This window comes from Vombatus ursinus, unplaced genomic scaffold (genome assembly GCF_900497805.2).
Source record: "Vombatus ursinus unplaced genomic scaffold, bare-nosed wombat genome assembly UNPS02014770.1, whole genome shotgun sequence".
NCBI lineage: Eukaryota > Metazoa > Chordata > Mammalia > Diprotodontia > Vombatidae > Vombatus > Vombatus ursinus.
In genome coordinates, this window is record NW_020954548.1 from 40,750,893 (window position 1) to 40,893,404 (window position 142,512).

The 142,512-nt window shown below is 43.7% G+C and overlaps 4 protein-coding genes and 1 pseudogene across 6 annotated transcripts; 3 read left to right on the plus strand and 2 right to left on the minus strand.

Moving 5' to 3' along the window:
• The first annotated feature begins 6,834 nt into the window (after nt 1-6,834).
• LOC114043670 (inactive rhomboid protein 1) lies at nt 6,835-55,332 on the plus strand. 2 transcript variants are annotated; one of them, XM_027862746.1, is made up of 18 exons: nt 6,835-6,852; nt 37,452-37,627; nt 37,910-38,040; nt 41,166-41,379; nt 43,876-44,082; nt 44,385-44,507; nt 44,790-44,950; nt 46,050-46,307; nt 47,453-47,564; nt 48,470-48,544; nt 48,815-48,976; nt 50,361-50,461; nt 50,748-50,811; nt 51,711-51,805; nt 52,032-52,107; nt 52,298-52,398; nt 52,867-53,020; nt 54,552-55,332. In XM_027862746.1, exons 2-18 carry the CDS (start codon nt 37,478-37,480, stop codon nt 54,969-54,971), a joined length of 2,604 nt encoding a protein of 867 aa, XP_027718547.1. In that variant the 5' UTR covers nt 6,835-6,852; nt 37,452-37,477; the 3' UTR covers nt 54,972-55,332. The 2 variants fall into 2 exon arrangements, with proteins under 2 accessions (XP_027718547.1, XP_027718548.1); XM_027862747.1 differs by lacking the exon at nt 6,835-6,852 and adding an exon at nt 31,587-31,603.
• A 339-nt stretch (nt 55,333-55,671) lies between these two features.
• On the minus strand, nt 55,672-61,259 carry LOC114043671 (U11/U12 small nuclear ribonucleoprotein 25 kDa protein). Of its 2 annotated transcripts, XR_003569138.1 has the most exons (7): nt 60,979-61,250; nt 60,149-60,239; nt 59,669-59,774; nt 58,374-58,448; nt 57,551-57,609; nt 57,191-57,247; nt 55,672-55,977 (listed from the first exon to the last, which is right to left on the minus strand). XR_003569138.1 is itself a non-coding variant. In XM_027862749.1 (6 exons), the coding sequence occupies exons 1-5, from the start codon at nt 61,180-61,182 to the stop codon at nt 57,552-57,554; spliced, it is 534 nt and encodes a 177-aa protein (XP_027718550.1). In that variant the 5' UTR covers nt 61,183-61,259; the 3' UTR covers nt 55,672-55,977; nt 57,551. The 2 variants fall into 2 exon arrangements, 1 of the variants encoding a protein (XP_027718550.1); XM_027862749.1 differs by lacking the exon at nt 57,191-57,247 and having other exon boundaries at nt 60,979-61,259.
• Nucleotides 61,260-61,750: 491 nt separating this feature from the next.
• Nucleotides 61,751-66,359, plus strand: LOC114043860 (DNA-directed RNA polymerase III subunit RPC10). Its single transcript, XM_027863085.1, has 3 exons — nt 61,751-61,901; nt 64,653-64,740; nt 66,130-66,359. The coding sequence occupies exons 1-3, from the start codon at nt 61,791-61,793 to the stop codon at nt 66,255-66,257; spliced, it is 327 nt and encodes a 108-aa protein (XP_027718886.1). The 5' UTR covers nt 61,751-61,790; the 3' UTR covers nt 66,258-66,359.
• A 17,044-nt stretch (nt 66,360-83,403) lies between these two features.
• On the minus strand, nt 83,404-84,478 carry LOC114043596 (annotated as a pseudogene).
• A 5,577-nt stretch (nt 84,479-90,055) lies between these two features.
• On the plus strand, nt 90,056-122,383 carry LOC114043616 (interleukin-9 receptor-like). The gene is made up of 9 exons (XM_027862689.1): nt 90,056-90,122; nt 100,614-100,709; nt 101,114-101,225; nt 102,324-102,502; nt 104,032-104,171; nt 104,613-104,829; nt 118,058-118,163; nt 118,987-119,071; nt 121,348-122,383. Exons 1-9 carry the CDS (start codon nt 90,095-90,097, stop codon nt 121,858-121,860), a joined length of 1,476 nt encoding a protein of 491 aa, XP_027718490.1. The 5' UTR covers nt 90,056-90,094; the 3' UTR covers nt 121,861-122,383.
• Nucleotides 122,384-142,512: the final 20,129 nt, after the last annotated feature.

Sequence of the window (142,512 nt, forward strand, 5' to 3'; positions counted from 1 at the left end):
TCCCCTCCCTTCTCCTCCCCCCACCCTCCCTCCCAGCCGTAGAGAACAGGAGGCCAGAGGTTAGCCAAAGGGTAGGTCCCGGGGCTGGAAGGGACTTTCTTGGGGTGGGCCAGCTCTGCTGACTCCAGAAGTACTCACTAGGCCTGGTCAGGAGAAAGGAAGGCTGGGAAATTCCGCTCTGGGGAGAACAAATCACCAGCCTCAGGGTGGAGACAATTAATTTTGTCCTACTAAGAAAGGGCAGGGGCAAAGCTAGTTCTAGAGAGGAGTAGGGAATGATTTGTGTGGGTGTTCTCTGAAACAGATGTCTTTAGTGCCTATGGGGAGGCACGGAGTGGGCCCGGCCAGGGGAGATCTTCAGTACTCGGGCTTTACATAAGCTTTGGGGATAATCATTGGTCTTCTAGCCAGATCTGGCAACAATGTAAACAGGACATGCAGAAGAGAAACTCAGCTTTCTCCTGCAGTGTTGCTAAGTCCTTCTTCCAAAGGCTGTGCAAGCAGCCCATCTTTGTGAGTGGAGAAGGATTCCCGTGGAAGGAAATGAGGAGGAAGCAGAGAGTCCATTTGTTCTGTGCTTTGAGACAAAGGCATGCCTGTGTGTTTGCATATTTGTTTACAAATATAATACTAAAGTCATGAAAGTTGAATAGGAATAGGGACTGAGCCTCTAGGATTTCACTGATATTGGGAACTCTCTAATGAAGGAATTCTTTCTACTAATGCAAGTTTTCGTTAATTTTTCTGCAAATTTTAGTCTTAGTGAATTGCCTAGAGGTTAAGTGACTTGCCCAGAGTCACACACAACTTGAACCCAGGTCTTCCTGGCTTCAAAGCTGGCTATTTACTACACCATGCTGTTGTCTCTCAGTTTAAACAAAAACAAAAACTAGGTGAATGGTAGGGAAAATTGGAAAGAATGGGACCAGGATGCCTTAGGAAGAAAATCATCTTCTGACAGAGTGAAGTGGCTTTTCTTTGTCTCTTAAAAATAGAGTAAAAGTGTTTGGATGGCAGTAAGAGAAACTGAAATTAGATCATAAGAGGGACTCAGCAGAGAGGATTACTGGCAGTCCTAGGAACAGGTGCTAGAGGGAGGAGGGACAATGCTGTTTTACAGGTTTGTAGGACCATCCTGCTGTCAGAAACCTTGGAGACCACCTAGTCCATCCTCTTCATTTTCCTGGAGGAAACTGAGGCCTAGGTTTCTCACAGTCATTTAATGTCATCATGTTGCTTATATTTCAAATTGGGGACAGAACATGTAGCCTTAGATTCTCCCTGTCTTAGGGCTGGGGATAAGTCTAAAGAAGATACTTGGGGCAGGTGGGTGGTACAGTGGACAGCCCACTGGCCCTAGAGTCAGGAGGTCCTGAGTTCAAATCTGACCTCAGATACATAACACTCACCAGCTGTGTGACTCTGGGCAAGTCAGTTAACCCCAATTGCCTCACCAAAACAAAAAAAAAAAGATACTCAAGAGTAACATGGGGTTCAAGCTTGGTCTGAGAGAAGAGTTGAGGAAATGTTTCTTCTTCGATTGTCTCCCAAAAGAATGAAAGCTCCCAGACAGCAGGGATTGTTTCATTTTTGTCCCTATATCCTCAGTACGTTCCATGGTTCCTGGAATGCAATAGGTGTTTAGGTGTTTAATGAATGCCTGTTGATTGATTGTTGGAGAGGTGGGTGTCTGTGGATATGGGGTATTGCATACTCTGTCAGGCAGGTCATTCAGTAATTGACTATGATTATTCAGTAATGACTATGATCTAAAAGAAAAAAATAGGTATCAATAAAACTAAAAAGACATGCCTAGGTTTGGAATCTAGTGCCATGGGGCTGAGGGGACACAGAGACATGGTGGGATACACTAGATTAAGAGGACTGAATTGGAAGTCAAGAGAACTGGGCTCTAGTCCCAGCTTTATCACTAACTCGTGTTGATGTGGTTTGAGGTTGCTGGGAACCCTGAAATGACAGGGCAAGTCTGCCCTGAAAGAATTCAAACATTCAAGCTTTCTTTCAGTCAAAGTATTGAGGTTTATTGTAATGCCAGTAGGAGTGGGCAAGATTCCCAGTGAATCTGTGCCTTCATAGCAGTAAGACTGATACTTATATACAAAAAAGGAACAGGGAAAAGATCTAGATGGGAATTAAAGGAGTGGTAAATAGCCTGGGGTGGGCCAGGTGTGACAGGAAAGGAATTAAGTGGTCTGGGTGGGTCAGTATATGCAGGTAGTCTGGGGTGGTCCAAGAGTAGCTGTGAAAGCACTGTCAATTAAGCTAATTAAGTGATCTTGGTGGGCTGGGGTAGGCCAGATTCCTTGGGCAACATGCCAGTGATCTGGGCTACTGAAATGTATGAGAAAATTCAGGTACTGGGTTGCTTTCAAAGACATGGTCTTTTCCTTTTAGGGGTCTGGATCCCATCACTCCATCAGCGTGAACTTGAGGAAATCATTTGTGTGTTGTGTGTTCCAAGTTTCCATGTTCTAAGGCTCCTTCCATCTCTGACTTACTATGTTCTAAGGTCCCTTACTGCAGCTGTGTCAGTCTCAGAAGCAGATCCCTGCAGGCCACATATTGATTTGGAAAATTACAAATTTGTATTATCTATGTTATATTATATTTTTATTTATTTTTACAAAATATTTCCCAATTACATTTTCATCTGATTTGCGCTTCACTCTTGTAGGAGTTTGACATCTCTGCCTTATAGCTCCAACATTCTATATTCTTAGAGGTTTTATTATTTCCATTTCAAACTTTTTGTTGAGTGATTTCAGTTGGTCCAATCTTTGTGATCCTATTTGGGGTTTTCTTGGCAAAGATACTGGAGTGTTTTGCCATTTCCTTCTGCAGCTCATTTTACAGATGAGGAAACTGAGGCAAACAGGGTTAACTGGCTTGCCCAGGGTCACACTACTAGTAAATATCTAAGGCCAGACTGCAAGCTCTGACTCTATCCACTCACAGCACCACCTCGACATCCTATTTCATCCTTAAAATGGAGATAATGATGCTTTCACTAGCTACCTCCCAGGATCAAATAAGATCATAAGCCTTAGAACTAGAAAGGGGACCTTAGAGATCATGTAGTCTAACTTCATTTTATAGATAAGGAAACAGAGTCTCAGAAAGGTTAAGGGATTTGCCTTGGATCAAAAAAGTGGTAACGAAAAAGAAAAGATTCAAACCCACACTCCAAATGTAGTACCTTCTTCCATAAAAAAGTATGTAAAACATTTTATAAACCACAACATGCTATATTAGTTATACCTATCATTATTCCACTACGTTTCCTTCTAATGCTGGCTGACATGCTCCATTTTAATGTCCCTGCCAGCCCTGTCTATGTTCTGTGATTCTAGGATGGAGGGAAAACTTTGATGACAAGGACTCCCCACTCCTTCCAAAAAACTAAAACCAACAAAAGCCTACCCTCTATTCCTTGGTCCGGGGGGCTCAGAGCTTCGGTGGTCACCACTACTGAATGGCACTTTAATGTGAATTAGGCCCAGCCAGGCTGGGTGGGGTAGAGATGAGCTAATTTTCTCCTGACAGGCCTGGTGACTTCCCAGGCCCCACACCCAGTCTTGCTCAAATCACTTTCCCCCACGGTCATTAAGGTAGAACCAGGAGATGAAGAAACCCTCAAGTGAAGAAATGAATGAAGTTCTTTTTCTGAGGTGGGGGCAGTAACACCCCAGCTCTCAAGACCAAGGTTCTTCAGGGGAGCTGGGGATGTGGAGCATTAATAAAAGGCTATGCTTCTGCAGACCTACAGACATGGTTGATTAAGCTAGTAGCTTTAGTAAGGACCAGCGCTTGTCCTAGCAAGAGGACCAGATGGCTGTCTGCACCTCTGTCTCTACACCAGACTAACATTCCGGAGGAGTTTACTGGAGGTAATTTGGAACTTTGGCCTATCCTCAAATAACTGTATTAAGAAGTTAGTGAGAGATCTTGTGCCTGAATTCCAGGGACTCATTCATTTCTCTGACTTATTTACATAACAATATTTTTATAATGCATAGACATACTGTCTCTGTGGTGCCATGAGATAGTCCCTGGTTTGTGAAAGTGTTGTCTCTGAAGTGCCTAGAGATGTCTCTGTGGTTTGTAGAGATACTGCCCCTCATGAGTGGATATATATCTCTGTGGCCTTGGACAGACAGTCTTTCTGGTCAGTTTCAAGTGCCAGATGCTCAGTCCCAGCCCAGGGTGTATACTTCACTTTAAGCCAACCCTATAGAAGAAAATCCATATTCTCATAGGTAAATTAAGAGGTTAATTCACTTTAAGGTAGGATTCCTGATTGGTTCATTTGTATAACAATACCTCAATTTATATTCAGTCTAGCTTAACTAAAAACTCTTTCCTCTTCAGCTGGGAGTCCAAGATATTTTACAGAGTAGGAAACTAAAGTTCATAATTGCCCAAGATCTTAGTTAAAAAGTACACTATTGCAGTTAGGACTCCGACTCAGGACTTTTGACTTTAATTTCAGGTGCTTTCCATTATCCTGTGCATTATCCCTCTGGTGCATATAAAACATGATTCTATTTTCTACATAATTGTTCAGAACAAATCTCTGAATAAAGTGAGGTCTGCCTTCTGGTCTGGAGACCTGTGTCTGGGACAGGCTGCTCCTGGCACTGGCAGGGAACAATAGATGGCCCAAGGGAGTTGAGAAGAGAGGCATGAGGGGAGTTGAGAAAAGAGGGTGCTCCCTTCCAAAATCACCCATGTGGCTCTGGTTAAAAGAGTTCAAGGGAACCTTCCCCTCTGTAGCTCTATGCTTGCCCACTTCATCCCGGAAGGACTGATGGAAGTCACCCAGAAGAGGCCTGCCAAGGGCTGGCAGATAGGGACTAGAGCTGGCCAAAGTGACCTTCCTCTTTTGTAGATCTCCTCTCAGTGCTTTCCATACTAGTGTCTGAGCCTAGAGTTCCCTGTTGAGTATGGAGTTTTAGCTTTCCTGAATCCAACCAGTTCAGCCAGATACCTGTGCACTTGGGTGGTTAAACTGATTGAGTGCTTGGTCTTCAGAGGTCACAGATTTGGTAAAGGGATTGCAGGCTTGGGCTCCAAAACTCCAACTTGGGACCCCCTCTGTAGGGCAGACTCCTGAGGAGGGGGAGGCCTTAGACAGGGAAGGTTGGTAAAAGGAAAATGTTATAAACCTTAACACACCACATAAATGCATGTCCACCAAATGGTCAATGGTCAGGAGTTTCCTTTGACATGCTACTAGCTCATGCTTCTCTTACCCTGACCAATATGTCACCACCATTAGTGGAGACCTTTTCACCCTCATCTCCGGGTAATGAAGGGTCATAGGTGATGCTGACCAGGGTTAAGAGTAAGTCTGGGACTTGGATTAGAGGTTGAGTTTGGAGTCGGGATTAGGGCTCAGTCTGGAGTCTGGGTCAGAAGATAGTCTGGGGCCTGGGATATATGGAGACTTCATTTGAGTCAAGCTAAATAGCCTACATTGGAATTGAAGCTGGTCTTGAGATTCTCAGTTAGTAAGCAACCGGACCTTAAACTAATGAATTGGCTAAATTGCCAGCCTCTGTCTGCACTGCCCCCCCCCCCCCCCATCCAGTCACAACTGGCATCCCAGGGAATAATAACTGGCAATTCAAATGTTCTACTTACCATTATCTCATTTGAACCTCACACCAACCAGTGAGTTACTACAGGTCCTCATCCCCATCTTACAGATGAGCAAGCCGAGAATCAGAGAAGTTAAGTGATTTGCCCATAATCACACTGCTAGTAGTTGTTCTTCATTCTCAAAGAGGACCAATGACATCATGTAAGTGTGGGGTCAGAGGCAGGGTTTTGAACCCGGTCTTCCTGACTTAATTCCGATATTCTGTAGCCAGGTCCTTTGGTACCTAAGCAACGTCAGTCACTTCCCAGAGAGGCCCACTCCCGGGGGCAGCTGGAGGAAGAAAAAGAGGTCAAGACCCGGAGTAGTGGATGGAATGTGGTGAGAGCCCAAAGGCAGGCCCACAAGTTCGGCCGGGAGGTTGGACAGGACCACTTCTATGTCCCGCCTCCAACTGTGAGATTCTAGGATCAGACCTATTTTTGGGGGGGCGGTGTCACCTCCCTCCGCGGGTGGGACACGGACTTGGGGTTTTTTCTGCAGAGTTGCGCGGTTAGTTTGCTGGGGTCTGTCTATGCGGGGTGGGGACGGAGCGGACTAAGCCCGAGGTGGAGGCCCGGGGTCGGGGCGCTGGGAAGCCTGGCCCGGAGCTGGTCTGGGTTGCAGCCGGTGGGAGGGAACAGCTTCCGCTCGGCTCCGGGTGGCAGATGAGCTCGCCCCGCGTGCATTCCAGAGCCCTGACTCAGAGCGCGCTGTGAATGACTGAGCCCATATGGCCGCGCGCTGCGCGCTCTCCTAGCGGGCGGGCGCGCAGCCCGGCCCCCGGCCCCCGCTCGGGCCCCCTCCCGCCTTGCTCCCTCCCTCTGTCCCATGATCCCTCCTCTCATTTACGTGCCCCTCTCTCCATGGCATTCTCGGCCGGGCGGGCGGGCGGCCGGAGAGGAGAGCAGACGGGAGGAGAGGCGGGGAAGTGGGGATTTGGCGGAGTGGAGCGGAGAGGCGGAGAGAGGGAAGCAGGCAGGCGCCGGGACTCTGGCAAACTTGGAGCGGGACACACCTTCCCCTGCCGCAGCCCCGCGCCGGCTCCGGCCCCCTGCCCTGCCTGCCGGCCCGAGTGCGGGGCCCGAGCTACCGCCAGTCCAGGCGGCCCCCTTGCGCACTGTCCGCTCTGCTCTGCCCGCCCCCGGGACCGGACTGCTGGAGGCGGCGGCGGCCGCGGTGGCTGCGGGCTGGTGAGTGGATGAGGGAGCCAGCGACCCGAGGGAGGGAAGGAGAAGGGACGCGCTGGCTCGGGGAGACGCGGGCCAGCCTGGGAAGCTCCGGACCGGAGCCTGGTATGGGGCGGGCCGAGAGCGCTGTTGCCGTCCCTGGGCTCGGCCGGAGCAGAACCAGCCGGTTTTCCTGGAGTTAGTTTACCCTTCTCTTCCCGACTCCTCCCCGCTCTCCTCCTCCTTCTCGGGTGGGTCGCTCGTCCGCAATCGGCGGTCCCGGGGGCTGCTGCTGTCCCATCCTCGTAGCAGAGTGAGAGATGGGCTGGCGGGGACCCATCTGGGAGCCCTTTGGGGCTCTTGGCTGTCAGTGCTTCTTGGGGAGCGGGGCAGCCCCCACCTCTTGGAGGATGGAGGGAGAGGCGCCTTGCTTCGCCCAGGTTTCTGCCACCTGCAGCACCCCTCACCTCTGCCACTGTCCTCCCCCAGCCCTCCACCTTAGCTCGCACGTGGGTCCAGTTGGGTGGGTGGGTGACTTTGGGAGTGACACTTTCAGACTGTTTCTGGACTGGATAGTCATGGAGTGGAAGAGTAAGAGCAAGAATCTGACACTCTCCATAGATAAGGGATTTGGGGGTGTCGAGAGGGTTCTACGGGCAGGACAGGGTGTGAGCACACATAGTGGAGACTCATACTGGAAAATCCTGCAACGTCTGCAGCGAAGGTGAAAGTCGGGGTAAGAGGGACAGTGGAGGGGGTGTCCCCAGGCCAGCCTCCTTCTGCCCCTCCCGAGCTAAATGGCTAACTCAACCGAGTAGACTTTTTGTTTAAACACATACAGAGACACACACCCCAACTCTGGGAAAATCATTTGGCTAAGAGTTGAAGTTTAGTTTTCTTCTGAATCTTTAGGAGCCAGTAAAAGAAGAAATGCTTAGAAGATAAGTCCAAGTTTAAGGCCGCTTAACCATTTGGCCTTGGGACGCTGGGCCCTGGTCGGGGTGGGGAGGAGTGTTGCAGGAGTTAAGTATGGCTTGCCCTAAGGATGAAGAGTGGAGCAGAGATGGGGGGGGGGGGGGGGATGGCTGCAGCAGAGAATGTGGCCTATGTGATGGCTGATGCCAAGAGACTTGGAATGGCTGGTCATTGGAGAGGGAGCAGCTTGGGAGACTTGGAGCCAAGGGTCCTGAGAAGCAAGTTTCAGTGGCTGGCCATTGGGGAAGGGGCAGCTGAAGAGACTGGAGCCAGGGGTCCTGAGAAGCAAGTTTCTTCTTCCTCTGAATTCCTCCTGGGGACGGGAGTTTTGTAAAAATAGCCCTAGGCAGGATTAGCACATCCCCCTGAGCTGGCTCTGGGCCAGGCAGTGGGGTTGGAGTCACTAACAGGCCGGACGTGGAGACTCCAGCTCTAGCCGTCCCCCGGAACAGCTGAATGACCAGCTAGGAGCCCCTGGGTGGACAGTGGGGAGAGAGATGGAAAACTTGCTTCTGTGTATGGTGGTATGCTGGTGGGGTTGAAATAGATCAGCTAGCTAACCTCCTTCCCTTTTCCATCCTTGTCACTTTTCTGTTAGTTACCTAGAGCAGGACACGTCTGTCTGCACAGTAAAAAGGGACTTAGAACACAGGATAAAGAGGACCAACTGAAGCCTAGAGCTTGGACTACTTTCCCTCACCTCCAATAAATTATGGATTATTCTCACCTGGGCTCTCTTCAAAAACCAAAGCAGTTGGAATTGGGCTTCAGGATTCATGTTTATCCTATTCTTTCCTTCCTTGGCCTTTTTACCCTATGTAACAGTCTTCTTCACATCCCTACACACAGCAAGCCATATTCTTCTCATTGAAATTTTGACCAAGAGGAAAACATTGCTCAGGATCATGCACTGACTCAGGAGGAAGCTGGGATTAAGAACAGACCCTTCCTCTCCCCCCCTCCCCCTTTCACAGGAATAACTAGTTTGGGGACACACAGATGCTCCTACCTCTCCACGTGCTAATCCTCTCTCAATTCATACTGGCCACCTTCCTTGTCCTTCCTACGCACAATACCCTTGTTTGCAGCCAGTCATTCTTAGAGTAAATATAAACATGTAAACACACACACACACACACAAAATACAGATCAACACTGACCCATACCTGATTCATACCAGTGCCTCTAGAGGCAAGCTTTCTACCCTGCCATGGGCACCCCCTTGTGGCCTGGGATGTCCTCAATTCTCTGGCCACACCATAGTGGGTCCTCTTCCCCTTCCATTTCTCTCTGTTTAGGCCTTGGGTGGGGATCGTGGAATGTCAGAACTCAAAGGGGGCATTAGAACATGAAAGATGGGAGGGGCCTCAAGACGGTGTGGCCCAGTGGAAAGAATCTTGTATTTTGAGTCAGAGGTCCCAAGTTCAAATACTGCCTTTGCCATTTATACCTGTGTGACTTTGGTCAAGGGATCTCATGTCTCTGGGCCTTCTTTTCCTACTCTGTAAAATAATGGGATTGTGCTAGAGTTCTTAAACTTTTTGTGTCATAGACTGCTTTGGCAGTTTGGTGAAGCCTAGGGATCCTTTTCTGAGCATGACGTTTTTAAATGTATAAAATATATAGGATTATAAAGGAAACCAATTATATTGAAGTAGTTATCAAAATGTTTAAAGAAAAGAAAAAAAAAGGAACCCTAGGACTGGTTTAGAGTTGGAAGGATCCTTACCCCTATCTTACAGATAAGGGAAGTGAGGCCAGAGAGAGTTGAAGTGACTTACTTGGGTCACATAGTGATTTAGTTACAGAGGAGCTGGGTGTCTATGTTCTGGGACTCTTAGCACATCCCATCCCCTGTTGTACCAGAGGCCTGTGGTCATTGTCCAGAGGAGTTCAAGAGCTGTTTCTCTGACCAATGCCTTCCTCCTGTGGAGGGGATTGAGACTAGGAAGGACTTGGGAATCAAGGACAGTGATTTTGGGGGTGGGGGATGAAGTAGGGGGTTCTTTCAGAGATGGTTTCAGGGGGTGGGAGAGTGATTGAGGGAGAGGGTGCTAGAAGAATGGTTATGCCTGATTTGGAACCACAAAGGAAAGGCTGGACAAATACAGAAAATCTGTATGGTGCTTGGTCCTTCAGGGCTCATGGATGGAGTCTGAAACCTTGAATCTTTCTGGTCGAGTTTTGTGGGAGGAAGGTGTAACTCCCACCTATTCCTTACCTAAGCTGGATGTCTTTGTCTCTAGGAATGGTTTGTCTCATACAGGTGCAGTTTCTTTTGTGTGTGTGTGAGAGAGAATTGGAGGGGAGTCTGATTTTTGAGAGGGGAATCTTACAGCTACCTGGCTTATATTGGGGAAGGGGGAACCAGGAGGTGGAGGGAAGGCAGCACCACACCCATGTGCTGGGAACCCTTTCTCTCCCTTCAGCCTTCCTTGCTCAGACTGTCTTGGAGCAGGGAGAGGATTCAAGGATGAAACTGGCTTTTCAGGTTTGGGGCCCAGCTGGAGCCTGGGACAGCCTTCCAGCAGCCTGGGAGCTCGTGGGGGCTGAGCAGAGGCGAATTCTCTCTGACTCCCTTCACCTACCGCTTCCCTTCTAGGGCCAGGTTCTCTTTCAGGTTCCTGTCCCTCACTGCTCTCCTTCTTATTGTCAGGGGCAAACCAATAGCTCTGGCCTGGGACTCAAGATGAGAAGGGGTGTCCTCTGTAGTACTTCTCAGGACTGAACCTCCCCCCCAAACCCTTCCTGCTCCTCCCTCCAGCCTTCCCTGGCTGCTGTCCCTCCTTTCTCCCTGCCAGATGTGTTCAGGGACACTTGCTTGTTTGCCTGGTGACTGGCTCTGCAGGAACTGGGACTAAAACTCCGGGAATCCAGAGATCTCCCAGAGTACAGAACACCGTATTATTCTCTGGGGGAGTCTAGATGTGGATGCTTACATGGTGGCTTTGTTTTTGTGTCTGGTATCTGTGTGTGTGTGTGTGTATGTGTGTGTGTGTGTGTGTGTGTGTGTGTGTGTGTGTGTGTGTGTATGTGTGTGTACGTGTATGTGTTTGAGGGGTGTGTGTACACATCTCTCTGGTTTACATGTTCCAGCTTGCAACGCTCCCCATTCCACAGATGAGGAAGCAGAGGCCCAGGGAGGCCAAGGAGGGCCTTTGCCCAAGGCCACATAGCTTGTTGAGGGGTTAGCCAATCTTTAGCTTCGAGTCTGGGTAAAGCAATTCCTTTTTATCATGTTGGCATTTATATAGGCTATACTTTTCTCCCAAACCCAGAGTGTATAAATCTGAGTAAGGCCTATAATCAGTGTTATTTTTGCTATATTACTGTTATATTTTGTTATTTTACTGTATTTTTTTTTTACTTCAAAAGGATCATCCTCATAGTCAGCAGGAGATGGCTTATATTTGGATCAATATAGTAATCAATATAATAAATTTGTCAAGCCTTCTGTCCTGGTACTTAGTCATCATTTGGTACTCTTCTCTTTCCCCCTACCCTCTTGCTAAGTTTTGTTCCAGGGGCTCCTATTTCTATTGTTGTTTTGTTCTGTTTTGTTTCTTTTAGATCTCCCCATCTTCCCCTAAACTGGAAGTATGGTGGCAGACCCCCATTGCTAATTGGCATGGAAGTTTTGACCTACTCCATTTCTGACCTTATTGACGCCTCCTTAGGCTGCGTGGTGGATTGAATTCCATAATATTTCCCTAGTGGCACTGAGTGTTAAGACCATCCAGGCTATCTGTGCATCACTTTTAGTCCTGTATGATTGATTGCCAGGACTAGCCCTGTGAGTAACCGTAATAGTTCGATAAACACAAACTCAGATTAATCATATGTGACCTTGGGACAAATAATTTAACCTTGATATGTGACCTTGGACAAGTCAATCTCTCAGTTTCCTCATCTATAAATTGAAGGGGTTGAACTCATTAACCTCTATAGTCTCTTCAGCTATAAATCTATGTTTCTAGGATTTTATAGGTCTTAATGACTGTTCATCATCCAGAGTCTAGATTATTCAGCCCCTGTAGAAAGCTCCTTTTTTTCTTTTAGATTTTGGAATTTTTTCTCCTACTACCTATACTGGAGAGGTTGGGGTGGATCTCAGGTTTACTTGTTTTCATCCTTTTTGGCTCCTTGGAAAAGACCAAAACCATTGGTTCAAATGAATGTTTTGGTTTCCCCACAAATTTCCATTATCCAGCTGTTCTTGCCTGATAGATCATTAGTAATCGGCTTTTTTGTCTCACCATAGGGCAATTTCTAGGCTAACAAGATAGGGAAGCTTTTTTTAAATGCTCCAGATGACTCTGTGCTTAGACTAGCATCTTATCCTCTTAGCCAGTAAAGGGGTATCGGCCATCATCCATTTACAAATAACTATTATTATTTGTCCACTTTGTATTGGGCAGCGGAAGATGCAAATACAAAATGGACAGTCCCTGCCCTCAAGGAATTTATAATCTACATGTTATAGAATGACTATAGAATCTTAGCACTAAAAAAGGAGTTCTGTCAGTGATAGTGATCGCTCATTTTTTCGTAGTATTTTAAAATTTATGTAAGTGCTTTTTTCACAGCAGCTTTGTGAGATATATATGTGTGTGTAATAAATTATGGCATAGGAATTCTATATGTTGAGAGAGACAAAGACAGAGAGAGATAATGAAAGTGAAGGTATTATTACCCTCCAAGGTCCCTTCCATCTCTAAATCTGATCCCTTGGATTTTCATTTTACAGATGGGGAAACTGATGTTCAGAGGGGTTAAATGACTTGTCCATCATACAATTAGTAAGTGTTTCGACTGGGATTCAAGTCCAAATCTTCTGACTCCAAGGGAATGTTTTTTTTCCATTATATCATGATTTCTCTCCATAGATTTCAACACAATTTAACATAGTTATTAAGCATGTATTATATATACAAGGTGTTGTGCTAGACTTTGTTGATGCAAAGAGTCTCTGCTCTCCAGGAATGTCTACTCTTTAGTGGGGGGAGATATGCCATGTATAAAGATCAGTAAATTGTCAAGCATTTATTAAATTTTTACTATGTGCCTGACATTGTGCTAAGTGCTGAGGATGAAAGAGCAAAAACCGTCCCTGACCTCCAGGAGCTTGCATTCTAATGGGAGAGACAACACCTACATCAGTACATATCAGATAAATGTAGAGTATCTGGATGGTGGTTGTTGGGAGTGCATTATTAGGAGTGGGGGTGGGGGAGAGGCCTACTGCAGGTGGTAGTAGCCTTTGAGCTGAGTCATAAAGGAATCTCCGAAGGTTAAGAGGGAGAGCATGCCGAGTATATGGCACAGCTGGTGCAAAGGTGGGGAGATGGGATATTTTGTGTCAGGAGCAACAACTAGGTGGTTACAACAGGACTTAACTGTGTGGAGGGGAGTAATGTGTTAGAAGGCTGTTAAGATAAGAAGGGGCCAGGTTGTGAATAGCTTTAAATGCTAACCAGAAGCATTTATATTTGCTCCTAGAGGTAACAGGGAGCTGTTGGGGGTTTAGAGTGTGTGTGGGGGGGCGGTTTAGAGAGAGAGAGAGAGAGAGTTTGTGTGTGTGTGTGTGTGTGTGTGTGGTGACACTTTAGGGAGAACACCTCATCCATAGACTTTGTGGAAGATAGATTGGAGTGAGGACAGGCTTAAACCAAGAAGACTGATGAGAAGACTGTTGCAGTAGTCCAGGTAAGAAATGGTGAGAAGCAGGTGATTGCTGTGTGAGTGGAGAAGAAATGACCGGGTTTGGCAGCTGATTGAATATGCTGATGAGCAAAAGAGATGTCAAGGATGAGGTTGAAACGTTGTGAGCCTGGGTGACTAGAAAGGTAATATTAATAGCTAACATTTAATATGGCACACTAAGGTTTGCAGAGGGCTTTACAAATAGGATCGTTTTATCTTCACTACTACCTTGGGAGGGAGGTGCTATTATTATGCCCATTTTAAAGATAAAGAACCTGAGGCAGACAGGTAAAGAGATTGGCCCAGGGTCACACTGCTAGTAAGTGGCTAAGACTAGATTGGAACTCAGGGCTTCCGAACTCTAGGTTTCATGCTCTATTCACTGTGCCACCTAGTTTCTAGGACCATGCTGTCCTTTCCTGTAAGAAAAAGGCAAGGAAAGATAATGAGTTCTGATTTGGATGTGTTAAGATTTCGATGCCTAAGGGACATCTAGTTTGAAATGTCCAGTAGGTCATCAATGATGGTGGACTAGGGCTCCTAAGAGAAACTAGGACTGGATAAATAGATTTGGGAATCATCTGCATAGAGATGAAAACTGAACCCATGATGACATGATGAGATCATGAGGTCGGTGAATAAAGGAGACGAGTGAGAGAAACCAGCCGAGAGCCTTGGGGTGTACCCCTGGTTAGTGGTGGTGACCTGGGACCTAGATGAAGTATCCCAGTTGCAAAGGCAACTGAGAAGGGTCGGACAGGGAGAGGAAAGCTAAGAGAGTGGGGTAAAAAGCAAAAACAAAACACAAAACAACCCAGAGAGAAGAGAGTATTAAAGAGAAGAGAGGGATTGACTGGCTCAGTGGCTGCAGAGAGGTCAAGAAGAATGGGGATTAAGAAGGGCCATTAAATTGGGCAAATAAGAGATCACTGATAATTTCCCAGAGCGATGAGATTGGAAGCCTGATTGCAGAGTTAAGAGTGACAGAAGAGGAAGCAGAGGCACCAAGCATAGGCATTGTAGCTTTTTAAAGCAGTTGAGCTAATACGAGGATATGAGATAATAGCTAGTGGGTAGAGTAGGATGAAAACATCATAGAACCTCCTGTCTAGTTCAGCTGAAATGTTAAGAAATAATATCTTCTATAGCCTCAAACACATTCCAGACTTTTCCTTTTAGGAAAGTGGGTAGAACAAAGGCTAATAGGGTCCCAGGAAGGGGAACGGGTGACAATAGATAGCAATTATATAGCAGTTTATGGTTTGGAAAGCACTTTGCAAATGTGAGCTCATTTTGTTCTCACCACAGCCCTGAGATGTAGGTGCTATTATTATTTCCATTTTAATAGATGAGGAAACTGAGGAAGGCAGAAGTGATCTGCCTAGAATCACAGAGCCAGGAGGTGTCCGAGGCCAGGTTTGAAATCCAGGTCATCCAGACTCCAGCTCCAGTTTTCTTTCCACTGCTCTACTTAGCTGTTGTTAATCACACTCAACTTTTACCTGAATGAGATCATTATCTCCTCGAGACCCTGAAGAGGTGGTGCTATGTAAGACCCATCCTTCTCCATTCAGAAAGGTCAGTCAGTAATTGATATTGATCACTGGGAGGAGACTCTTTTCCAAGCTTCAGGGACTGTTGATAAGTCAACTATTCTCAAATACTGATCTCAAAATGTATTTTAACATGATCTTTTCTTGATCAGGATTCCTATAAATATTACCTTGGAACATCTTGAGGGGGGAGGCATGTCCAAGGCCAAGGGACAAGGCAAGGGACTATGCCAATTTGGATATCTCTCTCTTCAAGCTAGAAATCTTTGATATTAAATTAATGTTCAGTTAAGTAAAGTGTTTCTGGCAAACTTGTGCCTGAAACTCAGTACAATATTCATATAAAATTTTTCTAATCAGTAGGAACTTGGGAGGATTTTTTTAAGGATGGGGAAGACTAGGCCATAGAAGGGAAGGAACAGGTAGTTAGGGAGAGATTGAAGATTAAGAGAATGGGGATGATGGAGGGAGGCAGTCTGTTGGAGAAAGTGGGGCAGAATAAAGGAGTTGGCCTTGGGAAGGTGAAGCACCATTTTACCACCAGAGATTAGAATGAAGGAGGGGATAGTGGGAGGTGAGATGAGGAGGGGAGAAAAGGGAGGACTTGGCCATTGGATTCAGAGTTGTTCAGTAAAGTATGAAGTGAGCTCCTTAGCTGAGAAGGTTGGGATGGGATGGATAGGGATATTTGAGGGGAGAATAGAAGGTATGAAAAAGCTGCCATGGGGAGTAGAATAGAAAATTAGAAAGGAGTAATAAGATTGCCTTTACACAATGAAGGCCTAGTTGTAGGTTAGCTAGGATAATTTTGTCAGCATGGTTTCCCCATTTTCCTCCTAAACTATTCCTTCACTTAGATCCTTTAAGCAGCTCTTGTTAGAACACTGAGTGTTCAAGTAGAAAGGGATCTTAAAACATAGAATGGGGGAGCAGCTAGGTGACTCAGTGGATAGGGTGCTGGCCCTGGAGTCAGGAGGACCTGAGTTCAAATCTGGCCTCAGACACTTGCTAGCTGTGTGACTCTAGGCAAGTCACTTAACCCCAGTTGCCTCCAAACAAACAAAACCTATGTAGGACAGCAGAGCTGGAAGGGAATTTAGAAAATACCATGTCAGGACCTTAGTATGTAGAAGAACAGAGGTGATCGTTCCCTTAGGACATAGAGTGTCAAAGCTGAAAGGCATCTTAGGTCAGAATGCCAGGGTTGGAAGGAACTTCAGAGAAATTAAGGTCCAGAGAAGGGACTTAGCCAGAATCACACAGGGAGTGACCAGCAGTTCTGGAACCGGATCCCAAGTCTCCTGACTCCCCAGACTATTCTTTCTGATGCTGCTGCCTCCCCTTTTTAATGTTTTTTTCCCTCCTGTTTTCTCCCTGGGCCTTCTGTACCAACTGTTGTGTTTGATCTCTGGTACCTTTCTCAGATAACAGAGGGGTTCTCCTATATGCCGTCTTGAATTTCTGGGTGTTTTTTGTCTCTTGGATTGGCATTGACTGCTGTAATCTTATGCCTCGAGGAGAGAGTGTTGTTATTTATTATTTATATGTTTTGTCTCAAACACAGCCAGTGAGCAGCAGCAGCTCCCAATAGAACAGGATAGTGTCCTGCTACACCATATATATAATCCAGTGGAGGAAAGGATCACTGGTCAAACTGGGGCCTGGCCAGAAATCCCAAGTGTTTCTTTTGACTCAGTCAGGGAAGGCTTCTTGGAGGAAGGGGACTTTTGAGCCATCCATGAAGGCAGGAAATTTTTTTTGGAGCGGGGTAGGGAACATTCCCTTTGTTGGGTATATTGTAGTGGGGGTACCTTGTATGTTACGGGTTGGACTGAATAGCTACTGAGGTCTCTTCCAACTCTTAAATTCTGTGTTTCTGAGTTAATCATTTACCCTTGGGCTGAATTGTTTGATCTCATTAGTTGGACACTTCCTTCTCCAGCTGAAGGCCCTTGGGTAGGAATGGTGTGGTCAGAACCCCTGGACACTGTACTCTTGGCATGGACTCCCTGGGGATGGGCCCAGTGAGCTCAAAGGTTTTGTTAAATAGGAGATTTCAAGGACCATAGAGCCTCAGACAAAACTGATATAACTAGGGTTTATTGGTAATACGTAAATTGATTTAGTGGACATATTCATATAAGAAGTTGTACCCTTTACTGTCATCCAAGGTCCCTACTTTGTCCTGGTTCAAAGAAATGAAGCCATACAATAGCCATCCAAGCAACAGATGGGTTCTGGATGGGCCACCAATGTTCAGGGCTGTGTGATAGATATTGAGGTAGACCAAGGGAGCTGGAGCCTCTTACACATAAATACACCATTGCAGTGTAAGCAAACATCAGGTACCTCTAAGTCAGGAGTTTGTAAACTTTTGGGTGTCATGGAACACCCCTTTGACAGCTGGTGAAGCCTGTGGACCCCTTCTTAGAAATAAATAAACATAATGTTTATATAATCAGATATATGTACACACATTCATCAGTCACTCAAGTTGTCTCTTTCTGCATGTTCCCTCTGCATGTTCCCCTTTCTCCTCTAGGTAAAAGGGGCCTTTTTCTCATTGGCCTGTATCAAGCAGGCATTCTACTTCCTGGAGGGTCCTTTTGACCTCCTAGGCAAGTAGGCTCAATCTAGGATCCCCAGAATCAGCTGCTTTGACCCAGAGATGGGTCTTAGTTCCCATTAGGATTAAATGTTAGAGTCCCATTAGGCACCCTTGGGTGCCAGGTCTAGTGAGGGCTCATTTGAATCAGACCAACTCCTGGTGATGTGGTCAGGGAACTTGTGGCCAGTGGTTAGGTGAGAGGGAAAAAGGGCAAGACCCAGATGGACCCAGACCATCAGAGTCTTCAGAAGGGACTTCTAAACGGATATCAGAACTGCAAGGGACCTTAGAATGTAGTACATTGCATTTAACTGGGTATTTCCTTCTAAGAAGTACACTGAGCAGAGAGAGAAAGGGTAAAAAGGAAAAAAAAAATTAGCTGTTGGTTAGCTGGAGAGGAGGCCGAGAAGGGATCCTGGAAGAAGTGTACTTGATCTGAATCATAAAGGAGAAGGAGTGGATGTGCTGGAGTGAGGTTTTATTCTAGTTAGATTGTAAGCTACTTGAGGTCAGGGACTGTCTTTGGACTCTTTTTGTATCCCCGGTTTTTAGCACAGTGCCTGGCACATAGTTGGTTTTTAATAAATGATTGTGATTGATAGTCTCTCAGTCGAATGGGGCAGAGTTCTCTGACTCTTCTAGTCAGGGCTGTTCTTGTTGGTTGGGAAGCTGGCTGTTGATGAATGAATAGCTTTGCTGTCACCCCTGTCCTCTCTTTTCCCTGATTCCCAGCTCCCCTTCCCAAAGGCCTTTTCTCCATTGCTTTTCCTCAGCCCCCTTCCCAAGGGAGCCCAGTGTCAGCAGAGGGAAAGGAGGAGGGACACTTCCTGGTTTAGAGCTGCCCAAGGCTTCTCTCATCACTATTACTACTATTTTGTCATTATCACCCAGCATTTGTTCAATTTCCAAAGCACTTTTACAGTCTGTTACTTTCTGAGATCCTTGTAATCTCTCTGTGAGGTCAGCAGAGCTGGAGGGATGAGATGTTGCCTAAGTAAGAGGCCCACTGTGAGGACGGGCACTGTTGTGGTCATTGTTATTATTAGCTGACTGTAATTATGGCTGATACTAGAGCTGATTGGCATAAGGTGGAGGGAATACAGGGGTTTTGGCATAGCTCGGGAATAAAGCTACTGGGGATAAAGCTACTGATGATACCCTAGGTTCTCTCCATCCCTGGGACTTGGATAGGTAGTGACAACTTCACAGAACTATCTCTGGATCCCATCTCTCCTACTGCTGCAGAAAGGTCAGGGGGTGTAACTGGTGGTCACAAGTCTGATGGGCCGTGGCCTTGGGTTCAAAGGCTTGGGGTTGGGCTACCAGATTCTCTCCCTATTTACCCAGGGATGAGAGAGAGAGAGAGACTGACCTCAGAGGGCCCTGACCTGGGCAGGATTGGGAGCCGGGGAAGGCTGGTGCACTTCTAGGGAATCTCTGTTCAGTTGACGGAGGACAAGCCCTGGCATATCTCTGGGAGGAGGCGGTCCTAGCTAGGAGGAACTCTGTACTTGGGCACAGGACTAGCAGGGCAAGGGGGTTGGGTCACTCTAGACAGGCAGTTGGGGGAAAGAGTTTCTCCAGGAGCACACACTTTTAGGGCTCCTTCCTCCCCATCCCCACTCTTAGAAACCACAGTCCCCAAATGCCTCTCTTCCTCTGTTAATTGAGGGGGTGGACTAGATCAGAGAAGGCCTTTTCTGTGTTCTGACATTCTGTGTCCTGGGATTCCCCCTCTCGATGTTAGGGACACTGTTTCTGATCTTTGGAATTCGCTCTTTCTCTTAGGCCTTGTGCCCAGGATGGGGGTCAGCACCACCCCTAGCGGCCACACCTTAGGGGAGTGGTTGATCTCCTAGCTTCACTTGGGATATCACATCACAACCCTTGCCCTGTGGAAGAGCTTCTTTCGTCTAACCTAAATTCTAGCTGTTGCAGCTGGATCTTGGGTCTCGATTTAGTGGATTCTGAGAGTTCCTTCCCTTGTGTGGGAAGGGACAACTGATTTAATTGTCAGAAGAGGAAATTACTCTTGACTCAGAGGTCTTTGTGTAGGGTAGTTGGCATCGGAGGGAGAAGGAGCAAACACTATGGCCCTTCAGCCAGGCTAGGGGTAGAGATGTGGGTGTGACTCTCTGTAGCCTTTCCCTGTGACTTTTAGGCAGACCATTCTACTTGTGGTTCTCAGTTTTCCTTCTGTAAAATGGGAGGAGGCAGATTTAGTTAGCCCCATCTGCAAAGTTCCTTTTTTATCTCTGACATCCGGTGACTTCAATTCTATCAGTTCAATCAGCAAGCATTTATTAAATGCCTGCTAGTTTCTGGCACTGTGCTAGGCATTGGGGATACAAAAATAAGATAGTCCTTGCTTTCGATATGTTCCCAATATGTTATATTGGGAGAGACTACATGTATATATATTTAAATGTATAGAGAATATAAACTAAATACTGGGTAGTTTTGAGAGCTTGGGGGCATCAGGAAAGACTTCATGTAGAAGGTGGTACTTGAGTCTTGAAGGAAATAAGAGACTCCCTGACATGGGAGGTGGAGGAAGAGCATTCTGGGAATTGGGGGATAGCTAGGGCAGAGCCATGGAGAGGAAGGGGAGATGTGTGCCCTGTGTGAGTAACAGCAAGAAAGCTGTTCTACTCAAACCAATTGCTTTCTCCCCACCTCCTACTTAGGGGTCATTTCTGACTGTCTGCGGAGTCCTCGATGCTGCCTGGCTGCCTCCCCAACTCAGTGATCAGAGGAGGGAATGGACTTCCATTTAAGTTAGTCTAGTCATAGTGACAAACATTCACAGTGATGCCCCATATTCATGGAGCAGCTGGGTGGCAAGTAGATGGAGCACCAGGTCCAGAGTCAGGAAGATCTGAGATCCAATCTAGCCTTAGACACTTCTTGCTCTATGACCCTGGGCGCTTCTGTTTGCCTCAGTTTCCTCATCTGTAAAATGGGTATAATAATGGTACCTACCTCCCAGGGTTATTGGAAGGATCAAATGAGATAATAATGGTAAAGTGCTTACTTAGCACAGTGCCTGGCACATAGTAAGCATTTATATAAATCTTAGTTTTATTATTATCATTACTGAAACCCTCTGTCATTTATTCTGTGGGTCAGTTTTATTTCTCATCTGTAGAGAAAGGGCAAGTCGATATCAGCTGCAGAATTTCAGAAACAATGACCTATTTCCTATCCAGCAGACTCCCCAAGGCCTATTTTCGGTGCAGTCAGCAGGACCTCTACTGATACTCTAAAGCTGGGCTTGGGTCCTGTTCCTTGCTCCAAGTTCTTACCCTTTGGTGGGATGAATGTTTTATCTCCTAAGGAAGAAGCCTTGTGGGTTGATTGGGTTAAGACTTTCCTTACAGCAAACCTGTGAGGTGGGTTGTGTGAATGGTATCCTAATCTTACAAGTGAGGTAGCTGAGGCAAAGGAGAGGAGGTTTACACGGCTTATAATTGTCAGAATTGGGACTTGAAGTCAAAGTCTTTCGATTCCAAAGTTGATATTCTTTTTTTTTTTTGGTGAGGCAATCTGGGTTAAGTGACTTGCCCAGGGTCACACAGCTAGTAATTGTCAAGTGTCTGAGGTCAGATTTGAACTCGGGTCCTCCTGACTCCAAGGCCATTCAAGTTGATATTCTTTTCACTTAGTAAGGGGGTGACAGACAGCTCAGCTGTTGGATTAGATTAGACAGTCTGCAAAAATCCCTTCCAGATCCAAACCTGTGCTCCTGAGTGCTATAACTCTCATCATCCTAGGATTGCATGTCTAGGAATCATAAACTGTTGGAGGGTTGGAGTTGGAAGTGGTGGCATCAGCCTGGGATTCTAGGTTGCCAGTTGATAAGAAGGTAGCCTTCTCACCTAGAGGTTAGACCACCTGCAAAGAGGAGGAATCGAATGACCGAAGTGGTCGTGCTGGGCATCTAGGTGGCACAGTCGATAGAGCCTTGGGTCCAGAATCAGGAAGACTCTTGTTCCTGAGTACAAATCTGGCCTGGGCAAGTCACTTACCTGTGTTTGCCTCATCGGTAAAATGAACTGAGAAGGAAATGGCAAGCCATTCCAGTATCTTTGCCAAGAAAACCCCAAATGGGGTCATGAAGAATCAGAAACAACTGAACAACAACAATTTTTAGATCCAGATGAAATGTCCAGACTCTGTATAAGTTGGAATATTAATTCCTTATCCCTGGTGCCTTCACTTTGGTAAGTAAATGTAGTTTCTTCGGGCACTGTGTTTTGTGGAACTGTGAACCACAGCATGCTAGTGCTGAAAGGGATCTTAGAGATGCTAAGATATAGACCTAGATATGGAGCTGGAAGGAACTAAGAGCTCATCTTACCAGAGCCTTTCGTTTCTTGGCTAAGGCAACAGGCGCAGAGAAGGGAAGCTGCTTCCCTGAGGTCACACAGCACATTTGTATCAGACCTCGAACTGAGAGATGCAAGTGAGGCTCCTCAGAGCTGGGGCACCATCATGCTTAAGGAGATTCAGTCGTTGTTCTACAGATGGTGGCTTCACCCCACTGGCTCCTTAGCCAAGCACACCCCCCAAGTGTCTGAACCTTCGGTGCTTTGGGATTGAGTCAGGTTACTATGGTGACAACTCCTCATCAGTTGGGCAAAACTCACATGGCTCACGATGGAAGCTCACGTTGCCCGTTTGTGGGAGAACAATCCAACTCTTGGTGAATTTTGCTTCCCCGTGAGAGGAAGGGCTGACATCATGCTTGATCGCCAGTTGTCCCCTGCCTGGAGTCACTTTCCCGATACCCCAAAAGTCAGAAGGATTATGAGGCTCTGCTTTCACACAGGAAAGATCAAGACCAAATGAGCTTTTTTTACTCTTCTGCTCCATGGGAGGTTTCTGGACTCATTTTAGGATACCTGCTTTATGGTTTGATAGATGTACCATCCCACTCAAACTCCCAACCTACTGCTGTCGTTTCTTGGTGCCAGAAATGAGAGCCCCTCAGGACTTGCCTTCTGCTCACCTCCCAACAAAGTGAAAAAAACAATCAGGCGGCACCTACATGGCCCAGTGGGTAGAGGGCTGAACTTGGAGGAAAAGCCAAATTCAAATCCTGCCTCAAACCCTTACTGTGCGACTCTGAGCAGGTAATTTGACTTCTCTATGTATCAGTGTGCTCGTCAGTAGAATGAAGGGAGTTATTCTCAGTGGCCTCTAGGGTCCTTTCCATCTCTAAATCTGTCATCCTGTGGTCTAGGATCCCATTTAGTCCAAAGACACAAGTTTAGACTCAACATCAGAAAAAAACATCTTGACAGAGCATTCCAGAAATTGATCTACCACCTGGAGAAGTAGACAGTCCTTTCTCTTGGGAGGGGGTCAGGCAGAGGCTGGATTACTTTTCAATAGTAGAGATTCCTTTCATAGTGTAGATTCCAATTCTCAGATTCTGTGATTCTGCATCATGTAGCTTCTGGTTATGTGACTTAGCCAGACCACACAACTAGTAAGCTCATGGAGCCTAGGATTTAACTCGGGTCTTCTGCAGGTCCTGAAACAGAGTATTGGAAGAAGAAAGGGCAGAGGTTCCTGAGACCCCAGTCCAAGAAGAGGACCCTAAGTCTTAGTTCGCAGCTAGTGTTTAGGGATATGGCCTTGCACATGACTAAGTAAAGATTTGTTGATTTGATTTAGTGAGTTGGAAGATAATCCTAAAATAAATCTGGTGCCTTGGGCATAGAGCACTGTTTTCCTATTCCTTCCTTCTTGCAAAATTCTGGGAAAAGCAACATAAGAACTTCAGTCATACCCAGGTTACATCCATAGGCATAATAATAGCCCCTATCTTCCAGGATTGTTGTGAGGATCACATGAGATCTTTGTTAAGCACTTAGCACCGTGCCCCGACACATACTTAAGTGCTAGCTATTATTGTTGTTGTTGTTGTTATTTTCCAGCCCCATTCTTCTGCCTGAGAGCATCCTCCTTGTGGAGACAATGTATGAGACATAAAGGTGCTGGAAAGCTTTTATGACCCTTGGATGGGATTGATTTCCATGGGAGAGTCATGCTTAGTGGGAAGCATTCAGAGAAGTCAGAAATCAAGGGCTAAGGAATTGGTGGTGTTTTCCAGGAAAAGAGAAGGTGGGAGGTAAGAGGCACACAAAAGACTTCCGTGGAGGGAGAGGAAGCTGAGGAGCTTCACGTGCCCAGAGGAGCCAAGGAGAGCAAAAAGAGTATAGAGATGGGGAAACCTAAGCCCAGAGAGATTGTGAGTTTGGGCAGGCTGATCACTCACTGGGAGGGAGAGGGGATTAGAATTTGTTTCCAATCTAGGGTTTTGTTCCTGTACAAGACCTCTGGGTGGGGACTGGGTGGGGCCTGAGTCCAGCCTCCAGCTGCTGCTACTGCAGCTCCCACCCAGGCTGAGGTATGGGCTAGGGCTACATGACTGACAAGTCAGTCAACATGACTCTGTGTGTGTGTCTGTGTGTGTGTGTGTGTGTCTGTGTGTGTCTGTGTGGGATGATGGGAGGGGCAGAGTGAGATTGGAGGGAGGAGGAGGCTTGGAGTTTAAAGAGCTCGTTCTGCAGGTGCTCTAAGGAATTTAGATGATGGGGAAATCTGGCAGAACTGGGGTGGTTAGAAAAGGCATCTTGGTAAACGGGGTATGGACTCCCGGGCCGAGAAGACTGAAGAGTATTTGAATACAGTAGGGGACACCAGTGAGGGTGGGGAAGGGTTTGAGTGTCCTTTTAGGGAGCAGAGGGTGCCTATGGAGATCTCAGGTTATGAGTTAGGCCCTGGAGGAGATACAAAGTTTTAGTAAGACAAAGAAACTGTATTACATGAGATGCAAGCAGTGATGGTATGTGATGTTCCAGTTGGGGGAAGGTCCGTAACCAACAGAGGAAATCAGAGCAGGCTTCCTGGACATAGTGTTTGTGTTAATAATAATAATAATGATAGATAACATAGACTTTTTTTTTCTTCAAGCAGAACTTTATTTTTTTAAAAAAATTTAATTAATTTATTTTTAGTTTTCAGCAATCACTTCCATAAACTTTTGAATTTTAAATTTTCCATCCTTCCCTTCTTGCGTCCTCATGCAAGCTGATATAGGTTCTACATATACATTCCTGTTAAACATATTTTCACATTAGTCATGATAACAGACTTTTAAAGGACAAATAAGAATTCAGTACATGGAGATGAGTAGGGATCTAGATGTAGGGTTCAGACGTAGGAAAAGGCAGGCCACGTGGGTAATCTACAGGTTGGGCCAGAACATGGGGTGGGGGCAAAAGTATGGGGACTAATACAAGATCAGGCTAGAAAGGTAGGGTGGTACTAAATGTTGGAGGTTCTTGAATAACAGGGTAAGTCAAGTCAAGCTGATAAGCATTTATTGAGCACCTACTATGTGGCAGTCCTCGCGCTGAGCCCTGGGGCTACAAAGAAAGGCATAAAACAATCCTTGCCCTCAAGGAGCTCACAGTCTAATGGGGGAGACAATATGCAAACAACTGTGTACAAATAAGATATAGATAGGATAGACTGGAGATAATGTCAGAGGGAATGCAGTAAAATTAAGGAAGGCTGGGAAAGACTTTTAGAAAGTGGGATTTTAGTTGTGATTTGAGGAGCCAGGAGCAGAAGGTAAGGAGGGAGAGAATTCCAGGCATGAGGGAGGAGGCAGCTGGGGAAAATGGCAACTGGGAATGTGACTTGGGAGAAACAGCAAAGAGGCCATTGCCACTGGATAACAGAATAAGAAGGAGGGGGAGGGGATAGGAGTTGGGGTATAAGAAGACTGGAAAGAGAGTGGGGGGGGAGCAGTCAGGTGGCACAGTGGAGAGAGCACGGGCCCTGAAGTCAGGAAGCCCTGAGTTCAAATCCGGCCTCAGAGCAAACACTTGATACTCACTAGCTGTGTGACCCTGGGCAAGTCACTTAACCCCAACTGCCTAAAAAAAAAGAGTAGGGACTGTGTTATGAAGGGCTTTAAAAGCCCTATTTGATCATGGAGATAATAGAGAACCATTGGAGTTGGTTGAATAGAGGGAAGATTTTTGATCAGAGGTGTGACATGATTAGAAATATGCAAAATAAAGAACAGAGGTGGAAAGACCTGTTAGGAGACATTACATTACTATAAGTAGATGATAATAAAGGCTGCTGGCTACTATGACTACTGCTACTATTACCTGACTTAATATTTTATATACATTCTCTCATTAGATTTTCACAACAATACTGGGAGGTAGGAGCTATTAACACCCCAATTTAACAGATGTCAAAACTGAGGCTTTGAAAGGTGATTTATCCACAGTTACATATCCACCAAGTGCTTGAGGCAGGATTTGAACTCTGATCTTCCTGGCCCCAAGTCTAGCATTCTATCCACTATCTTCTAACAATCTACTTAAGTTGTAGGGCATAGTAGGAAGACAGTAAAGGAGACATGTTGAAAATGCAGTAAAAATAGGATGTTAGTCTTATTAATAATTGCTTATATGGGTAGACTGTTTCATGGTTTTTAGGGTATTTTTCTTTATATCAGTAATAGTATTATTATTCCCATTTTATAGGTGAGAAAACTGAGGCCAGAAAGGTTGAGTGACTATATGACTCTACCATCAGTAAGTGGCATATCCAAGACTCAAAATCCAGGGCTTTCTCTGGATCCTACCTCCTACCTCCATGAGATGAAGCCCAGGGGATATTTTCCTTTTTCTTTTCTTTTTTTTAGGCAATTGGGGTTAAGTGACTTGCCCAGGGTCACACAGCTAGTAAGTGTCAAGTGTTTGGTCTGAGGCCAAACTCATGTCCTCCTGACTTCAGTACTCTATCCACTGTGACACCTAGCTGCCCCCTCTTCTCCCCTCCCCCCCTCCCTGGGGGTGGTGGGGGGGGGGATATTTTCATGAGCAAGAGATGAAGCCAAGAAGGGCTAGGGTGGGCTTACTTCTTTCACTTTCTTACTTTGCCTTCTTGAATGTGGGAATAGAGGGCCTTCCTAATTCAGGCAGACTTCATAGGTAACACTAGGAGGGCAGTGGGATTAGGTTGGGTCTAGATCAGGTTCAACCAATGGAGGTAACCAGCATAAGGTTCCTTACACCATTGGGTTCTTCAGAGCATCTTGGCAGTACCCTTCCTGGCCTGGAGTAGCCGCTGGTTGGACCTGATTCTCAGTTGACTCTCCATTGAGTCCTCTGATGGCAACCTTGTAACCGCCCTGGGAGCCTGGCTGACTTGTGATGAATCGGATGGAGCATACGAGTGTTTAGGTCAGGTCAGGTTGGCTATATAAATAGGCAGGCTTGGATGGGTTTCTGTTGTGGGCAGTTGTTATACTGATACAGTTCCCGGGGCGGGAGGGAAGGGGGAGAAAGTTCATAAAATACATGAATAGAAATAAAAGCAAGGAAAATGAAACAACAATGAAATAAGTTTTTGCACATCTCTCAGTGTGGGTACAGAACTGGCCCTGGCTGGAGTGACTTTTTAGGATTCTAGATACTGACAGAGATAGCCAATACAAAGGTACCAAGATAGGAGATGGAACTGAGGAACAGGACAATGTGGCTGGATTGTAGAGTGGAAGGAAGGGCAGTAACATAGAATGAGGATGGGAAAAAAGGTTGAAACTGAACTGGGGTAGGGCCTTCAGAGCTAAACAGAGCAGCTTAGAAAGGATACTAGAGTCTGGGATACTTACTAGCTATGTGACCCTGGGCAAGTCACTTAACCCCATTGCTTCCAAAAAAAAAAAAAAAAAACAGATACTGGAAGTACTGGAGAGCTTTAGGAAAATCACTTTGGCAGCTGTGTGGAGGATGGTTTGGAGAGGGGAGAGATTGAAGGGAGACTAGACGGGAGCCGACCGAAATATTCCAGGGGAGAGGTCATGAGGGCCTGGAGTAGGGTGGTGGTGGTGAGAATCTAGGTGCAAGAGATAATTTCAGAGACAGAAATGACAATTTGGCAACTCATAGGATATGTGGGATCAGGGAGAATGAGGAGCCCAGGATCACACATTCAGATATACAATTCATGCAAATATTAGCCCAGGTGACCTGGAGTCAAGAAACCTTTGTTCGGTCCCAGCTCTGACATTGACTTGCCATGGGCAGGTCACCGCATCTCTCCTTGTTTCAGTCAGCTCATCTGTAAAAGAAGTACTTTGAGGAAAACACTATGGGAATGTGAGCTGTTACTATTTTCTTCCTGCGTTCCTCATGGCTGTATACCCTGTGTACGCCGGAAGTGTTCAGTAAATGTTCTTTAAAAAACCAGAGTTTTAGAGATGCCTTTTTACATCAGCCATTGTGGGATTGCTGTCCCCCAACAGCCACGCAATGATACGTTCCTTTTAACAAAGAAAAACTGTTAAAGCAAAGCCAGGATTACTGTGGTGATTGCTGTAGTGTTCCGGGGTCCCCAGGTCCTTCCCAGGGTCCCCAGGTCCTTCCACTCTCTCAGTTTCCAAACTGGAGCCTTTAGCTGTAGTTCCTCACAAGGAGTCCGGGAATCCCCAGATTGTGTGAATTAGAGTTCCAGTTATGTAAGTCCCCAATTGGTGCTGTTCTCCCAGCATTTATTGATTTCGACTCCCATAGAAGAGTTGAGCAAGCATCTCTCCCTCTCCTTGCATTGAAGTGAAGAGATAGGCGACTGCAGAAGGGAAACGTTATATGTTACATACACTGTCAGACCAGGACTTTGTGCTGACTTTGCTTAACAGGTTTTTTTCTTATTTTTGTTTGGTTGAAAGCAAATGCCTGAGGGCTTGGATAGAGTTCTTATCCTGAGTCTCCCACTCATGAATAGTTGATAACTAGGAATAGAAATCTGATATAAATGATATAAAATTACCATACTGGGAGGAGCCAGGGATGAGATACTTAACTAGCTATTTGACCTTGAATGAGGTCACTTCTCTGTTAGAATTATTATTATTTTTGTCGAAGTGGGAATGAAGTTGGTTGGGGCATTCTGTTTAGGCAGGGTATGCTTAGATTCCTGAGCTGGTCCAGTTGGTGATCTTATGAGCCAGAGCTATATAATTCTAGTCAGTTAAGTAATTACACCTCTCTGAGTTTTAGTTACTCAAATAGTAATAAGATTCAAGGTTTCTGTGTAAAAAAAAAAATGCCTTGTAACTCTCTAGAGGCTGGAGAAATGGGAGTGACTTTTTATCATTCTGTGAGGGTATTGAAGTAGACGATCCCCCTACTCAGACATTCAATGATTCTGTGATTGGATAACTAGCTAGCATCCCCTTAACAGATGGAGAAGATCTGCCTGCCAAGAAAGGTCACTAGATTTGGAGGATTTGGATTCGGAGAACCTGTATTTGAATCACGAATTTGCTACTTACTGTCTGTGTGATTTTGGCCAAATCATTTCATCTTTCTGTGCCTTTCTCATCAATAAAAGAGAGTTGGATTAGATGATTTTTTTCCTTAAAATTTTTTTTAACCTTTGTTTTTAATATCTCTTTATTCCCCAATATAACCTTCCTTTCTTTCCCTCTCATTGAACTGTCCTTCAAGAAAAGAACGAAAAAGAAAGCATAATTAATCATCACGTCATCCAAGTCTGACATGGTATACAGTGTTCTGCACCATAGTCTTTCACCTCTGCCAAGAGGAGGAGGTACATTCTCATCTCTTTTTGAGGGGTTGATTGACCATTATTATTTCCACGGAATTTAGATTGTTCTTGTTTTTTCCATTTAGATTGTTGTAGTCATTGTGTATGTTGTTCTGCTGGGTCTTTGCACTTCACTTTGCATCAGTTCATATAAGCCCTCTTGTGCTTCTTGAAATTTATCATATTCGTTGTTTCTTACAGTGTAGGAATGTTCCGTTACGTTCATGTACCAGAATTTGTTCAGCCATTCCAATAGATGGATATCTACTCTGTTTTCACTTATTTGCTATGGCAAAAAGTGTTGCTGTGAATATTTTGGTGTATATGGGAATTTTCTTCTTATCACAGACTGCTTTCTGCTGTATGCCTAGCAGTGGAATCTCTAGGTCAAAATGGCATGGATATTTGAGTCACTTTCTTAGCAAAATTCCCAGTTGCTTTCCAGAATGGTTGGAGCAATTTAAAGCTCCAGCTGCATGCTTATCTTTCCCCAATCCCTCCCTATTGACTATTGCCACCTTTTAACATTTTTGCCAGTTTGCTGGGTTGAGCTGAGATCTCAGAGCTGTTTTGATTTGCAATTCTTTGGTTATTAGTGATTCAGAGGGATCTTTTATGTAGTTGTTAGTAGATCACAATTTTTTTTTCAAATGGTGACCAATTTTTATTGGTTTGGTTGAACTTCTTTGCTTTCTATTTTCTATTACGTGAGAGCTTTCTGGGAAGGAGAAAGGAGGAATATATTCAGTAATGAAGGTGAGGAAAAAGTAAAAGACATACAATTAAAAAGGAAAAAATACAACAAGCAAACAATGATATATTTGAAATGATAAATCTTTCCTGAATGGATAAGGATAAATATGGCTCTTTCACCCTAATAATTTATTCCCATTACTCCCTTTTTCATCTTTACCATGCTAAATTCACTTACCATTATCGTTGAAACACGTACATTGGTCTAATGTTTGTTCATTCTGAATGTTATTAATATCCATGTCTACACCAATATTGCCTGCTTTATATCTTAATCTCTAAGGGGGCAGGACCCTATATGTTTAACTCATTTTGCTTAACAGCAATTAGGAAATAATTGATTGAGATGATGATCAATATCCTTCTTATGCTACCTTGTTAAACAACAATTCTGATTTTTGAATACCTTCCATTTCCCCCTTTCTTTGATCTCATTTCGTTTCTTTTTTTTTTAAGTTAACATAGGTATTTAAGTATTTATTACTTAAATACTTCTTACTTTTTTTATTAATGTATTTATTTTTAGTTTTCAACATTTACTTCATGAGAATTTGAGTTACAAATTTTCTCCCCATCTCGTCCCTCCCCCCACCCCAAGACAGTGTGCATTCTGAATTACCCCTTCCCCTAATCTGCCCTCCCTTCTAGCTCCCCCCCCATCCCCTTCCCCTTCTATTTTCCAGTATGGCAGGATAGATTTCTATACCACATTGCCTATATAAATAGATCAGAATTTTCAAAAGAATTTTTCGTATCTTTTGACCACTTGTTTATTAGGGAATGGCTTTTGGTCGTATATATTTGTTAGTTCCCCATATATCTTGAAGATTAGACCCATCACAGAGATTTTTGATGTAAAGATTTTCTTCTAATTGACCACTTCCTTTAATATCCTTTATATTATATTATAATTATTATTATATTGCATTATATTCCTTTTATATTAGTTATGCTAAAGCTTTTTTAAAAATTCAATTTAACTTTACTTTAAGTCCCAAATTCTCTCCTTCCACCTTCCTCCCCCCACCCCAACACTTTGAGAAGGCAAGAAAAACAAAGCCCATTACAAATATGTATCAAAAGCCTTTCAACTTCATGTAATCAACATTGCTTATTTTATCTTTTGTGTCTGGTTCTGTCTTTTGGTTGGGAGTTCTACCCCTAGTCATTATTGTAAAGGGTACTTATCTATTGTTTTTCTTCTAATTTTTTTTTTATGGTATGAGTTGTGAGTCGTATCCTTTTTGAGCTCACTGTAATATATGGTATAAGGTGTTGGTCTAAATGTAATTACTCTCACATTACTTTCCAGTTAGATAATTTTTAATTAATTTAATTAATTTTAATTAATAATTAATTAATAAATAATTTAAAAATGTCCTTTCCGGTTCTAAATCAATGATCCCATGAAGATAACCTATTTCTCAGGCTTCTCCACTGATGCTCTTCCCTCCCTTGCCTCCCTAGCCATTTCCCGGCTTCAATCAGTAGATGTTTAGACTACAGCTGGTCAAGATGGGGACCACATGTCCTGGTAAGAGACTGCTATAGGGCTGGAGAGACCTGAGATGGGGACCAGACCAATCCTAGGCTGACTCTTTAACCCCACAAACCGTTTTGTGAATGCATTTGTCATGACAAGGCCTGCTGAAGAGGAACAGAAGCCATGTGCTGCTGAGCTAGGGCGGGTCAGGAGCTGACTCTCTGGGGCTGCATATGTGACCTTCCTGGTAGTGAAAGGATGACTGGGTCAAACCAGTCAAAACCTGGGGCTTCAGAACACCATGACAGACCACATTATACATTATAACGGCCCAGCAGGGCTTTACAAAAGACTTGGTTAGTGACATTTGTTTTTCATGCCTTGTGGTCCATAGAAAGAGTTCAGTCAGGAAACCTGAGTCCAAATCTAGCCTCAGATTCTTAACTAGCTGTGTGACCCTGGGCAAGTCACTTAACTTCTGTTTGCTTCAGTTTTCTCAACTGTAAAATGGGAACAATAACAGCACCCACCTCCCAGGATTGTTATGAGGAACAGATGAGGTAGTATTTGTAAAGCACTTAGCACTGTACCTGCCACTTAGTAGGCACTTAATAGATACTTAATTTCTCCTTTTCTACTTGGAGTCAGGAAGACCTGAGTTTGAATTCTGCCTCAGACACACTTTCTAGCTATGTGGCCTGGGGCAAATCGCAACCTTCCTTAGTTTCAATTTCCTTAGGGCTGTTGTTGTGGCTTCAAATGAGATAAAATATAAAGGACTTTGCAAACCTGTGGGTACTCTGTAAATGCTATAATTATTATTACTCTCTGGCATCTTTAGGATGATAATCCTGGCATTTTGTAAACCCTATGTATGTTGTAGGAATGTGAGCTGCTATTATTGTTATGTCATTTTTGAAAGAAAGGCATCTCCCTCTTCCCCTCTCCCCATCTCCCTGTCTCTCCCTCTCTTTCCCCTATCCCTCTTCCCCTCCCCTCCCTTTTTCCCATTCTTGTCCCTATCCCTATTTCTGTTATTGCAAAAAGAAGTTAGTTGGGGGCAGCCATGTGTGTACAGGGTGTTCCTGGATTCCCAAGGCCCCTAACACAGTTGGCCGTGTGGAGAATCTCGATGTCTCCTCCTGAGAGGAGGGCTGCGGTAGGGGAGTAGAGTCCAGGGCATTCCCTCGATCCCAGAACCCACAGGAGAAAGGGGGAGGGAGTAAGGAAAGGGGACAGACCCTGGAGCCCTACCTGCACTAGGGGTTAAGTGGAGAGGCCAGACACAAAGGAAGGGGAATCTTGCAGAAATGCAGCCCTCAGCAGGCCTGGAGGCAGACAGACAGACTGGAAGATTGGACAGTTGGTCAGCTGAGCCGCTTTCCCCGAGTGACCTCACACACCCGGCTTACTCACTAAGGGCCAGCCTCATTCTTGGCTTGCCAGAGGTCTAGCGGAATGGAAGGATGAGAATGCCAGTCCCTCCCACTTTCTCCTTCCAGCCCAGGAAATAAATCTGTAGATTGTTAGAGATCATCTGACCCATTGCCTTCATCGTGCTTTCAGAGATTCAGAGATGGAAAATAATTACACCGGGTCAGAGAGTGAATCAGCCAGAGTTAGGACTTGAATCCAGATCTCCCCACTCCTAGTTTAATGTTCTTTTCCACTCCACCCTATATACAGCTTCAGCCTCATTAGTGGGTAGAACCCCGTGGATCATAGAGGTCTAAATTGTTAATCCCTAGTCAGAGATTCTTTTGGGGTGGAAATCTAGAAGTGAAATGGGGGACTTGGGGCCATGTCTCAGTGTGACCAGAATGAATGGTGGTGGAACCTTAGAGCTGGAAGGGAACTTTTGAGATCTGGTCTGATCTCATTTTTATCAGAAGGGGAAACTAGGATCTAGAGAAGGGGAAGTGACTGGCCCCAAGGATACACAGCTCCTTGGTGGTAGGACTGGGGCTGGAACCCAACACCAGGGTCAGAAGCACTGGCACTAGAAGGATTTCTTCTGGGTGATGGACTGTTTGGTTCCCAAGGAAGGTGGGGCTGGCAACTTTCTAGAACACAACTAGTGAGGGTCCTTAGGGATATCCAGTGGTGTTGGGTCCACTATCAATTTGTTCCCCTTTTAGCAAGTTTCTATGGAGGCCAGGTAGAAAGAGCTGAGGCTGGAAAATGAGTCAATCATACTACTTGAATTCTAAGGTTCCTACCGGTTCTATCCTGTGATTTTTTTTTTTTAGAACCTATGCCCTTTCTGATGGAGACCTTTCTCTTCCTCTTCTCCTTTCCCTTTCCCCTTCCCCTCCTTTCCCTTCTCTTTGCTTCCTTTCCCAATTTTCTTCTCTTTCCTTCCTTCCTTCCTTGTCTAGCCTTAAAAGGAAACCATATGGGCCACTATAAGGAGTTAAAGATAATCCTTTGCTTGATCATAGCCCCATAAAGCATTCTCAGTCCTGTGTCTGAAAGCTGCCCAGAGTCTGTGCTGTCTCTCTGTCTCTGTCTGTCTCTATCTCTCTCTATCTCTCTTTCTCTCTGTCTCAGGCTCTGTCTCTCTCTCTCCCTCCCTCCCTCCTGGCTTTCTGGTGATCTAGGATGAGGCTGTAGAAGAAGAGAGGAGGAGAGGATGGTCCCTCAACTCAGCCCTTCTGCTAGCTGAACTCTTGATTAGGTTACATTTCTGTGATGTGGATCTGCTGATTCCTTCTTGTTCTGACTGCAGGGCGCTGAGATATCGTTTAGGTGATGATACAGATTTATCTGAGAAGTTTGGGGTATACTCTCAATATCTGTGAACAAATAGGAATTTTTTCAATTTAATTTTTTTAGTTAATTAAAATATACCTTCTTTCCCTCCCACCTTACCCTCCCCCACTATTGAAAAAGAAAGAAAAACAAAATCCTTGTAACAACTATGCAAAGTCAGGCAAAACAGTTTCCCTGCATTGGTCACGTCTAAAAATATGTCTCAGTCTGGAGTCTGTCACCTCTTGGTCCCTAAGTCTGTCACCTCCCTGTCGGGAGCTGGGTACCATGTTTCATCTTGAGTGTTCTAGAACTGTGGTTGGTCATTGAATTGATTGGAGTTCTTAAGTCTTTTTTTTTTTTTGCTAGGCAGTGGGGTTAAGTGACTTGCCTAGGGTCACACAGCTAGCAAATGTTATGTGTCTGAGGTCGGATTTGAACTCAGGTCCTCCTGAATCCAGGGCCGATGCTCTATCCACTGCACCACCTAGCTGCCCCCTTAAGTCTTCCAAAGTTGTAAGAAATACAGATTGAGGATCTACTATGGGATCTGGCCCTTGGAACAGAGACCATCAGACCTGGGAGGTCCAGCCTGTCTGTTTTGTAGATATTCAAGAGTCGAGATTGGTTTGGAGGAGGCGGTGATTGTTTGGGAACAGAGTAATGGAAATAACAACGGGCATTTATATGCCAGTTTAATGTTTGCAAAGCGCTTTACATCTATTATCTCATTTGATACTCATAAGAGTTTTATGTGGTAGGTCCTATCCTCATTTCACAGCTAAGGAAACTGAGGCTTGGGTTAAGTGCCTTGCCCGTGTGTCACATGTGTAGCAAGTGTCAGAGTTGGAATTTGAACTCAAGCCACCTCAATGGTGGAAAGTGAGGCGTGAGTAGACTTCTCAGAGGATGATGGAATCTGAGCTGGCTTTTTTTTTAATGTTTATTTTTTTTTTATTAATTTATTTTGATTTATCAACAATCACTTCCATAAACTTTTGAGTTTTAAATTTTTCTCCCCCTCCCTCCCCAGGACAGTGCGCAATCTGATGTAGGCTATACATTACATGTCTATTAAACGTATTTTCACATTACTGATATTGTAAGGAAGAATTACAACCAATAGGAGGAACCATCAGAAAGAGGAAACAAAACACAACAGAAGGAAAAAAAATATTCTTTTGAATATTTATAGATATGGATCCTTCTAACCTGTCACGGATTTGTCATCCAGGGATTTATTTGTCTAAACTTTATGGAACCTCTTTATAATCGTGGGCTGTGCCCCTCTCAGGTACTTTTAGGAGCTGGGTCAGCCTGGATAGCAGTCATGCATTGTGAAGCTGCTGGCTTCCTGCTCTGCATGCCCATTGGGCTAATTTAGGACTTGGGGATGTGAGAGCCAAGGCTGTGGTGTCTGCCTGTGTTCTCTAGGCCTGGACATGGGCTTCTAGCTTCTGTCTGGAAGTTCTAAAATATTGTTGGCTTTGTAGGGCAGGGATAGGACTCCCAGAGAAGCGCTGGTATTGTGGCATTGTAGAATGAGGCCTTGACTGAAAATGGGAGACCTGGGTTCTAGTTCTTGCTCTCCTACATTCTAGCTGTGTGACCACGGATGAGATATTTTACCCTCTGGGTCTCGGCTTTCTCCTCTGTAAAAATAAGGACTGGGGCTAGATGGTCTTTGTGGTCCCTCCCCACTTTAAGATGCTGTTGTTTTTTGGCCCCAGCTCCAGTGGAGTCAGGGACCATAGATGAGCTGAGTACCCCCACATTCATCTTTCAGGCTCATATCTCCCCCTGCCTTAGTAACCACCTTGCATGGATCGTCAAAGGGCTCTTTGTCCCACCAGCTCAGCACTTCATGCTTCTGACCCCTCTCCTTCCACGGCTGTGAAGCCTTCCTGCCCTGGCTGAGTTTCCATAGCTAATAGACAGGGAGAGGCCCTTGCTCTGGGCTTAGGAGTGTGTGTTTGGGGAGGGAAGGCAGGGAGAAAAGGGAGTGTGCATGAGGAGTTTGACTGGCGGGGTTCAGCCGGAGGGATTTCTCTCTGAGAGGTGAGTGGGAACAGATCTCATGACACAGGGCACACAGATGTTTCAGTACTGCCAGAAATTGGACAGCCAAGCATATACTGAGTGAGTCCTGTCCTTTTCTAAGGTAGTAAGCTGTATGCAATGGAACAACCACAGGGAAAGGAATCTTAATTCGGGGCATTTTTTTGGTTTTTTTTTTTGCTAGGCAATGGGGTTATACGACTTGCCCAGGGTCACACAGATAGTAAGTGTCAAGTGTCTGAGGTCGAATTTGAACTCAGGTCCTCCTGACTCCGGGGCTGGTGCTCTATCCACTGCGCCACCTAGCTGCCCCTTAGGAATCAAGAGATTTGGGTTCTGGCCCCATTTCTGTCACAATCTTAGGTAAATTACCACCCCTCTTTGTTCCTCGGTTTCCTCAAATGTAAACAAAGGGATTGGGACAGTGCTCTCTAAGATTCCTTCCTTCCAGCTCTTCCATTCTGTGTTCTTTGCTCTAAGGATGCTTTTAGCTTTGATATTCTAACGTTCTGTATTCCGAGGTTCTACCAGGTTTAACATTCTATGGTTTACATTCCAAGACTCCTTAGATGGTCTGATGTTCTGGGCTGCCTAGCCTCAGGGGCAAGGCCAGTAGGTTTAAGAGGGTCTGAGTATATCCTCCCCAGGTGTGCGGCCTGTCCTCTGTCCTTATCTCCAGGGAACCAGCTTTGGGAATCTCTGGGCCTGGAGAGACTCTTTCTTTGTCCTAGAGTGACTCCTGCAAAATTCCTTAGGATTTGGCTCCCTCTGGTGGCTCCTAGGGAATATGTAGCTAGGTTGAGGTAGCCCAGGGGCCAGAGGGGAATGGCAGGGCATTTTGCCAGATAAATTAGATGGGAGAGGATAGGTTCCTTTTTCATGTCTCTGCTTTCCTGTCCCGTCCCCATAACCTTCCTCATGTAGGTTGTTGTAAGATGTGGGAAAAAGCTGGTTCTTGCCCTTGGGAATCCATCAGGAGTACCAACTGAAGAATGGAGGGATCTGTTCCTCTGTACACATCATGTTATCATTTCTTCTTGAAAAGCCCTAGTGCCAGGCTTCTGTCTCCATTACCTTTCCCTGTGCCTAGGCCCGCCTGCCGCCTGAGCTGGGACAATGACTGAGGCTCGGAGGGACAGCTCCAGCAGCTTACAGCGAAAGAAACCACCATGGCTCAAACTGGACATCCCGACTTCAACTCCAGCCCCTGCTTCAGCCCCAGCCCTGGCCCCAGCCTCAGCAGCTGAGGAGCCCATCTTTGTGCCGGTAAGAACCCTGTAGGGGCCCTTTGAGGTCTGGGGCAAAGAAGGAGTCTGCTTTTCCCTAACAGGGACCTGGTCACCAGCCAAACCAAGGCCCTCAAAGTCCTAGGCACAAACAGGGGGCCACACAGCCTTGCTGTGGGGATCCCAGGGAGGTGGTTCATCTCATCTCTTCGGCTCCCGTGAGCTTTCCAAGAATTATGGGTAAAAGGAGGCTTAGAAATGGCCTCGGAGCAAGTTGGGTGGTAACCTCCTTCACCCTCCTTACTTCCCCTCCCTCCAATAGCCTCTGAAGCGTCAAGCCTTTCTGCGAAGTATCAGCATGCCAGCTGAGAGTGCCCGAGTGCCATCCCCCCATGAACCAATGCGGCGCCCAGCCTTGCAGAGACAGACGTCCATCACCCAGACCATCCGCAGGTAATGGTCTCTTCTCCCTGGGGCCCCTGAGAACTGCAGCTTGGACTCCTGCACGCAAGGTCGTTCAGCCTTCCTGACTAGAAAGGCTGCATGGTATTTTGGAAAGAACTGAATTTGGAGCCCGAGGACTGGGTTCTAATCCTGGTTCTTCTGCTGAGGCAGAGATCATCTGAGCTGGAAAGGGACCTTGGAGGTCATCTGGTCCCATTCCAGAGAAGGGAGGTTAATTCTCAGGGCTCTTTCAGCTGCTTTTCCAGGAATAGGAAACTTCTAACAACTTCTGATCTCCTTTGAATCCCGGCTGGGACCTGGTCAGGGGCCCTATGAACTACATTTGGATTCAGAAAGCCTGGGTAGGGAGGAGTGAGGATGGGCAGTGCCCAGCAAGTAGAAAAAGAAACAAAGTTCACAGGAGAATTAGGGTAGGGGTGGAGGAAGGGGATGGAGTACCAGGAAGAGGGCATCTACTGGCAGGCATGGAAATCCCATCCCTGGGAGAGACAGGCAGTGGGAGCCCATTGGCCTCCCATGTTGTCCTGGGGGAGGGGGAGAGGGGAATGTGTGCAGAGAGGAATGAGGGGCAGGGGCAGGATCTTTCTATATCTGTGCCTTGGGCAGTGGGAAGGGTTGTCAGGGTATATTAGGCTTCCAGGAGGGTGGGAGCTTGGTGCGTGCTTCCCACAGTGGCCAAGCCTAGAGCAGGGTTCTTAAACTTGAACTTTTATTTGATATTTTGATAACTATTTCAATATAATTGGTTTCCTTTGTAATCCTCTGTGTTTTAATTTTTGCCTTTAAAAACATTATTCAGAACAAACATTATTCTCAGAAGGAGTCTCCCCCAGATTGTCTAAAGGATTATTTGCACACAAGAAGCTGAGAACTCCTGCCCTAGAAGACCCCACTATTCCCACTTGGCAACAATTCCTCGTTTATTGTCTTGTTCTGTTCTCGCATCAGTTTGGATTTTGGGGGTTTTGTAATTTGATAGCCAATCAGCCTTGCAAAGTGTCCTCACTGGCTGCAGCTGCCTCCAGATCTCAGAGACCCAGATTCCCAGGAGGCTGCTCAGGGGTTCTCCTTTACCATAGGCTGCTAAGTAGACATGAGGAGGAGGGACTGGGGGACACAGGGACACTTGATTCTGCCCAGACTTCTCCCCTACTTAGGGACATCACTTGGGCTCTCCATGCCTTATCCTTAGGGCTGTCTGCTCCCCTCTTCCCTCTATGTCTCTAGAATTTTGTCCATTTCTGTTCCCTGCCTTCCTTTCCTTCTCTCCCATTTGCCAGCTCTTTTTGTCTGTGCCATGTGCTGTTCTCTCTCTGTTCCCCTGGTCTGTCCTTTCCCACCCCCTGCTAACAGCTCTCTGGGCCTCTTGTCTCTACCACTATTCTCTGCCCAGCTCTCAGTGTCTCACTTCTTCCCCACCTCTTCCAGCTCTGGGCCTTTTGTTTCTCCTCCAATTCACTCTTCTCTTCTCTTCCTCTCCCTCTCCCTCTCCCTCCCTTCTCTGTTTCTCTTTCACCTGCATGGCGCCCTTCCTCATCTTTCTCCTCCTCCCTCCTTCCCACCCCTCCCAAGCAGCAGCCGACAGGTTCACTTTGAACGAATCCACACCCTGCCTATCCTCGGCCACCAGGCCTCCCGCCGGCCCCTACGAAAGCGCCAGTCGCTCTCTCGCTCCCTGCTCAGGTATCTGGCGGGAGGGCAAGCGGGCGCATGTGTGTGTGTGTGTATGTGTGTATGTGTGTCTCATCTTTGCACTCACTTTGTGCTACTTTGGCCCCTTGCACGTGGGGGTGTGTGTGCGCGTGTGTATGTATGTGTGTGGTGTGTAACCTTTCTGTAGGAGCCAATGTAACCTGCCGGGCATATCCAGGGAGACCGTGGTGACGCTGACCAGGCTTTCCCCTTCTAGCTGGGCTGGGGGAGCCCCGGGATGGCCACTGCTTTGCATGCTGCTTTCATACCATTTGCATAGTGCTTAGTGAATGTCTGAATGCACCAACGCCCCTTGTCCCCTGCCTTGTTCTTTTCTTGCCATCAGTCTTCATTCTAAAGGCTTTGTAAGTATCTTCAGGTCTTTGGCGTTGAGTACGACCACTCTTGCCTGGAGATCTGGCCTATTTGAGGTCTGCCTGGTGCCAGGGCTCCCACCAAATAGGCAGATGTGTAGTAGAAAGTGGCTTCCCTACTCTGAGTGTCAGGGGGCCTGGGTTCTGATCCTGGCTGTTTCTGTAACTCTGTGTGAACCTGGGCAAGCTCTTTAACCTCCCTGAGTTCCCGTTTCCTTTCTGTCGAATGGGTATTGATTATCCTTGACCACCTTACTTCAGTACTGTGGTGAGAAGCAAATGAAATAAAGGACGTAAGGAGAATTTTAAAACTTGCTGTACAACATGAAGGATTAGTATCCTTCTGCCCCGAGTGACGGCTAATCCCAGTGCACTCACTGTGGGGAGGTGGGGGAGAGACACTGGGAATGTCCAAAGGCATGCTCCATGTCAGGGTGCCATGAGGTCTGGCACTAGGTGTCTGCCCACTATTCAGCTTCATTGCACTGTCTTTCCTCTCCTCCTGACCAGGAGTAACTAGAGAGAAAGGTGAAAGACCGCAAAGCTCATGGTTCCTCCCCATGTTCTAGGCAGTGGTGGAAGGGGAATGTTAGGACTGTGTTGGGGAGGGGAGCGGGTTATAAGCCATACTGGCTACACTTTGGACCTCCCCAGGCTGAGCAAAACTGGGAGAAGGAACACCAGATGATTCTTACTTGATATAGAGAAAGCTGAAATCAAGAAAATAGGAAGAATGAGGGCAAGGGTTGAGGTTGGGATGGGAAACCAGAGGGAAACACTTTGGAGCTGTAGGAGGGAGGGAGGCGTGAAATGTGGGCTCTGTATGGGGGAGATACCAGAGCAGCAAGAGAGGGGAGGTGTGTGGGACACATATGGTTTAAAACCAGGGGGCTGGGGGAGGAGAGGAGGGAAGAGTGGACCAGGTACAAGGGGAACCCCCATGCATTGGGATGTGACAGTAGAGTTTAGAGCCCCTCTTCCCTTTGACAGCCCCTTTCTCCCGCTCTTCCCATCTAAGGCTTGCTTTCCCTCTCGCCCATCTTCCAGGGGCACAGCTGACTGGTTTGGGGTGAGCAAGGACAGTGACACCAACCAGAAATGGCAACGTAAGAGCATCCGTCATTGCAGCCAGCGATACGGGAAGTTGAAACCCCAAGTGATCCGGGAGATGGATCTCCCGAGCCAGGACAACATCTCTCTCACCAGCACCGAAACTCCTCCCCCGCTCTACGTAGGGCCCTGCCAGCTGGGCATGCAGAAGGTGAGAGCCCGGGGGGCAGGGGCAGGAAGGATGTCTTAGAAATCATGCAGTCCGCTGGGATGCTGAGGGTGCATTGGACTAGGAGTCAGAGGGCCTGACTTTGGGTCCTGGCTCTGAGGCTGCCCAGCTGGGTGACCTGAAACAGGTCACCCACCCTTGTCTGAAGGCCTGTCTGAGCCTGAGCTTCCTCATCTGCAGCATGGAAATAGTAAGACTTTGGGGTGCAGTGGAGAGTATTTGATCTGGGGTCGTTCACGTCCTGATTTAGTGTTGGCTGTTTCTTACTTCGGGGATATTAATGAAGATAAAAATTGGGTAATATACTTAAAGCATTTTGTAATCAGAAAAATGCTATATAAATAAGAAATACCATAACCTTTCACCCAGTGGGGGAATTTCCCCTACACCAGTGTGTCCCAACTGGCTTTGATCCATGGCAAATTTTTAATAGTTTACAAAGCCTTTTGCTATCACAGGAAAGGATATAAGCATTTATTTAGTGCATACTATGTGCCAGGCACTGCGCTAAGCACTTTATAAATGTTATCTCTTTTGATCCTCATAACAACTCTGGGAGTTTTATTTGTACAAATGAGGAAATTGAGGCAGAGAGGTTTAAGTGACTTGTCCAGAGTGTCACAGCCAGTAAGTATCTGGGGGTCAGATTTAAACTCAGGTTTTCCTGACTCCAGGCCTGGTGCTCTATCTTCTGGCTGCCTCCAAGTCAGGATTATATGGTAGAAAGCAAGTTTATTGACTTTGGAATTGGCAAGGCTTGGGTTCAAATCCTAGCTCTGTTTTGTTGTTGTTCAGTTGTGTCCCACTCTTTATGGCCCCCCAGCTCTGTTAACCTCTGTGACATTTGACAAGTTGCATAACCTCTCTGAGATTTGGTTTCTGCTTCTGTAAAATAAAGAGGATTCAGTTCAGTTCAATTCAGTGTGCTCTCATTAAGTCCTGCTACATGCTAGGCTTTGTGCTAAGTGCGGAGGCTACAAAGACCAAAGGGAATCTCCTTTCCCTCAGGCAGCTTCCCTTCTACTTAGACCAGCATATGCTATCTATGGGATCCTCATGGCTTAAGTCTCCTGCTTTTCTGAAGAGTTCTTACTTCTTGGAACTTGCGCATTTTAAAAGCCAGCTTCTCTTTCTGTCTTGCCCTTACCGAGTCCTGCCTCCTGAGCCTCAAGGAAGAGGCTGAGAAAGTGAGGAAATCCGAGGTGGAGAATTTAGAATTTTATCTGTCTGAAAAGTAGCTTAGGTTATGAAACACTTTTGTTCTACAGCACCCCAACAGGCAATGGGCCAAGATGGTGATGGTGGCGATGCTGGTGGTCATTGTCATGAGTAATGGCAATCCCTTATGTTTTCACGCATATGCACGTATTATATATGTAAGTGTCCATATAAGCACCTATAGGTAGGCACACATGCAAACACACTTGTGTATGTACATGTATAAAATACTCATGTATTATATACATGTATATGTATGGTGTGTTTCATATATACACACACATGCGTAAATACACACATACATATATGCATGGATGCGCGCGCGCACACACACACACACACACACACACACACACACACACACACACACACCCCTCTAACAGGAGCAAAGGACTGGTGTCCCATTGAACTCCATTCATGAATCCCAGAATGAGTCTTGACTGGAGCTGGAATCTGGCCCAACTGTTGTGCCCTGAGACGGGTCTGTCAGTCCCCACAATGGCAAGAGAGAATGAGAGAATTCCCTGTGTGGACAGAGCCTGACCGTGGGCATGGGGAGTGGGTGAGAGGAGGGGGAGAGAGAGAGGAGATGGGAGGAGTAATTGCTCCCCAGTCAGAACTCACTGTGGTGGGTGAAGTTGGACATCCATAGGTAAAACTAGAGACCGTACATATAGAACAGAATGCCAACAAACACGTGTTTAACCTAAGAATTACTATGGTAATAGTCTGATGGAGGTGCTCTAAAGTGGAACAAGGGTGCCTCAGTTAGGTAGGGAGCTCGTCATCATTGGGGGTGCCCAGTAAGAGGCTAGTCAGCCAATGGTAGAATTTGAAGGATGAGGGAGATTTTGGCTCAGTATAACAAAACAACTTCCTAACGGTAGTTATCTCAAAGTAGAATGTTTTTGGAGGCCGTGTGTCCTTTTGTTACAGGTCTTTTAGCAGAGTTTGGAAGGTGACTTGTTTTTGGGCAGGAGGCTGGACAAAATGACTTTTGAGGTCCTCTCCAGCTTCCCCTGCGGGCCATAGTCTCACCCCATCCCTCATAACCACCTACCCTATAGGGGAACTCGAAGGTCCCTGTCCTCTAACAAGGCCTTGGAGGCAACGTGAAGACATTGAGTTAACTTCTTCTGTGTCCCCAGGGACTGAGACAGAAGAGTATGTATGTGTGGCCCTCGCAACGCGGGATAGTTCCCCACACCTTCCTCCCCGGCCCCTTCCCCCATCCCAACTAGGCCCTGTCTCCCGTTGCAGATCATCGACCCGCTGGCCCGAGGCCGGGCATTCCGCGTGGCAGACGACATGGATGGCTACAGCATCCCTCACACACCTATCACACCTGGGGCCACCTCCCTCTGCTCCTTCACTAGCTCCCGCTCCGGCTTCAATCGCCTGCCAAGGAGGCGCAAGAGGGAATCTGTCGCCAAGATGAGCTTCCGGGCAGCAGCCGCTCTCGTGAAGGTGAGCAGGGCTCGGACCCCGCTGGGGAGCTGACAGGTGTGTCAGTCCTTGGGGGAGGTCGTGTGTGTGTGTGTGTGTGTACATGCCTCAGAAGTCTTACGCTTGTGCATGCATACATATGTAGGGAGATGCATGAATGCCTGTGTAACAAGAGGTGCGTGTATGTATGTAGGCATGTGCTGATATCTGTGTGTGTGTACGTGGGTGTCATGTGTGAAATCTCTTAAAAAGACACGAGGGGTCCCTTTGGGGCTGTTGTCCGGGTCTGCAGAACTTCACCTCCTTCCCTCCCCTCCTTGCAGGGCCGATCTGTGAGGGAAAGCACCTTGCGCAGGGCCCAGAGACGAAGCTTCACACCTGCCAGTTTCCTAGAGGAAGATACCGTGGACTTCCCTGATGAACTGGACACGTCCTTCTTTGCTCGGGTAAATGAAAAGCCACCTTTGCCCCTAGAGGCGGGGGCCCTGAGCATGGTTTCTCTCTGCCTATCCTGCCCCATCTTTCCAGGCATCGATCTTTCCTTCTCCTGGCCTCTGTGGTTTGTCTCTCCTACTTCATCTCCACTTCACCCAGAGGGTCCCTTCTCCTGTCCCCTGCCATCCTCTCTGTCTCAGTCCACCACTGAGTGTTCTGCCCCACGAGAGGCCTGTTCCCCTGCAGCCCCTCCCTCGCCGCTCCTGTGATGAGCGTCCTCCCCATTTGCTCAGGAAGGAGTCCTCCACGAGGAGCTGTCCACCTACCCGGATGAGGTGTTTGAATCGCCTTCAGAAGCCGCGCTCAAAGAGTGGGAAGAGAAGCCGCCGGAGCAGGCAGACCTCACCGGAGGCGCCCTGGACAAGAGCGAGCTGGAAAGAAGCCATCTGATGCTGTGAGCTGCTCCCCCGCTGGGGTGGACAGGTCTCTTGGGGGCAGGTGTCCCTGAGCTTGGGGTGAGGAGGAATCTTGGTAGGACTCACCCCCCGGATCTCTGAAGACCTGGAGCCACTTAGCTTCTGATACAGAGCCCAGCAGGGGATAGTAAAAAGAATCCTGGATTGGGAGTCAGGAGCGCTGGGTCCAAGCCCTCACCTCTCTCTTAACTCTGTGGCCTTGAGCAAATCACTTCCCGTCTCTCAACCTCATTGTCCTCATCCTCTTATTAAACAGATGAAGAAGGTGTTTCTGGGGCATGTTTTTGCTTGGTTAAAGAAAGGAGAAGAGTTATCCAAAAATGAAATGGATTTTCAAGAGAGAAGAGATAGTGGTAGTGAATTTCCTAGCATTGGAAGTGTTCCAGTGGAGGCAGAATAACTACCTTAGAAGGGATCAGAGGGCAGAGAAGAGATTTCTTTTTGGACCAGATGACCTCTGAGGGCCTTTTAGCTTTGAGATGGTATGGGAGTCACCTGTGTGCTCTCCCCTCACAGTGCCTGGCACATAGTAGGTGCTTTTGTTGTTTAGTTGTTTCAATCTCTTCGTGACCCCATTGAGGGTTTTCTTGATAGAGATACTAGAGTAGTTTGCCATTTCCTTCTTCAGCTCATTTTACTGATGAGGAACTGAGGTAAATCGGGGTAAGTGACTTGCCCAGGGTCACATAGCTCGTAAGTGTCTGAGGCTGGATTTTTAAACTCAGGAAGATGAGTCTTCCTGGATCCAGCCCTGGCCCTCTGTCCACTATGCCATCCAGCTGTCCAATAGGTGTTTAATAAAAGTTTATTGATTGATTAAGATTTCCCCCCTGAATCAGTCATATTCCTGGATAAGCTTCCCAGGGAACTTAATTTAACAATTTTTATTTATACATACACACGTTATTTAACAAAAACAATGAACAATTACATATAACAGTTGTAGCATTTGTATGTGCTAGTCTACATCTGCTGTTGGAGGTGAGGCAGTAGAAGGTGCCCGGCCTCTGGGTGTCAGGGGATGGGCCTGGCCAGCTGACTCCCCACACCTGAGCCTGGTTATTGTCTATGTTTCAGACCTCTGGAGCGGGGGTGGCGGAAGCAGAAGGAGGGGGCTGCCGTAGCTCCCCAGCCCAAGGTGCGGCTGCGGCAGGAGGTGGTGAGCGTGGCAGGGCCACGGCGGGGTCAACGCATTGCCGTGCCGGTCAGGAAGCTGTTTGCCAAAGAGAAGAGGCCCTACGGACTGGGCATGGTGGGCCGGCTCACCAATCGCACCTATCGGAAGCGCATAGACAGCTACGTTAAGCGACAGATTGAGGACATGGATGACCACAGGTGGGGAGTGGCCAAAGGGCAGGGGGGCACAGATGCTAGGGGTCGGAGTGACCAGGAAAGTAGTGGACACTGAGGGGTGGAAGGAACAGGGTGATTGGGAGGCTAAGTCCTCCAAACACATCCATGGTATGAAAATCTGGATTTACGTGAAAGATCAATTTGGTACTGAGGCTCCCATTAATAATAATAATTGATCTTTATATAGTGCCGTGAGATTTGAAAAATGCTTTATATCCAGTATCTTACTTCAACCTCATACTAACCTATTGAGGTGGGTACTATCTGGTATTATTTATCCCCATTTTACTGATGAGGAAACTGAGACCTAGAGAGGGAAAGTGACTTGCTCATGATCACACAGCTAGTGACAGAGACAGAATTTGAACCCCACTCTCCCTGATGCCAGCTTCATCACGCTATCAGTTATACCTTATTTCAGGAAGTTTCCCTGCAGAGTTCAATCGCAGGCTCCTAAACTTGAGAGCTGGAAGGGACTTTGAGATCAGTGAGTAGGCATGCTGATTTCACAAAGCTTTGGGTTTGGACCTGGTTCGAATCCTGACTCTGCTGCCTGCAGGATCTTGGGTAAAGCACTCTTCCTGCTCTGAGATTCACTTTCCATACCTGTAAAATAAAGTTGAAGTCCTTTCCAGCTCTAAATGCTAGGACACCCTTCATTTTGCAGTTGAGGAAACTGAGGACCCAGAGAGGGAAAGAGGGAAGTTGGTAACATGAGAGTTGAGACTTGAATTTTCTCCTCCGCCCTGTGTTCCCATTATTATTATTATTATTATTATTTTTTTTTAAGGCAATTGGGGTTAAGTGACTTGCCCAGGGTCACACAGCTAGTAAATGTCAAGTGTTTAGTCTGAGACCGGATTTGAACTCAGGTCCTCCTGACTTCAGGGCAGGCGCTCTATCTACTGCGCCACCTAGCTGCCCCCATTTTTATTATTATTCATAATAAGATTGGATCTCCCTAGGTTTTTTTGGTGGGGTGTGGGAGAGAGGTCTGTTTTAGAAAGTGAAGCCCCTCTCTCTGTGTATTGTAGCCTGGCCACTATCTCTTGGGGGCTCTGAGACAGGTGCTGGCCTGGCCCGGTGCTGGCCCGGCCCAGTGCTGAACCCCTACGTTCCTTCTCCAGGCCCTTCTTTACCTACTGGCTGACGTTTGTGCACTCCCTCATCACCATCCTGGCTGTGTGTATCTATGGCATTGCTCCTGTTGGCTTCTCTCAGCATGAGACAGTAGACTCGGTGAGGACCCCAGGGAGCTGGGGCACAGCTTTAGATGAGATTCTGCTCATTCCCTTAGCCCTCCTCTCCTCGCTCCCCTGGCTTCCACCTTGGGTCGCTTGTGCCATCCCAGGACAAGGCGGGAGTTGGGATAATATTGCTTGTTTCTGTTCGGTGCCATGTCTGGTCTTTAGATCCCACCTGGGACCAGCCCCTTCTCTCCTGGGGCCTCAGTTTCTCTAACAGAGCATTTGACCATTGTTGGCAAAAGCCTGTGGCTCTGCTGGGTCAGGCCAGGAATGGAGAACGTCCTGGAGAGTGAAGATTAGATAACCCTGAAATCTTCTCCCCCTGCTGGCCAAGGCAAAGCCACTGGATTTAGGAACAGAAGACCCAGGTTCAAATCTCCTGTTCTCTGCCCTCCATGACCTTGGCATTTATCTCCCTGGCTCTTGGTTCTTTTATCTGTAAAATGATGGGGGCTAAGGCCAGATGATCTCTGAAGTCCCTCTTGTTGTTCAGTCATGTCCAACTTTTCATATGGGGTTTTCTTGGCAAAGATACTGGAGTGGTGTTCTATTTCCTTCTCCAGTGGATTAAGGCAAACAGAGGTTAAGTAACTTGCCCAGGATCATACAGCTAGTGAGTCTGAGGCTGGATTTGAACCTGGGTCTTCCTGACTCCCTGCCCAGTGCTCTATCCACTGAGCCATCGAACTGCTCTAAGGTCCCTCCAATTCTAGATTATGGTTCTATAAATGATTTCATGGCCCCTTGTTCTGCCTCCCTGATTGGTTTCTCTGGGATCCTTTCCTTCCAAGCCTCTGCTGTACTCCCTGCTCCATTTTCCTGCTGGCCATTTCCTGGGGTTTTCCACCCAGTCTCAGTTCAGTCCCACTTCCTACAGCCTCCCTACTTTCCCAACAGGTCCTGAGGAACAGAGGGGTTTATGAGAATGTTAAGTATGTGCAACAGGAGAACTTCTGGATCGGGCCAAGTTCAGTAAGTTTTTTGTGGCATAATGTGGAATGGGAACTTGATTGGGAGTGAGACAAGGGTTGGAGACCCTGCTTCTGCTGCTTCTGCCCCCTAGGTGACCTCAATAAGCCCTTCACTAGGCCTCAGTTTCCTTTGATGTGACATGAGGGATCTCTAAGTTCCCTTCTGCCTAGAAATTCTGTGATTCAGGGAGGGCTCAGGGGGACAGGCAGGGGGTGTCTTCTATACCTGTCTATGATTCTCCCCACCTTACCTCTGACTCTTCCTCCCCAGGAGGCACTCATCCACCTCGGGGCCAAGTTTTCCCCATGCATGCGGCAGGACCAGCAGGTGCACAACTTCATCCAGGCCACCCGGGAGCGAGAGAAGCACTCGGCCTGCTGTGTGCGCAATGACCGATCGGGCTGTGTACAGACTTCCGAGGAGGAGTGCTCTGTGAGTCCCTGCCTCCTGCCCCGATCGCCCCCACGCCTCCCCGATCCTAGTGACCCTGGGAGCCAGGGCACGTTGGAGATCATTTCATCCAACCCCCTGTCATCGTACAGAGGATGGGACAGGAAGGGAAGGGTCTTGGGAAGGCCCTGCTCTACTCGACCCACGTCTCTTGCTTCCTTCCATGGGGGTACAGTTGTGGAGACTGGTTTGGGATTTGCATATCATTGACATGGCCTCAGCCTGCTGTGGTCTTATGGCCGTGGATAACCTGAGCTCTAGGGCCCTGGCCTCACCACAAATTCCTTGGGGGACTTTGGGAAAGTCCCCTTGTCCTTGTGGGTCTCCACTGTTCAGTGGATGCTCTCTAAGGGCCCTTCTGGCTGGGATGATGCTCCATGAGAAGCGCCATGTTAGAGTAGAAAGAACGTTGGATCTGGACTCCAAAAACCTAGGCTCAAGTCTTGGCTGATCAGTGTGGGCAAGTCACTTGTTTCCTGAGCCCCATTTCCTCCCTTGTCTTGTGCTACGATGAGGCAAGCCCTGTAAACCTCAGCATGCTGTTTACCCCCTTCTTGAGTTTTTGAGTTAACATTTGACTTGTCACCCTGAAGATCGTGACCTTTTAATCTGTTTCTGCCCCCCACCTGCTGTGCCGCAGCATGGTCCCTGGCCCTGACAGTAGGAAGGAGGGAGGCAGAAGGATGAAGGCAGGTAGATGACCAGGCCCCAGAAACTTCCCACCACACTTGCGCTACAGCTCGGGTTATCTGTCTGTCTGTCTGTTGGTCGGCCTGTCGGCTTCCGTTATTTACTGAATGTTAACCCCAGCCCCCAAAGTGTGTGATGATAATAACCTGCGTTTCTGTAGAACTTGAAAGTTTGCTAGGCGCTCTCTTCACCACAGCCCTGTGGGGTAGGTAGTGCAAGTATTATTATCCCCACTTTCCAGATGAGGAAACTGAGGCTCTGAGAGGTTGTGACTTGCCCATGATCACACGGCTAGTAAGTGTCTGAGATGGTGTTGGAACCCAGGTCTCTTGACTCCTTTTCACTAGAACTTGCTGCCTTAGTAGCATCCACATCATTATGATCCTTTTTTTTTTAACCTTTCCTGTGTATTTCACATGGACTTGGTGCTGCTGTTGTCCTTATCTGTGTAGTGGCCCGCGTGTCAGATTAGCTGTCTTTACTGTGCATCATTTCTTACATTGTCTCGTATTTTTTTGGATTCTTTGTAATTGTTGTTTCTTATGAATGTCCTACTTTAGAAAACACATTCCCCCAAGGACTGCGTCAGCCCTTCTCTCTTCCTCCAAACCCTGTTCCCTGGCCTCCCCTAGAATCGGAGGCTGAGGCTGCCCCTGATCCCTCTTTCCCTCTCCAGTCCACACTGGCTGTATGGGTGAAGTGGCCTGTTCACCCCAGCACTCCCTATCTGGCTGGAAACAAGAGGCAGTTCGGCTCTGTCTGCCACCAGGACCCCAGGTAGGTCACCGTTCTGGGCTCCTGGAGGGGCCTGCCCAGATGGCCCTACCATTACCAGTCCTTGGCCCTAGGGATCACAGCACGCTCGATTTGGGCTCTTTGATGCCAATGGCCTAATCCTGTTGAAGGGTGGAGGGGTGGAAGGGGATGAGTCTGTAGGATCAGAGATGCTCAGATGCGTGGGGCTGCAAATATTTGGGCTTGGTGTGGGGAGGTCACCACAAATGGGTCCTGGGAAGATGAGGGACCAGAGGGCAAGGGGGTCTGACTAGTTATGGCACTGTAGGGTATGTGACGAGCCATCATCCGAGGACCCACACGAATGGCCGGATGACATCACTAAATGGCCGGTAAGCAATATACCTGCATCTGTGTGAGGGATGTCATAGGCACCTTCAACTCTGGAGACCCATCTGTCTCCTTAATCCTGTGATCCTTTGATATTGGAGAGTATGAGGAACAACCAGACCTGGGCCAAAAGTTATTCTTGCTGACTTGGTAGATGGTGGGGCTAAGTTGTTGAAGAAGCCAGGCAGGTGCCTAGGGCTCTCCATCCCCAAACAGACTGTTGCAGTGGCTCAAACTATTTTACACAGGCATCACATAGGAGCACATCAATCCCTAGAATTTATACATTCCTGTCCTTCTCAGGCCCTTTCCCAGCCCAGTTTCACTGTCTATGCTTGGCAGAAACTGGGACAGAGAGCTCATCTTGGGAACACCGGAGTTCGGAAAAAACATCATAAGATCATAAGGAGAGAATCTTGGACATCCTGTCATCCCACCTTCTCAGTTTACATAAAGAGAAACCAGTCCAGAGTGATGCCTGAGATCACAGGCAGTAAATAGCAGGGCTGGGATTCAAACCCAAGTTTTCTGACTTCAGATCCATTTTCTCCATTACACCAGCTCCCAACCCTTAACATGAGTCCTTGCAGTCACATAACAAGCTCTTGTAAAGCCATGATCTCATCAAAGCCTATTTTACTGAGGACATAGAGACTCAGAGAAGGAAAGAGATGGGCGTAAGGGCCAGCAAGTAAATTCTGGAAATAGAACGAGAACCTTGGCCTCCAGCCTAGTGCCTAGGGTTCTTTTGGTGACATTCAGTGACCCTTTCCCTATCCCCCAGCTCTGGCCAGCTGGGCACTACTGGGGGGGGGCACCTTACTGGACTAATCCTGTCCCTCCTCACCCTTATGGGGAGGGAATGACCTGCTCTCTCTCCTCTAACCCATCTGTAACCCAGATCTGCACCAAAAACAGCGCTGGGAACCACACCAACCACCTCCATATGGACTGTGCCATCACCGGGAGGCCTTGCTGCATCGGTACCAAAGGAAGGTGAGAGAGGACTAGCGCCTGCCTCCCCGACCTGGCTTCTCAGGGACTGGCACTGAAGGTGCTAGTGACAAATAGGACAGGCTGGTTCATGGAGATGTAATTTATTAGACTGTCCTAGGGAGGTTTACAGGTATGGGGCTGGGAAGGACCAGACCGGACTCCAGGGGATCCCTGTGGTGACCCAAAGCCAGTTAATGCCCGCTGTCTGAATTTTCCTCCCTCTAAGGTGTGAAATCACCTCTCGGGAATACTGTGACTTCATGAGGGGCTATTTCCATGAGGAGGCCACACTGTGTTCCCAGGTATGGGGATGGGGGGGAGCTTTTTTCATGCAGTGTGGAATAGCGTGGGAATGGGGGGTTGATGAAAGGATTCCAGGTCTTTGAGGACCTGTGGATACCTTCCCAACCTTTCTCTGCCCCTTCTATCCCTTCTATCCCCAATAACTTGTTTTACTTCCTGGGATGCTGATCAGCCACTCTGTCCCCACAGGTGCACTGCATGGATGACGTCTGTGGCCTTCTGCCCTTTCTTAACCCCGAGGTTCCTGACCAGTTCTATCGTCTCTGGCTCTCCCTTTTCCTACATGCTGGGTAAGTCAATGCCCTCCTGGGCTAGGGCCTAAGGGCTTTTTTAGCCTCCAAGCGATGCGAGGTTGAATGTGCTGACCAGGCTGCAAGGCCTACTGCCCTTCTAGGTTTCACCATCCTCACTGTCCAGTTTTGGCAGGAACCAGGGTTAGGCATGGAGGGTCGGAAAGTAGATACTAACTTTTTTCCTCAAAGTCTGCATCTTATACAATAACCTAATCACACATACACATTTCTTTGGAGATCCTCAAAAAGTATACCTGAGGCTGATGAGTTAAAAAGCATTTATTAAACCATTACTGTGTGTTAAGTGCCACGTTTATCTCTGGGGATACAAACAGAAAAACACCTTCTAATGAGAGGGACAACATATGGACCTTAGTTCACCCTAGGTGGGGTGAACCTTAGGGTGTATGAGGGGAGGTGGGTGTCTATGTGGTTCTAAGTGTTCTGCTTGCCTTTCCTTAACAGGATCTTGCACTGCCTGGTATCTGTCTGCTTCCAGATGACGATCCTTAGGGATCTGGAGAAGCTAGCCGGGTGGCACCGCATATCCATCATCTACCTTCTGAGTGGTATCACAGGCAACCTGGCCAGTGCCATTTTTCTGCCCTACCGGGCTGAGGTAAGACTCCGAGGTGTTCCATGGGGCACAAACATCGTGGTGAGTCTGGATGCTGTTAGAATCTATCTGATCTCTCTGGCTCCCTTCACCTTGGCTTTACCACTGGCTCACTGGGTTACCCTTTGCCTTTCTGGGTTTCATTTTCTTTTTAAAGTGAGGGAGTTTTACTTGATCAGTAAGGATTCTTTGAGCTCTGACAGTCTATGTGCTACGTTCTAAGCATCCTTCTGTGACCCTGTGTCCTTGAATCCAGCTTTGTTTCCTATTTTTCTTGAATCTTATTTCCCTAACCAGACTGTAAGCTAGTCAAGTACAGGGCCTGTATCTTTTTCTTCATATCCCTCAAAGCTTAACTGAGCATATACTAGGTACTTGATAAAGACACCTTTGAAGCTTAGAGGCAGCATTATATAGGTGGCCCTCATTTCCTTTGGCAGACATAATTCTGAAAATGTACCTAAACAGAATTTTTTAAGTCAGAAACATTGAACCACTTTGTCCTTAGTACGCAATTGGACACTATAGGGGAGAATTTTAAAAAATTACCTTACAAAATCACTGCCCTCATGGACCTTGTAAACTCTTTTAAATGTATGGAGGAAATCTTGGCCCCAGGAAAGAAATTTTTACAAAATTCTTGCTTTTGGCTAGTTAGGGACTATAGGAATGAAATGGTGCATGTTATCAGATGGGAACGCTTTTTCATTTCCTTAACCGTTTTTCTTGGTTACAAAAGGAATAAGTGATATGTGGATGAGAGAGGGGGTAGGTGGCAGTATTATCCAGAAATGACTGGGATATTAAAAAAAAATTTTTAGTAAAACTTACTTACAAAATTTAAAAAAAGTAATGTAGGAGGGGGAATTAAGGAGTTCCAATCTTGATTCATTGTGACCTTACTCTCTTTTGGTTCTGTTTCCTGTTTTGTAAGATTGGACTTACAACCTCACATAAATTGTAAGAGATGTAAAAGGTTGACTAGAAAAGGTCTGTTCTTATTAAAAAGATTCTACAAATTGCATTACAAATCTTTTAAAGTGAAGAATTTCAGGTTTATTCATGAGAATTTAGAACCTTCCAATCAGGCAACTTTGAACCATGTCAAATCCTTGGTTCCTTTGAAAATTGTGATGAGGGTCAGTCAGTAAATTAAATTAAGGTTTTACCATGTTCCAATTAGGCAAAAAAAAAAAAAAAAAGCCAAACCCAAAAACTCCCCCTGCCCTGGAGGAACTCACAATCTAAAGGGGGATACAACACGCAAACTACTATGTACAAACAATCTATATATAGGATAGAGGGAAGGCTTCCTGGAAGAGGTGGTGGGATGGTGGCAGATGAGAGGTGCCCTAGGTACAGGTGCGCCTTCAGCAAAGCTGTCTGCCAGGGCACATCTAATCCCAACCTGTCCCGATCTACTCTCCCTCCTCCCTAATTTTTCATGTTCACTCCTAGGAGTCTTTGCTGACTCTGTCCCTCCCCCACGGGCCACCCCACAGCTCCCCTACCTCCTCTCCATCTCTCCCTGCAGGTTGGCCCCGCAGGCTCCCAGTTCGGCATTCTGGCATGCCTCTTTGTGGAGCTGTTCCAGAGCTGGCAGATCCTGGCCCGGCCTTGGCGAGCCTTCTTCAAGCTTCTGGCTGTGGTGCTGTTCCTCTTCACCTTTGGTCTCCTGCCCTGGATCGACAATTTTGCTCACATCTCTGGCTTCGTCAGTGGCTTCTTCCTTTCCTTTGCCTTCCTGCCCTACATCAGCTTTGGCAAGTTTGACCTGTACCGCAAGCGGTGCCAGATCATCGTCTTCCAGATCGTCTTCCTGGGGCTCCTCTCTGGCCTGGTGATCCTCTTCTACTTCTACCCAATCCGGTGTGAGTGGTGTGAGCTCCTCACATGCATCCCCTTCACAGACAAGTTTTGTGAGAAATATGAATTGGATGCTCAGCTCCACTGATCCAGGGCCGTGGGAGGTGGAACTTGGAAGGGGGGACAGTGGTACCGGAGCTGGGAGCTGTGTCTCCCTCTCCCCCAGGTGGGGACAGACCCGGATCCCATCCCACTGGCCAATCTTGCCCACCTCCCACCCGGGCTTCCACACTCGGCAGTGCAGCCTGGCCCTGCCTCATCTCACCATGACTCACATGTTTCCTGAAAACAGAATGATTGTGCCTTGTTCAGTTTTGTTGAACCCCTTTTATGCCTCCAGGTTTTTATTATACTAGTGTCCATAACTACCTTTTTAACTAGCCCAGCTGACGACCACCACGTGTGGCCAATAAATGAAACGGGAGCGTTTTAGCTGCCATTAACTCAGATGATATCTGTGTCTTTCTCCTTCCTAGGCTGCCAACCTCGATGGGGTAGTGGTGGGAAAGCTTCAAGAGCAACCAGAGAATAGTAACCATGGGTATTGGGGGCATTGGGATAGTACAGAGCCACAAAGTTGTGGAAGGCTCAGACTAGCTTTTCAAGAGGTCATTCAGACTAGGGTTGAAGAAAGGGCAAAATGATTACTTTTTACAACTGAAGGAAGGTAGGAACATGGTGGGAAATGGGCAAGGGGAAGCTGAGTCATGTCAGGAAAAAAGTGGCCCAAGCTCGCCAGCATGAGAAGAGATGCTTCTGGACGCTAGAGAGCAAAAGGATGCAGTGCCTCTCATCAATAGAAACAGGGTGTATAGAAATCGTAGCCCATTTCCTTTGTTTTACACAAAACAGAGGTCCACAGGGTTCAAATGCATCATCAAGTGCAGAGGAGGGACAGGTGGCAAACACAGCGAGAACATCAGAGGATGCTGGGCCCAGCAGGCAGGTCACCCCCAAGGCACCACGGTCCAAGTCTTCTTGCTCCTTGGGAGCTAACTCCCTCTTGACATCCCATTTCTCTCCAGTCATGCTCGGGGCTGGATGAAAATATCTCAGCAGGGTAGCAAAACTCCTGGGCTTGGAATGGTTGATAGCTGTAAAACAAGGAATATTCCAATAAGGCAACTCTGAATAGGTAAAATCTTTGGTTACGTTGCCACAAAGTAGGACCCATGATCTCCAGAGGAATGGGATGGATAATGTGTGACCTGAGGGCTCCCTATCTTTAATGGAACACTGGGACCAGGCAGACTGGAGGGAAATCACAGGGCATTTTGGTCAGGGTGGAGAGGGTGGTGGTGCTTTAGAGATATAGTGGACTAGATTAGGAAGAGGATGGACATAGGCCTTAACAGGTATACTGTTTAAAAAGAGGCACCTTTTAAAAGTCTGAAAGCAGTGGTCATGACTGGGGGGAGGGGGCAGCTGAAGAAGAGTCATTTGAGAAATAGCAGTCACTGGTCCCTGCCCTCAGAGACCCAAACTGACTTGTGTGGGAAGCAAAAGTGTGAGAGCGTGTTAAATGTTACGTTCAGTCAGAGTGGGTTTTACTTGGAGATTTTTAGGCCTTCGGAAGAGAAGCTCTGTAGGGAGTTTATGAACTCCCTCAGTGTTAACGCTATCACCTACATCTGGGGTGTCTAACTGTGATGTCACTGACCACCTGCCATCTCCAGCAGTGGGGACAACATGCCGCCTCCTTTCCTCCCCTTTGTAACAAGCCACGGGCATGTAGATATTGGTTAGCCAAGGTCAGAAGCAGACTCTGGGGCTGGGGGAACAAAGTGATGCTAAACATCTTATGAATAGCAATCGATGACCTCATGATTATACCTATTTCTATCATGTTTTAAGATTTACAGAGCACTTTTCCTCACAATAACTCTGGGTTGTCATGCAAAGATTATTAACTCAATCTGACAGATGAAGAATCTAGATATTTAGAGAGCCTTCAGCTGTCTATATGTGGAAAATAAAAATGTGACATCCAGCGTTAGCATTTAACATATGTGTGGGTGATAAGTGCTAAGCCAACACTTGAACCCCCAGGTCTTATGCTGTGGTAGAAAGAGCAAATGACTACAGAGGTGTGGGCTCAAACCCCAGCTCTTTCATTTAATAGCTGCCTCACCCTAGGCCAAGTATGTTAACCTTTCTTTTGCCTGGTTTCCTCATCTGTCAATGAAGCAGTTGGACCTAATGATCCCTAAGTTCCCATCTAGCTAAAAGGGAAAAAAAAAAAGGTCTATGAATCTCTGATTTTAAGTTGAATACTTTTCACCACCCTCTACCCATGTCACAAATCACCTGAATGAGAAGATGATTTATCCTGGCAGCCTCCTGCATCCTCCTTTCATCAAAAGGCTGGAAATAGCACAAAAATGATGACTATCACACAGACCAAGCCCACTGCCCAGTCCTAATTCCCTGGCCTAATCAGCTATGGGAATTATTACAAACTCAGAGGGCCCAAACTAGGGGACATTAGCCTAAGAAGGGAACAGAGCCCAGAGAGGCAGAGCACTGTGGCAGGGCTAGGGAAAGAAAGTATAACACTGGCATGAGCCTAAAGGGACTGAAGTAAATGTTGCAAAGGTCAACCCTATCCAGATCTTTGGAATAAGAAGGCTCTCCTGGTCCTTTTTACAAGTTCTTCTTAAGCATTACCTCATTTGTTCCTCAGTTTTTTGATAAAGGAGACCTCATCTCGGTTTCGGATGCCATACCTGAAAAAAGAACACTGGTTACTGGTCTGGGATCAGACACCACAGTGATTCCTTCACTGTCTAAGGCTCTGTCACAAAGGGCAAAGGAGGATTGTGGCTGGGGCCTGAAGCCCAGAGGAGCAGTAAAAACTCCTGCCCTAGTGCTAAGAGGATTAGAAAACTTAGTCCTTCTCTTCTCAACACTTCTGAGCCCTTTCTACATTTAACTCACTAACGTGAGGGAGTCACATGAGGGAAAAAGGTGATACGAAGTATCAAAGTCCATCTTTTTATCCTCAGATAATGTTATTACCTTCCTTCAGCTTGGTCCCTTTTGGTTCAGAGCTATTTCCATGGCTAACGGCCAACTCTGGACTAACAAGGATCACATTTCTAATGTGTGTTTTCCTTCTAATTTTCAACCACTAAGGCCTTTCAACCTTGTTCCATTTTCAAACCTTTGTCTGCCTTTTCCTTCTCTCTTCCCATTTGCTACAATGACTGTGGTCAGGCCAAGCTTTTAGGAAAGCTGCTGACAGCCAAACCTCCAAGAAGGAAGACATTTATCAATCAAACATTTATCAAGCCTCTGCAGAACCCTGTGTTGTTGTACATGTCTCCTGTACTGTGTACAGAACAATACCCTAGGAGTGCTGAGGGAGGAGAACACATACTCAGTCCTTCATACATTAAATGGGCACCTTGAATGTCTGGGATCATAGGTGATGTTAGTGTGGACAGGGACCCCAGAACTTCCTGCAGCATAAATGAAACGGACCACTTACTCTCGGAGTTTCTTCCCATCTTCAGTTAGCTTCTCTCCAGCAAAAGTGAGATGGTATGTTCTCCATATATATGACCTGAAGACCTCCCCAAGAATTTAAGGGAGTAAAGTCAAACATCAGAACTCAATGGAAAGGTAAGCAATGCCTGCTACCAAATACAGATCCCAAAGGACTCCTAACTATAGTTTTCCTCTATAGAGTAATACCATTTAAGTGTCCCTATTTGTCAGAGGAAAGAGACCCTGGAATAAACTAATAAACATTAGCTCTTCCCTAGGATCCTAGAGCTAGAGAACCTAGCTTTAAGAGGATCCTTTAGCAGCCTATCTTCACTGATATACTGTGACCACTATCTCAAGTAATTCTAAAGATCAAGAATTTCAAGTAAAAGAATCTTAGAGGTGGTCCAGTTCAAATTCTCACCTGGTAGAATCCCTTCTACATTTCATAGAATATTAGGGAGGACCTTTGAGTTCAATCCTCATTTTACAAATGGAGAAACAAGCCCAGAGATGGAAAGTAACTTTCCCAAGATCACACAGTGGGTTAGTGGCAGAGCCAGAATGATAAACGAGGTGCCCCAAATCCTAGTTTGCTGTTCAAAAATTATTCTCAAAGCTTGGTGGGGCCATAGAGGTCAGCTAGTCCAACCTCCTACCCAATACAGGCAACTATTTTTCAGCCGGGGAGGGGGGGGGGGGGCCCTGCACGGAAGGGTATCACTGAGTTTCTGCTTGGACACCCATAGTGATAGTGAGCATATCATCATATCAGGCAAGGTAGCCTTCTCTATATTAAGAATTTCTAATTATTTGATTATCCTTTTTTAAATTTATTTTTTATTTTTATTTTTTTATTTTTTAGGCAACTGGGCTTAAGTGACTCACCCAGGGTCACACAGCTAGTGTCAAGTGTTTGGTCTGAGGCCGGATTTGAACTCAGGTCCTCTTGACTTCAGGGCCAGTGCTCTATCCATTGCACCACCTAGCTGCCCTTTGTATTGTATTGGGGTTTTTTTGCTTCTTTTTTTTATGGTGAGGCAATCAGGGTTAAGTGACTTGCCCAGGGTCACACAGCCAGTAAGTGTTAAGTGTCTGAGGCTGGATTTGAACTCAGGTCCTTCTGACTCCCAGGCCAGAGCTCTATTCACTGAGCCACCTAGCTGCCCCATTATTTGATTATTCTTTCTGAGGTTGATCTGATATCTACATCTACCTCTTTGTCAAAACTTCCACTCCTACTCAAGCTAGGGGTCAAAGAAAAGATGATAAATCCTCTTTACTTTGACAACTCACCAACTGATATGCTGTATGCCTCCTTCCCGCTCCTGTTTGAGCTGCACATATCTCTGGATAGCCTTTTTTAGGTCCAAGGTTGTGGCATTTTGCACCACCACAACAGCTGAAATGTGGATACAGATAAAGTGTGTAAAAGTTCCCAATAGGCAACCTGCCCTGTCTACCTTATTTATCTTTAACCCAACTGCCCACAATGGGCTAGGGCTCTCCAGGAGGGAGAGGAATTGTGCCTCAGAGACTGCTGGGGAAGAAGTGGGCAGGAATCTTGGGACCCAGACGTGTTAAAACACTTCCACTGACTTTATTAGTCCTTGAGACACATTCCTTCCCCTCTCCAGTGTTAGCCTACTCTGTGTTTCATCCCCTCAATATTAATTTTTCAGCACTTAGCAAGTCTCACAAATCATTACAATAGACAAATATAAATGTTAAATATCTCCATGGTAGTAAAAAAAAGTATAATTAAGAAGTCCTTACGCATCACTTCTCCATCCACTTTGCAAACTCTGACAGTCATTGCTTGGCCATATTCCAGAGCTATCTGAGAATTTATCTCCTCCAAAGTGACCTAGAACACAATAATAACCAATTAGAGAAAAAAGATCATAGGATTTGAACTTAGAAAGGTTTTTGTAGATTATCTGGTAAGTGAGGCCCAATTTCTTTAAGGTTTACAAGGGACCCTCTTCACAAGAAGCCTATAAGGTAGACAGATCAAGTATCATTATCTTCATTTCAGAGGAGAAAACTGAGATTTTGGAAGGTTAAGGGGATTATATTTTACACACCTGATTTTAAATGGTAACACAAGTTTTTGGCACTTTCCACTGTGTTAGGCTGACAAAATAAGAGAGAGCTGAGCAGCAGCCATAGGCAGCTCCTGGCCTGTCTGACGCACACAGTACACAAACTCTACCTCTCATTTACTCAATTACACAGAGCTCACAAGCTAGAAATTCCAGAATCCACTTGGCTCCACTTATAGTTTTTGACTTATACTGCACCTCCCCCCCCATGTTTCCTTATTAGATTGTAAGCTCCCTGAGGGCAGGACCTGTCTTTCTTTGTAATTTTTGTATCCCCAGCGCTTAGCACAATGCCTGGCATGTAGCGGTCACCTAAAAGTTTCTTGAATACTTTTGACCCCTTCCTCGATAGTTACAGACATTTCAATACCTGGCAGATACTTTTCACACGTTTCTACACAGGGCCAGGGAGGAAAGGAGCCTTCGGGAGCCTGGGCTTGGGTCCTAGAGACCATCCTCATCCCCTTCCTCTCCTGCCTCTCCAACCTCCACCTTCCATACCTGGATAGGCAGGTCACAGAGCAGCGGATCCTGAACGATCATGGCGAGCCCCTCCTGAAACACATCCACCACCTCGGCGTGAGGCAGCGCCTCCTCTTCGTCATCCTCGTCTTCGCCGCCGCCGCCGCCGCCGCCGCCGCCGCTCGCAGCCTCCACCTCCTCCTTGGCGACCGGCAGCTTCTCCTCCATATCCCACTCCTCCATCTCCAAGCCTCTAAGCAAAAAACTTCCGGTGAGAGCCACCAAGAGAACACCTGAGAAACTGTGGAGAGAAGGGCGGGACTGCCGAAGAGGCTGCTGGGTAACGGCTATTGGTGGAAAGAGGGGGCGGGGCTTCCAACGGGAGGCTGGGGGATGGCCGTGGGTGAGAAGAGAGGGGAGGGACTGAGAAGGGGAGAGGTGGATGCAAGGACGATGGGGAACGACCATTGGTGTGGGGAGAGGGGCAGAGGGCCGCAGGGCCAATGGGGAACGGCTATTGGTGAAAAAGGAGGGGCGGGGATTCCCTAAGGGAGGCTGGGGAATGGACCTGGGTGAAAGGAGAGAGGCGGGGCCACTGCAAGGCCGATGGGGAACTGCTATTGGTGGGAGCAGAAGGGCGGGGCTGCAGTGGGTGAAATGAGAGCGGGCGGGGCTTATGGGGGGGGTTGCCGGCTGGCCGATGGGGCACGGCCATTGGTGGGAGCAGAGGGCTGGGGCATTTGCGGGGCGCTTGGGGAATGGCTATTGGTGGGAGCAGAGGGGCGGGGCTGTCGCGGGTTAATGAGGTCGAATCGCCGTTTGATGGTGGAGGCTGGAGAACCGCGGTGAAAATGCTGCTCTTCTGCCCGGGCTGCGGGAACGGGCTGATAGTGGAGGAGGGGCAGCGCTGCCACCGCTTCGCTTGCAACACGTGCCCTTACGTGCACAACATCACCAGGAAGGTGCGGGCGGGTCTGCTGGGGAGGAAAGGGAAGGGGCGCGTGCTGCAATGAAAAGAGCCTGGGGGCACCGTGTGGGTGTGGGTGTGGTGAGGAGGGAAAGCGTGATCTGGGACCTAGAGCTTTGGACCCGGAGGTGCAAACTCCGCCCCGGACCTTGACTAGCGGTGAGACTGGAGAACTCACCCCGGCCCTCCGAATGTGTGTCCTAAGGATCGGATTAGGCGGGTTCTGAGGACCCTTTCAGCTGTCAGTCTGTGGTCCTGACAACCTAAGCGAAGAGGAAAAGGAAAAGGAAAAGAGGAAAGTCGTCCGTGGGGTGGAGCAGGAGATTGTTCAGGGGGGTTCTCCACTTCCTCCTGGAAGAAGGAGGCCTGGGGAGACCAAGGGTGGGGGGGATAGGAAAGGGATTGTGTGAGATATAGAGTGGGAGCTGTAACAGTGCCAGGAAAATAGACTGTGGTAAGTAGAGCTAAAGTGAGGATATACAATTTAAGGTGACCAGTCAGTCAGTAAACATGGATTAAGCTGCCTACTGTGTGCCAGGAATTGTGTCAACTGATCTAACAACGCCATTTAAGGACTTTCTGAAAATATACATGTTTTCAATGTCAGAAAATTATACTGTCTCTCCCCTTTTTTTTTTTTTGGTATTTTTTTTTTTGTCTTTTTAATGACAAGTCACTTGTGTTACAAAGTGAAACCCGTTGTTGATTTTAAGCGGACACTTTTCAAACTTTAAGACATACAAATGTTTTGTCAGCCTCGTTGTTAGAGGTAAAAGAAAGGTAAAGGGGAGGACCAGCAGGAGTCTTTGAGGGCAAATGGGAAAGTTGATACTAAAAGAGTGGGATATCAAGGAGCCCTGGTTTTTCAAATAGTTGCTGGTTAAAGACTAAACCTATTAAATGGGTAAGGTGCTAAAGAGGAGAAACTAAGGGATTTTAGATTTGTCTGTTATACAACTTCTCATACTCTGTTTTTCAATCTCATGGTGACCTCCAGTCCCTCATTTCTTAATTCTTTCCCACATTGTCACTCTTGCACTAGTTATACTCTCTTGCCTTCCCCATCTTGACCCCTTTAGTGAATCAGTCCAACTCTAATGCTCATTTTCCCAACCTATTTCTTGACTTTTTTTTTTTAGGCAATTGGGGTTAAGAGTCTTGCCCAGGGTCACACAGCTAGTGAGTGTCAAGTGTTTGGTCTGAGGCCGGATTTGAACTCAGATCCTCCTGACTTCAGGGCTGGCGCTCGTTCCACTGCGCCACCTAGCTGCCCCCTATTTCTTGACTTTTAACTTTATGTTAAAGTTGGGCACTGTCGTCGGGGTGGAGTGGACACTGTCCCAAGCTTCAGGTTTTTTGGGCAGTTGTTTTCAGAGCTACTTCTGAGAGTGTGTAAGTTTTCAGTTTTTCCAAGGTAGTATGAATTAAGAAGAGGTGTGATCACTGTTCTCCTGCCCTGTCCTTTGGTCTGTGAGTAACCACAAGCACTCTTTTCTTCTCTGGAACCAGGGTCCCTGCTTCCTTGCAGCCACACACTCTAGTGTGCTAGTGCTCCTTCTTACCCTGGGACTGCGACCCAGACCTGTGTATGGGGTATGCAACAGAGTCCTGCTCTTAGTGCCAACAAAGGATCCCCTGTAATCTCCTTCTGCCGGTTGTCTGACTCCCTTACCATCTGTGGGCTGAGAGCTCTGGAAGTCAGGTTCAGTTGCCCCCAAGGCCAGCTGCTGTCCTGGCCTGGCATTGCCTGTGCTGGACTGTGCTCCACTCTCATCCTGGTGGACAGACCTTTCCTGCCAGCCTTTCACCCTGTCCTTTTGTTGGTTCTGCTGCTCCAGAATTCATTTTGAGTTGTTATTTTAGTGTCATTTGGAGGGAATTTGGGAGGGCTCAAGTGAGTCCTTGCCTCTACCCTGCCGTCTTGGCTCTGCCCTTTTACTATATACTCTTTGATCCAATGACACTGGCCTCTTTGGTGTTGCTTGTACAAGACACTCCATTTTTCACTACCATGTTTTAAAAAAAAAAATCAGTTCTCAGCTTAGCATTTTCTGCTTTCTCCCCCATTGAGGAAGCAAGGGGAAAAAATAACCCAGTTACAAACATGTATAGTCAAGCAAAACAGATTTCTGTATTAGTCATGTCTGAAAAATATGTGCCTCAACTTCTACTTTGAGTCAATCACTTGTCTATCTAGATGTGGGTAACGTGTTTCAACGTGAGTTCTTTGGAATTGTGGTCGATCATTGTATTGATCAGTGTTCCCAAGTTGTTCATAGCTGTTTGTCTTATAATATTATTGTTATTCAGGGGTGTTGGCATTTGACTCAGGATCTGATAGGTTACCTGGTCCTATCCCATGATTTTGCAGATGTGGAAATTGATAGCAAAAGAAAGGAAATGGTATGCTCAAGATCACACCTCTAGGAGAAAAGCGTAGATTCAGGCCCTGGTATTCTGACTTAACTACAATCCTCTTTCTGTTGGGTACCATTTGCTTCTTGGTTTTGATTGTCTTTGGTCTTCCCATGCTAATTTCTCTGGAGTGTCCTTATTTACACCTAAACTTCTTTTCTCCTATTTTATGGTCTCCCTTCAAGTGTCTGTGTTGACTGATAAATTTCCATCTGTTCGCTCGGTATGACTGAACCCTGTGTAGAGTTAAGTGATCTTGCTACGGCCTGGATGGGGCAGATGGGTGCCATTCTATCTTCTGGGGTTTTGATATGGTCATGTGGTTTGCTAGGTAACGAATCGCAAGTATCCAAAGCTGAAAGAAGTGGATGACGTGCTAGGGGGAGCCGCTGCCTGGGAGAATGTTGACTCCACTGCAGGTAAGAAGCAGGGCCTCCTTTCCCGGGCCCTGGCAAGTATATGAACCGCACTTGAGCCAGTGACATGGCTGCTGACCACTTCCCTTCACATCACACACTCAGAATTGTTCCTTACATAACAGAGGCCAGAGACCTTGAAATAATGTAGTGCTCAATATTTTTTTTGTAAGAGCTATTTCTCTAATACTTTAAAGTTTGCAAAGCATTTTACTTATAGCATTTCTGCTTTTTATACTGTACTACTTCTCAAAGAAAATGTACCTCTCATTCACTTTTTAAATTAAGATTAGGGAATATAAAATTTACTTTAATAAATACAACAAATGACAAATATTCTTCACTTGTATTACCTATCGCTTAAGAGAAAAAGATCAGGCTCGGGTCAGGGGGAGTGGGGGAGATAGAAGAGGAAGGGGAGTGATAATAATAGCCTCGATGTGTATCAGACCTGGGAGGCAAAGCACAAGCCCGTTTGTTAATATTTCTCTTTTAAGAAAGTATATCTGTAGATTAAAAAAAGGAAAAAACTTTGTTAGAATTTGTTATGGAAAGCTTTAATGCCTGTCGAAAGTTTGAAAGCACCAATGTTTTTGGAATTCTCTTTTCCTAAAAGGGTATTGAAAAAATTCTCAAAACAAATGAATTTTGATTAAGCTCACTTTTAAAAATACCTGCCACACAGCACTTTTTGGAGATATGGAATGTGCTGTAAAAGCTATCATTACAACATTAAGCTGCACTAAGACTTATGGGACACTCTGTATATAGCTTCTTTCCAGTCCTTACTTTATAATTAAGCCCTCAGCCTTGTGGCATAGCATCTCTGCTGGCCTTGTAGGATAGCATCTCCACTGGCAACGTGAGCAGGGGCTTGGAACAGTGCTTCCAAATTGAGGTAGTTGATGTCATCATTTCTCAGTTGGGTCTGAATGCTCTGAACTTTGATTTGGCTTTACACATTGTCCCTTTTCCAGGTATCTTCTGGTCAGTGGTGGGGGAAAAGCCAGTTTTATTTCCTTGCTTTCCTTGGTATTTTTATTTCTGTAAAGGCTGAAGTAGGGGGATGGTCCTAAGGTGGGATTAAGGCCTCCCGGAAAGTCCACAGCGCAGTCCACCTTTGCCCCATGGTGAGTGGTGCCCTTCACTGAGAACCAGTTGGTTTCCTGGTTGGGCATAGAACAGAGCAGAAACGACAAAGATAGCGTCAGGAGCTGAGCCAGGCCTCTCCCTGTCGCCTCTCAGGCCACACTGGCGTTTGGTGCTCATCGCCAGTACAGAAAGGACACCTCAAAGGCACTTGTTTAATAGTGGGCCAGTAGTATTTTTGTATGAGAAGGAAGAAAGGACTTTTAAAATTAAGTTTGATGGCGCATTTATTTTCCTCTGCAGAGCCGTGCCCCAAATGTGAACACCCTCGAGCCTACTTCATGCAACTTCAGACTCGTTCTGCGGATGAGCCTATGACTACTTTCTACAAGTGTTGCAATGCACAATGTGGACATCGCTGGCGGGACTAGGCCCACATGCCCACTGTTCCCTGGTTGCTGTGTGACTCAGAGATAGCTCCCAGTTGGGAATGTATATTATGTAACATATGGAAATAAATGGTGGAAATCTTTTGTGTGGCAGTAAGCTAATTTTCTCTTGGGAACTGTGGTCCAAGAGGAAGGAAACAATGAACAGCCTAATGTACTGGACAGAATTGGCCTCGCTAATGTGGAATCCAGGGATACCCTCATTTAATGGAGTTGTTCATTGATTCCTTGAAAACAATACATTAGGCAAAACGTAGGAGGCACTAAGTTCCATAGAAACAGTTACAATTTGTGAGATATGTAGCCAAATTCAGAATATAAAAGCTTAACATTTTTTTTAAAGACTTGAAACTATTGAAAACTATTACTGGTTTTCCTCTCTACAACGTGCCCCTTCCTTGCTCGAGAGATACAGATAAGTGAGGCAAAGGCAGGGACGAGTGGCTCCGCACTTATCGCTCAGTCAGTGCAGTAGTTGGGGAGGGTGAAAGGGCCCCATCAGAGTAGGACGAGGTCTGCGTTATCCTTCCCAATTCTACTTGTAGGCAGGACCTGATTTTGCTGATAATACTGTAGATCTAGCAACTATTTACTGAATGGCCTAAGTATTAAAAGCTTTCTGTTGCAATATTTTCTATTTTCTGCCAATTTAAAAGTGGGAGTGGAGGGACTTTATATTTCATTTTTTTCCCTCTGGGTTTTACTTGATTGTGATAGAGCATTACAATTTATTAACATTATTTTGAAATAATTCAGTAATTCAATTCAACAAAGATTAAACACTATGTACATGACAATGTGCTTCATGTTGGGGATAAAATCCAAATAACTACCCTCAAGAGCCTGACGTTGTTTTTGGGGGATAAAACATGATCAAAAAAGTCTAATACAGGTAAGAGAAGCTTTCATGAAAGTAAAATGGTATAGTTTCCATGGCTGGCATGGTGGACTTGAAGTGTTTGAATCCTGTTCCTGATGCCTGTTAGCTGGGTGATGACACACTTCTCAGAGCCTCAGTTTCTTCATAGGCAAAATGAGAATAATACTATCGGTTATACCCACCCTACAGGGTTGTTGGAAGGCTCAAATGAGACAATAGGAGTAAAGATCTTTGCAAACTTTAGAGCATTAAAGTTTAGAGCCTTTGTTTTATAAATGGGGAAAATGAGGTCTGGAGATGATAATTTTCTTGCTCACAGCTGAGCATCTAATTAGAAGCAGAGCTGGGGCTAGCATCCAAGTCTTTGGACTCTGCTAACCTTTTTCATTTTACCAAAGTCTTAGATAATTATCCTATTAAAGCATCCTTATTGCATTGTAAAGCAATTGGGGGAAAAATTTTGTTCCCTTAATAAGGTGAACATTTCCTCTAATTTTCATTTCTTTAAGAAATATAGATGTATGAATCTATGAAGTCCTGAGTTGAGTTTTCACTATATTTTCTTTTAGCATTTGTTCTTTGAGGTGATTGTAAACAACATAAGATTAGAGTAAATGTTTATGGAATCAAAGAGAATGGGTCCTTAGTACTAGTGAAACTAGCAGACTTATCAGTCTGTTAACACTGACTTCATTTTTGGATTTCAAAAGATTCCACTCATTTAATTAGTCTGAGTCCTGTTGGGAAGTAAGTGGTTCACGTGACTCAGCAATTTTCACCTAACAGCTATAAGCTAGCAGCCTATTTTCATATATCCTGTGAAAAAAATCCCTGGGTCTCTCCTAATTTCCTTTTCTTTTTATTATTTTCTTTTATTTTCTTAGTTTTTAACATTAACTTTTATAAGATTTTGAGTTCCAAATTTTTTCCCCATCTCTCCCCTCTCCCCCAAGATGGCATGCATTCTGATATAGGCTATACATATACAATCATATTAAATATATTTCCACATTAGTCGTGTTGTGAAAGAAGAATCAGAACAAAAGGGAAAAACCACGAGAGAAAAAAAAAACAAAAGAATAGTGTGCTTCAATCTGCATTCAGACTCCATAGTTCTTTCTCTGCATGTGGGTAGCATTTTCCATTGTGAGTCTTTTGGAATTGTCTTAGATCGTTGCATTGCTGAGAAGAGCTAAGTCAATCAGAGCTGGTCATCACACAGTGTTGCTGTTATTGTGTACAATGTTCTCCTGGTTCTGCTCGCTTCACTGCATCAGTTCATGTAAGTCTTTCCAGGTTTTTCTGCTCATTTCTTATAGCACAATAGTATTCCATCACAATCATATATGACAACTTGTTTAGCCATTCCCTAATTGATGGACATCCCCTCAATTTCCAATTTTTTGCCACCAGAAAAAGAGCTGCTATAAATATTTTTATACATGTGGGTTCTTTTCCCGTTTTTATGATCTCTTTGGAATATAGACCTAGAAGCAGTATTGCTGGGTCAAAAGTTATGCATAGTTTTATAGCCCTTTGGGCATAGCTCTAAATTGCTCTCCAGAATGCTAACTCCTTTTTCAACAAGTTGCTTGTATATCCCCTTGCTAGAGGCTATAATTCAAAAATAAAAAAAAAAACTTCTACCTTAGGAGGATAGGTTAGCTTAGCATTGTTGTATAATAATAATAACCTGCATTTATATAGTCCTATAGCATTTGCAGAAGGCTCTCATAGTTATCTTTTAAGGTAGCTGTTGCAAGTCTTATTCCTGCTTTATAAATGAGGGAAGTAAATTTTAGAGAGTTAGAGTAACTTACTCAAGGTCATGCAGCTAGTCTTGGAGCTGAGGTTGCCCGTGTGCTGTTTAGACTGTGAGGTTGAGCTGGACACAGGATACTGTACAGTAGGAGAGCAGAAGACCGGTGGGGTTAATTAGAAGGTCTAGTCTAGGCAGCCTCAAGGTCACCTGTGGCCCTCTGGGTCTTCAAGTGCAGCCCTTTGAATCCAAACATCACAGAACAAATCCTGAGACGATGGGAGAACAAATCTTTGTGGCCTCAAGGTCACAGGTTCCCCCGCCCTGGTTATTGCCTCAGGATTACAGAAGTGTATTTTGACAGTAAATCCCAGTCCAGAGAAAATACCAGTCAGTGAAGGAAGAAAGAACTGATAATTTTTCCCAGAGTTAAGAAAGAAGGGCTAGTGGAAAAGTAGATCTGTCCATTCTTGATCTCCACAGTGCCAGGGTCACATACTAAAGACTTCTCCAGCCCCACTTATGGGAAAACTGGTAGAGCAGAAAGGCAGGATGATACAGTGGAAAGGCTGCTGGGCCTTGGAATCTGAAGAGCTTAGTTGGAGAATTGGCTCCACCACTTAATGGAGGGACACCTGGAATTGGAGTCAGAAGGCCCAAGTTCAAGTATTGGGTTTGCTACCTACTAGCTGTGTGACCTGAGGCAACTCAACTCCCCTCTATAAGACTAATTCATCATCTGTAAAATGGGGATATGTTTTAAATTTAAAATTCATTTTTATTTATTTTCATGAAGATCTGTAGGAAGATCTCTCTTCCCTCTTCCTCCACAATTGAGAAATCAAGAAAGACCAAACCTCACTAGAAACCTAGATGTGAAATGAGAATAGTAATATGGGTACCGTCTGCCTCACAGGGTTGTTGGGATTAAATGTGTTCATGCCTTTTGAAGGTGCTTTGTTAACCCTGAGGCATTAGGTAAATATGTTATTATGGGGAAGTTCAAGTATCTGTACTGCCTTCCTTCCAGGATTGATAGGATTGTGCATTGTAAGCCACAAAGTCCTCTACAAATGTGAGTCACTATTATCCTGTTTCCTGAAGAATAAATATGGGGATGATTGAATAAATAGGTGGTTGGTTTGTTTTTTTTCATAGCCCGTAAAGGATGCCATGTAGTAATATGTACTGACCACTAGGTGGTACAGTGGATAGAGTCAGGGAGACCTGAATTCATATCCTTTGCCTCAGATTCTCACCCCAAGATCCTGGGCAGCCAGTTAACCTCTATCTGCCTCAGTTTCCACTCCTATAAAATGGGGATGATAATGGCACCTAGCTCCCAGGGTTGTTTTGAAGGTAAAGTGAGGTAATATTTATATAGCTCTGCAAACCTTAAAGCACTGTATATATGCAAGCTATTATGTGTTTATGTATATTTAATTCTTTTTTAGAATACACATTTGCTTTTTTTTTTACAAAGTATTTACCAAAGAAGCAATTTTACCAAGAAGCAATGTTTGCATTTTTTAAAGGAAGATTTAGATATTGTTTTTATTATCTGTATTTATTATATTGTTAATACATTTAAAAACAGATATTGACTTATTGCATTTCTGGTCATCTTACAGTTTCTTGAATTGTGCCACAAGCAAATTGTCATGAATTTAATTCTGTGACCAAATCTCTTGTGATGTTTAAAATGTTTCGTGTTGCACCAGACATTAGGAATTAAAACGTTGAGGCAGAATTAGGGATCTGAATTTAGGCTCCGGCTAAGAAGCCAGAGACGTGGAATACAATTTTACAGCCAGATTAAGAGCCATCTGTAGGTGATTCTATAGCATAACTCTTCTAAAATATTTTGGATTGCGAGTGAGTGATAACAAATGAGAGAGGTCAGTGTCAGCTATCAACACCCAAGCATTCTCTTTCCTTTCTCAGGGAGTTCAATGCTTAGCTCACAGTCTTTTTTCTACCCCAACTCCTGCTTGACTATGTTAAACTTCAATACACATATTGATACTTCCTCAAATTCCCTAACTTGCCAGTGCCTCAGTCTACTCCTGTGACCCTGCAGAGATGGTCATACCTTTGAGCTTATCATCACACAGGTGTTCCACTTCCATGTTCATGATCTCTGAAATTCTGATGATAATATTTTGTTATTCCATCTTTCCTTATGCCTTACAACCCCTTACCCTGTCACCCTCTTAGCTGAGGATCTCACTTCATACTTCACTGAAAAAATTGAGGCTATTTGTCCAGAGCTCTTCTTTCCTCCTCATACCATTATTCAGATGCCTTCCCCTACAATTTCCTCCTTCACCCTTGTCTCAGGTTAAAAACAGACACACACACAACCCCCAACCCTTCTTCCTAAGGCAAACCCTTGCAAAGTATCTTTAATCTCATCCCATCCCATTTTCTCCAGCAGACTGCCCCCTTTTATCACCTTCATTCTGTCTCTCATTTTCAGTCTATCTATTGGCTACTTCCCTTCTACCTACCAATACACGCATGTCTCTCTCATCCTTAAATAAATGAATAAAACACTTGACCTTAGCATGCTGGCTAGCTGTGATCCTATATCTCTCCTTCCCTTCTTTGCTAAATTTGAGAAAGCAGACTATACTCACTATCTTCGCTTTTCTTTATCTTTCTTGATCTTAAATCCTCTGCTTTCTGACCTCATCATTCAACTGAAATTGCTCTCCCTGAAGTTGCCAGGGATCTCTTATTTACCAGATCTAATGACCTTTCCCAATCCTGATCCTTCTGAGCCTCTATGCAGCCTTTGACGCTGTGGATCTCTCTCTCGTCCTGAATAATCTCTCCTCTCTAGGTTTTTATGATACTGCTCTCTCCTGGTTCCCCTTCCTGTCTGATTGTTGCTTAAATCTCTTTTGCAGGATCTTTATTCAGGTCACACTCTCTAATCATGGGTCTTCCCCAAAGAACTGAATTAGGCTTTCTTCTCTTCTCCCCTCCTTTTCTGCTATTTTGTTTGATGATCTCATCAGTTCTATTGGGTTCAGTTGTCATCTCCAGATAATTCCCACATCTCCAATCCTAATCTCTGTCCTAAATTTTAGTTTTATATCACCCACTGCCTTTTGCATATCTTGAACTGTGTTCTTCTTACACAGTTCAAATCTAACACATCCAAAACAAATGATTATTTTTCACCAAATCTTTTTTTAACTTTCCTTTTACTGCCAAAGTCACCACCATCTTTCTATCATCCAGGTTCACTTCGTCACTTGGTGTCATCCTGTACTCCTCACATGGATATATAGCCAATATATATTTCATATATCCAACCAGTTGTGCAGTCTTGCCCTTCCTACCTTCACAACATCCCTCATGTAGGCCCCTTCTCTCCACTCATGTAGCTACCCCTCTGATGCAGGCCCTTATCACTTCTTAGCTGAACTATTTCAATAGCCTTCTAATTGATCTCCTTGCCTCAAGTCTCTCTTTATTCCAATCCACCCACCAATTAATTAGTAGCCAAAGTAGTTTTCCTAAGGTGCAGGTCTGACTATGTTCCCCTCCCCACACCCAATAAACTCCAGTGGCTTTCTATTATGGATCAAATATAAAATACTGTTGGGCTTTTAAAATCCTTTGTGACCTGCCCCTTCTCCCCTTTCCATTCTTCTTATATATTATTCTCTTCTAGGTACTCTATGATCCAGCAACACTGGCCTGTTTGCTGCTCCTTGTACAAGACATTAGACTTTCTGCTTGTATGTCTTTTCACTGGCTGTCCCCTATGCCTGAAATGCTCTGCATCCTGACCTCCCTGAACTTCCTTCAGGACCCAGCTCAAATCCTGTCTTGACTCTCCTGGTTTATTCCACATTCCATTTGCTGCCTCTGTTGGGTTTACTGTTCCTGACTATCAATTAGTCAGCTGATCAACAGCATTTATTAAGCACCTATTCTGTGCCAGGCACTACTCTAGACTCAATACAAAGGATGAAAACCCCTTCTCTCAAGGAGTTTAAATTTTAATGGAGAAGACAAGTACATGAATTACATGTATATGTGTAATGGCATACATAATACACAAATATATGCATTGTAGAATATAAAGAAAGTAAATATAAAATAGTTAAATACTGGGTAGTTTGGGAGCGAGTACAATTGGGATCAGGAAAAGCTTATGTGGAAGGTGGTGCGTGAGCTGTGTCTTGAAGGAAGAGAAGCATCTATGAGGCAGAAATGAAGAGAGAGAACATCCCAGTCGTGGGAGATAGCCAGTGCAAAGGCATGGAGACAGGAGGGGGTATGTTTAAGAAATAGAGAGAAGGCCAGTTTGGCTGGATCATGATGCCAACTTTGTGTTATAAGGAAATTTGCTAACTCTGCCATCCATAACTGGATGGCCCACTGAGTGACAGAAGTGTTCAGCAGCAAAGGGCCGAGCACAGATCCCTGGGACATTCTACTGGAGACCCCCTTCTTAGTGGACACTAAACTGTTAATTACTATTCTTTGGGTCCAGCCATTCCACCTGCTTTGAATTGATCTAACTTGAATCCATGTAACTCTAATATTTTCTAACCAAAATTGCTCCATTTTTTTCCATAAGAAGAACACAAGAAACTTTATCAAATGCTTTGCAAAAATCCATGTAAATTATATCTTTAGCATCCCTGGTTTGATAAGTCTATCAAATAAAAGTAATAAGATTAGTCTGGCATGATCTTTTCTTAATGAATCCTCCTCCTTTTTCTCCTTCTCTTTCTTCTCCTCTTTCTCTTCCTCCTCCAGTTCTTCCTTTTTCTCCTCCTCTTCTTCCTCCTCCTCCTCTTTCTCCTCCATCTCTTTTTCCTCCTTCTTTTCTTCTTCCTATTTCTACTTCTCCTGCTCCTGCTTTTCCTCTTTCTCTTCTTCCCCCTCCTTTTTCTCCTCCTCTTCCTCCTTCTCTCCCTTCTCCTTCTCCTGCTCCTCATTGTTGTTGTTGTTGTTCTTTTTCTTCTTCTTCTTTTCTCCCTCTTCTTCTTCCTTTTCCTCTTCCTTCTTTCTGTTTTTTAAAATCAGGAAATTTGCCCTTCTCCTGCCTTGTGTTGATAATCCTGTTATAATTTTTCAAAGTCACTGACAGAAGCTCAGCAGTCAGTTTTTCCAGTTCCACGCCACCCCCCGCCCCCTGTATTCTAGGGTGTAGTTCATATGGGCTAGGTGACATGAACTCATCAAGGGTAGCTTGGTGCTTCTCTCATACCTTCTTGATTATTTTTGGCATCAATTCTCCATTAGTTATTTTTATTTTGTCCTCTTCAAAACCTCAAAAACTGTTCTTGGCAGAGGAAACAAAAGCAAAATAAGAATTGAACAGTTTTGTCTTTCATCTGTAGTCCGTTATTATCTTGTCACCTATCCCAAACACCTGGGGGTGCTAGAGGGAGGCCAACACAAGTTACAGTAAATGGATCTTAAGCCTCCATATGATGAAAAAGGTACCATGCCAGGGATAATATGAGTAAACAAAATAAAACAGCAAATATAATAATAGTAATAATACAATGTAAGATAATGTGGATTAAGAGAACCCCATGAGGTAACCCCTGTTAAAAAATAACCCCATAAGGGGCAGCTAGGTGGGGCAGTGGATAGAGCACCAGCCATGAAATCAGGAGGACCTGAGTTCAAATGCAGCTTCAGACTAAACACTTGATACTTACTAGCTGTGTGACCCTGGGCAAGTCACTTAACCCCAATAGCCTAAAAATAAAAAAAATAAAAATAAAAAAAATAACCCCGTAACAATAATAAGTAAAGCATCAGAGGAAAAAAATGGCTTTACCACAGGCAATTTAAGATATCAGCAAAATGAAACAAGAGGTTAAAAAATTAGGATTAAATTAAGAGTTCTGAAAGAAATTTTTTTTTAACCAATTAAAGAATTATTTTATTTTCAGTTCCAAATACTCTCCCTCCCCCTACCCCCCTCACCCATCCATTGGGAAGGGCAAGAAATACAATACTCATTATACATATGAAGTCATATAAAACATATTCTGTACTAGCCATGTTTAAAAAAAAGGCAAGAAAAATAAAAAGAGAAAAAAACATGCTTCAATCTGCGCTCGGTGCATCAGTTCTCTATCTGGAGGCAGATAACATTTTCATCAAGTCCTTTGGAGGTGTGGTGGATCATTCTATTGATCAGAGTTACTAAATCTTTCACAGTCAATTATCTTTACAATATTGTGGTAGCTGTGTACAATGTTCTCCTAGTTTTGTTCACTTCACTTTGCATTAGTTCATAAAAGTCTTCTCAGGTTCTTCTAAAGCCATCCCCTGCATCATTTCTTATAGCATGTAGTATTCCATTACATTAATATACCATAACTTGTTCAGCTATTCTCTAATTTAAGGGCATCCTCTCAGTTTCCAAATCTTTGCCAGCACAAAAAGAGAAGCTATAAATATTTTTGTATATATGGATCATTTTCCTTTTTCTTTAATCTTCTTGGAGTATAGACCTAGTTGCAGTGATTTTGAGTCAAAAAGTATATACAGTTTTATAGCCCTTTGGGCATATTCCAAATTGTTCTCCAACTCCACCAATAGTGCATTGGTGTATCTATTTTCCCACATGCTCTCCAGCCTTTGTCATTTTCCTTTTCTATCATCTTAGCCAATCTTATGGGTATGAGATGGTATCTTAAAGTTGTTTTAATCTGCATTTCTCTAGTTATTAGTGATTTAGAACAATTTGTCATGTAACTATTGATAACTTTGATTTCTTCCTCTGAAAATTGCCCGTTCATATCCCTTAACTGTTTAGTAATTGGGGAATGGCTCTTATTTTTTTTCTTGTTTTTGTTTTTTTGTTGTTTTTTTTTTAAGGCAATTAGGGTTAAGTGACTTGTCCAGGGTCACACAGCTAGTAAGTGTCAAGTGTTTGATCTGAGGCCAGATTTGAACTCAGGTCCTCCTGACTTCAGGGCCGGTGCTCTATCTACTGCACCTCCTAGCTGCTCCTGGCTCTTATTTTTCTAAATATGGCTCAATTCCCTATATATTTAAGAAATGAGGCCTTTATCAGAGAAGTTTGCCATAAAAAATTTTCCCAAAGAAAAAAATTTGGAAGGATAACATATAATTTAGAAGAGAAGGTAGTAAACCTTACCCAGGAAATGAACTCCCTGAAAATAGAATGGAGCAATCAGAACTCAGTAACTACAGGAGATAAGAAGAAATATTAGAACAAAATCCAAAGATTGAAAAAAATAGAAGAAAATCTAATATATCTACTACCAAAAAACAAATGACCTTTAGAACAGATGAGGAGAGATAATCTAAAAGTCATTAGACACCCTGAAAACCATGACAGAACAAAAACCTGGCTATTACATTTCAAGAAATTATGTTATAAACTGCCCAGATCTATTGGGACTAGAGAACAAAGTAAAAATAAAAAGAATGATCACCTCCTAAAAGAAACCCCAAAATGAAAATACTCACGAAAACTGTACCCAAACTCCAAAGTTTTCATGTTCAGGGGGAAAATACTTTGAACAATCAGAAAGAAAAAAATTTAAATACTGAGGAATAACAACCAAGATTACATAAGATTATGCTACAATTACAGAAAGGAAAGAAAATCTTGGCATAGGTATTCCAAAAGGAAAAAAAAAGCATGTAATCAAGAATAACTTATCCAGCTAAATCTTGTATTAGTCTACAGGAGAAAAATAATGTACCTTAAATAGACTAGACTAGATTAGAGTAGAAGAGACTAGAATAGGAACAGAATGAAATACAAGACTTTAATAGAACGTAATCAAAATGAGCAGAGCTGATTAGAAACATTTCATTACAAACAAAAAGTCAAGAGAAACCTAGAAAGCTCTGAGCAATTGAGTAAATGGGAGAGGCTGAGAATCATAAAAGTGCTTACATTCTAATAGGAAGAGAAGAGATTAGTGTCTCCTCAGAATCCAACTGTCTTCAAGGGTCACAAAGGGAGTTAAAAAACATACACAGATTGGGTGTGGTTTTGTTCTGTTTCCTTGATTTTAATGGGGGGGAAGAAAAAAGAGGAATACATTAGAAATAAAATACAGCAAGACAAAGTGGGTAGAGCACTAGACTTGTAGTCAGGAAGACATGAGTTCAAATCCTACCTCACTTACTAGCTATGTGACTTTTGGCAAGTCATTTAACCTTTCTTAGCCTTAGTTTCCTCATTTGTAAAATGAGACTAATAATAGCTCCTACTTCATAGGATTGTTGTATCAAATGAGATTACACATATAAAATGTTTTGCAAACCTTTTAAAGCACTACATAAGTGTTAGGTATTAAAATTATTAATAATTGAGGAAGAAAGTGGGGGAATGTATTATTTATCATAATTGGGATGAATGAACAGAGTATACAAACTTGGAGGAAGTGGTAGGAGAGCAGACATTTCATGATTCTCACTCATCTCAGTCACATGCAGGAGGGTTGAACAAACACAGGATTTGGTGTAGAACCATATTAAGCTCAACAAGGAAACAAGCAGGGACAGAGAAAAGAGAGAAAGGAGTTTAAGAGGAAGGGAAGATTGGTGGGGAGCAATAGTCACAAGCAAAACAAAAAATCACCAAAAAGCCACTACTTTAGAGGGCAGATCATAAAGAGAAGTTCAAAAGAGAGAAAGGAAATAGAGACTAGGGTCTGGGACAAACAAAGACAATAGGGAAAGAGGAGTAGAATCAGATTATTTCAATTATAAAATATGAATGTTGATCATAATCTTCTCCTCCTACCCCACACATACCTCCTTTGTAAAAATTAGGAAGACAGGAGCAAAAGAGAGAAAATACATAAGAGAATATGATGGTGTAAAAGAGTGAATATGAATGGGATAAACTCACACATAAAATGGAGAATAGCAGAATGGATTAGAAAGCAGAATACAACAATATGTTATTTATTTTTTAAAAAACTCACTTGAAACATAAGGATTTATCATAGATAAAATCACGGTGAGAGCAGAATTTATTATGTTTCAGGTAAATTTTTAAAAGCAAGAAATCTCAGACTAGGCAGCAGTAACAATATTCATGGTTAAATGAGAAAAGCAGCATAGCTATTATATTTAAAGGCACCATAGAAAATGAAATAAAAAATTGGTACTGAATATATTTGCGCTAAGTGGTTTAACATCTGTATACTTAAAGGAAAAGTTGATTAAATTATAGGGAGAAATTGACAGCAGAAACTATAGTAGATGAGGACTTAAAGTTAGACCTTTTAGAAATAGGCAAACTTAACAAAAAGTAAATAAGAAAGAAATTAGAATTAAAAAAAAGAAACAGCATTTTAAAAAAGTTAAATATGCTAGAATTTTGTGATTATGGAATGGGAATATACATGGAAATGAGTATGCATATTTCTCAACTATTCATGGTACCTTTACTAAGACTGATTATGTGCTAGGGCATAAAATCCTCATAAAAATGCAGAAAAAGCAGAAATATTAAACCACATCCTTTACTGACAATAAAAATATGCAATAAAATAATTATAAAAGAAATTTGAAGAAGGAATTCAAAGTTAAATGGAGATTAAATAATTTAATCCTAAAGAAATGGTGAGTTAAAGAAAAAAATTATAGAAACAATAGATAATTTCAAAAAGAAAATGATAAGACAAAATGTCAAAACTTTTGGGATGTGACCAAAGCAGTTCTTAGAGGAAAATTTGTATTTCTGAACACTTTCATCAACACACACACACACACACACACACACACACACACACACAATCATGCACATACACACAAACATCCAGAGAGAGAGACACAGAGAGAGAGAGAGAGAGAGAAGATCAATAAGTTAAGTGAGGAAGAACTATGAGGGGGTGAGAATGGTACCTGTGTGGGAGCAAGGATAGACTAATGAGGACAAGTATTTGTTACCTCTTAACAAAGAATAGACTAGAGGTACAGATTGAGACGTGTTTTTTGACATGACCAATGTGTGGATCTGTTTTGTTTGACCATACTTGTTTCTTAAAAGGGAGGCCAGGATTCTTCTTTGCAAGGGAGAGTTACAGGGTGAACAGTAGGCAGTAATAATAATGTGCTCCCCTCACAAGAAGAAAAAAAAGCAAAGCTCAATGAAACAATTATAAAATGCTCAGAAGAGAGTACAAAGAAGTTCAGAGAGAGACCCAGATAAGAAAAATAATATTAGAATTACTGGGTTACATTTGTTATGTACTTTTTAAAAATCCAAGTTGTGTATAATAGAGATTCATAGATATTTTTTTCCTGTTGTTTGTATCAGGAAATGATCAAGTTTGTTGCTTGTCACGTTCATCCTCAACTCATCATTCTTCTGCACACCACCAGCCAATCGACAGTCAGATCTTGTTATTTTTTTTTCCGTAGTATCTCTTCTATCAGCACCATTGTCTTCGCTGAAACGGCCCTAATCTAGTTCAGGCTCTTCTCATCTCTCACCTGGACCATCAAAAGAACCTCCTATTTGTTCGTGTTTGCTGATGAGTGTTAGATTAATAATATAAAAGAAGCAACAGGGAGAGATCTCAGAAGTTAAGGGATGTAAAGTAATATAGGGAATAAGCAATAAATTGCTTAGTCAAGCAGGAATATAATCAAGTAAGTATCCTAATGAAGTTTTCTGTATCTCTAAATAATTTGACTATTGCCTAATTGAGAAATGGTCTTTGGTGAAGAGATAAAGGGACTTTGCTCAAAGAGTTTGTAGCTTTCCTTTGATGTTTTCTAGCAGGCAGTGTCAATTCATTCACAAAAGAAGAAGAGTAGTTGTAGTTTATGAAATGCCAACATTCTTATATATGTTGGGAAAAGGGATATAGCACTACAATTGCATTGTAGCAATCACAAATTATTTGGCTCTGGCACAGATATTTGTACATTACAATTTTTTTAAAAAATTCTTAAGCATTTATTTTTTCTTCCTCCCTCCTTTTCACACCCATTGAAAAGAAATACAAAGTCCCTATATCACATTTGCCACAGTCAAGCAAAACATATTCCCATATTAGTCCCATTCCAAAATGCATTTCTTATTTTGCATATTAACTTGTTATTTCTCAGTCATGAAGTGGGTCTGTTTTTTCCTTTTTGAAAAAAAAATGTGAGTTATTTTATTGAAAAAATTCACATTAAAATTAACCATAAATACAATGAAAATAAAGTGAAACTAAATTGAACAAATTAGTAAGTTTGTTGTTTTTTTTTTTTGTGAGGCAATTGGGGTTAAGTGACTTGCCCAGAGTCACACACGGAGCAAGTTTTATGTGTCTGAGGCCAGATTTGAACTGAGGTCCTCCTGACTCCAGAACTCTATCCACTGCACCACCTAGCTGTCCCCAAATTAGTAAGTTTTTAAATGAGACAAGAGAAAAGAAAATCCTGATTCAAGTGTTCTGAAATTTTTCTGATCCCTTGAACATCTGAAGTTCTTGTAGGCACCAACTGTTTTGCTTACCTTAAAACAATGATCCCCATTACATCCAAATGCACAGCATGAGAATAGCAGCAGCTCACATTCACATAGCACTTTACAGTTTTAACAGAGCATTGTCCTCACAACAGCCGGGTGAAGTAAACAGATTCCCATTTTACAGCTGAGAGCACTAAGGCTCAGGGAAATGAAATGACTTGTTCATGGTCACAAAATTAATGTATGTCAGAAAAAGGATTTAAATTCAAGTTACAGGATTAAAGATTTAGAGCTGGAAGAAACCTAAGAGGCGATAGCTAACTCCCTCATTATATAAGGAAACTCAAAGTCCAGTGGCAGTCAGAATTTGAACCTAGGTCCTTTGACTCCAACTCTAGGGCTCTTCCCATTGCACCTGAGTCCTATTCAGTGCCTCTTCCCACAAGATTTAACAACAATTTTAAAACAACAACATTCCAACACACTGGAAAGATTGAGGGCTTTTTAAAAAATTATTATTAAGGGCTTCTGAAAGAATAAACACTTGCAAAAATTATCACAAACATTTTTACTACAGACTTTAACAAAACCAGAAAAATCAGTCTGAATTCCCTCAGCAAATAGAACTTAATTAAGAGTCTGGTTTCTCTGGGAAACAAGAACAGTCTTATGGTAAGAAAACTTTCTTATTTGGTTCCATAATTTTCCTTTTCCCTAATCCTTCTTCTATAAATTGGAAGACAAAAGGACTTTTGATAATTTCAGATATTTACGGAAAAGTTATTTCTCTAAAACTGAACTTAAAAATAGTTTTGAATTTAAGAAAGATTGCAGTAGAATGGTGAAGATTTCCAGAGATTTGGGGCAGTTAGGTGGTGTAATGGATACAGCACCGGCCCTGGAGTCAGGAAGACACTGACTTCAAATCCAGCCTCAGACACAGAACACTCACTAACTGTGTGACTCTGGGCAAGTCACTTAACCCCATTGCCTAGCCCCCCCAAAAAAAATTTCCAGAGATTTTCTAATAAATTATTAAAATGGGAAGAGAGTCTTTAAAAGGGAAAACTCAGGTGACTTTCCCATTCTCCTGGAAACCGGCCTCTAATGCCCATATGTTAGCTTCTGCCAATGCCTTTCTCAGGCAACTGCACTTGAAGAGAGTGTTTATGCATTTGCCATACGACGTTAACTTTCCTAATTTATCAAAAAAAAAAAAAAAGGCTCTGTAATCATTTGGTGATTATTGTTTGGGTAAAAATAACTATACTTAATAAAAACTTTTTCAGGGTTAAGGACTAATGTCTGAGAGGGAGAATGAGTAGCAAATTAATGAATGGAGAATTTTGTTTACATTTCTACTGCAAAAGCTAATAGCTGGCTACTTAAGGAAGAATCTCTGTCTTGATTAAAGTCACAAGAGGTGGGGATGAGTAAAAATGTGTTTAAATCATCATAATTGTGTGAAAATTTCACATATCCTGCATTTCACAAAAGAGTACCAGACTGAAGACAAAACATTCATGTGATACATCGGTAATCAACACAGTGGTTATTTTAAAAAATGATTACCCTAGAAACAATTATACATAGCACTCATGCACATCGTAAACAGCTTAATACTTATTTTTTAATATTAAACATTTTCACTCTAGTCATGTTGGAAAGAAGAATTAGAACCAATGGGAGGAACCATGAGAAAGAAGAAACAAAAAAAAAAAGCCACAACAAAAAGAGAGCAAATAGTATGCTTTGATCTATAGCTTAATACTTATTGAACCAAATTGAAAATAACTGTGCTTTAAAAATTCAGAAGAGGGGCAGCTAGACGGGGCAGTGCATAGAGCACCGGCCCGGAAGTCAGGAGGACCTGAGTTCAACTCCGGCCTCGGACCAAACATTTGACGCTCACTAGCTGTGTGACCCTGAGCAAGTTACTTAACCCCAATTGCCTAAAAAAAAAAAAAATTCAGAGGAGAGCTAAGTGTTCTCCCCCTCATGTTACCCAGGAGCAGTACCTCTCCAACCAGCTCTCTCCCCGCTGGAAACACAGGAGGAATTTGTTCTTGAAAAAAATTTCCTTAAGGGACTAGCCACATAAAATATACCTATGTGTATACAGTTATCATTTTTTTTATTGTTAGAATAGTAGATCTTTATTGGTTGAGCTATTAATTAATTCCACCATTTTTGAAATAAATTTGGAATTATTCAAATAATGTGACAAAAATATTCATACTTGCTGACCTTGAGATTCCACTGCTAGGCATATACCCAAATGATGTTATTGATAAGAAGAAAGTTCCCTTATAGACCAAAATATTAATAGCAATATTTTGTGTTAGCAACAAATTGGAAACAAAGTATGTGCCACTGATTGGGGTATATCTAAACAAATTGTGATATAGAAATATAATGGAATATTACTGTACTGGAAGGAGTGACAAACATGATAAATACATAGAAGCATGGATTTTTCCATGAAGTGGTGTAAGCAAATCCAAGATAACATACACAATTATTATAACAAAGTAAATAGAAAGAACAATTATGAAACAAAAGTAAATGTAGTAAAATTGTAAAGAACAAGATGGCCCCAAAGAAGAGATAGGAGATTTAACCCGTCCACTTTCTTCTTTTTAAATATTTTAAAAATATTTTTCTCAATTACATGTAAAAGCAACTTTTATCATTTAAAAAAATAAATTGAAGAAGTTTTAATGTACTATTGTGATGAAATAACATTGTGCTGTAAGAAATAAACAGTATGGCTTCAGAAAAACCTAGAAAGACTTATATGAACTGATACAAAATGAAGTGAGAACTAGGAGAATATTTTATAGACTTATAGCAATATTGTAGTGATGGTCAGTTGTGAAAAATCTAGTTACTCTGGTTAAGACAATGATCTAAGACAATTCCAAAGTATTTTATCATTTCTTTTAACAACATACTCAGCATAGATTTCTCAGTTAAAATCTCTACTGTAGGAAAAGAGGTTGGAGAAAAGAGGGTTAAGTGTTTGGGGGGTTTTTTATGGTCACTAGGAAGATGCTTTTAATTTCTTCTTCTTGGCTTTCAGAACAGGTGGCAGTGAAATCTTAAAAGCTGTCTCACATGAGATGCAAATAGGGCTGAAACTGCAGAATATTGACAAACATACAAAGCAGACATACCAATTGCAATGATATTTCTTTTTTTCTTTTCTTTTTTTTGGTATAGGCAATGGGGTTAAGTGACTTGCCCAGCATCACACAGCTAGTAAGTGTTATGTGTCTGAGGTTGGATTTGAACTCAGGTCTTTCTGAATCCAGGGCCAGTGCTCTGTCCACTGTGCCACCTAGCTGCCCCTACAATGAGATTTCTATGGCTAAAGAAAGCAGCTCTGTAGTCAACGTGAATAGGAGGTGGGAGGTTTAACTGAGACTTTTGGTCTTGATCAGGAAGAAATACTTACAACAATTACTAAAGAAGAGATGGCATCTGGGACACCTTCAAGTATATATCCCCTGTCATGTCTCAGGCCTGTTGGAGGAACCCTGAATCAGTATCTAAGACACAAGAGTCAATCATAATATTCTGTTTCTGTGCTATACAGATGACATTCATGAAGTTTATATATTTCGATGCACTGTCTCCTGCAGTCTAAATGACCAATATTCTCGACTTCATTCCTTGGTTATCTCTTACTTCCTTGCTTATTCTGTGACTATAACAAAATGCTTTGTGAGAGATCCTGCCAACAGCATTTCTGTACCCTGCCCCTCCATGTCATTTGGTCATGAGATCTCTAATCTCTTCAGTAATTTCTTCTTTTGCTACTGTTTAATAACTCATATTTTCCATCTTTACTACCTGGAGGATAATACTCAGCAGAGTGGTTGCCAGGATCACCAAATAAGTCTCCAAATTTTCACTTCTTTCCAGGACACAAGAATCAGCTCTCTTAAATATGATTTGTTATCCCAGCAAGTTTGTTGGAATGATTCATAAGTAAGTGAGGACTTCCCATCACCATGACAGCACCTACACATTTTGATAATGTGAACTGAGGTGCTTTCAAAGCTTCTTTTACCCCACCAAACTGGGTTTGTATCAGTTACTATAACTAGAGGGTTTAATTCAGACTTGTACAACCTGGCAGTAGGTAGGGGCCAAAAATTAAAAGAGGCTAAATTTCAGGCCGCAGATAGGTTAAACTAGAGACTGACGATGGTTGGTTGCCACGGGTCATGGGACAAACAGGAGAGTGGGCAGTGGCAACCCTACATTTTTCAAGGGCTGCTAGAAATCCCTTGTCCGTGGGCTGTATGTTGGGCAGGCCTGGTTTAACTCATCATCTTTGGAGATCATGGTGAACCACTGGGCTTCACCAGAAAGCAACAGGAGCCCGGTGGCCACCGGACCTGCCTTAAGCTCTGGAATCAGGGTTGATCAAATGTCTCAAGTCTTTCAAAATTGTTCATTTTTTTTTTTTAGCAGAACCAGGAGAACATTGTGCACAGCAACAGCAGTATTGTATGATGACCGATTGTGAATGACTTTAGCTACTCTCAGCAATGCAGTGATCCAAGACAATTCGAAGGACTTATAATGAAAAATGCTGTCTACCTCCAGAGAAAGAACTGATGGTGTCTGAATACAATTTGAAGCATACTTTTCAAACTTCATTTTTCTTGGCTTTTTTGGTCTGTGTTTTCTTTCACAGCATTATGAATATGGAAATATGTTTTGCATGACTGCACATGTCTAACCTATAACAAATTGTTTTCCTTCTCAATAAGGGGGTTGTGGAGGGGCAACTAGGTGACACGGTGGATAGAGCACCTGCCCTGGAGTCAGGAGGACTGAGTTCAAATCTGACTTCAGACACATAACATTCACTAGCTGTGTGATCCTAGGCAAGTCACTTAACCCCAATTGCCTCACCCCCCCAAAAAAAATCAATAAGGAGGGAGGGAGGAAGAGAATTTAGAACTCAGAATTTCAAAAAAAATGAATGTTAAAAATTGTTTTTACATGTAATTAAGGAAAAAATAAAATATTAAATAAAAATATTCATTTTTATACTACTGATATTATTATATAAATAATTATGTTTTCGTTTACTTTGCACTGCATTGGTTCATACAAGTCTTTCCATGTCTCTTTGAAGCTGTATTTTTCCTCATTTCTCAATTCTCTCCATTATATTAATCTACTACATTATACATTTGTTCAGCTATGTGGCACAGTGGATAAAGGATTAGACTTAGAGTCAGAAGGCCCATGTTCAACTTCTGCCTCAGACACTTACTTAGTTGTGTGATACTGAGGTTAAGTATGTGACTCAGCTTATGTCCGTCTCCATTTCTTCATCCATGAAATGGAAATATCAAGTGAGATAACATATGCAAAGAATTCTAGGGGGCAGCTAGGTGACAGCTAGGTGGCGCAGTGGATAGAGCTCTGGCCTTGCAGTCAGGAGGACCTGAGTTTAAATCCAGCCTCAGAAACTTGACTGTGTGACCCTGGGCAAGTCACTTAACTCCCATTGCCTCACCAAAAAAAAAAAAAAAGAATTCTGCGAAACTTAAAGCGCTATGTAAATATTATAATAATATGCATCCCCCGTATATCTAGAATGTATCCCTTCTTAATGCTTGGATCCTTCCTTTCCTCCAAGGCTCAGCTCAAATGCTACTTATTCCATGCAGCCTTTGATGAAACTCTCTGTTGGATGTGATCCTTCTTTTCTGGAATCTCTAAGTAAATAAATCAGCAAACATTTCTGAAGCATTTCCTATATGTGGGGCATTGTCCTAAGCCTTAGGAATACAAAGGCAAAATGAAGTATTTCTTGCTCGTAAAGCACTAACATTTTAACAGGAGAAACAACTTGTAGAGGTATAAGTACATACATGAGGTATGCAAAATGAATATAAAATAGTTTGGGGAGGGAGGGGACCCTATGTTTGAGTCCACCCTTCCCACAGGTGCTGTGTGTATGGACCAAGTATTTGCAGGTCAACAATGTCATGTTAGAAAATGCCTTTGCTTTTGTGTTACTTAATTGTATTACCACAACCAGCTTTGAGCTAATTGTGTTACCATAAGCAGCTACTGGTTGACCGTTATTGGGAAGTACATGGTGTATGTGTGTGTGTGTGTGTGTGTGTGTGTGTGTGTGTGTGTTGTGAGTTATAGCTTTATGAGTGGATACTTACAGGGTGCTCCTTGAACTGATCTGGACATAGCACTCACCCGTCTTGGGATTCATACTACAAGTTGGGGGAGTATTCTGAAAGGAGGGCTACACACGATTTCATCCTTATAGTTCCTTACCTCTACAAAGAAGGGAGGGAGGTGCATTTTCAGTATGTCTTCAGGAAAACACTTAGTCATTATCACTACACAGTTATCATTTGTGATTTTTTTTATTTTGTATTTTTCATTTACAGGGTTGTAGCTATTGTGTATTTGTGCATTTTGTTTTCCTGATTCAGCTGTATTTCGCAAAATAGAGATTTTATCGACTTGTTTCACGGAACAGATAGATAATAATCATGTATAGTTAACGTATTGTTGTTGCTATATAAATGTGTTGCTAAAATAGTTTTAAGAGTGATTGAAAAGTGCCTTTTATTGAGTAACACAAACCTCATGCTACAAAGCACATGCCTGAAAATTTAAGTGAGAGTAAACATTGCATAATGGAAAGAGAAATGGCCTGGAAGTCTGAAGACCTGGGTTCTAGTCTTGGTTGAACCACTTGCTGGCAATGTGATGTTGGACAAGTCATTTGACTGCTCTAGACATCTGTAAAATGAGGAAATTGGACTATCTGACCTCTCCAATCTCTTCCAGCTCTAAAGAATGAATGAACTTGTCTATAAGTTGAATTTTTAAAAACAGAATCAGATTTTAAATATCCAAGGGGGAGCTTGCTATGCAGGGGAAACCTATAAAGCTTTTTCTACTGTAAGTAATCACCTCTCTGTTTAATGTAAATTTGAATTTTTATCCAGATGGGAATGAATTAATGTTTTATTAATTTCTCTAGGAATCTCTTTCTTTCTTCTCTATAAAGAGTGCAAGAATTAATTTCAAATTTTGATTTATTTAAATTGTTAAAAGTGTCCCAGAGGAGTGGAGGGCAGGGTATAGTGGAGAGGGCACCAGATTAGGAGTCAGGAGAACTGGGTTCTTGGTTCTGCTCAACTAGGTTTTTGGCCCTGGGACAATTCACTTCCATTCCAATGCAGAAAAACATTAATTAAGCACCCAGAATCTTCGTCTTGTCTCCAAGGGTTTGGCCTCAAATCTTGACTCTTCTACGATGTACATAACAAAATACATGCAGTGTCTACGGGAGGTAATCTCAGAGGGAAGGTATGGTAAAGTTCTGTAAAATTTCCAGTGTTGCTAAGAAAAAATTCCCCACAATTGTTTTGGGGCAACTGAGATGCCTATGTGATTTTAGATAAATCATTCAATGTCTCTAAGTCTCAGCTCCTCATGTGTAAAAATGAGGGGTTGGACTGAATAAAGATCCTTTTTAGCTTAAAGTCTATGATGCTATGAAAGATACCGTGCTAAATGATAGAATACAAAGGAAAAAAAGGAAAAGTCCCCACAAGAAGCTTACATTCTACTTATGTTCCTTCATTTATTCATTCATTCCTTCATTCATGAATGAATGCATTTATTAAGTGATTACTATGTGCCAAACATAGTTCTAGGCTAGCTGCCCAGAACAATAACGTAAAAATGAAATATTCTGTGGAGTTTACATTTTCTCGGGGGAAAAATGATGTGTGTGCGTGTATATATATATGTGTGTGTGTATATATATATGTGTGTATATATCTGTATATATATATATATACACATATGTCAAAACAAAGTAATGAAAGAAGGAGGTAGTATTGGAGGAGATGCCTGTTGTGGGAAGTGGTGCTTGGAGTTGAACCTTGAAGGATGCTAGGGATGCTAAGAGGTGGGAGTGAGTAAGGAGACTATTCTAGGCATGGTAGAAGCCTATGCAAAGTCACGGACATGAGAGATGAAATATCGTGTATGGCAATTAACAAGTGGGCTAGTTTGTCTAGAACTTACTGTGTGTAGAGTAGGAGAAGCTCAGAAAAGTAGGTTGAAGCTAGACTGTCAAAGGCTTTAAAAAAGCCAAGTAGAAGGGGCAGCTAGGTGGCGCCATGGATAGAACACCGGCCCTGTATTCAGAAGGACCTGAGTTCAAATCTGGCCTCAGACACATAACACTTAACTAGCTGTGTGACTCTGGGCAAGTCACTTAACCCCATTGCCTAGCCAACAAAACAAAACAAAAAATGCCAAATGGAGCTGATGATGCTCATCCTAGAGACAATAGGAGCTATTCTCCTCATTTGTAGAGTAAGAGGGGTGAACCTTTGTGGTGTGCTAGGAAAAGAGAAGGGATTTAAAACCAGAGGGCTTGGGTCTGAATCCTCAGTCTTTTTTCAGTTGTGTCCGACTCTTAGTGACCCCATTTGGGGTTTTCTTGGCAAAGATACTGGAATGGTTTACCATTTCCTTCTCCTAGTTCTGCTAATTATTACCCAAGTGACTGTGGGCAAGTCATCACTTCCCCTCTTGAGGTCTCAGTCATCAATAAAATTAGAGATTATGGTAGTGTTCAGGTAATAATTTCTCTCGTCCTTGTTTGGAAACGTAGTAGCTCAAACTTAACCTAGGTGGGGGAATGGTTATGCTTTTTTTTTGTCAGAGAAATAATAGATCCCAGATCTAGAGTTGCAAGGACCTTGGAAATGAACTAGATCTTCATTTTTCAGACAGAGGGGAAGTAGTGACATTGAGGTTGAGTGTGGCTTAGCTGGAATTCCAGCTCATATCCTGTGACTCCGAGTTCAATTCTCTGTATCACAGTAGTTGGAATGAGGAGTGAAATCTTGCCAAAAAGTAAAACGTGGGGCACACAGAAAGTGGGTGGCCAGTCACTGGAATGCAATTTTTAACGTAGGTTTGTAACATTTTTGTTGTTCAGTTGTGTCCAACTCTTCATGACCCCATTTGGAGTTTTCTTGGCAAAGATACTAGAGTGATTTCCCATTTCCTTCTCCAGCTCATTTTACATATGAGGAAACTGAGGCAAACAGGGTTAAGTGACTTGCCTAGGGTCACACAGCTAGTGTGAGGCCAGAATAGAATTCAACATGAGTCCTTCTGATTCCCAGACCAGGGCTCTATCTACTGCGCCACCTAGCTGCCCTCTAAACCTTCATAAACCTATGATCCCTAACACCCTTCCAGACTAAAAAACAAGAGCAAAAACAAAAACAAAGTCCTTTGTATAATTCCTCCTTTCTAAAGGATTATATTTACTCTGAGAGAGGACTTTGCCTTGTAAGCACCCCACAGTCAACCTTTCTGCAGATTTGCCTCATTTTCCACCATTGCCATGAGTACAGCTCACTTGTTTCTTGAAGAAGAATTAAAAGCCCTAGTCAACCAGTTTGCAATTAGGTTTGTTAACCCCTTGGTTCAAGCTCTGAGCCACACACACACATTTTCTTGTGGTTGCAGATGTGGGCGGCTCTCTTGCAGCCTACTCTGCTCGGCACCATGTCATTGGCCCCCAGGATTATCTTTGAAATTAGACAGGGGAAATCTACTGCTTTAATAAAAGTTTAATTATAAGTCCACCCCTGATCAGGAGGAACAATTCTCATCTGCTCCAAGAGCTGGGAGTCGAGGAGATGTGGCCAGGCAGTTGCCTTTGGATAGGTGAGTCTCCTTTCTATGAACTATTCTTTGAGTATCACTGCTAAACCTCAGGAGAAATCAGTTAGAGCTAACAAATGATTCATACCAAACCCCAGGGGTCTGCCCCACTCTTGAGTTCCAGAGGAAGTTTGGTTGTTTTGATGGCTAAGAAGGGTACACTGGTTTAAAAAAAAAAATGGCCCTAATACAGCCTCAGACCTTCCTCAAGCTCCCCAAAGGGCTACAACTTTTCCCCATCTCCAACCCCACCTTGAGCTTGAGGAGAGACAAATAGCTCTTCCCCATTTTGAGCATCTCACAGGGGGAGTGGGCAGAGATTCCTTATTATCATCATCCATAAGCATTTATTGAGCACCTACTATTTGCCAGGCACTGTGCTACACAACTATGTATATACATGATATGTTCTGTATCAATGGGAGGTGATCTCAGAGGAAGGCACTAACAGTAGATATGTGGGAGAGGGGACCCTGATTAATGACTGACTATGAGATTTCCAGTATTGCTAAGAAAAAATTTCCACTCAGAAAGCTTGGGGCACTAAGTCATCACCACACTAGCTACTCGAAAGCAAGCTGGCAGCAGGAAGAGGAGAAATTCAAGAGTGGGCCAGACTGTTAATAATCGGGTAGACGTTCTTTCCTTTATGACTCAGATCATTTTTCAGGGCTGTGGGGGCAGGGGGGCCTCTGAAGGCAGGATTTCACAGGCAGCCCCTACTGGGTGTAGGGTGAAGCCATTTCCATGGGTAAAGTCCTTTGGGACCTCTGATTCCTTTTGGGCAGTTTAGGATGGGCATGGCTGCTGGTCCAAAGCAACAAGAAGGAGAGTGGGCATGGGGAAAAGGAAAAGGTTCCGTCCAGGCTGCACTGGGAGCTGTTCCCCAGTTTCTGAGCACGCCTTAATGGACAACTAGTAATATTTTGGAATGTAAATATCTCATTTTCCTTCTCTTTCCTTTCCCCTTTTCACTCTCACTTTGATTCCTCTTCTTTTTTCTCCCATTTTCCTTTTCTACAGCCTAAGACTGGGACCCTCCAGTGGTGCTTAGACCCTTAGGGCCAAAGGTTACTGACTTCTATGAAGGAAAACATGGAGGAATATCAGTCGCCCACCCTCATCCTCAGTAGTTGAAAAGGCTGATTTGCTTCCCAAAGGCTACCAGGGCCATCTCAGGCACGTCACTTCCTTAACTAATATATTTGAAAAAGTTTTCATAATACTTTTTATTTATTTATTTTTTTTACATCACGGTCATTTCCAGATAGTCCCTTTATCTCTCCTCTCTCTCCCATGAGCCTTCCCTTGTAACTAAGAAAAAAAAGTTAAGCAAAATCAATTGATGTGTAGAGACAATGATTGTATACATACATTCTGCAATGGAGCAGCTAGGTGGTGCAGTGGCTAGAACACAGGGCCTAGAGTCAGGAAGACCTGAGTTCAAATCTAGCCTCAGTGACCCTGGGCATGTCACTTAACCAGGTTTGCCTCAGCCTCCTTATCTATAGAATGAGCTGGAGAAGGAAATGGCAAACCACTCCAGCACCTTTGCCAAGAAAACCCCAAAAGGGGTTATGAAGCGTAGGACAAAGCTGAACAACAACATTATTTTATACACATAGTCTTCCTCCTCGCCAGTAAAAGGACAGAGAAAATTTCCTCATCTATTTTCTGGAGCCATGTTTGAGGGGACCAATGTTATTCATCACAAAATGATGTTTTAAAATTTTGGGTCCCCAAACAAAATTTTGTAAAACGCTTTACAACTAAATGAAATGCTGTGGAAGTATAATAACCAAGCTTGACCCCCTCCCCCAAAGAAGAAATACGAGAAGGCACTTCCCCCTGCTTCTTCGTAGAGGTAGGGGGGCCACGGGTAGGGAACACTGGGCAGAATGTCAACTTTTTCAATATGTTGGTTTTGCTGAAGTGTCTTCTTCCTCTTTTTAATTTTTGATTAAAAGGGATGGCTCTGGGGGCCAGAGAAGAGACATGTTAGGAAAGGCAGGCAATGTAAAATGGGATCACAAAGTGGACATAACTGAAATGACTCAACAAGGACAATAATTTATTTCGAAAGAAACCACTCCCATGAAATATTCTCTTGGAGGGAGTCTTTGATGATAATGTCAATTACTAGCTAGCTACCCAGCCTGCCTATCTACCTTACCGGTTATTTGAGGATCAAATGATTGCAAAGTACTTTAGAACCACAAAGCATCTTTTATATACATAAGAAGTTATAATGGTGATTGGTCTTCATCACAAAAATAGCAGAGCTAAAAAAAGCAGTGCTCAAGACTGCTGGGTCCCTAAGCAGCAGTGACAACATAACCCTCACCCACAGTCACGGAGAAGTCAGCCCTGCATCTAAGGTCCCCAGCATGCTCCAGGCACCAAAGCAGATCAGTGAGCTGCGTGGCCTGAGGGGCTTTCTGCTTCTATTCTGGGCTGCTATATCAGGCTTGCCCTTCAGTTTGGCTGACTGAGGAACTCTCAGCAGAGCCCACATTTTAGCCTTGCAGTCAAAGATGGCCACCTGAAATTCTGGGCTGGGAACTGAGAGCCTTTGCCCCTTCCTTTCCCATGCAGCCACCTAGTGGAGGAAAACCTGTTTTGAGTGGGTGCACAGCTTGATGGTGCTATTCCTATCCCTGTAAGAAAAGCCACTTAGCTGTTCCTGAGCCTAGGCAGCCCCAATCTCCAGCAGGGTCCATGTAGCACTAAATTGTCCCTAGTTCCTGTAGCTCCTGGCTCCCTTGGATTGCAGTGACATTGGTAGGGAGACACCAACAAGGTATTTATTTCCTGGCAAAGGAAGCTGAAGCTCTGGCTTGATTTCAAGGACTAATTAGTGGTCAACAGGACAATTACCAAGGCTTATTAAATCTGGTATTGAAACTGAGTAAACATATAGGGACCAAGGGATGTGTCCCATAGGACTAAGGAAGTCAAGTTCTGGCACATCCTATCAGCCAATCAGTATCCAGGTACAGAGCAGCTCCAGTTCACCAAAGCGGAACCAGACTGGGGGAAGAAGAGAAACTGGAATCAGCTCTGGTCAATATTCCCTTTTTTCTTTTCTTTTCTTTCTTTTTTTTTTTTAATTAACTAGCACTTATTTTCTCTCCCTTCCACCCGTCCTCTCATTGGAAAGAAAAGAAAAGAAAAGCTCTTAGAACAAATATGCATAGTCAATACAGATTCCCATGTTGCCATGTCTAAAAAATATGCATGCCATTCTGCATCTTGAGTCCATCACCTCTCTGTCAAATGGGTAGCATACTTAGTCCCACGGAATTATGATTGACCATTGTGCTAATTGAAGTTCTTAAGTCTTTCAAAGTTGTTTGTCTTGTAAAGTTATTGTATATAAATAACTCTCCTGGTTTTATTTAATTCACTCAGCTTTAGCTCATAAAATTCTTCCAGTATTTCTCTGAATCCATCCCTTTTGCTATATCTGATGGCATACTGGTATTCCATTCTATCCTTATACCATAGTTTGTCCAACCATTCCTAAATTGATGGGTACCCTTTTATTTCCAGTTCTTTGTTGCTACAGAAAGAGCAACTATGAGTACTTTTGTACATATAGGATCTTTTCCTCTTTCTTGGATCTCTTTGGGGAATAGGCCCAAAAGTGATATCACTGGGTTAAAGCGTATGCAAGTTTAGTTACTTTTAGGCAGAGTTCTGAAGGAATTGAGTGAACTACGCTGACTCCATCTTGTGACTCAGTTCTGGATCTAGCTCAGTTCTCTTTCTGTTCAGTTATGGGTCCAGTCTAACTTCTGTCTTGTGAGAAAACTTTATTGCATCGTTTGAACCTAGCCATGCATGGCTGGGAAACTGGACCACCTTTCCCTGCTGCTGAGAGACCCTTAGGCAAAGACCTGGGTTATGCTGACCAGAAACTCAGTCAGATCCAAAGACTGATGCAAGAAGTTTTCTCACAATTTTACGTCTCGAGCAACCCATGTCTTATCCGAAAACTGGCCCTGTACTGACTAATCGCTGCAGTTAGGTGGCGTAGTGGATAAAGTGCCAGGCCTGGAGTCAGCAGAAACAAAGTTCAAATCTGACCTCAGACTCTTACTAGCTGTGTGACCCTGGGCAAGTCACTTAACCCTGTTTGCCTTAGTTCCTCATCCATAAAATGAACTGGAGAAGGATAATGGCAAACCACTCCAGCATCTTTGCCAAGAAAACCCCAAATGGGGTCATGGAGAGCTGGACATGATTGAAACAACTCAACAACAGCAACCACACTGATAAGTTACTGTTTTCTTGTTCCTTTCACTCAATACAGACACTTGGGGGATTGGGACACCCCTTTTTCTGATTTCAGGGAACTATACTTCATCCCTCTACCAATTGGGAAAGTCATTACTCTTTCCTCCAATTAGAAATCAGATTACCTAATTTTATATCCTGGTTAATTTTTTTTTGAGAGGCAATTGGGGTTATATGACTTGCCCAGGGTCACACAGCTTGTAAGTGTCAAGGTCAGATTTGAACTCAGTTCCTCCTGACTCCAGGGTTGGTGCTATATCCACTACACCACCTAGCTGTCCTAATTGTTTCTTTTTTTTTTTAATTAATTGGTCTTATTTGATTGTTTTTATGGCATAAAAATCTGTTTTCCCCTGTAATTGGAGTCCAGTGCCAAAGCTGAGGAGGCAGGGTCCCAATTTGTTATGCAATTGGCATACATTGCATAATAAATCACTATACTTGGAAGTTTGAACCTATGTTTCCTCAGTTATTTCATCTTTTGCCTACCACAGGGAATTTCTTTGAAAAGCAGAAGGTGTGATAGAAATGTGACCTCTTATTATTATTCTTGGTGTTTTTGGAGTCCCTTTTGGCCTTCTCACCACTGTCATCTCTAGGCCACCCTGGATGCCCTTCCCTAACCCCTCTTGTCAAGGTTGTGATCTACGCAGACCTGAGCACAGGAGCCTGAAAGGACCATGACCAAGCTTCTCTTCCCCCTGTCCACTTCCAGGCAGGACCATAGTGAAATTGAGTCAGACACTCTGAACCTAGCCCAGACTTACAGAACTGTAGGGAAAGGACTTTACTGGGGTCTCCTGGTCACTCTCGCCTATGTTTAACACCGCCCATGAGGGGAACGGTTTGCCTGATGTTTTTTAAAAAAATACTTTATGGCTTACAAAGCACTTTATTTTTTAAACAAATAAAATTTTACTGAAACCATGAAACTCTGTTAGACTTTGACTGTTTCTTTTTAAAGTATATATTAAATCTAACCTCATGGTAACAACGCTGTTCTGCTCATCTGAACTTCCTTCTGAATCCTCTTTTTTTTTTTGTTCTACTTTGTCAATGGAAATGTCCACGTTTGTTGATGTTTGTCAAGTTCATGATTTAAGGAAAAAAAAAAAAAACCTGGAAAGATGCTAAGCAGGATCCAACTCCTGTCTCCGCCCCCTCCTCATTTAATTGAATTGATGCCTTTTGTTATTATCATTTTTTAAATTGTATTTTTATTTTGAGCTTAATGAAGCTTTTTTGTTTGTATTCCACAGTCATTTCTAGATTCTCCTTCTCCCCCTGCCCCACCCTCCAAAAAAAACCCAACTCAGAACAAAACAACAAATAATACCTCTCTTGTAACAAAGGAAAATAGTTCTGCAAAACTACCTGACCTAGTGACCTCATCTGACAGTGCAGCAATCTTCTACACCCATAATGCCTCCAATTTTCTACTGAGAGGAAGGAGGTCCTTTGTCATCTCTCTTCTGGAGCCAGGATTGTTCGTTACAATTAGTTAGCATCTCTGTCTTAGGTCTAATGCAGTTTTACTGAGAGATTTTCAGAAGCTGCCAATCTTCCCTAATTTTTTTGTTGGTCCCCACTCAGTTACTATAATAATTTCTTTCCCTTTTTTCCTCTCCCCATTCCACTAGCTATTCATGCTGAGTGACACATGGACCTAAGTGGCCCTCACTTCTATTCTTCCTCCCTTTACTCAACAGCATAGCGGTTTACTTTCCCTTCCCACCCTGTCTTGCTCACCCACCTTCAGTCACCCAGCCCTCATACCAACTCAGAAATCAACCTTTCCCACCTGCCACATAGCCAAACCCTCAAACCCAGCTCTCATCACCTCTCACTTGGACTCTTACAATAGCCTTTTTTTTTTTTGGAGGCAATTGGGGTTAAGTGACTTGCCCAGGGTCACACAGGTAGCAATTGCCTGAGGTCAGAGTGGAACCCAGGTCCAACTGACTCCAGGGCCAGTGCTCTATCTACTGTACCACTTAGGTGCCCCACAATATCTTCTTAATGGATATCCCTGCACCTTCTCCAATCCGTCCTTCACACAGCTGCCAAGTTATGATTCCTAAAGCACAGGCAGGTCGAATCATGGCACTCTCCTGCTCAAAATGCTTCAGGGGCCTTCTATTGCTTCCAAGGTCAAATATAAACTCATCTGTTTGACATTTAATGCCTTTTCACAATCTGCCTGGCCCATATTAGGTGTTTAATGAATGCTGATTGACTCCTTCCATCTTTCCAGTAATGTGATTTCACAATATTCTCTCCAGTTACTCTGTGTTTCATCCAAATGGTATTCTTATTGTTCCTCACACTGGACATTACACCTTTCATCTCTACACCTTTGTATAGGCTGTCCCTCAAGCCTAGGCTGAGCTCCTTACCTCTGCCTCTTGGAATCCCTAGCTGCCTTTAAGGCTCAGCTCCAGTGCTACCCTGTACAATAGGCTTTTCTTGGTTTTCCTAGTTGTTAGTTCACCCCCTGAAACAGTTATGTTTTATTTGCTTATCAGGGGATGTCTTGTTTTTTTCCAGTGGAGTGTAAGGTCCTTGAAGGCTAGGACTAATTCATTTTTGCCTTTGCATCTTCAATGTTTAGCACATCTTGCCCATGCTAAGAATTTAATAAAAGCTTATTGGATTGATTGATTGATGAGTATGCTATCTTTAGACTAAGTCTATTAATTAGTCACAGTGTCAGAGTTGGGATGAAATGCAGAGCATTGAATGTTAGAGCTAGAAGGAATGTTAGAGATCATCTCTTCTGACCCCTTTGTTTTACAAAGAAAGAAACTGAGAAAGAGGCAAATTGACTTCTCTGCTTGTAAGGACAGAAACAAACTGTATAGGTGCCTGGGACTGTGTCATAGGTCCTGCATCTCGGGGCTTGGTGAATCTGCCTCTTGGTGTTTGTTTTTCTGTCACCCACACGCCCCTTATCACTGAGCAGCATCAAACTTATATAACAGGCAAATAAGTACAGTAGCACCCTAGGGCTATCATAGTAACATCTTGAACTGACTGATGAGCTGATAGCAGCTGTCGAATCCTCTCCCCCGCTAACCCTATCCCCTTGAGTACTTCCTGAACCAGTCCCCCACCCCAGCCACCCTTTCTGAGGAGCACCTCCTGGGTTCCCCTAACCTGGATGTATGTTGAGAGATTAGCCAGGATTCCTAGCACTCCAGAAGTCCTCTGAGTTTACGTTGAAGCATAGGGTAGCTCAATGATACTGACTAGAAGCCTTTCCTTCATGACTTCCTCTACCTTTTCTTCTAAAAACCAGACAGAAATGAGATCTCCCCCGTGCAAGAATGAACAGTGAAATATGACCTGAAGACCTTAGTTTGTCTTGGTTTTGCCAGGCAATTACAGTGCAACACCTTGGATGAGACAAGAGGAAGCTAAACCTCAATTTCTTTTTCTATAGAGTAAGAGAATTAGATTAGATGGTCTCTAACATCCCTTTCTGCTCTTTGGAACATTAAATATTTCAATGCTTCTATACTCAATAGTCTGTGCCCTATGTACTAAGATCTCTTCCAGGTCTGATAAACCATGTGCTATAATTCCAGCCCCTCTACACACACAAAATCACTAATCACGGTTGATGTGTGTGTGTGTGTGTGTGTGTGTGTGTGTGTGTTGGTGGTGGGGTGTTTCTGCAACAGCTACTGCTTCAGAAATGGGGATGTCCCCCATTGTGGGAATGAATAGGGGAGAAGTACAATACAGTAGGAAGTGCCATAGCTTGAGAATCAGTAGATTTGGGTTCTGGTCCTGGTTCTGTTGTAAACTTGGCAAGTTGAGTCCTTTCCTGGGGCCTCAGTTTCCCCTATATACAAAATAAAGGGGTTGGATTAGATCAGACCTATACAACTTGGAAGTAGGTAGGGGCCAAAATTAAATAGGCTAAACTTCTTCAGGCTGAAGATAGGTTAGACTAGAAACAGACTGATGATGGTGGGTTGCTGCGGGTCACGTGACAAACAGGAGAGAGTACACAGTGGTAACTCTACACTTTTCAGAGTCGCCTGAAATCCTTTAGCGGGCCTCAAGTAGACTGCAGGTTGTATGTTGTGCAGGCCTGGATTAGATGATCCCTAAGGTCCCTTCCTGCATGATGTAAGCTCTGTGACACTAGGGACTGTTGCTCTTTTGCCTAGCACTCAGCACAGTCCGTGTTTGATCAGTTTTGTTGCTTACACATTGAGGAGGGGAGGGGTGTGGTGCCTTCAATCTGGAAAATCCAACTGAATTGTTTTTGGCCCTCCCTTCATACCAGAGAAGTCTGAATTTTTTATTTTTCTTTTATGGGATGTTCACAGTACCTTATTGTAAAATTTGGGTTGAGTATTTGGTCATAAGCTCTGTGTCATCTGCCAGCCTTTGGGTGTTGTCTGCCACTTCCACAAAACTCCCCCCAAATTCCCATTTAATTTCTTATGCCAACCTGCTACATATTGAAACCTTGATGGGAAAGTTGTCATGTGGAAGGAAGACCTGTAATTGAATTGGAGAATTAGACTGGGAGGGAAAGCAGCTATCTTCTCCATCACTGGGAAGGAGATGGAAGAAGAGAACTTGCTGATGAATTTCAGTGGGTGCAGGATGGCTAACAATCCGTCCTTCAGAAATCTAATCATGGTAATGATGGTAGCTCACATTTATGTAGTGTTGTGCTGCCTACAATGCATTTTTACATATATTATCTCATCTAATTCATATAATACATCCTGTGAGGTAGACAGAGTAGAGATTATCATCCCTATTTTGTAGATGGGGAAATTGAGGTTTAGAAAGATGGAGAAATGGTACCTCCCAGGCTCGACAGCAGTCAAGCAGCAAAGTTGGAATTCTACCCTACAACTGCTGATTCTTTTTCTGGTGTGTGTCCTACTGCACCATTCTGCCTCTCTGCTGTTCCCTGACATGAGGTGGGGTACCATGTGGGAAAACTTGGGGGTTGGTTGCCTAGGAGTCCATTTTGACTAGAACATGAAGGGCATGAAAGGGAGTGGTGTGAGGAGAGGCTGGAATGGAAAGTTGGGGCCAGATTGTAAAGGGACTTGAATGCCAAGATGAGTGAAGAGTTTTCATTGACCCTAGAGGTGTAAGGAGCCAAGGAAGTTTTTTGACGGGGGGCCTGAAACATGATTAGAGCTGTACTTTAGGAAGACTATTTTGGCAGCTGTGTGAAAGATGGACTGGCAGCTTCCTCCTACTTTCCTCTATGTGTTGATAGCACTTCCATCCTTCCAGTCACCTAGGGTCAAAACCTCAGGCACATTTGATACTCCTATTCCCGTCCTCCCTCTCTACAATCTAATTGCATGCATACAAGGGGCTCAAAGAAGATGATCTCTAATGTTCCTCTCTGCTCTACCCATTTTACCTCCTTGTATATGTCTGCTCCTCTCAGGGCCATCACCAGCCGTCCTGACCTATGTCTTGTCACTGGACCTCGATGACTCTGGAGGAGAGAGTGAGGTTGATGACTTTGCACTGTTCTGCCTCACTTAAATCCAATTCACTTGCAAGTCAAGACATCCTCCCCCTGATGTCATTGGTCCTCTTCAAGATGGAAGGACAAACAACAACAGCAACAACAACAGTCTGCTCCTCTCCCCTCACGTTGCCACTACACTAATCCCAGTCTTCATCATCTCTCCCCTGGATTACTATAACCATCTCCCAGATGATCTCCCTGCCATCAATGTCTCCCTTCTCCAATCTCTTCTTTACCTCCTCTTCCTCCCTTGCCTACCTCTAGTCGAGCTGGACTACTAGCTGTTTCTTAGTCACGTGCTACTATAGGCTGACCCTCAGACATACCACATTCTCCTCATTTCTGCCAATTTTAATCCTTCTCTTCCTCCAAGACTCAGCTCAGGAGCCAACTCCTCCACGAAGCCTTCCTTCATCCTCCCAGCTCAACATATCTCTTCTCTACTTAAATTTTCCCAGGGCAGTTTGTTCAGCTATATCCTTTGTCCCATCACCTTCTATCTTTCATTACCTTTTCCCGTGTACATTTATTCCTCCTATTGGATTGTAAGCTTCTGAGGGCAATGGTTGTTTCCTTTTTCATCTTAATAGCCTTCAGAACCCAGGACAGTTCCTTGCACTAAAGGAAACACCTAATAAATGTTCTTTGAGTTGAAATAGTTGTTTCTGTTTCAGGGCCATGTTCCATGGGCATTTCTGGGAAGAGAGCCTGCAGTGTACAGCTTTTCACCTGGTTCTGTGTGGTGTCCCTCAGTGGAGGAGAAAGAGGAGGTGAGGAGCGGGGGTGGGGGTGGGAGGGTGAGGGTGAGAAGATCCAATTTGCACTCAGATGCTGCTGCCTCTGGAAGCTAAAGATCACCCCTTAGAGCCCTTCCTCCCATCTTCCTTTTATCTCATCCCCCATTCCATAGGAAACTGTGACATCTTCCAGAATCCTTCCTTCATGGTCTGGCTCTAACTGGATAGAGCCCTTGGTTGCCTGGGTACTCTTCAGGCTTTGAGGGTGGAGGGAGGAATTTCTTCCCCACCATATAGCTCCCTAGGGCTCCAATCTCCGAACTGAATCTCAAGCAAATAGGGCCCTCTCCTACCCCTGGAAGCCAATGTAGGAGTGTCAGGGAGAATAAGACACCAGGTAAAGACCAAGCACCCTCCCTTCTCCTTCTCTACTGCAGCTCAGCAACCTGGAGCCTTGACCTGCCTCAATAATTACATAACTACAATCCATTGTAGTTGGACTACCACCCTGCCAAGACGAGACAGAGTCCACCAGCTCCTCTTCACCAGGTAAGGCCTAGCCAGGCCCATAGAAGGGGCAGAATTCTAGCCTGGATTTTGGGGAATATTGACTTATTGGCCTGGGCACAAGTTTTAGGGAGAGTTTGGAAGGGGAGGATACTCTCTCCCTCCTAGGATCCTAATACGGATCCAGGGCCATTAAGGACAGCTCCTAACTTGGCCAGTGAGGGTGGTTAGTGAATGTTATCAGTCAGGCAGTCAGCAAGTCTTTACTGAGCACCTACTATATGCTTAGCGCTAGGTCATGATTTCTGGGAAAGACAAATGTGTCTATTTGTGTCAGACGTGTCAGGGGGGTGGCGAGGTCCAAGGAAGATGGGCTTGTATCCACTGCCTATGCTCCTTGCAGGAGCCACATACAGCCTCTTAGCCTTGATGTTTTATGTTCACATCCTCTGAGTTTAGGGAGACGCCATGGGGCTTTCTTATCCCCCAGGGCCTCTACCTGTCCTGCTTCATATATATATATATATGTATATGTATGTATGTATGTATGTATGTATGCATGTAAAACCCAACTCTAACGCTACGTTCTGCAGGCAGTGGAGTGGAATCAAATGTTCTACTTCCTCCTGCATGACCTTGGACAGGTCACTTCTTCTAGGCTTCAATTTTCTCATTTGCAAGATGGAATTGTACTGGATTGCATCTAAGCACCCTTCTGAATCAAATTCATTGATCTCTCCATCTCCTGCATTCTCACAGCACCTTTTCTTGTCTCTCTTTTATGACCCTTATTGTATGGTAACTTGTATCATGGTTCTTCAAGTCTATGTCACATTCCCTTCTTCTTTAAGACTTTAAACTTCTTGAGGGCAGGGACCATGTCTCATTTGTTTTTTATATCCCTTTTAATTAAAGGTCAGAGTTGGAGATCAGCATAGGCTGGAGTATCAGGGAACCTTTTCTGGAAGAAGTAGACCTTGAGGATTCATAGGTTTGGTGGAGGTGGAGAGGAGGGGGTTATAAGGGAAAGGCCTACATCCTAGAATCAAGGATGAAGAATCCAGGGGCATCTGTATTCTGTTAAGGGAGTATCCCTCTTACATCTAACTAGCCCACTCCCTCCATGCTTGTGCTTTGTAGCAACTTGGAACCACATGAAAACTACAGCTGCATCCTCCAGATGGACACCTGCACGCTAGAACTCCCACCAAACAAAATACTGACAGTATTTGATGAGTTCACCATAAATTTCCACAGCAGCATATCTGGAGTGGACCTGGTGTATCTGTTGGACCCCAACTATTTGCCCAGGCAGAACAGTGAGTGCTATCTTATCCCAGGATCAGAGGGATAGGAGTAGGAGTATTGGGTATTACAGGCAAGGAAATTTTCTAGCCTTCAGGAACAGTGACGTATTAGTTGCTGAGTGTGGTAGCACATGCCTATAATCTCCATTACTGGGGGAGGCTGAGAATGTGGATTGCCCGAGTTTGGGAGTTCTGAGGGTAGGGCTAAAGCTGATTGGGTGTTGACACCAAGTCTAACATTAAAAAGGTAAATCCCAGGGACAGCTAGATGGCACAGTGCATAGAGCACTGGCCCTGGAATCAGGAGGACCTGAGTTCAAAATAGGCCTCAGACACATAACACTTTTATCTGTGTGACCCTGGGCAAGTCACTTAACCCCATTGCCTAGCCAAAAAAAAAAAATAAAGGTAAATCCTTAGAAGTGGATGGCCAGGTTGTATGAGGAAATATGAACCAGCCCAAGATGGAAAAATGGAGCAGGTTAAAGCTTCCATAATTATCAGCTCTGGGATCAGGCCATAAGTAGCAACTGTGTTTACAACTTGGCTGAGATAAGAAGACCTGTTCTCAAACAAACAAAAAACCAAATCCAGTCCCAAAGAAACATAAAGCACTGATATGTCAGACGTGTCAGGGGGGTGGCGAGGTCCAAGGAAGATGGGCTTGTATCCACTACCTATGCTCCTTGCAGGAGCCACATACAGCCTCTTAGCCTTGATGTTTTATGTTCACATCCTCTGAGTTTAGGGAGACACCATGGGGCTTTCTTATCCCCCAAGGCCTCTACCTGTCCTGCTTCATTTTTCAAAGAAAGACTTAGAGTTAGGATCAAGTCTGGGGTATCTGTTCAGAATCAGACTGGAGGTCGAGTTTTGGAGGAAAGCCCTGGAGCCTAGAGCACACACAGTTATACGTACCTTGGGAATGGTGGGGAGTGATTAGCAACTTGTCAGTGGAATGAGGGAGCATGACCCTCTTCTAGGACCCTTCCATTATGGAAGTGACCTGGCTGGATGACCAGGAGCCACTATTCTCGGTGTCCACGGAAGATCAGACAAGAGAGAATCAGTATGATTGGCAACAGGAAGCACTTCAGTTAGACACAGGAAAATCAAAAACTTCCTACAATGAAGGGATCACATCACCAATGGAAGCCTTAGAGCCTCCTTTGTGCAGATTCTTAAGGAAAGGGGGAAGCAAGTTCTCTAGCCTTACCTGAAGGTAGATAGATGGAAGAGACGACCTCTCTTGGGTCCTCCCAGCCCCAGGACTCTAGGATTCTCTCAGGGAACCTGCCCTGACTAGCACTTTCTTGCTCAGTTCCTTCTCTACTCGCCTTCTCTTTGAACCCGTTCTCCTACTTGGCACCCTCTGTCACTGCAGGGCTTTTGGAAGGTGGGTCTGGGCAGAAGAGTACTCCTGATCTGAAAAGGGCCTACCTACCCCTGCTCAGTTTCCCCATCCCAACCAACCAGTCAGAAGCAGCACGGGCAGCCTTCAGATCCCAGGCCCAGATTCAGCTGGGTTCTTTCTGTTCCAGTCAAGCTCGATCCTCCCTCCAACCTGCAGAGCAGTGTCAGCTCTAGAGGCTGCTTCATTTCCTGGAACCCTCCAATCGAAGAGCTGTACAGGTCCCTCAGCTACGAACTGGCCTTGAGGCAGCCCGGGGAAGCCTGGGAGGTAAGGATGCTGACCTAGACGTGTCAGCATCCCCCAATTTCCCCAGCTTGGGAAGCCTTTTGGGTGGGGGTGTCTCTGACATAAGTCTTTCTTAGCCTCTCTAGCCTGCTAGACCAAGCCTAATATCAGCATCCCCATTCCCCCTTTCCCTTTCCCCTAAGTCTTTCTTTAGCACCCAAATTGCATGGTACCCGACCCAGAGAAGTGGGCATAGACCCCCCCGCTACTGTCTAAAGGCTGCTGACCTAAGACAGACATCCTGATACAAAGGTGCAGGAGGCCAAGACTATGATTGCTATAAGGCAGGAATGGTCTGAGAGATACTCACATCCATACAGAGTGGGCCTATGGGGGTTATGGGGCCCTGTGGAGGCCCAAGATCCAGGCTCTCTGCCTTGGGCTTCAGGCCTGCCCACTGACATGTGTATGAATTCCCCACAGCGGGCAAAACATAAAGATCACATTGTGGGGGTGACCTCAGCCACCATCGAAGCCTTCGAGTTTGGCCCTGGCTTGACCTATGAGGCCCGGCTGCGCTGTCGCCTGGGCTCCCAGGAAGTAGGTGAACCCCTGGGCGATGAGGAAGACATTTTCAGCTACAGGAGCCAATGGAGTGAGTGGAGTCCAGTCCTGCAGTTCCAGTCTCCCAGCTCTCTAGGTAAGGTGAGCTGCTATTGCTCCCCTGGGAGCTTTCCAGGTTTCCAGCTCTCTGGGGGAGCTGCCGAGTCTCCCTTCTAACCAGTGGGAACAGGGAGAGCTTCTGTTTTCTCATAACCTTCCTGGGGCAGGCCCTGCATTCCCTGGCACAACTGATGTCCAGAAAAGAATAGAACTCCTTTCACCCACTCAGAGGGGTACAGAGTCCTTGTGTCCAAGCTTCCCATCTTTTCCTAGCTGTAGAGGTAGGGGCACAGTCATGTTGAGGAAAGAGACTGAGAGTCAGGATCCAAAGTGACCCAAGAAGCACTTATTTTTTAAAGAATGTTTTTATTTGGGGAGTAGCTAGGTGGCACAGTGGTTAGAGCACCAGCCCTGAAGTCAGGAGGAGTCCAGGACTTGTGGTCTATCCACTGAGCCACCTAGCTGCTCTCTTAACATTTTTTTAAAAAATAATTTTTGAGTTCCAAATTCCCTCCTTCCTTCTCCTCCCTTCCCCCTCCTTGAGAAGGCAAGCACTTTGATATAGATAATACATGTATAATTACACAACACATATTTCCATATTAACCATTTTGCAAAAGAGAATATAGAACCCCCCTAAAAAAACCCAACCCAAAACCCAGAAAAAAAGTAAAAAAAAAGTATGCTTCCTTCAATTTGTATTCAGATTCTTTCTCTGGAGGTGGATAGCATTTTTCATCATAAGTCCTTTGGAACTGTCTTTTAACATCCACTTATTAAGTACCTACTATATGGAAGGTATTGTGCTAGGTGCTGCGCATAGAAAGACAAAATGGAAAAACAGTCCCTTCCTTCAAGGAGCTTACATTTTAATGGAGGGAGAAGGATACAACATGTAAACGGGTAAGTGTATACATGATAACTTGCTGAAGATTAATGAGAACAGGAAAGGCTTCTTGTCTAAGATGGCGCATGACCTTTGCCTTGATGGACACTAGGAAGAGCTGGATTACTTTCCAAGCCTTGCCACTGACTTTACCTTGGGCAAGTCACTTCCCTCAGAGCACCAATTTTCCAATCTGTAAAATGGGGTGATCTCAACTATAAGGTTGTGTGGTTTCTCCTCCCTCGTACTGATGCCTTGGAGTTTCAAGTTAGGAAACTTCCAGCAGCTCAAGTAGGACAGATCTTGGTATTCTGTTCAGAGACAGTTATAACAGGGTACCCAAAGCCATTCACTTCATTTTGTTTTACCAATTTTCAGCATCTTGAACGTGGCAAATTAGTGTCCAGCATACATGTAAGTCCTCAGCAAAAGCTTGCTGATTATGGAGGTCAGCTTTGTGTTCATGGAGGACAAATCAACAAAGCCCCCTCCCTCCCCACACACCTTACCTGTCCGTCTTTCTTGGGAAGGCCACAGACTGGGCCTCCTTACTGGAAGATGGTCTCATCTAAGGGTACACAGGGTGATCAGGGGAACCCCCTGCTCTATCAGCCTGGGGCTCTTTGCATGGTGGGCATGTGCACTCTGGGTCCATGGGGATAATAGACTCGGGCTCTGATTCAGCCGATTGGGGAAGAGGGTTTCCCCCTGCTACAATAAAGTCATAGGACTTAGAATTAGAAGGGACCATAAAGGTCATTCATAGTTTGACTTTCTCATTTTACAGAGTGAGATCCACAGATGTTAAGTGACTTGTCCAAGGTCACACAGCTAGCATTTTTATAATGCTTTTACATTGCAAAGTGCTTTACAAATATCATCTCATCCTCACAGCAACCCGGGAGGCAGGTGCTATTATCATCCTCGTTTTACAGATGAGGAGAATGACTCGGGCAGAGATTAAGAGACTTGCCTAGAGTCTCACAGCTGGTCCTTATTAGAGGCTGGTTGTGGACTCCAAGGTCCAACGCTCTTATCTTGATTTGTGCCAAACCAAGTCTCAGGGCTGAGATCTTGACTGAGAATAATGTTCTTTCCACTATACCTAGCTGCTTCTTACTGTTTGTGGTCTGGCCTTAGGGCACTGCCAGGCTTGCTCTTTCATCAAAACCAAGGCATGCACGGGCATCATTCCTTACAGCAGGCTGCACTAAAATAGACAGAACCACAAGGCTCATCCCTAGCACAATAATAACAACATCAGCACTTCTTAATGGTTTACAAAATATTTTGTCAGTCAGTCAACAAACATTTATTAAGTGCCTGTGCTAAGCACTGGGGTGTACAATGGAGGGCCACAACAGTCTCTGCCTTCAAGAAGCTCATATTCTAATGGAGGAGACAACACGTAAACCTACTAGGTGCAGATCAGCTAAATAGATGGATGGGGGAATCATCTGAGAGGTCATTAGCTAGGAGCTGGGGGAACCTCACCATAATCCTATGGGGTTGATGATAAAAGCACCATCCCCATTTTTCAGAGAAAGGAACTGAAACTAGGAAAGTAGAAGTGACAGGGTTAGAACTAGAAGGTAGCCTGGACATCACTTAATCCACCTCCTCTCCCCCTTACCCATTTTAGAGATGAAGAAACTGGGGCTCATGAAAGTGAAAGGACTTGCCTAAGGTGATCCAATTAATCAGTCAACCTGTCGATAGGATCAGAGCCAGAACTTATACTCAGATCTTTTTTAAAATTCAATTTTTTTTCTAATTAACAAGCATGTATTTTCTCTCCCTTCCACGTCCCCTCCCTGCCTTGAAAAAATTAATAAACTTTCGTAACAAGGGCAGCTAGATGGCACAGTAGATAGAGCGCCGGGCCTGGAGTCAGGGAAGATCTGAGTGCAAATCTGGCCTCAGACACTTACAAGCTGTGTGACCCTGGATAAGTCACTTAACTCCAATTGCCTCACCAAAAAAAAAAAAAAAAAAAAGAGGTGGGTAGCCTGCTTTATCATCAGTCCTTTGGAATCATGGGTAAACCCACCCAGGTCTCCTTTAGATCGCTCTTCCCTACACTCTCTAGATCCTGTTTCTACATGGAGTTGGGATTTTAAAATTTGGTGCTGGGATCATTTAGTTCAATCCTCTCATTTTACAGGGAGAGGAACTGAGGCACAGAGAGTAGAGTGGCTTGCTCAAGTCCCCATAGTTAACAGGGGAGCACAGCCACAATTCAAACCTGTGGTCTCTGACTCCAAATCTGGTGCTCTTTCCCCTAGACCGCAAGCCACAGGATTCAGATTATCAGTTTACGCTGCGGTATGTAACATCCACTGGACCCTCACCCGGCCAAGTTCTTTGGTTCTCCATGTGGGCTGCTAGTTGCTAGGCTCCCAGCCAGTACCTATGAGAAACTGTAGCTGTTCTCACTGCACCTTTTCTCTTTTCTTGTCCTTTTTTCTCCTTGTCCCTTTTCTTTTCTTTCTTTTTTGGCAATTGGAGTTAAGTGACTTGCCCAGGGTCACACAGCTAGTAAGTGCCAAGTGTTTGATCTGAGGTCAGATTTGAACTCAGGTCCTCCTGAATCCAGGGCCGGTGCTCTATCCACTGTACCACCCAGCCATCCCTGAAACTGTAGCTGTTGGTCCTGCCCACAAGTTGTAGAAGGGAGCATTCTTGTTATGATTCACTCTCATCTCTTCATGTTTCCCAACCTGAATTCTAAGAGGGCTTGGCTTTGGCTGGGCCTCAACTCTGCTGAGGGTGCTAGCTCCCCAGATATTCTGGGTGGGTCAGAGCTTAGGAATGGGTTTGTGCGCATTTCTGGCTGCAGGTGGTAGTAGAAGCAGCTGGAGCTCACTCTGCAGAGAGCCCTGAGAAGTGCCCGGTTCAGGGCTGACTCTGGGTCCAGGCTGCACCAGGCTGACAGTTGACTTGAGCACAGCAGCTGGCATTGACTGATAAGGACCGCTCTGGGCCCCTACACCCACCAGGTGTATGAGCCGGGGCATAAGCATGAGCCCTTGGCCAGGTGGTTGGTCACCCGTGGGGGAGGGCCTCTCTGTGGGGCATGTAGAGACAAAGAGTTGCTGTCTCTCATGAAATTCTTAGAGTTCAATCCTTAATAAAAGGATTTGTCCTGTGAAGTTTTGATTCAGTCAAAGGGCCGCAGTTGAGAACCTAGAGGGCCTCAAGGCTGCAGGTTCCGCACTCCTGCTTTAGACTGACGGAATGAATCTATGGCTCCATTTGACTGCCTCCACATATGGTTACTGAGAGCACCTTTACAGGCAATGGGAGACCGTGAGGAGCCCATGCCCATGATGTATTTTTGAGCTGATGTTTAAGTAACACAACTGCTTGATGCTAAAAGATCATGAGTGCTTTATTGTGTCAAAATGGAGCTTATTCAAGTCTTGGCCCAAGACAAAATCTTGCCAGAAGTTCATTAGCTCAGTTTGAAAAATTGAGAACCTTATGTGATATTTTACAACGTCATTTTACAGATGAGGAAACTGAGGCACAGAGCTGTTAAATAACTTGTCTAGTGTCTCACACCTAATAAGTATCTGAGGTGAGATTTGAACCCATGTCTTCTCAATTCCAAATCCAGTGCCCTAACACCCCATGTTGCCTCTCCTAGACTAGTTGTCAGAGACCTTGGTTAGATTCCCAAATCCAACACTTAGTAGTTCTATGACCTCGGACAAGTCCTTTAAGTTTTCTGAGTCTCAGTTTCCCCATCTGAAATATACAAACAATAATATTTGCATTACTTACCGAGCAGGTTGTTGTGAGGAAAATGCTTTGTAAAGTCCTATGTATGTGTGAGCTATTGTTATTATTATTATTATTCTCCTGTTTAAGAAAAGGGCAATTTAAGGAGACAGGGGAATTGGGTAAAGGGAGGAGGGAGATGCCAAGAATAGAAGATAATTGGAGGGAGGAGGATTTGCTCAGAAGCCCCTGAGAACTGCTCGTTATGCCATGGCATACAGCCAGGAGTAGGTGTCAGGGACTGACTTCAAGTTGGGGAGGTGGGGCCTTGGAACTCTCCAGGATACGAAGGCAAACGAAGCCTAAATGACTGGACAGACTGACAGATGAGGCCCATAGAGTAAAAGCCACAGAGCATCTCCATCAGCAGCCCTAACTCTAGGGGTGTTGGTCTCTCTCTCTAGGTACAGCTGAAGGCTAAAGCCTTGGCTTCTCACTTTTGCCTTCTGGGTGGGGAGAGCCTTCCAGGGGCAGGTGGAGGGGAGCAGGTTTTCTGAGGCCTGACGTGGAGAAAGCCTGGGCTGTGGCTGCATCATTCATAGTGGGTATTTGGGAAGGGAAGATCCAGTCATTCAGTCAGTCAATAAGCATTTATCAAGCACCTACTGTGTACCAGGCACTGCGCTAAAGGATACGGGGTATAAAGAAAGGTAAAAGACAGTCCCTGCCCTCAAGGAGCTCACTATCCAATGGAGGAGACAACAAAAAACCACTATGTACAAACAAGCTATAGATAGCACAAATTTGAAATAATCCAAAGAAGGAAGGCACTAAGAATTTCAATTAATAGGATCATGGACGACATTCCAATGGACCTTTAAGATCATTTAGTTCAGCCCTTTTATTTTATTAGAGAGGAGTAAACCAAGGCCCAGAAAGAATTAAGTGACTTGCTAAAGTCACACAGATAAATGGGGCAGCTAGGTGGCTCAGTGGATAGAGCACTGGACTGGGAATCAGGAAGACTCATCTTCCTGGGTTCAAATCCAGCCTCAGATACTTACTAGCTGTGTGACCCTGGGCAAATCACTCAACCCTGTCTGCCTCAGTTTCCTCATCTGTAAAACGATCTAGAAAAGGAAATGACAAACCACTCCAGTGTCTTTGCTGAGAAAACCCCAAATGGGGTCGTGAAGAGTTGGAAATGACTGAGCAACAACACAGCCAATAGCAGAGTTGGGATTTGAACCCGATTCCCCGGTTCCAAATCCAAAACCCTTTCAGGTCTCTGCATTCACTTGCTCTCCCATTCAGTTCAATTAAAATTATTTCCATTCAACTTGAGAAGTCTTTCCTGAGCACCAACAATGTCCAGCAATATGCTAGAGTGTGCTGGGGAGACAAGAATCAGAAGACATGTTCTATGTGTCCATGTAGCACCTCAAAGCCAAACCTCCCCATCTAAGGCTGGGGATCCATATGGTATAGTGGAAAGGTCATAGGACTTGGAGCCAGAGGTTCTGGGTTCGAGTCCTACTTTACTTTTTAGTCATATGGTTCTTCTTGTTACTATTGTTCAATTTTTTTCAGTCATGACCCCATTTGAGCTTTTCTTGGAAGAAATACTGGATTAGTTTGCCATTTCCTTCTCCAGCTTATTTTACAGGTGAAGAAACTAAGGCAAACAGGGTTAAGTGACTTGCCCAGGGTCACACAGTTAGTAAATGTCTGAGGCTGGATTTGAACTCATGAAGACCTATCTTCCTAATTCCAAGCCCAGTGCTCTATCCACTGCTCCATATGGTCCTTAGCAAGTCATTTAACTTCTCTGAATATCAGTTTCTTCATCTGTAAAATGGGGATCACAACCTCTGCCCAACTTTCCTCAAAGAGCTGTTGTGAGCATTGAATGAGATTATGAAATGAACGTGCTTTGGAAAATCACACAAATGCCTAGCATTAGCACTTTCTGATTTGTGAGACAAGGCAATCCATGAGGGATATCAGTCAAACATTCACAAAGTACTTTGTGATTCACATACATACATTCACATACATGATCTCATTTTATAACCACGGCAATCCTGAAACCCACACAGATCACTCCAATATTAAGTCATCTCCCTTTTACAGATGAAGAAACTGAGGCCCAGAGAAAGAGAGAGACAAAATGACTTACACAAGATCACAAATCGAATTAAGACGATGACATAAGACAGTAATTGGTTTGTGTTTAACTGTGTGGTACAGACATTGTGTTCTCCTCCCTCTGACAAGCTGACATAATGAGGGGAAAATCTTCAGCTCCTGAACTTCTATTCTCTCATCTCCATGGAGGTATGTCTTCCTCTCCCTTCCAAAAAAAAAAAGTCCGTTCTCACAGAGAACTCTAGAGATGAGCACAGACTCATGAGATTTTTACTGTCTTAATGCCTGTTCTTTACTAGATACTCTGATAATACTAATACTAATAATAATGACATTAACAGCTGGCATTTGTATAACACTTCAAGGTTTGCACTTTAAATGTGTGACCTCTTTTTATCGTCACAACTGTAGGAGGTAGGTGCTATTATTATCCCCATTTCAGAGATGAGGAAGCAGAGGCAGACAGAGGGAAAGAAGCTTATCCAGACACAGCTAAGAAGTATCTGAGGTCATATATGAACTCAGGTCTTCCTGACCCCAGGTTCAGTGTCATACCCAGTGAGCTGCCCAGCTGCCTGGGATAACACAGGCAAGCCTTGATCGTCAAACACCAGATTGCTTTTTCTCAATCCTCACCCACCTTGACTTTTCTTTCTGCAGTATTTAATGCCACTGACGACACCCTACTTCCGGGGAATCTTTCCTCTCTTGACTTCTCTGACCACAGGTGATCTCTTTTGCTGTTCCCCATCCTTCTCCTGCCTCTCTGCCCTCAGCCCTCTTCTCTCTCTACTCTTTTTTAACATAGTGACCTCAACCACTTCCATGGCTTCAATTACCACCTCCATGCAAATTCTCCCCAGAGCTCTAAATCCGATCTCTAATTGTCTGCTAGACATGTCCACCTAGATACCCCACTAACACCTCAAACTTATTATGTATATAATAACAAAACACAAGAAACAATAATAGAAAGGGAAATCTCATTCCAAATAACTACAAAATGCATAAAATATCTGGGGATCAAATTTTTTATGTCTCAAACGGATCTCAACATCTCCCCTTCCTCCTGACTCACCCATTTCTATTGGTGGTACCACCATCCCTCTAGTCACCTGGGTTTGAAACCTGAGTCATCTTTGACACTTCCTTCTCCCTCCCCGTCTCTTAGCAACTCCTTTCAAGCCTGTTTCCGTAACATCTCTTGCATTTGCATCCTCTCCACATACCCTTCCACCATCCCAGTTTAAGCCTGCATCACTTCTTGTCTTACTGTTACTATTGTAATGGCGCCCATCCCCTTCCCATTTTCTCCCCCCTCCAACCTATCCTCCACATAGCTGCCAAAATGATCTTCTTCCTGTAGAGGTATGACCGTATCGCTAGCCTGTTCAAAAATCTTCAGGAGTTCTCTATTTCCTAAAGCATAAAATATAAATTCCACAGCCTGGCACTTAAGGATTCCCACTGTCTTGTTACTTCTTGAATCTCATTTCACATCGGTACCTTTCAGGTGTTTTATGATACAGCTAAAGTAGACTTCTTATTTCTTACTAGCTGTTCTTCATCTCATCTCATCCTTTCCCACCTTCATTGCATTCCTGCAGATGGTCTCACATGCCTGATATACTCTCCCTTTTTGTCTCTGTCTGTTCAGATCCTTCCTTTCCTCCAGGTAGGCATTTTAGAAATATTTAGTGGGTTGAATTCACTGGAAGTCTCCAATTTATCAAGGGACTGTTCTCCAAAAGTTCACAGGTGAGTTGGTTCTTTAGCACTCAGAATACCTTTTGTCTTTTAAAAAGAGGTTTGCTTTTTTCGTCCTAGTCTTTCTCCCTCTCTTTCACTTTCATTTTACCCTCTCCAAATCTCCCTGTTTCCTCACGTACCTTTCCCCATAGAAAGAGTATTATCAATTCAATTCAACAATAACTACTTACTAAATGCTGGGGATACTTTGAGAGGCAGGACCCAGACTTTGCATTGAAGACATTAAAAATGTAATGGGAGAGACGAGAGGTACATAAATCATTATATATTAGATACACAGAATAAGTACATGATAACTTTAGTGGGGAAGGCACTAGTGGCTGTAGGCACCAGGAAAGGCCTCCTACAGAAGGTGGCATTTGAACTGAATCTTAATGCTAAGTGGTAGGTAGGAGAAGACAGAGCATTCCAGACACAGGGGATGGCCAGTGCAAAGGCCCCTTACCACCCACTGCCTATTGGACGTTCCTAACCAGATGTTCCAGATGCATCTCAAACTCAGTATGTCCAAAACAAAACTCATTATCTTTCCTTCCAAACCTGTCCCTCTTCCAACCATCTTTCCAATCTTCCAAGTTTGTAACCTGGGTATCGTCACTGTCCTCACTCTCCTTGACCCCACTTACATAATTGGTTGCCAAGTATTGCTGTTTCTACCTCCACAACACTTCTCCTAATCGACCCCTTCTCATTACTCACACAAGTTTCACCTTGGTTCATGTGTCCATCACCTCCTGCCTAGAAAATTGCAACAGCCTCCTCTTTCGTCTCTCTGCCATGTCTCTCCCCACTCTAGTCCAGTCTACAAGCTGCTGAAAAAGTAATTTTCCTTAAGCATACATCTGAACGTAATAATTTCCCTATTCTATCAACTCCAGAGATTTCTCATTACCTCTAGGTTAAAATACAAACTCTTCTATTCAGCTCCTGAAACCTATAGCAAATGGTCCCAACCTATCTTTTCAACCTCATTGGACTTTACTTTTTCCACACCCTACGATCGAGCCAGACCGGCCTTCTTTGTCCCTCACACATGACCCTCCATCTCCCATTTGTACTGCCTGTGCTACATGACTGGAGTATACTAGCTCCTTTCCTCTGTCTCATAGAGATCCTCTCTTTCTTTAAGACGCAACTCAAGCATCGTCTTTTCTATGAAGCCTTTCCTGATGCCCTCCATCTGTTAGTGTTCCCCTGCAAGGTTTATATTTATGCTATATATTTTTATATATACAACATACTACTGTCTCCCCCATGAGAATGTAATCTCTTTGCAAGTAGGAATTATTTCATTTATGTAATTGTAGCATCTAGTAGAGTACCCGTTACATAAAAGGTGCTTCAATAAACACTTGCTGATTGTTTGAAGTAGACCAGTAGCGTGAAAAGGGCTAGAAAGGTAGTTGTAACCAGATCATGGAGGGCTTTGATTAGGAGCGCTAGGTTAGGGGCGGCTAGGTGGAGAGTAGATAGAGTACCAGCCCCGGAGTCAGGAGGACATAAGTTCAAATCTGGTCTCAGACCAGAGACTTAACAGGTCTCAGACCAGAGACTTGACACTTACTAGCTGTGTGACCCTGGGCAAGTCACTTAACCTCAACTGCCTTGCAAAAAAACAAAAAACAAGTGAGAAGTGCTAGGATTGGGAATTTACCTTTTATTTGGTAGGGGTGGGAATGGGGGAATTAAAGGTTTTTCAGTTGAGTGACATGATTATAGCGACATATTAGCTTTGAAGATGTATGACAGATGGGTTTGATCAGGAAATAGACCAGAGGGCAGAGAAGCCACTTAGGAGATTAGTATGATAGTCTAGGGAAAAGGGAAGGAGGGACTGAACTGGGACAGTTGTGGTGGGAGTAGAAAGAAAGAGACTGATTCCAAAATGGGTTCATGATTTAGATATAAAGGCTGATACTAAAAGCAAATTGGGAGAGCAAGGAATAGTTCACGTCAGATTTATGGAGAACAGAAGAATTAATGCCAAACAGGAGACAGAGAACACTATGAAATGCAAAATGGATAACTTTGATTATATCAAATTGAAAAGTTTTTGCACAATGAAAGCCAATACAACCAAGATTAGGAAGGAAGCAGAAAACTGGGGAAAAATTTTTTACAACCAGTATCTCTGATAAGGGCCTCATTTCTGAGTCAAATCTATAAGAATATAAGTCATTCCCCAATTGATAAATGGTCAAAGGATATGAACAGGCAGTTTTCAGATGAAAAAATTAAAGCCATCTATAATCATATAAAAAAATGCTCTAAATCACTATTTAAAAAAATTTTTTTTTTTATTTTTTAGTGAGGCAATCGGGGCTAAGTGACTTGCCCAAGGTCACACAGCTAGTACATGTCAAGTGTTTGGTCTGAGATCAGATTTGAACTCAGGTCCTCCTGACTTCAGGGCCGGTGCTATATCCACTGTGCCACTTAACTGCCCCTCTAAATCACTATTGATTAGAGAAATACAAATCAAAATAACTCTGAGGTACCACATCACACCTATTAGATTGGCCAACATGACAAAACAGGAAAATGATAAATGTTGGAGAAGATGTGGGAAAATTGGAACACTAATGCATTGTTGGTGGAGTTGTGAAATGATCTAACCATTTTGGAGAGCAATTTGGAACTATACCCAAAGGGCTATAAAAATGTGCATACCTTTTGATCCAGCAATAGAACTTCTAGGTCTGTATCCCAAAGAGATCATAAAAATGGGAAAAGGACCCACATGTACAAAGATAATTATAGCAGCTCCTTCTGTGGTGGCAAAGAATTGGAAATTGAAGGGATGCCCATCAATTGGGGAATGGCTGAACAATTTGTGGTATCTGAATATAATGGAATACTATTGTGCTATAAGAAATGATGAGCAGGTGAACTTCAGAAAAACCTGGAAAGACTTGTATGGATTGATGCTGAGTGAAGTGAGCAGAACCAGGAGAACATTGTACACAGTAACAGTCAGATTATGTAATGACTAACATTGATAGACTTAGCCCTTCTCAGCAATGCAAGGATCTAAGACATCTCTAAAAGTCTCACGATGGAAAATGCTATCCACATCCAGAGGAAGAACTATGGAGTTTGAATGCAGATCAAAGCATACTATTTGCTCTTTTTTTCTCTTCTGTTTTATTTTGTTTCCTCTTTCTGGTGGTTCCTCCTATTGGTTCTAATTCTTCCTTACAACATGACTAATGTGAAAATATGTTTCATAGGAATGTATATGTAGAGCCTATATCAGATTGCATGCTGTCTTGGGAAGGGAGGCGAGGAAGGAGGGGGAGAAAAATGTAAAACTCAAAAGCGTATGGAAGTGATTATTGAAAACTAAAAATAAACTAATTAAAAAAAAAAGAAAGAGACTGATTCAAGAGTTACTGTGGGAGTAGAATAGACAGCTTTTGGCTGAGGATCGGCTATAGGGGTTAAGACAGAAGAGTCCAAGATAGATCTCTAATTTTAAGCCTGAGGGACTGTGAGCATGATGGTATCCTCGACACAAATAGAGACATTAAGGGATGGGTGATACTTTTGGGAAAAGGCAATAAGTTCATTTTTTGAGCACATTATTCATGGTGGGTGGGCTACCCTACAAAGACCTATTTAACCCTTAATAAAACTGAAACATTCTATATCCATTTGCAATGAAAAGTACAGTAATTGAAAATAATGCTGTTTCAAAGGAGGTAAGATATTCCTTCCCCAATCCCTCTACCAATCTAAGAGATGACAGCAAGTCAAATATTCATACATCAGGGATTTTCCTGTGCCAGTGCTAATTCTCTATGTGATACTTTCCAAAGCATTTTCCAAATATGCTATTTCACTTAATTCTGTAAGATAGATAGCAAAGGTAGACTAAAAACTTCTTGGGGCAGGGGGGAAAGACAAACTATATTATGTTTCATTGTTACCCAAAGTGCCTAGTATAAGATTGGAACTCCAAGAGGCTTAAAAGTTTAGTTGATTTGCCCAAAGTTGCAAAAATAACTCTACAATAATGATAGCTCGCATTTTATATATTACTTTACCATTACAAATCTCTTTGCATGTTATTTCATTGGATTTTCACAATACCCCTGTGAGGTTGGTATTGTAAGTATTATTATCCCCATTTTATAGATGAGAAAACTGAATCTAAAGGAAAATATAAGACACATGGCTAGTAAGTGGCAGACTCAGGGCTAGGTGGTGCACCAGTGCTGGGCCTGGAGTCAGAAAGACTCAAATTCAGCCTCAGACACTTGTTAGCTGTGTGACCCTGGGCATGTCATTTCACCTCCGTGTCTTCATCTGTAAAATGGGGATAATAACAACACCTACCTCCCAGGGTTGTTGTGAGAGTGAAATGAAGTAATATTTGTAAAGTGATTAGCATGGTATAATAAGTGCTATACAAATGTTAGCTGTTATTATTCATAAACTGCTGAAAATACTGTCAATGCTCTGAGGGAAAGCCTCAGTTCTCCTGCCCTACTTATACCTCTGCTTGAACCCAGGTCCCCAGATTTCAAGTCCAAGACCCTTTTCACAACATTCAATGCTGGTTGCTAAGGTGACTTTATTTATAATAAGACATCTGGCCATTGCCATCTGAGGCTTCAGTTCTTGTGAACAGCAGCATTTGGATTCATCTGTTCATTTTACTGGCAATGGGGGAAGGATCGTTTTCCCAGAAGATTACCTGACAGTGCTAATGGATTGGTGGTTTGCTGTCTTCCAGGTGTCTCCTCCCCACCCCAACAAGGCCCCATCAACACGATCATCATTTTCGCCATCTTCCTTTTCCTGATCAGCCTGCCTTACATCCTTTTCAAGTTATTTCCCAGGTAGAGGACTGCAGAGAAGACTGGGTCTAGCTTTCCCAATCATAGTCTATAAGAACGTCCAGGCCCCTCACTTGGGAGCCCATTGGGAGCAGAATGTCTACCTATCCCTCCCCAGACCTCCAGCCACAGACCTTTTTGGGGGAGGAGAATCTTGACATTCCATCAATTAGGAGATTGGAGTTCTGAGATGGAAGAAGCCCTTCGGACAGAGCCATAGCTGGGAATTCAGACAGTGAGGAGGAGTCTACGTTCTCCTCCCCACCAAACGAATCCCAGTTCTGTGCAATTGAGTAGGGACAATCTGTGGAAAGAGGCAGAGGAGGGGGAGTAAGTCTGCCACAGAGAGGAAGCATATCTCCCTGTTGTTGGAGACCCGCTGGCAAAGTCTCAAGAATTCTCCCCTAGTTAGGGCTCTGCTGTGCAGTGTAATAGAAATAATGCTGGTTTGGGAGACAAAGAACCTGGGTTCGAATCCTGCCTGTGATCCTTACTATCTATGTGACCCTGGTATCCCACACATATAAGTCCAAAAGTTCAATGGGTTGCCTGCCTTGAGAGGTAGTGAGTTTCCCATCACTAGAAGACTTCAAACAGAGGTTGGGTAATGATTTGTCAGGCTTGTGGTGGTGGGGATTCTTTGGATTAGATAACCTCTGAGCTCCTTTCTAACTCTCAGATTCTTCAAGGATTCCTTGCCTCTCCTTGTCCCTTTGGCCCCTCCCCCCACTTTGGTTTTTGCCTCATCCCACCCCGGCTCCCACTAGTACTCCCAGTACCCCTTGCCCTAGCTGATCTTTCTTGCCATTTCTCTGCCGCCCTCCAGAGTGAAGAATACCTTCTACCAGAATGTGCCCTCGCCTGCAGCTTTCTTCAGGCCCCTCTACACTGTACATAATGGAAACTTTCAGGTAATCTGGGAAACTCATGCCTTCTCCCATGCCCCAGGGTCTAGATAGACACTGTTCCTAGGGTTCTTGATGGGCCTCTAATGCTTCTCTTCCTTATTGGTGGCATTAGATAATGAAAAGATCATTGGGAGACCCAATGGACCCTTAAGACCATGAACTGGTCACTTCTCTGATCCTCAGTTTTCTCACCCATAAATGGGGATAATAATGCCAATAGTAATAATAGTTAGAATTCATATAGCACTTTAAAGTTTGCAAAGTACTTTATAAATATCTAATTTGATCCTCATAACAACCCTGGAAGAGTTATCATCCCCATTTTACAGACGAGGGAACTGCCAGAGGTTAAGTAACTTGCCCAGGGTCACACAGTTAGAAGGTGTCTGAAGCTGGATTTGAACTTGGGTCGTTCTGACTCCAGAATCGGTGCTCTATCCACTGCTCCACATAGCTGCCCCCTGGAAGGGACCTCTGAAAGTCATCTGGTCCAACTGGTACCTGAGCAGAAATACCCCGTATAATATCCCCAAGAGTGGTCATCCATCCTCTAATTGACAACTTCTGATGATGGGAAACTCACCACCTCATGATGTAGCCTATTACTTTTGGAAAGCCCTGTTAGCAGGGTTTTCCTTGTATTGACTTAAACTCTGCATCTGCAACTTAGTACCTCTAGATCTGCCCTCTGGGGCCAAACAGAGCAAGTCTGATTGTTTTTCCCACATGACAGCCCCCCAAATACTTGAAGACAGCCACCTGGATGCCCTGCAGAAGCTGAGAGTTGGAAAGGATCTCAGAGGTTATTTAGTTAGTCCAACCCAAGAATCACCTCCTCCTAACAACATTCCTAACAAGGCGTTATCCAGCCTCCGTTTGAAGACTTCTAGTGACAGGGAACTCACTACCTCTTAAGGCATCCCATTAGACTTGTGGGCTGAGACATGTGGGACCCAACATTTTTTCCACAGGAGAGCCCCATTTTAACTGTCAGGGCATCTTGCCCTTTCAGTGCCTTCATGAACCACTTCCTTCTACCTCCTATTACACTGCTTATTCATATTGCTCTTGTCTTTCTCTTTCCCAGAGGCCCCAGACCTTTTTTTTTTTTCCCACATAAACTGTCTTCCTACTAGGCTTCTTTCTCAGAGCTAAATATTCTCAGTCCTTCAACCAATCCCCATATGATATAGTTTCAGATCTCACTATTCTGATGGCCTTCCTTCAGGTTGTCGAGAGAGAAACTGAACACCAATACTCTGGACATGGCCTGATCAGGACAGGAGACAGGACTACTATCACCTTTCCATTCTAGCTAGACACTATACTTCTTTTAATGCAGGCTAAGATCCTATTAGCTTCTTTTTTTTCCCTACTAGCTTCTTGGAAGCCACATCACACTTCTTTCACATTAAGCCTATCCTCCTCTTCCACTGAGGCCCCCAGATCTTTTTCTTATCCACAAAAATTGCCTTCTAACTATATCTTCCTCATCTTTAATAAGTCTCTTGTGTGCGTGTGTGTGCACATATGTGTGCGTGTATGCGTGTGTGTGTGTGTGTGTGTGCCAGAGAAGAATAAGACATTGTTGTTACCATTAACGATCTACCACAGTCTAGTGATTGTGCTATGTGTATGGTGACTCATAACCAGCAACATTAGACATTGTATAATCAGTGCCAGATAAGAAATCTTTATTTCCTTCAAGACTCAACTCAAGAAGCACCTTCTACATGAAATCTTTCTTGATTTTCCCCACTAATGCTCCCTCCCCAACTACCTTGTATCTATATTGCATTTCCTTTCCCATGTACACATTGTCTCCGCTTGTAGGATGTAAGCTTCCTTAAAGCAGGAACTGTTTCATTTTGTCTTTGTATCCCCAGTCCTTAGCATGGTGTCAAGCAGAGAGTAGTTCCTTAATAAATGCATGTTGATTGATTAAAAGAAATGCTCAAAGTCCAAGAGAGAGGACACCTCTTGGCTGGTGGGGATGGAGGGGTGGACAAGGAAGAAAAGGTAAGATTGGGGCCAGTGCTTGAAGGATTTCACTAATCAGGAGTAGAGAGCAAAGGAAGGACATTAGCAAAGGCATGAAATCAGGAAGTACGCATGGACAGTGTGTGTTAAAATGAATGAGTGAATACCAGCTGAGTGAAAGTCAGCTGGGTGGGAGCTTTAGAACATGGTTTGGCATTTGTGTGACTAATTGGTACATGATCCAGTTTGGCCGAGGGGAACCTCATGCCTCCATTCAGATGTTTCTGCTTGTGTTTCAGACGTGGGCCAGATCTGACCTCCTTGGTCCCCAGCTCAGAAGGCAGGGGGCCACAGAGAGGAGGGTCTTGACCAGAGATGAGCTCTTGGGCTTCATATTCCAGGAGTCGATTTCTCAGCTCACCTGCTTCCCAATGAGGCCCAAGAAGGTAGATGTCATGGAAGAGAAGGATGCCTACAAGCCCAGAGGACCTCCTCAGGAGGCAACCCAGCAGGACCCAGAGTCTAAGTACCTCAGTGTTGAAGAACTGGAGACTTGGCGGCTGCCTGGGGTGGTGATAGACGGGCACAGTGATAGTGGTGATGCTGAGGGCCAACCAGACTTCCCTGGAGTCAATCAGGCTAGTTCATTAGCTATCAGATGCCCTCCCATTTCCCTGAAGCAAACGGACCAGACCCTGGAGAGCTGCTCCACCAGCAATAGTGATTATTGTACCCTGAGTGGCAGTGAGATGCCCCAGGCCTTGGCACCTGCTGGAGAGCTACAGGGCCCAATGCCCAGCATGGGTCAGTGACTCCCTAGTCTTTCCAGAGCAGGCTCCATCCTGGGGCCCACCAACATTCAGGTATCCTTGCCTAGCCAGCGCAGAGGACTCCTGGGTAAAAATGTCAATTTTTAAGTGGCAATGGGGTCAGACACCAGGAGGCCAACAAAGCTTGTTCAGCTCTCCAGGAGCCATAAGTTTCTGTACCTATGAACATTCCCTCACCTCCCTACTCTCTCCTAGAGTGGAGTATGAGAGCCCCTCTCCATCCCCGAAATCCATCCAGATGGCATCCTAGGCCCAACTCCTTTCCACTCTTCCTTCTGTACCCAAAGTGCCAGAACTTTTCAAAACTAATTCAAATGAGTTCAGCTTGACAGATCTTTATTATGCCTATGTGCATAGCATTAAATTCTTAGCAAAATGGACAAAAGTTTCAGCAAGTCCCTGCACCCCAACTTGGGGTCGAGGGTCTTGCTCCCAACTCTAGGCCCTGAGTCGTCCTTCCTCAGCTAATTGTTCAATCCAACCCAACTTTCATGAAACACCTACTGGGGTCAAGGCACTGGCATTGGGGATATAAAGACAAACAAATGGATGGTTTATGCCTTTTTTTTTAAGGTCTTGTCTCTTTCACCATTCCTGGTGTGTCAGAGCAGGGGGTGAGAAAGGAACTGTGCTGGTTTAATCCCTGACCTTGACCACATCCCCAACCCACAAGCCTTTATACACATGGGGAAGGGGTTAGAGGAAGTAGAGTTGGCAGATGTCTTGTAGAGGTTTATATCCCTTCAAAGTTGGTGGAGTAGAAAGGTACTGCTGCTGCTCCCTGAGCTCCTTCTCATAGAACCTTCTCTCTTTCTCCTTCTCTTTCTCTTTCTCTTTCTTGTCCTCTTCTGCTCTCTTATTCTCTTTGTTTCACTGATCCTTTTGTCTTAGGTCTACCAGTTGCCCCCTCTGGTCTCTGGGTTGTACATGTTGCTAAACTCTATTTTGACTTGTCACTCAAGGCCCCTGACCCCATTCTTGCTCTGAGCCCCCACTATCCCCCGTCCAGCCCATTCTTCCGCATAGTTCCCTCCAGGACCAATATGAAAGAGTGCAGGGGTTCTTAACTGGGGCTCATGAACTTATCAGTTATACCATTATTAGTATTTCTACATAATTTGTTTCCTTTATAATCCTATGTATTTTTTTTAATGCACTTAAGGATGTTATTCCAAGAAGGGGTCCACAGGCTTTGCTGGACAGCCAAAGGCATCCATGAGACAAAAAAGGTTAAGAACCTCTGGTATAATGTCTTCAGAAGACCTAGGCCTCATTTACTAGCTGCATGACCTTGGACAATTCACTTAACCTCTTAGGGCCTCAGTTTCTTCCCCTGTAAAATAAGGCCATTGGATTCTAAGACATGTGAGATCTAGTCCCTTTCTGGGGGATAAATTTAAATGACCCCATTTGAAGGAATTACAATTTGATCTCTTTCTTTGGACAAATCCAGCCCAACTTGGAGGCCCAGGTTTGTATATAATGGGATCTGGCAGCCCATTATAATCAAAAGACAACCCCACGTTCATTCTCTATGACCTCTGTCAGTCATAGGATGCTCCCATCTGGCTCCATCATCCTTTACAGGAGGGGTGATATCGTGGAGTACCAGTCACCGACAGGCTGCTATGGTTCACTTTCAATGATCTGCGCTAGTGAAAGGGAGCTATGATCTGAATTATCCAAACCAGAAGAGTTTTAATATGTTCTACTTGGCTTGGAATTCACTGCATATGTAGATACATCAAGAGGTTAACCTTCCTGTTGTTTTTAAGGCTAATATTAACATGAATTCCCATTGACTGTCACCTGGGCATGGGGAGGGACACAAAAGGTTTGGGGTATGGGAGAAGTGAATCAAAGTCAGTTCTCCCAAATGAACATTCAGAAAGGAGTCGCCTCTTAGCTCTTCAGCCTGGAGCTTTAATGAACATTATTTTATCAGTCTTTAGGAGGCAAAGGATGTCAGAAGAGCATCGAGCTAGAAACGACCCATGAGCCATCAAGTTCAACCTTCTCATTTTATATATGGAGTAAACTGATGCCCAGGGAAGTAAAGTGACGTGCCCAAGGTCACACAGGTAGTAAGCATCAGACCTGGAACCCAGGTCCTCTCATCCTCAGATTACGTTGTCCTGGTCAGCTGTGACAAAGGCAGATAAAGTTAGACCATGTCCATGCAGAATTCATCCAGAGGATGATGTGGACATGGGAAATCTGAAAGGAAGAACCCCAAGGTTTGGGAAAGAGCAATAATAGAAGAAAAGAATAAGCCAGCTCCTGCACCCCCCCCCCCCAATGCCATTTGGTGTTAGAATAATCTGATAGCAAGGTGATGCTCCCTTTCTTCAGTCCAACTTTCTTTGGTTCCATCTCTGATGGGATGGAGATATAGATGGATGCATACAGCTGATCTCAAGTCTTGGGAAGTTAGGGGCCATAACAGTTACCAAAAGCACCCTGCATTTCCCACATTCATTATGTACAGTCTGCATTTATCAGTACAGTCTAAGTGATGACAGCTCTTCATGAGGGAATTGTCTTTGTTCGGTTCCCCTCTGGATACCACGGAGAACTGACTTTCCAAGCTTTTGCCCTTTCTGCTCCTTGGGAGGTTGGGGACTAGGGGCTAAAGGTTAGTGATGGTCTGAGATATGTGAGGTGGGTGTCTCGATAGGATGACTTTATTTATGATTTTTTCTTACCTCTCTGATTAAATGTGTAGCATAGGCTCTGGGGCTGCTATCCCAAACCCCCATTCTCATTGGCAAGCTAAATCCCCAGAGGGTAGCTACCTCTTTTGCCTCTCAGTGTTTTAGGGGTAACTCAGGGAGGTTGAGGGGGGTTCTTTAATACTACATAGCTCATGAGCCATCACCAGGGTGCTTCCTCCACTGATTCTCAATTAATATCAATTAGCCAGTCAGACTTAGCTTTTCAAAATGGGTATTAATAAGAACAGTTGGTAAGAAAATCACTCCCCAAATTGGGGCACATTCTCTCCCCAGTGTATATGGAGTCTAGGGGAAAGTGGGTTCAAGCTTAAGGCATATGTAGGAAAGGGGAACTCGTAGTTCCTGGAAATCTATTTCTCCTTTTTGTGGGGCCCTCATGAAGTCATCCTGACCTTGTAGAGTCCTGAACCCGCTTTTCTTCAGTGCATCTAGTTTCTCCTCATTGTTCCAATGTTCTCCTTGTTCTGATGTTGCTATTAATTATTCTGAAGACATGGCCACTATACATTTTGAAGTCCAAACCTCTAACCTTTCAAAGTCTACAAGGTCAAAGGGGAGGAAAGAAGCTCTTTGGTTTCCCTCAGTAATTCCTTCTTAAGGTCTTGGCTGGAACTGCTCTCCATCTGGGCTGTCCAGCACTTGAAAGTGCCCAATAATTCCAAAGTAGCTTACATTATTATACAGGCCCACAGAACGTGACCAAGTGTTCACAGCCAATCCTAATATACTTTTTGAGCAGCATCCCACTTCACCCGATGACTTTTAATCTTTGTCCACTTGTTTAACTAGGTTGTTTGTATTTAGTTCATTGTCATTCGACAGAGGTGTCTAGGCCTTGTTCGTATCTCTGCTTGATGGATTCAATCTGAGCCCTCTGTAATTATTGAGGTAGGGTATGGTAACACTTCTTTTATAAATGCTTTCTAAAAGGGCTATGATGATCTTGAAGCATGAGAAGATGCATCCCTCTCCCTTCCTTGGAGAAGTGGTGAACTATGAGTATGGAACACACAATTATATATACTGTCAGACTGTCAGAATATATACTGTATTAGTTAGTTTTATGGAATTGCTTTTTTCCCCCTCTTTTTATTCTTTGTTGCAAGGGATGACTCATTGAGTATGGGAGGGGGAAGGATATATCTGGAAATTAAGGAGATGTAAAGACAAAAGATCTCAATAAAAATTTTAAAAACAATGATCTTGGCAAAGGTGATTCAGAGAGGTAAATAAAAAGGTGGAAATGGAATGACTGGGTAGGGTCCAGAAACAATTGATTGGTTTGGTGGACAGACACACCTTTGGACATAGACATTTGAACCTAGGCAGAGCCTAGAGTGAGAGCCAAGATAACAGGTGAAGGGCAAGCCATTGCCCTGGTAGGAACGGGCCGCGTGGGCTGATATTCTCAGCGCCCTCTGGTGGCAAATTTTCATTAACACAGGTATGTAAATCCCATGACGCAGAGAATATTGTTGTCCCCATTTTACAGAGAAAGAAACTGAGGTTCAGAAAGATTATTGCCCAAGATAATAAAATTATCTCTAATAAAATAATAATAATTAATAATAAAATAAAATAAAATTATTATCTTGCCCAAAATAATAAAAATAATAATAGCTAGTCTTTATACAGCATGTTAAGGTTTTCAAAATGCATTTACAAGTTGTCTCTTTTGATCCTCACCACAACCCTGTTAAGTAGGCACTAGATAATTATCCCTATTTTACAGATGAGGAAATTCAGAGAAAGGTCAAGTGATTTACTACATATGGATAGCAGGTGTTTGAGTTCGAACTCAGGTCTTCCTGAAAACTACTACACTACCTAGCTCACCCTTCATTAACTCTCATTAGTGACCATTTCTGATGCATCTGCCTTTTTCATGCTCCATAATCCTAGTGATAAGCACTATTTCTCACATTCACTCACCATATACTCTGGGATGTGCTGTCCATAAAGCCAATTGGAAATTATCTCAGTCCCGGCTTTCCTGCAGAAACACTATCCACAATGCATGTATTCCCTGCATGATCATCGTGGGAGATCAGAAAAGAGAGTGATTGTTGAGGCCTGGTAGGATCGGTTGGGCCCTGAAGGATTTTGAGGACTTGGAGAAGCAGAAAGGATCCAGGTGGGTGTCAAGAAGGCAACAGAGGGGTCTTCAGACTTGCTTGGGTAGAGTAAGTGGTTCATGTTGGAGATAAGGTTGGAGAAATAGGGATAAGAATCACAGACAGCTTTGAATACCAAGCTAAGGAGTCTGGAAGGGCTCCCTGGAGGAAGAAGCTGGATTTTGAAGGAAGTACGGTCAGAAGCGGAATTCAAGTTTGGCAGAGGAGGAGAGGATAACAAATGACCTGAAGTTATGATGGGAGTGGAGGGACAGAGGGTAAGAACTCCTCTAAGACAGGAAGATTGGCCTAGTTGAATTGGAGGGGCCCTGAAGCTATGTACATTCAAGGTGTGCATAATTGAAGGAAGGGGCTGAGACCACTAGACTGAGCCAGCCAGACTTAACAGACAAGAGGGAACCAACGGAAAATTATGGGATAGTCAGTCAATAATCATTTATTTATTAAAAAAGTTTTTTTAAACTTTTCCCCAGTTTCATGTTTAATAGTCATTTATTAAGCAAGGCTTTAGAGCTATGCTGGATGGATGAGGGGAGGGGGAAAGACTGTCGCAGGGAGGAAGTAACTCTAGCCCCTTTGGTGGGGGGGAGGGAAGAAAGGGAGAGACACATGAAAAGACATCAGGACAAGTCAGCTAAGGGTAAATCTAATGACCACCGTGTAAGATTGAGGGAGAAAGGGAGAAAACCAACAAAAATTTCCAAGTAAAAAATAAATAAGCCAGTCTTTTTTCTATATGTATTGTCCTCACAGGTTCATAGAGTGTCAGAATCAGAAAGGCCCTGGTAGATTGTCAGAGCTAGGAGATGCTTTAGTATCTATAATGTCTGAAAGAGAGCTTATGACATAAAATGTGGAAGGTCAGTTAGAAAGGACCTTAGAAATCACCTAGACCAACCTCTTCCTTATACGGATGAGGAAACAGATGGAAAAGGAAAATTACTTTTGTCATCTAGCCATAGAGCCTGGACCTGAACCCAGGTTTCATGTTTGCCCGTCCAGGGCTTCTAGGTAAGTTCTTTTCTTCAACAGGTAAGCCTCTCCCTGGCACAACAAGTCTGCTGATGTCTGGGCCACCAAGACCTGGGGACTCAGGAAATGGGAGAGTTTGGGCCTTGTTGTAGAGACCCCTGTAGTAGTGAAGTTAAGAGCATGCCTTTCAATTTCAGAGAATTGTGGAGATAGGTTCATCGAAAACTAACCACTTGGTGTGTAACAGTACCAGCCAGAATCCACTTCCTGGGCCTCCTGCTTATCTAGGCTGACCAGACCACAGAGCTCCAGGGACCCGCTATCATAACAATATTACGTTACTGGCCAGTTACTGAGCTGTCCTCGGGGAAGGAAGATAGAAACTGAATTATGTTGATGCATAAACTCAGCTGCAGTCAAAGTACTCTCCAGAGGCGGGCAAATGATATAACCTTGAGTTGACTGGATCTGGGAACATAATTGGACGTCACAAGCTGTTCTTTTGCGTCTGCATTGCTCATGGCTCCAAACTGGGATCAAGGCCTTTGTGAGACCTAAACAAATTTTGAAAACTATACCCTTATGTGTTACTGTCCACTGGAGGTTTTGAGCCTCTATGCAAAAGTACTTACCGCAAAATACCAAATTAGATTGCATATAAGCTGCACCCTAAAGCAATATTTTTTTTGGTGGCGGGGAAACGAGATGTATAAACATATGTATGTTTATATATACCAAACAAATGACATTGATTATTTATTACACTGAACTTTTATAAAAGTCAGATTTAGGGGGAAAATGTAGCCTATATTCAGATCAATATGGTAAATACTTATGGACCAGAAAAGGAAGAATTAGGGGAGGGGGAATTGAAAATATGTGGACTGAGAAAGTTATATTAAAAAAACTGTCTCAAAAAAAAACCTGTCTCTCTTTGCACCCCACTCTGTGGATCCCTAAGTGGCTGGCTACCACAATATCCTACCTAGGCCAGAACTGGCAAGTATTGGTGAGTAGGCAAATGTGAGTATAGGGGAAGAGTAATCCTGTGCAGTCCAAATTAGAGCCTAAGTTCACATGAATCAAAAGGCCAGACTGTGCAACCAAGGTTGCTTCTGGGCTCTGAGATCCCAAGGGGCTGAGGTAGAAGCAAAACCTGTTGCTGTAGTTAGGGATTTGATCATAGGCAAGGTCAGTATAATTAAATGCATGATGACAAAAGTATTTCTTAAACACTTATGGCTTGCCAGGCACTGTGCTTGGGTTATAAATATAAAAGTAAGACTTTTTTATAAAAGTGCCTATCCTCAAGGACCTTAAATTCTAACAGGGGAGATAGGAGAATGGTGACCAGGGATGAGTGTTTTGGTTTGGAAAGTCACAATTGATGGTGAGCACAGCCATGGAGGGCTTTATTGACATGCTCTTTCTAATAGGAATGGCAGTACTGATGTGATTATGATGGGTAGGGGAGAGGGAAGGAAAGTATGTTCCCACATTAATGGGGTCTATGGCAAGGTCTAGTTGTCAGCATGGTGAAACAATGGAAAAGTTGAATGTCAAAGAAATGGCGGGAGGAACTACTTCCTATGTGTCAGGTGGTATGTTAGGGACTTTACAAATATCTCATTTTATCCTCATGACACCCTATGAGCTAGGATTATCTCCATTCTGTAGTTGAAGAAACAGTCAAACAGAAGTTAAGTGACTTGCCCAGGGTCACAGAGTTAGTAAGTGTTTGAGGCTGGATTTGAACTCAGGTCTTCCTGTCTCCAAGCCCAGTCCTCTATCCACAGTGTCACCTAGCTGCCTCTAAGGTGGAATGTGAAGTATGTCTGGGACTAGAAAGATATGGTGGAGTGTATGATATACGCACTCATCAGGACAGCACAGACCTTAGGGTGGGAGTCCCAAAGCTGAGAGAGTTAAATCCCCGCCCCTGCCCAGAGGGAATAACTATAGTAGAATGGCACAGTCCAATGGTCAGAATGATACAGGACAGATAGTTAAATAGAAAAAAGGTACAGAAACTCTAGGACATTACGAATGAATTGATCATTTGTTTGATTCAATTCAACACAAAATCTAAGCACCTACTGTGTACAAGATATTGTGCTAGGTGCTGGAAATACAAAGATAAATACCACTTTGGTCTTATTCTCTGTCATGTATACATGACAACCAAATGTGACACGCATACAGATAATCAAGTAAAAAGTAGGAGGATTCAGACTACCAGCGTCTCTCTCCTAGTTCTTCTTTCTTCTCCTGCCATCTGACTGCTCCTTCTCAGCCTCCCTTGCTGGATTGTCCAGGCTGTGCCTGTTAATCATGCAGGACCCCCAAGATTCTTTCCTAGTCCTTCTTCTCTTCTCCCTCTGTTATATTGTATTTGGTGACCTCATCAGTTCATATAGATTCAGTTATCATCTCTATGCAGATGATTCACAGATGCCCTTTTATGCTGTCTCCCAACCTCCTGTCTTATATTCCAAATGCCTATTGTACAACTCAAACTGGATGTCTCATAGATGTCTTAAAATCAACATGTTCAAAACTGAATTCATGGCGGGTAGAGCCAAGATGGAAAAGCATAGGCAGCAATTCAGCTGAGTTCTTCTAACATTCCCCTCCAAACAATTTTAAAATAACACTTCAAATCTAATTCTGGAGTGGCAGAGCCAACAAAAGATTTGGGTGAGACATTTTTCCAGCCCAAGACAACTTAGGAGGTTGGCAGGAAAGGTCTGGGATGGTGGTCTGACCAGAGTGCAGGGCAGGCTGTGGCAATACCACCACTGCAATACCATCACAATACCAGCAGCAGGCTTTGGAGATGGTCGTGAAAGTGGCAGTAGCAGCAGCTTTGGGGGCTCTCATCCCATAGATAGTAAGGGGGTCAGACAGCTGGTCAGAAAGAGATTACCTTTTGCTGGCAGTGGGTGCAAAACCTTGTTGCATTACTCATATGCAATTCCAGGTTGCAGTTCCAGGATGAAGAAGAACACTAGCGCTTGTAGCCACAAGGGTGCCCATGGGTGTTTATGGTCACAATTCCAGGACAGAGAAAAGTGCTTGTGGTCACTCACAAGGGAGCAGGGGCCCTGGTCTCAGTTCCCAGGCAGAAAGGAGCACCAGTGTTTGTGGCTCCAGGACAGCAGGGAATCTAGTCACAGTTTCAGGGCCAAGAGGAACACTAGTACTTGTGGCTATAGGAGAACAAGGTTCCATCTTGAGTAAAGACCAGAGCACAGACCAGGAGAGCAGTGACCATACTTTTCCTTAGATCATATCACCTTAGAAGCACAGAAAACTTACAGAGACCTAGAACTAACTCTGAAAACAGCAGCACAAAAAACCTGAAGCTTGGAAAAGTGTCCCCTCCACCCAGGGAGCAGAGCCCAACTTTAATATAAAGTTAAAAATTAAGAAATAGACTGGAAAATGAGCAAACAACAAAAAACAAGCTGATCATAAGGTGCTACTATAGTGACAAGGAAAATCAAGAACAAACTCAGAAGACAACAATGCCAAAACATCTACAGGCAAAGCCTTAAAGAAAAATGTGAATTAGTTTTAGATCCAAAAAAGAATTCCTGGAAAACCTCAACCAAGGATTTTCAAAATCAAGCAAGAGAGGTAGAGGAAAAATTAAGAAAAGAAATGAGAGTGATGCAAGAAAATTATGAAAAGAGAGTTAACAACTTGGTAAAAGAGGCACAAAAATCCTGAAGAAAATAACACCTTATCATGATGGAAAATGCTAACCACATCCAGAGAAAGAACTATGGAGTCTGAATGCAGATGGAAGCATACTATTTTCACCTTTTTTCTGTTTTTTTTTCTCATGTTTTTTCCCTTTTGTTCTGATTCTCCTTTCACAACATGACAAATGTTTGAAATGATTGTACATGTATGGCCTATGTCAGATGGCTTAAAGTCTTGGGCATGGGAGAGGGAGAAAAATTTGGAACTTAAAATTTTACAAAAATGAACGTTGAAAGTTATCTTTACATGTAATTAGGAAAAAATAGTATCAAATTAAAAAAAAAAGAAAATAACACCTTAAAAACTAGAATTGGCCAAATGGTAAAAGAGACGCAAAAATCCACTGAAGAGAAGAACTCCTTAAAAAGCAGAACTGCCCAAATGGAAAAAGAGGTGCAAAAATTTGCTGCAGAAAAGAACTCCTTAAAAAGCAAAATTGTCCAAATGGAAAAAAGAGGTACAAAAGCTCAATGAAGAAAATAGTTCATTAAAAATTAGAGTTGAGCAAGTGGGAGCTAATGACTGCCTGAGACACCAAACATCAATAAAACAAAGTCAAAAGAATGAAAAAATAGAAGAAAATATGAAATATCTTATTGGAAAAACAATTGACTTGGAAAATAGATCAAGAAAAGATAATTAAAGAATTATTGGACTACCTGAAAGCCATGATCAAAAAAAGAGCCTAGACATCATATTTTAAGAAATTACTAAGAAAAATTTCCCTGATATCCTAGAACCAGAGGGTAAAATAGAAACTGAAAGAATCTACCAATTACCTTCTGAAAGAGATCTCAAAATGAAAATTCCTAGGAATATTGTAACCAAATTCCAGAACTCCCAGGTCAAGGAGAAAATATTGCAAGCAGCCAGAAATAAATAATTCAAATATCATGATCCTGACCATAGTCAGGATCAAGCAAGATTTAGTAGCTTCCACATTAAAGAACTGGAAGGCTTGGAATATGATATTCTGGAAGGCAAAGGAGCTAGGATTACAACCAAGAACACCTACCCAGCAAAATTAAGTATAGTCCTTCAGAAAAAAAAAATTGGGATATTTCATGAAATAGAGGACTTTCAAGAATTCTTGATCAAAAGACCCAGAATTGAATAGAAAATTTGACTTTCAGATAAAAGACTCAAGAGAAGCATAAAAAGGTAAACATGTAAGAGCAATCATAAGGGACTCAATAAGATTAAACTAGTTATTTTCCTATATAGGAAGAAGATACTTGTAACTCCTAAGAATTTTCTCATTATAATGGCAGTTAGAAGCAGTATACATAGACAGAGGGCATGGATATGAGTTGAATACAGTGGGATGATATAAAAAAATTAAAGGGTGACAAAGAGGTATGCACTGGGAAAAAGGGGAAAGGAGAGAAAGAACAGGGGAAATTATTTCACATAAAAAGCCCAAGAGAGAATGGAGGGTGGGTGGCAGGCAACCCTTGAACCTTACTCTCATCAGAATTGGCTCAAAGGGGGAATAACCTGCACACTCAGCTGGACATAGAAATCTATCTCACCCAACAGGGAAGTAGGAGGGGAAAGGGAATAAGAGAAGGAGGTAGGGCTGATAGGAGGGAGGGAGGGGGAGAGAAGGAAAGAGAGAGAGAGAGAGAGAGAGAGGATAAATGGGAAAAACAGGATGCAGGTAGATACACAGTTAGTAATAATAACTGTGAATGTCAATAGGATGAATTTACCCATAAAATGGAAGCAGATAGCACAATGGATTAGAAACCAGAATTCAACAATATGTTGACTGCAAGAAACACACTTGAAACAAAAAGACATACATAGAGTAAAAATAAGGGGCTGGAGCAGAAATCTATTATGCTTCAGCCGGGTTAAAAAAAAAAAGCAGGGGTAGTAATCGTGATCTTAGACAAAGCAAAAGCAAAAAATAGACCTAATTAAAAGAGCCAGGGGCAGGGAAACTATGTTTTGCTAAAAGGTACCATAGACAATGAAGTAATACCAATAGTAAACATATGCACCAAATAACACAGCATCCAAATTCTTTTTCTTTCTCTCTCTCTCTTTTTTTTTTTTTTGTTTAGGCAATGCAGTTAAGTGACTTGCCCAGGATCACACAGCTAGTAAGTGTTATGTATCTGAGGCTGGATTTGAACTCAGGTCCTCCTGAATCCAGGGCCAGTGCTCTATTCACTGGGCCACCTAGCTGCCTCCTCATCCAAATTCTTAAAGGAAAAGTTAATTGAGTCATAGGAGGAAATAGTTAGTAAAACTATATTAACGAGATAAATCTAACCATAAAATAAATAACAAAGAAGTTAAGGAGATGAATAGAATTTTAGAAAAGCTGGATATGATAGACCTCTGAGAGTAAACTGAATGGTAATAGAAAATAGTATACTTTTTCCCAGTTGCACATGGCACCTTCATAAAAATTGGCCCTGTATTAGGGCATAAAAACCTCACAACCAAATGCAGAAATATTAAATGCATCCTTTTCAAACCATAATGCAATAAAATTTACATTCAATAAAGAACCATAGAAACACAGATCAAAAATTATATGGAAACTAAATAACCTAATCCTTAAGAATGAATGGATCAAAGAACAAATCATAGAAACAATAAATAATTTTTTTTTAAAAGCAATTGGGGTTAAATGACTTGCCCAGAGTTACACAGCTAGTAAGTGTCAAGTGTTTGGTCTGAGGCCAGATTTGAACTCAGGTCCTCCTGATTTCAGGACCAGTGCTCTATCCTCTGTGCCACCTAGCTGCCCCAACAATAAATAATTTCATTAAAGAGAATGGCAAAGGGGACAATGTGTCAAAATTTATGGGATGCAGCCAAAGCAGTACTTAAGGAAAATTTATATTTCTAAATATTTATATCAATAAAATAGAAGAATAGCAGATCAATGAATTGGGCATAAAATTAAAAAAAAACACAAGAAAAATAAAAAATTAAAAATCCCCAATTAAACACCAAATTAGAAATCCTGAAAATCAAAGGAGACGTTAATAAAATTGAAAGTAAGAAAACCATTGAACTAATAATTAAAAATAGGAGCTGGTTATAGGGAAAAAAATAAAATAGATAAACTGTTGGTTAATTTGATTTTAGAAAAAGAAAGAAGAAAATCAAATTACCAGTATCATAATGAAAAGGGTGAATGCACCATCAATGAATATGAAATTAAAGCAATTATTAGGAGCTATTTTGCCCACTTACATGCCGATAAATCTGACAATTTAAATGAAATGGATGAATATTTACAAAAAATAAATTATCCAGGTTAAAAGAAAAGGGAATAGAATACTCTATCTTAGAAAAATAAATTGAACAAGTCACAAATGAACTCCCTAAGAATGGGTGAGAATATATTCTGTTTATGTGCTAGGATGAGAGTGGGAAATAAGTTGCAGAGGTGTTCAGAATGCAAGTGGTTGCAAAAGTTGTGGGCTTGGGATTGACTAGAAAGTGAGAGTCGGGGCAGGAGAATGAGTTTTGGCAGTCCCTTTGGTATTGTTATGAGACCAGAGGCTGTGCTAAACATTGAGCTGGAGTACCAGATTAGGGCCGCTGTGAGCTGAGCTAAGCCTACAACATAATCCAGCATGGACAGAAATGGAATTAAAAAAAGCTATAAAACATATTCAGCCCAGTGTAGCAGACCTGAATCAGGGACTTCTGAGCTTCCTCTTAGTTCCTGTTTCAGACAGGGTTTATATAATGGGAGTGGGGGTGTGAATGGGGATGGGGAGAGAGGAAAGGAGGGGAACAGATCAGCCTAGGGTAGGATGCGTCATGACAATAGAAACAATTTTCCTCTCGCCTATAGTGGGTGATAGGGAAGAAACTGTCACGACGCACCCCCTATACTAGCTACCACAGAGCATTACGGGGGAGGGTGAGAGGGGGAAGTCTCCCATCACTGTTACATCATGACTCCTTGGCAGGCTTGTGTTGTGTTTTCTGAACGCTGGTTCTACTTCCTCCTTCTGTCCAGGTGGCCTATGGTATATTCCTTTGACAAAAGGACTTGTGTTTCTCCCTCCACTGACCTTTACACCAATGCTCTCCACCACACTTCCTCTTCCTGGTTCCTATATTTCTTTATATGTGTCTACCTTAATAGAGAATGCTACCTGTTCCCTTTTTTAATACTCCATGCCTTCTAGAGACAATTTTCAGTTGTGGGTATCATTCTACCGAGTCTACTGAGACTGAGACACTTAAGAAGTCAAATTTGCTGCTCTAGAATTAGGGTCTCTGGTTCACCTCTTGTTGTCTATACTTTGCTTATCTGTCTTTAGAACTAACAGTGACTGGGATGGGAATCATGAAGCTAGTGTCTCCCCCTCCTTTCCCCCTCCTTCTCTCCACCTCCTTTCTCCTCCTCCTCTCCTCCCCTCTTTCTTTCCCTTCCCCTCCCTTCTTCCCCTCCTCCCCTTCCCCTCCCCTCCCCATTTTCCCTCTCCCTTCTTTTCCCACTCTCTCCCCTCTCTCTCCTCCCTCCCTCCCCTCTCCTCCTTCTCCCCCCTCTTCCCCTCCCTCCTCTCTACTCCTCTTCTCCCTCTCTCTCATCTCTTTTCCCTCCTCCCCCTTTCTTTCCCTCTCCTCTCCTCTCTCGCCCTCTCTGATATTACCCTCAGGTCTCAGTGTCATCCATAACTGTACTACTTATAATACTGAATTCTGAAATTTTTTTTCCATAGACTTCTGTCCACTTAGCACAGTGCCTAGTGCATAGTAGCTACTTAATAAATGCTTGTTAATTAAATAATTAATCTCCATCAATGAGGAGTCTTTTACAAATGGACTCAAACACCTCCTTACATAATGAATAAACTGGGGGTTGTGACTGCTTCTCTCCCTTCCCTTTCTCCTCTCTCTCCCCTCCCCCTGTCATTCCCCCCTCTTTCCCTCCTTCTATCTCTCTTTTCCCATCCCTCTCTTCCCTGCTCCCCCTTCCTTTTTTCCCCTCCCTTTCTCCTTTTCCCCTTCCCTCTCTTCCTTCCCCCTTCCCTCTGTCATCCTCTCCTTCCCTCCCATGAGTGGGGCCATTCTTTCCCAATTCCTTCTTTTTTCCTTAGTCATAGACCTCCACTCTACCTCTTGGGGTTGGGGAGGGGGGTAGGATAGAGCCCTTAACCTGCCTTAGAAGAGAATTGGGGAAAGAAGACTTTTCTTGCCAGCCCATTTGCCCAGAGAAGTGAAAGTAAAAAAGCAATTATTTATGAAGTGCCTACTATGTGACAGGTACTGTTCTAAGTGCTTTACAAATATTATCTCATTTGACCCTAGAACACTATACATTTGTGCTCAAGGTAATCCAGGAGTGCACAGATACCTTTTATCTTTTTCCTGCTTTTGGAGAACTTTAAAAATAGACATCAATAAAATCTTTTTAGTTTGTCTTAAGCCTCGGTGGTCAATCCCAGTCAATTTGAAAGAGAATCTCCACTCTTTGTGTGCAGAACTAATCATAGCCTCCCTCTTAGCTGCCTTTGAATTGATGAAATACTTACAGTTATGCATTGGATTAACCACAGTTTTATCTTAATATCAGCTTTTAGAGGCCAGGTGGACAGAAATGCAAAATACACTTCAAAGAGATCAATTTTAGAATGGCTGCATGCTCTCCCCAGAGGGAGAGGTGAGAAGAAGAATGTCTCTATTGTCCTTCTTGGCAGATAAAGACAACTACAGTCTTTTGGCTGTGGCTCTTGATGGAACCACATCATTCAGCTACAGTGTTTCCTAACATCTTACTCCTGCACCCTGTTTGGTTAAAGTCACCTGGGTACAAAAGCTGTGTAAGGGACTGAGGGGAACAGCAGTAACAGCAACAGCAGTGGTGGCAGGCAAGGAGGGCAGCCTGGCCTCTCTGCACCAGAAACTCCTCTATCTCTATCCTATTCTAGGGGCAGCCTACGCTGCCCAAAGGCAGCACAAAGGTGGTCGTGGGTGCTGACAGCAGCTTATGCTTCCACACTCTATCAAGGCTTCAATCTATCTCCTGAATTGTGTTTGCTGCACCCTCTGAAGCCCTTGATACATTTCTTTAATCTTTGAGGATTTCTGCTCTCCCTTTCTCCTTCAGAGTGAGGGGTGTTGAGGAGAGAGCTGTCTTTTCCTGGGGCAGTCACAGCCCCCACTTTATTCATTCTATAAGGAGAGTTTCAAGTCTATCCGTAGAAGACTCTCCTCATTGGTGGAGATTGATCATTCTATAAACAAGCATTTATTAAGTAGTTACTATGTACTAGGTGCTGTGCTAAGTGGACAGAAGGCTATAATCGGGAAAGAAAACTTCAGACGTCAGCATTATAAGTAATACAGTTATGGATGACACTGAGATCTGAGGTATTATTATCTTGATGGGTGACTAAAAAGGAGTGAAAATGTAGAGAATGAGAGTTGAGGAAGTTGGTGAACTGGGAGACCAGAATGTCAATATGTGTATTGAAGTCCCCAAATCTAGAAGCAGAGGTTGTGGTGGAAAGAGAGAGTATGAATCTGTTATGGAATGCTTTGAGAAAAAGGAAGAAGGGTCTAGAGGTCACTATATTATAACACAAAGGCTCTAGACTGAATGATAATACAGTAGTATGCGAATTGCTTGTGACAAACAACAATATTGATATGGTTTTATTTTGTGACGCTAATGGTTGGTCATTCATATGTGTTTCTATTGACACTAGACTGACTCAGAACATTTGATCTTGACAGATGAAACTGGTCTGAGAAAGTTTCTCCACCTTTAGTTAGTTCTGTTAGTTGAGTGTTTGATATTATGTCATCCACATGTGTTTCATTATTCTCTATTGTTGTGCTTTAAAATCCATAACTTTAAAAAATGGATATGTCTCCACAGAAATGTGCAAAAGTTGTAGCTCCTAAAGAGCATGCTGCAATGACTATTACAGATATTGTATGAGCTGTTGGTAAGTAAGTCAGACCTTTCTGGGATCATTTGGTATGCAATGAAACAGTATCAGTTGCAATGAAATGCAAAGGAAAACTGGTTGAGAAAAAAATTTGACACCAAGAAATGACAAACTACTACTACTTTGAAGTAGCCTAATTAATCCCCAGATAATAAGCAAAGACTTTCAGAGAGGCCTTGGCAGAGAAAGAAGTTGCTCTTTATCCCTCTACATTAGCTATTTGCTATTAATTCATTAAGAAGATCCCTGAATTTGGAAGGCCTTTGAGAAGAACAATTAACAGCTGCTAACTATTATTATAAGGAAAAAAAAAAATGCTTGTTATGGGCAAGATAGTACAAAGACTAGAATCCTGAAGATTGGAAAGAGTTCATTTTTATTGATGAAACTCATTTTTTCATTCAAGGCACTACTTAAAACCATTGTCAGAAGAAATCAATTCTACCTTATTTTGGGGGATGGTGTTAAATGTTACAATGTTATAATCTGGGCATCTTCATCAGATTGCAAAACATCTACCCCTAAATGTTTGGGGTATTTTTTAGTTGCAAAAGGTCTGGAAGTCTTATCCCCATTGATGAAATAATGAATTCTGATAAATATTTTGATATACTGAGAAGCAGAAATGTCTTGCAATTACAGAAATTTGCTAATGAGAATAGAATGCTGCTACATGGCTTTCCACCAAGCCACACATGTCATCAATGGTTAAGAAATTTATCCAAGAAGCATAGACAAACATACTTTAATAATTTGGAAACATCTGAAAACCAACGGACTGTAATCAAGGGTAGAAAAAATTGTTCCTCTACATTACCCTTAACATATGTTTGAAAACAAGTATGGTTTCATGGAGAATTAAAAAATCTGTGTCAAAATTTTTTTAATTCAATGCCAAATTGTGTAAAGTAAATAACTGGAGTAAAAGGAGTATAATGCCTATTATAAGTTTTTTTTTAAGATCCAAAAAATCCTAAGGTTTATCATGTAAGTCAATAAATGTAATTATTTTGTTTCCTCCTAGCTAATTTGGTAAGACTGTACATGTCTGCAGTGAACCTCAAAGAAGCAACTTGAGTAGTGGTTTAAAAGAAGGATAAAAGTAACAATAGGGATCAAGGAGTATGCTGGATCCTGACTGCTCCTGGCCCAATATGTCAAGGACATGAGGGAAGCAATGCCCAGTCCTAGAGAAGGCTGCCAGGGATACAGTGTCTTCAAAAAGGAACCAGATTTTTGTCAGCATAAAAAGATGGAAAGAGTGTGTGAAAAGAAGTCTAGAACAAAAGGAGTTGATTAATGATGGAATACAATTCCAGAGTGCCCAGAGGAAGAAGGAAATCGGACAAGGGTAGGGCTGAACTGGATGGAGATATGAGAGCAGAAAATGGTAGCGGTATGCGCTTTTAATCAAAGGAACCTTTGAGGCATGTTATTTCTGTCTTTACCTGTTTAAGAATTTTGCAGTTCAAATTCAATTTTATTGTGTTTTGTCACTGCAACTCCAGACTGAAATAAGTTAACTGTAGCACTTCGGTCTATGCTTTCAGTTTGAGACCATATACATATTTTGGCATTAGATAGGTTTCCTATAGTCTATATGGTTGGATTCTGTTTCATCCTCTAACCATTTTTTTTTTAGCATAATGGAGTTTAATCTGCTTACATTACAATGGTTACATTTCATTTGCCTTCCACCAGTGAAGAAAAGATGGGCTACATCAGTCGGGAAATGGCTGAACAAATTGTGGTATATGATTCTGATGGAATACTATCGTGCTTTAAGAGATGATGAGTGGGATGCATCTAGGTTTTTCTGATGCAGACTGAAATGAGTAGAACCAGAAGAACATTGTACACAGTAACAGAGAGAGAACTGAGGAATTCTGAGTATAGACGGAAGTATAATTTTTCACTTATTTTTCTTGCTTTTTTTTTCAACATGGCTAATATGGAAATATGTTCTGCATGATTTTACATGTCTAATTGATATCATATTGCTTGCCTTCTCAATGGATGGAAGAGAGACTGGAGGGAGGAAAAAAACATAGAACTCAAAAATTTTAAAACATGTTAAAAATAAGTATTTAATTTTTTTAAAAAAGAAAAGATAGTCTAGTGACCTGACAAAAATGAAAGATGACGGAGGACAACCAACAAGTTCTACCGGTACCCTCTTGGTGTCAGAAGAGAGCAAAGAGAGCCCATGTTGGGTGGATGCCCTACTTTGGGGAAGACATGAACAAGAGATGTAACACAGAATAGGTCAGGCAGGAAGAGTTCATGATATACTTTGCTGGAGGGAATTCCTCAGTCAGGGAAAAATCACAGATTCATTTGAGTAATACCGTCTTATCCCCAGTGCCTAGCAAAGTACCTGACATAATAAATGTTTATTGATTAATTGCTCTATTTAGCATGAATTTTGTTGTTTCCTCCTCAACATGATTTTCATGATTAAAATCCTTCATCCTTTAGTGCGCTCCCAAGATACTGACACTGCCCCATCTTCACTTTCATCCTTTCTTCGTTCTGATCCCATAATTAACCTAACTACTGTTAGTAGTTACTAACTACTAGTAGTGCTAACTACTACTGTCCTCTATACTCTATACCCATGTCCCATTGTCCTGTTGCCATTCATGCCTTGTCTTGGATTACCCCCACTCTCCAATGCATTTTAGGCAGCTAGGTGGCACAGTGGATAGATCACCGTGCCTGAAATCAGGAAGACTCATCTTCTTGAGTTCAAATCCATCCTCACACACTTGATCTCGGCCAAGACACTTAACCCTATTTGCCTCAGTTCCTCATCTAAAATATGAGCTAGAGAAGGAAATGACAAACCACTCCAGTATCTTTGTCAAGAAAACCTCAAATGGGGTCGGGAAGAGCAGGACATGACTAGACAACAACCACCATTGAATCTTCTCAGCATTTACTCACGTGCTACAGAATAGTGCCGACTGACTAGGTTCACTATACATTTATGTAATCTAATCTCAATTGGGCCTTTGCTGTCGCAAGTTAATTCTTTTGCTCTTTCCTAATTGACTCTCTATTATATTCCCCACAGTATCTATTGCAACTCTTTTCTTTCTTCTCAAGCCTCCCTCCCTATCCCTTTTCCTCCTCCTCAGCAGAGGACTTTGATTCATATATTCCTGAGAAAAGAGGCCATTTGCTGTAAGCCTCCCCCTACTACCTGCCATAGTAGCGCCTAAGCCCTTGCTGTGGTGCTTCCCATTCATACAAATCCATTACAAGGACACCATTGACTGTTAATTATGTAGCATTTGCTAAATGTGAAAGCAAAAGCAGGAATAATCAAAACATAATGGTCCATCAGTAAATCTGTGTTACACTCTCACTGTGTCCATGGGAGGATGGGGCACTATGGGCTCAAACTTACAGAAACTTAGCACTGAGGCATAGGAGCAGGGAAGCTCATGTTCTTAGGACAATTCATGACTCTGGACTGCAAACCTGGATGTTAGTGGTCTCTTTTATAGAACATTCTGCACCAAGTGTCATCTGCACCTCTTAAAAGCTTCTCTACTCTCCTGCTCAGTAAAGCCACTTCTCTGCTACTGTTAGATCACTGACACAGTGTTATACATTTTCATTATGCATTTTCAGCAAAATAGCAGCTCTTAGCTTGGAATATGAAGTTTTTGGATCTGCTCCCTTGTCTGGGCCCTGAAGCAGTGTTAAACTAGTTCAAGAACAAGCAGTTCCCTTAAGCTGAAGAACTGCAAAACTCCTCAAATCTGCTCTCTGGTCTCTGAGGAGTTCCTTTCTCTCTCTCAAAAAAAGCAACACAGACACACCAAGTAATGTCTTCACTCACCAGGACTCCACTTTCTTCCATGAGCTCCCAGAAGCTACAGAACTCTCTTCCAATTAAATGAGCTCCTATTGCAACTACAGAACCTGCCTGGCTTTAATTTGAAGCAAGTGCTCTTACCCTCTAATTTTTTTTTTTTTCCTTTCCTCTGCTTCTTTCAAGTAGCAGAGGGAAGTCTCTGATATGCTTCTGTTTCCATTATCAGCTTTTCTCTTCAGGCTGTAGCTATGTCTCTTCAT

What these genes read in the sequence shown, in the direction of transcription:
- LOC114043616 (XM_027862689.1), top strand. Translation starts at nt 90,095, where the DNA reads ATGTGGCCAGGCAGTTGCCTTTGGATAG. An exon ending in AGCCCGGGGAAGCCTGGGAG is followed by an intron (nt 104,172 to 104,612) that starts GTAAGGATGCTG and finishes AATTCCCCACAG; the next exon opens with CGGGCAAAACATAAAGATCA. An exon ending in CTTTTCAAGTTATTTCCCAG is followed by an intron (nt 118,164 to 118,986) that starts GTAGAGGACTGC and finishes GCCGCCCTCCAG; the next exon opens with AGTGAAGAATACCTTCTACC.
- LOC114043670 (XM_027862746.1), top strand. Translation starts at nt 37,478, where the DNA reads ATGACTGAGGCTCGGAGGGACAGCTCCAGCAGCTTACAGCGAAAGAAA. An exon ending in CTTCCGAGGAGGAGTGCTCT is followed by an intron (nt 48,977 to 50,360) that starts GTGAGTCCCTGC and finishes TTCCCTCTCCAG; the next exon opens with TCCACACTGGCTGTATGGGT. An exon ending in TCCCTTTTCCTACATGCTGG is followed by an intron (nt 52,399 to 52,866) that starts GTAAGTCAATGC and finishes TTTCCTTAACAG; the next exon opens with GATCTTGCACTGCCTGGTAT.
- LOC114043671 (XM_027862749.1), bottom strand. Translation starts at nt 61,182, where the DNA reads ATGGAGGAGTGGGATATGGAGGAGAAGCTGCCGGTCGCCAAGGAGGAG. An exon ending in AGTGGATGGAGAAGTGATGC is followed by an intron (nt 59,775 to 60,148) that starts GTAAGGACTTCT and finishes TCCACATTTCAG; the next exon opens with CTGTTGTGGTGGTGCAAAAT. An exon ending in GGCATACAGCATATCAGTTG is followed by an intron (nt 58,449 to 59,668) that starts GTGAGTTGTCAA and finishes GGAGGTCTTCAG; the next exon opens with GTCATATATATGGAGAACAT.
- LOC114043860 (XM_027863085.1), top strand. Translation starts at nt 61,791, where the DNA reads ATGCTGCTCTTCTGCCCGGGCTGCGGGAACGGGCTGATAGTGGAGGAG. An exon ending in TGCACAACATCACCAGGAAG is followed by an intron (nt 61,902 to 64,652) that starts GTGCGGGCGGGT and finishes GTGGTTTGCTAG; the next exon opens with GTAACGAATCGCAAGTATCC. An exon ending in GAATGTTGACTCCACTGCAG is followed by an intron (nt 64,741 to 66,129) that starts GTAAGAAGCAGG and finishes TTTCCTCTGCAG; the next exon opens with AGCCGTGCCCCAAATGTGAA.